This window comes from Muntiacus reevesi, chromosome 1, assembly GCF_963930625.1.
Source record: "Muntiacus reevesi chromosome 1, mMunRee1.1, whole genome shotgun sequence".
Lineage (NCBI taxonomy): Eukaryota > Metazoa > Chordata > Mammalia > Artiodactyla > Cervidae > Muntiacus > Muntiacus reevesi.
In genome coordinates, this window is record NC_089249.1 from 185,424,253 (window position 1) to 185,565,113 (window position 140,861).

Genomic DNA, 140,861 nt, shown 5'->3' on the forward strand with positions numbered 1-140,861 from the left:
CAGCACCAGTCCTTGCAGTGACTAATTGGGGTTGATTTCCTTTAGGATGGACTGGTTTGATCTCCTTGCAGCCCAGCAGACTCAGGTCCCACCCAGAGCTATAAATCAGAATCAGAGACCCAGTCTGTTTAGCAGACCTTCTGGGTAGCTCCAGGGTGAGACCCATTTGTGGAGAGTGTGTGTGTGCCCAGCTCACCAATGGAGCACCTGTGTTCAGTGAACATTTGACTGTGAACAGTTTGTTGGATGAATCACAAAGCACGTTGTGATTTGAGTGGCACAGGGTACATCAAGTTGCTGAAGACCCTGGAGCAGGAAGCTTGTGGGAGGAGGTGGACCGGAAGCTGTGCCCTCACCACCTCGGGATTGCTCAACCTTCCAGCTTGACTGCCTGAGAAGTGCCGCTGTCACAAGAGAGACCATGGAAGGGGAACCTGTGCTGAAGAAGCCTGTGTCACTGTGGGCAGTACCCAGTGGGACCTTCCTTCGTCATCCTTTCAGTGGAAATTGGCTAAGGATGAGTGGAAAGAAAGAGTTGCTCGGTTGTGTTTGATTCTTTGTGACCCCATGGGCTGTAGCCCACCAGGCTCCTCTGTCCATGGGATTCTCCAGGCAAGAATACTGGAGTGGGTTGCCATACCCTCCTCCAGGGGATCTTCCCGACCCAGGGATCGAACTCCATTATTCTGTGTTGAAGGCAGATTCTTTACCGTCTGAGCCACAGATGAGCAGGTGTCCATAGCTAAAAGAAGGCAACACATGTCTCAAGAAATAAATGCCTCTCCAGTAATGGTCCTCCGGCAAACATCAAATGCCTGCTCTGTGCAGGGTACAGTGCAGAGGTAAAACGACAGCAAATACATACTACCATTTCCTCTTTTCAGAAGAGGGGACTAGGGGTGTAGAGAGGCTACTTGCCAAGGTCACACATCAAGAAGGTGGCGGTTGGGAAATAATCCCAGGCGTTGTGGGTGCTGCTGCGGTGCAGAAAGGTGAAAATACTGCAACCCTGTTTAGCTGACGCCCATATCTCACACACACACACACACACACACACACACACACACACACACACACACACACACACGGCCCTTTGTTGGGAAGGGTGGTGTACACACACACACACAGACCCCTATCCTAGGAACAGTTGTTGGGAAGGGTGGTGTGTACATACACACACATAGACACACACACCCTATCCTAGGAACTGGGCGCCTTGTTGGGAAGCGTGAGGATCCTTTTTGCCAGGCGCACGGGAATGGGAACGGCATCCCTTGCAGAGGGCCCAGAATCGGCAGGGACCTGGAGGGCTAAGGGACCTTGGCACAAGAACGGAGAAATCCTGGAAGACATGGTGAAGGAATGCAGGAGGAATTCCGCAAAGGTCCCTGATCCGCGCACCTCCCAGGCCCCGCCCCTCACGGCTGGGGCTTGGCGCGCGCGGCCCCGCCCTCGACCCCGCCCCTTCAGCTCAGCGGATCGTGCACCGCCCCGCTTTGGCCCCGCCCTCCCCTGGGCTCGGCTGCGCGCGCACCGCCCCTCGCACCAGTGCGCGCGCGCGGCCCCGCCCCATTCTCCGCCGGCGCTGGGAGCCCGAGTCCGCGGGAAGATGGCGGCTCCGCTCATCCCCCTTTCCCAGCAGGTACGGGCCAGACGGGCGAGGGTGCGGCGTCGCCGTGCGGGGCGCGAGGCGGGCGCTGCGGGGAGGCCTAGGCGTGGGGGCGCCCAGCACGGTGACGGCGGCTCGCGCTGAAGGTCCCCGGCGGAGAGCGGGTGAGTGGGCGGGCGGTCCTGAAGGTGACAGGCCGGTCCGGCCCGCGGCCTCCCGCACCCTGGCGACCCTCTGCGGGCGGAAACCCCGCAGGCAGGGCCGCATCGCGTGTCGGCTCCGTCCGGCGCCCGGTATTCTCCGCAGCTTCCAGGCCGGGTGATGCATGGTAGCATTCGGCTGCCTCCCGGTGAGGTGGGCGAGGGGCATGAGCATTTTTGCGGGTGCGGCTGCCCCGCGGGTCTTTGTCTCCTGTCGGGTCCCAGCGCCGGGGCGGCCAGCATCTCCGCGCGGTGGAGGGCAGAGCCCCGCCGGAGCCGGGACCCACCGGCATTGCGACCCCGGACTCGTCTCGTCCCTTGGGAGCCTCTTCCGGCACCCCTGCGCTGTGAAAGGGAGGTGGGGGTCTCAAGTCTCCGGACTCCTTGCTGTGTCTCAGATCAGCCTGATGCTCTTACCGAGGGGCGACACAGACCTGAAGGTAGAGCCGTGCCCAGGCAGCCCTGCCTTCTGGGAGGCACGTTCATTCATTTACCCATCCTTCAAATGTGCATAGGGCCAGGTGCTGGGAGCGCAGCAGTAACCCAGACCAACAAGGTCGCTGCTCTCCTGGAGGTGACACACTCGTGGGACCTAGAAACTACCCATGTCCTGCTGATAACAGCTGCCCTTATTTGCTGAATTTCTGTGTCGTACCAGGCACCAAATTTTATGCAGTTTGCCAGAATGATCTAGCACAGCGTTGGGATTCAGAGTGAGGACACAGGGTTACATTATCACGTGTTCAGATCTTGGCTCTGGGTCTTACTCCTCTGGGTGTCCTTGCATGACGCCCTTATCTTCTCCATGCCTCAGTCATCTTATTTGGAAAATGGGAATATTAAAAAAGTATTGGGATCAGGTGAAGATTAAGCATGTCAAGCGCTTACAGCAATGCTTGGCACATTGGTATCACTCAGTGATCCTGTAATTAGGACCATTATTTCCTTCTCTGGCAGATTGGGACTTTTGGAAGTAGAGATGACAGCAGTGAGAATGCCCAACCCCAGAAGAGCTCTTAGGCAGATTATCATGACTGGTCAGCTGATCCATGGAGAGAGATGGTGCCTACTTGCTATATATTGCCAGAACTAGCCAATTTGTAACACTGTCACTAAATTCAAAGTACTGGAGACCTGTGGTTATTAATTAACAGATATGAAAGTGCTCTGTAAGCTATTAAGTTCCCTGCAGATGTTGCATATTATTATTAATGGCCAGTCGCTACATTTTAGGGTATGGGGGGGTGAAACACCCATAGGCTCATTTAATGATGAAGCGCCTCTGATTTTTAAAGCTTCTGATCCAAATGACACTTGCCTTAATTTGCACTTTGATGACAGTAGCTAATGTTAATTGAGTGCTTTAGAGTTTATGAAATAATTTCTAACTTGTGCTTATCCACACAACAAAGAGAGGGGATTCTTTACCGAGGAAGGATTAGCTTTAGAGAAAGGCAGTGGTTTTTAGAGAAAGGCTGCTGTGAGGTCAGGTGTGAAAACCTGAATCAGGTCATGTGATTCACCTGCTTAGAATCCTTTAGACTAAAATCCCAATCCACCCCCCCACCCCCCACAATACCACCACGTCGCTACCACCCTGCAGGAATCCCTGGTGGCCAGGTACCTGTCAGCCTCTCCTGCCTCTTCCTCACTCTGGCACCCACACTGCAGCCCTTCTTGTGGCTTTTCTCCTCCCATAGCCTGAGCTCTGTCTGTCCTCCCGGTGTCCTGCAGGCTGTTCCTCCTTCCTGAAGCATCCATCCCTGTTTCTTCCCTTGATGCTTCCAGAGTCTGGCTCCCTTCAGGTGGCAGCTCACATGTTGTTCTGAGAGGCCTTCGCTGCTTACCTGTCCCAAGTAGCCCCCTCGCTCAGCAGTGTGCCGCCCTGACACCACCCATCGGCACCAGTCGTGGTCCACAGAGGTCTCTGGGTCTCTCTGCTGTGTCCCCATTCGACCAGGTGCAGGCCTCTTGCTCAGCGCCCCTGACTATGCTCAGCACCCAGGGGATGTTAGGTAAGCCATGAAGCAAGGACCGAGGAGTTACACCGCCCAGCACCCTTCACGGGTGGCCTTTCTTCTCTCCATCCGGCCAGGGATCTGGGCCTTGGGGGTAGGGAGCTCCACAGAGTGGATCCCCTGGTCTCTGACAAGTTCAGGTCATTCATTGGCTGGTGTGCTTTTCCTGTTTCTTTCTCTGTACATTTGTTTAAATAATGCCATGGCCAGACTTTCTTCCTTGGATAATCTTGTCAACTGTTGACACTTGTTAAGTGAAGCACTGCACCACGGATTCCTGTCGACCCAGACCTACCAGGCGCTTCCAGTCTAGCTGAGGGCCTCCCAAAAGTTCACGATTATTACCGGGGAAGCATGGATATGATTCCAGGGTAGTTTCTGTTTGGGGGCAGTAGGGGAGCCCCCTCTGGATCAGGAGGCCGTGAGCTGGCTGGATTGAGGTGTAGGGCAGCATTGGAATGTGAATGGCCAGTGGAAGGTCAGTGAAGCTAGTAGCCAGTGAGTTTGTGGAGGGTGGGATGTTTTTCCTCTGCCTCCAGCCCTGTCTGGGTTTTTCTTAGCTTCATTCCCGCTCTGCTCCCTACTCAGCTGTATCTGTTATGTCCTCGCCCCATATAGTCTCTGCTGACCCTGAATATAAATCTTGTCAATTTGAAGAGTGGATAGTTCTCCCTCTAATGGTGATTTTTTTTTTCCCTCCGTCAACATCTCATTGATTTTTCTTTCTCCCAGGCCCTCCTCTACCTCTCCTCTTGGAACCTGCCCAGAAGTGCACCTGTGTTCCTTACTCTCTTTGTCCCAGGTGCTCTTGTAGTTTACCGGCCACCTTGCTGACCTTAGCCTGAGTGGCCTGTCTTTGGGGCTGGTCCTCCTCGTGCCCTGCAACACTTGTCAGCCACTGTGGCCCGCCCTCAGCCTTTACCATCTTCTCTCTCTCCTGCTTGTATCCTTTCCGTGTGTTCCCGCCTCTGGTGCAGAGCACTCTAACCTCCTCTCCCACCCCAGACCTCCTGGCCAGAGCCTCATGCCGTGACCTCCTGTCTAATGCTGTCTGCCCAAGAGGCCTCTTTGGTGCGGTCTCCGCTCAGCTCCACTGGGAGTTCTCCCCCGTGTACCTTCTGTGGGTCCCTTACGTGGCCCCCAGACCCAAGGAGCAGTGGTAACGGGAGGAGAGCATTGGGCCCAGTGGTAATGAGTCTGCTCAGCGCTCACGGAGTTCCTTCTTCCTTCCTTTCCTCTTCGTCATGAGTTTCTTTTTAAAAAATATTTATTTTTATTTTGCTTATTTTGGGCTGTGCCGGTGTCTGTTGCTGCGCGCAGCTTCCTTTAGTTGTGGTCCGCAGGCTTCTCATTGCGGTGGCTTCTCTTGCCATGGAGCACAGGCTCTAGACATGGGGGCTGAGTGGCTGTGGCTTGCAGGCTCCAGAGCACAGGCTTGGTCGTTGTGGCACACAGCTTAGTCGCTCCTCACTTCTTGTTAATGCGTGCCACTCTTCCGAGAAGCTTTTATTCCCATTTTACAAACGGGAACGGAGACTCAGAGAGATGAAGTATTAATAACTCGCTGAAGTGCCATTGCTGCTGAGTGCAGAGATGGAGCTAAACCCACTTGTGTCTGCCTGCAGAGCCCTGCAGTTTCTGCTCTTCCAGGCGGCCCACTGGGAGCCCCGCCCACAGCATCACCCAGCAGATGTGTCTGGAGTGAAGGCTCAGGGCTTGGGACCCTTGTTTGTCCTTTCCTCCCTTGTCTCTCCCTCCAGAGTAATCACTAATTTCTTTATCTCACTCAGATGCTAATGCGGTATAACTTGGGGTTGGATGGGGTAGAGAGCCAGGCTTTAGAGTAAACCTGGCCCATCCTGTAAGATCCAGAGATCCCAGCTGTCACTGTCTTAGTGACCTGCATCAACCTGGTTTTTGTTGACTGTGTGGCTCCCAGTCACACAAAGAACATGTAAATTTTGTCTCTCCTGCCCCAGCTTTGAGCTTTAAAACAGCTTTTTCCATGCGTGGTTCTTAATCCCAATCAACTGATGGGGGAAGTGAGTGAGCGTCTTTGATCACATGTACCGAATAGAGGGTTTTTCCTTTAGTCCATGTGTGGATGTGAGACTTGGACTATAAAGCAAGCTGAATGCCAAAGAATTGATGCTTTTGAACTGTGGTGTTGGAGAAGACTCTTGAGAGTCCCTTGGACTGCAAGGATACCCAACCAGTCCATCCTAAAGGAAATCAGTCCTGGGTGTTCATTGGAAGGACTGATGCTGAAGCTGAAACTCCAGTACTCTGGCCACCTGCTGCGAAGAACTGACTCATTTGAAAAGACCCTGATGCTGGGAAAGATTGAAAGGCAGGAGGAGAAGGGGATGACAGAGGATGAGATGGTTGGATGATAACACCGACTCAATGGACATGAGTCTGAGTAAACTCCGGAAGTTGTTGATGGACAGGGAGGCCTGGCGTGCTGCAGTCCATGGGGTCGCAAAGAGTAGGACACAACTGAGCAACTGAGCTGAACTGAAAAGAGTGGTCTTCCCAGGTGGCGCTCGTGGTAAAGAACCTGCCTGCCAATGCAGGAGACATAAGAGACATGGATTCGATCCCTTGGTTCAGGAAGACCCCCTGGAGAAGGGCATGGCAACCCATTCCAGTATTCTTGCCTGGAGAATCCCATAGACGGGGGAGCCTGGTGGGCTGTGGTCCATAGTGTTGCAAACAGTCAGATGTGACTGAAGTGACCTAGCACGCATGCACCGGATAGAGTGTCCACTCTCTGGTGCCTCAGGCTGTGCCAACAGACCCAGTCACCACCCAGATGAGAGGCACCTCGTGAACCGCACTCCAAGGAGTGGTCTTGGGTTCCCTCCACCTGACCTGACCTGAGCAGCCAGCACTCACTCAGAAAGCTGCTTGATATTCTTCCATGGGACGGTGCTTGCAGGGCCCCATTATCCTTTGAAGCCCCATCAGGGTGCCTGTTTTTCCATGTTCGGGTATTCTCTCAGTGACCTTAGTTGTGCAGTACTTTCTGTACCTCAGTGTCCCCATCTGCAGATTGGGAATACTCCTCTACTTGTTCTGTCGGCCTCACGATAGTGGCGTGTCAGGATCCCTCAGAGTGGTAGATGTGTGCGCAGTGTGTCTCCATTGTGCTGTTTGTTCAAGTGTTTTTACTGGGCATCTTCTCTGGGCAGGTGCTTTCCGGGCAGCAGGTTATACCTGTGACCCTGAAGACCCCCCTGCCTCAGGGAGCGGAGGTTCTGAGGAGGGGCCTGTCGTTGACCTTTAGTCCCTAAGTTGTATCCGACTCTTTGCCACCCCATGGACCGTGTCTCCTCTGTCCATGGGATTTCCCAGGCAAGAATACTGGAGCAGGTTACTGTCTCCTTTTCCAGGGGCATCTTCCCAACCCAGGGATTAAGCCTGCATGTCTTGCATTGCCTGGTGGATTCTTTACCACTGAGCCACTTGGGAAGCATGGACAGGCAGAAATGCACAGAGATGTTCGCAGTGAAGCGATGCCATCTGCACTCTGAAAAGTATAAAGCTGAGGAGGGTGGTCAGATGTGGAGGTCTGGGAAGGCCTGGAGTCCATGCAGCCTCCCAAGGACTGAGCAGGACAGGCATTTGGTTGGCTCAGATCATTCTCCCAGTCACCCTGGTCAGTCTCCTCCGTGCCTTTATAAAGCGGTAAACGAGGCCCAGAGGCCTTGTGTCATTTGCCAAAGGTCGCACCCTGCAAGCTTATGCCGATATGGCTCTTCTGACCATCTCCCTGGACTTTTCGTTGCTCTGTAGTTTCCTGTCTTGGAGTCTGTTTGTTTTTTGAAGCTGCCAAACATTACAATAGCGTGAAGTCTCATCTGTTTTTAAACAGTGTTCATGCTGCTTCATCATTGGGTTCTGCAGAGTCTAGTGGGGAGAAAATTACTTGGTTATGTTTTTATCGATTTATTTTTGGCTGTGCTGGGTCTTCGTTGCCGCACGGGCTCTTCTCTAGTTGCAGAAAGTGGAGGCTACTCTCTTGATGTGCAGCATGGACTTTAGGGTGTAGACTTCAGTAGTTGGCGGTATGTGGATTCAGTAGTTGCAGCTCCCGGGTTTACTTGCTCCATAGCATGTGGAATCTTCCCCAGTCAAGGATAGAGCCTGTGTCTCCTGCCTTGGCAGGAGATACTTTATCACTGAGCCTCCAGGGAAGCCCTACATTTTAATTTTATTGTTTTAATCTTGTCTCAATGGACGGGGGAGGGGGTGGGGGAGATGCAAAAACCTCCTCATTATCTTTATGAGGGGTCAGCAAGTTTCCCTGCTGGCGTGGCTCCTCAGTGCTTCCAGAGGCTGAGGAGGAATGAGCGGGCCTCGCCCAGCCCAGAGGGAGCTCGGACTCTGCTCAGGCCAGGGCGGCTCAGGTCCAAGCTGGAGGAGGGGCGGCTGACTTGCTTGGGTGTGTTGGGGACAGCTGCGCGGACAGGGCCGTGGGGATCCTGGGAGGGGAGATAGGCATGCCTTTCTGACAGAGGCAGGACAGAATGAGGTGAAGCCGAGAAACTGGAGCTCCAGCTCACAGGGCTGTCGTGGCTGGGACTTTGGGGTACATGTCCTGGTTTTAACTAGGGTGACTTAGGGTTGGAGGGAAGAAGGTGGCTTGGTAAAACAGGACACAGGAGTCTGTGCCTGGCCTACAAATCAGCCTGAGACAAAAGGGCCTGACGGGTGTCTGCTCGCCCAGAGAGGGGCTGACGCAGACGTGGGGGAGGAAGGGAGATGTGCTGGCTCACAGGCTTCATGGCTGCTCCTGCGTGCAGGCCCGCCACGGCCGTCCCAGTTCTTACTGCCACTTGCTAATGGGGGGGAAGCAGAGGTTACAGATGACCGCAAACAGCCATCTTCGCAAACAGCCATCTCCTTGGATTGCCACTCGCTCTGCCTGCTGGGCGGGATTCCTGAACTGTTTGGTCGTAGGATTTACTGACTGTGTTCTGGCCTGGCTGACACAGAGTCGGTTCCCCTTTTATGCACGCTGGCTGAAAGCAGGGGACGGTGGTGCCTGGCCTCCGCTATCTGTGGACTGGATCGGGCCCCTGCCCTGCCCCGCCCCACACTGGGCACCCCTGTAGCCTGCCCCTCCCAGACTTGTCGCTGTGCCCTGCAGCCTCCAGGCCCTGCTTTCGGTAGCTTGCACATTCTCTCTTGCCTCAGGGCCTTTGCACATGCTCCTTATGGCCTCTCTGGAGTGTCCTTTTCTCTCCATCTCTGGGTAATCCCGTCTGCTCTTCATATCTCAGCTAGCACATCGCTACCCTGACAGACTGACCCAGCTTTTCTGTACTGCCTTAGGGGAGACCTTGTACTTTTCTACATACCAGTTTGTAATTTTGTGCTGGTGGGACTCTTCGATTGATGGTGTTTCTTCCCCACTGCGTGGACTGTGTCTACGAAGGCATGGACTGTGCCGGTTTTAATTTATTCTTGGGTGTGCTTCCCCGATGGTTCACTGGTAAAGAATCTGCCTGCAATATAGGAGACATGGGTTTGATCCCTGGGTCAGGAAGATGGCCTGGAGAAGGAAATAGCAACCCACTTTGGTATTCTTGCTTGGGAAATCCCATAGACAGGGGTGCCTGGTGGGCTACAGTCCATGAGGTTGTATGAATCGGATACGACTTAGTGACTGAACATCAACTTTAGGTGCTGGTAATCATCTGTTGAGCTAAAGGGTGACTGGTTGGGCAAGCCCACTTTATAAGAGAGAGATAGGCTCTCTGGCAGTTCTTGAGGAGTGAAGCGACAGGCGTAGATTGTCTGACTGTTTCTCCAGGGAATGGCCAGAGTTGGTACTAGCTCGGAGACATCTGCTGTGATGGGCTCTGCAGTGACACAGAGCAGCCTGGCCGGAGAGCAGAAGGGCTGGTGGTCAAAGCAGTGTATGGATTGCCTGTTCGGACGGGGTCCTCCGAGGGGGCGTGGAAAGCAGCTGTGGTGTGGGCAGGCAGCAGGACCAGACGGGCCTTCCTGGGAGCCGGGGGGTGGTGCCAGGCGGTGGCTGTCTCCACTGAGACCAGACCGTCATCACCCTTGCAGCAGTCGTCCAGGCCGGACTCTAGACTCCACACAGAGGTGCAGCCTGTCCCCTGGGGACACCCCTGTGATGTTTACCGAGCACTTAACGTGTGCTGGCTCAGGCCCAAGATGAATAAAGCCAAGTGCCTGCCCTTCAGACAGCTGAACTGGGGCCGGGCTCCCAGATGATCAGAGGTCTCGTGGAGGTCAGGTGGCAGCCGGCAGAGGTGGAGTGAATGGCCTCCGCTGGGCGGGAGGTGAGGAGAGGGGGAAGAGCGGACCTGCCTCTCCCCTCTCCCACCCCTTGCGGCCAGAGCCCTGGTTCCTGGACTCTGGTCACCCGGCGTCCCCCAGAGCGGTGTTGGGGAGAGATTTGGGGCACAGGTCTTGCGTGGAAGTAAGGGAGTATGGTTGGATGCTTCCTTTGTGCCCCTTCACCCCTGATTCCTTGTCAGGGAGGTGTCATTGCCATCATCCTTATGCTTATTGATTCATCGCTTTTAATATTTATTTATTTATTTGGCTGAGCTGGGTCTTAGTTATGGCATGCACTGTCTTTAGTTGTGGCGTGTGAACTCCCACTTGCGGCAGGTGGTATCTAGTTCCCTCACCAGGGATCGAACCCTGGCCCTCTGCACAGAGTCTTAGCCACTGGACCACCAGGCAAGTCTGAGAATGGGCTTTTCAGTTTTACGTTTCCAGTGGAAACAAAACTGTTCTTCCAGGCTGTTTTTAAAGAGGAAAGATTGAACAAGAAAACAGCTGGACAGGGAGGCTCTCTTTTGAGACAGTATAACCATTAGGACTCTGAAGTTTTGGGCCTGGGACCAGCCTCTAAGTCGCCCCACACCCGAGAGACAGCCGTGTTGGAGGTCCCAGAACCTGATTGACTTCGGTGTGTGTGATTGCAAATGTTTCTCCCTTTGGATGGTTTCTTTGATAAGGGTTAGAACAGCTTCTGTGCCCTCAGCACACTTCTATGTCCATTTTTAACATGAAAAAATATTTATTTGGCTGTGCTGAGTCTTAGTTGTGGGATCTTTAGTTGCAGCACATGGGATCTGATTCCCTGACCAGGGATCAAACCCAGGCCCCCGCATTGGGAGTGTGGAAACTTAGCCACTGGACCACCAGGGAATACTCCCCATTTTGAACACTCTCTATGCAGAAGGGGGGCTCCCCAGGGGATGAGCCGACACCCACGATGCTGAGTGAGTTGGGCAAGCCTGTGGGTCACTCTGGTTCTCACACATCAGGCCGTGGAATCAGCAGCTTCTTCCAGACCAAGATTCTAGTATTGGCTTCTACTTTTTGATTTTATTCTGTTGCCTTCTTGCCACTAGAAAATATTCTTTCATTCACAGTCCTGTACGTGGATTTTTGTTGGTATGTACTTAGCATACTGTGGGCTTTCCTGGTGGCTCAGACGGTAAAGAATGTGCTTGCAATGCAGGAGACCTGGGTTCATTCCCTGGGTTGGGAAGACCCCCTGGAGAAGGTCATGGCTACCCACTCTAGTATTCTTGCCTGGAGAATTCCATGGACAGAGGAGCCTGGTGGGCTGCAGTCCATGGGGTAGTGAAGAAATCAGACATGACTGAGCAACTTTCTTTCTTTCTTTCTTTAGCCCACTATGTGTGAGATTATATGTGAAATAAAAATGAACCACAGAAACTAAGAGAACTGAAAGACTGTTCTGTCCTGGTGTTGAGAGAGAAAACGAGGGTGATGTGTACCATCGTGTAGCTAGCACTTGGTGAAATATTTTACTGTTTGCTGAAAAGATCGTCGTTTGGCCTGGCCAGCTGCAACATGGTTTGATGTCACAGCACACGTCCTAACAGCTTTGTCTGACTTCTATCCCAACCGTTCTTTGTAGATAAAACCTGGTCTTCTGTCTCAGTGACAATAATAAAAGCCACCATAATGATAGATCTCGTAAGTGCTTCCCTTTGCAGAGTGTGCTTTATCTACGTTTTCTCACTTGATATAGGAGCAGATGTCTTACAGATGGGGAAACTGAGGCCCCGAGAGGCTTCAAGCTCGTCTTCACTTTGCCACCTCCAAGTGGGAGCCTTGTCTGCCGGAGGGCTGACCACCTTCCACCCATCTCAGCCCCTCCCTTCCAAGGCGCCATCTAAATCTCACCCATCCCACGAACAACCTTTTTCTGACTCACTCTTGTGGGTGGAGCTCATAACATGTGAGTGTGAAACTCCATCCTCCCAAGAAGTGAAATGTAGGGAAGGGGGCCCAATCAGTACAGTAGTCTTAACATAAATTAGGCTTGAAGAAGTGTCTCTTTTATAAATTTGGGGCTACGGAAGCGTGGAAGAGAGGCGCTCACTTCAGTGGGAAATTCGCACTACTTCTTAGAGCCGGAGATTTCATGCGGGGGATGGAAGGTAATTGGCTTTCAGCAGGCAGACACACACAGCCACATGCCCCACTAGGGGTGATCTGCGCTCAGACAGGGTGAGAGGTGCCCAGCATGTAGAGTGGGGCATCCACCAGGCCAGGAGGGAGGGCAGGCAGGGTTTGACGGCTGTGTGTGCGCATGTGTGTGTGCAGGTGGGTTTGGGGGGCAGTTAAGCCATCAGGGCCAGACGGTGGGGGAGCACGCAGTGAGCAGGACCAGGTGGGACTCCATACCCCTTCAGCAGCCACCGAGGGTCTTTCTGAGCCGAGCTGTGACCCGGGGATGCCAAGTGGGATGCAGAGGGAGTGGGCGAGCGCGGGTGCCAGCTGAGAGGCCGAGGTGTGTGCGGAGCGCGGCGCGGGTTGGAAGGCCGCCCTCGCTGCTCTGTCTCCATGACCCTTCCCTCCTTCAGGCCGAGGCTTCATTCCTACGCTGTCCCTGCCCGTGCCTTTGCTTGTCTACCTTTGTGGTTTGGTCTCTGACCAGACCTGATGCTCTGCCCTGTGGTCTCAGGGACTGTCTTTTCACTCACTGTGTAACGGGGGAGCCTGGCTTGGTGCCGGGAACTCCGAGGGCCCCTGGGCTCTCCAGAGCTGGGCGCTGGGAGGCCTGATGGTGCCACCTGCGGAAGGGAGCAGGGAGGCGGCACGGAGAGCTGCTGACCCCACCTGGCCTGGGTCCTAGTGTCATTTGCACCAGGGCTCAGAAGATGGCAGAGATGTTGGGACCCCGGGGTGGCCGACATAGGGATTTGGGGAAGGCTCAGGGCATGTTTGAGGCTTCCCTGGTGTCTCAATGGTAAAGAATTCGCCTGTCATGCAGGAGACGTAGGAGACTCGGGTTTGATTCCTGGGTCGGGAAGATCCCCTGGAGAAGGAAATGGCATCCCGCTGCAGTGTTCTTGCTGGAGAATCCCGTGGACAGAGGACCCAGCAGGCGGCAGTGTGTGGAGTCAGAGTCGGCACGACTGAGAACAGCAGGAGGGCACGCTTGGGGGAAGTTGGGAGCACTGTGAGGAACGGGCACCTTCACGGAGGGCAGTCAGTGCCTGCTGTGTGTAGGGGGCCCTGACTGCTGAGGCGTCACCCGTGTGAGTCTCTGCAGGGCCTGGTCCCTCAGATGGAGGAGGGGAAGAGACAGTGGAAATGACGGGGGAGGGGCTGCTCTCTGAGACGCCTGGAGGAGCTGTGTCTAGGAGGGCTATGAGCTTCCCTGGTGGCTCAGAGGCTAAAGAATCTGCCTGCAATGCAGGAGACCCGGGTTCGATCACTATCACTGGATGCGAAGATCTGGAGAAGGGCATGGCAACCCACTCTAGTATTCTTAGCTGGAGAATTCCATGGGCAGAGGAGCCTGGCGGGCTACAGTCCGTGGGGAGTCCATGGGCAGAGGAGCCTGGCGGGCTACAGTCCGTGGAGAGGCCAGGCCTGCGTTGGTCTTCAGCAGGAGTCTGGGGCTGGAAGCTGCTCCCTGCTGCATCCAGGCGGCCTGGGCAAGGTCCCTGTCCTGTCCCGCCCACCTGCCCCACCGTGTGGCCGCACTCAGCCCCGTACCCCTCCCTCTGTGCCTGGCAGTCCCCCCAGGACCCCACCCCCTGGGTGTTTTCTTGCCAGTTGCGCCTTCTTGTGGCCTGTCGGGGCCCGTCTTTCCCCAGAGCTTCAGCTCGGGTGCTCAGCATCTGGGGTCCCCTTGGGCAGACTCGGCCAAGGTGGCTGCTGTCCCTGCGGCTCGGTGTCTGTGGGCCCCTGAGTTGCTCCCCATCCCGCCTTTTCCTCACAGCTTGCGCCCCGCTGTTTTCATTGTCATGTCTAATGCCTCCTCCAGAGCAGGATCTCCAGGAGGCTGAGGGGGATCCCCTTATTCACTGTTGCACCCCCACTGAGGCCAGTGCCCAGAACCAGGCAGGCACTCCGTAGGTACTGTGGAGTGGAGAAGGGATTGCCACCTCGATGCCCCGTAGAGACCTCACAGAGAGACAAGTTCGGGGCGAGCAGCCCCTGTTCTTGTGTTTCTGCACCATGGATGGCTGCATTCTTGGGCGTCGTTCCTGGAGGGCAGGGCAGTGTCTCCCCAGCTTCCTCCACTCCCTGCTATCACCCTCTCCCAGTAGCTCAGTGTATACACAGTTCTCCTCCTCACAAGCGCATCTGCCCAGCTCGCCTTCAGGAGGATGGGATGATGTCCTGACCTCTCAGCAAGGGGTGGGCAGACCTGTCGTCTCACTGTGCCTGCCCTTCCTATCTCGCTGAAGCGGCGCTGAGTGACCCCGAGTCCCTGCTGGGGGACTCGCTCCAGAGCCTTGCCCATCCCTGACCTATCCCTCTGACTCTGCAGGCCTGGGACGTGCCTCCCATTGTCACATCCGAGGCTCCTGTGCTGGAGTCCTGGGCTCACTTTGCCTGCCTCTCCCCTTTCTTGAGCCTCAGAGCTCAAGATACAAACCTGTATCTGCATTGGCAGGTAGATTCTTTACCACTGAGCCACCAGGGAAGTCCAACGTGTACGCGTTTAATAAATGAATGAATGAATTCGTAAGTTCCAGAGCAGAAAATGGGCAAATCCAAGGGCGTGCCACTGTTCTAAGAAGTTGTCTGTGAAGGACAGGAGGAGCTTGGTAGTTTGAGATGCAGTCATGATAGGGGCGGGCATTTCAGAGCATAAAGGAACCAGTGGAAGGAGAGTGATGTGTGAGAGGATAGGACTTGACAGGCCAGTGTTTGACGGGTGCTCACCACATGTCAGCGGCCAGCGGCAGGAGTCCTTGTCCTCTTTTTCCAAATGAAGAAATCAAGGCACAGAAAGGCTGCTCAGCCTCTGCAGGGTTGCACAACATCCCAGTGGTGGGATAGGACTTAAGTCTACACGTGTGTGGTGGTACTCTTGACCTCTCTGTGGCTCTGCTTCCCCTGGTGATGAGAAGACCTGGCCAAGAGGTGTGGGCAGAGGCTTTCTTGGGGAACGTCGGGGCTCCATGTAGGTCCTGCATCCCACATGGATCAGTGTGTTGGAGCCAGAAGGCGGCCTCTAGTGACTTCATTCCTTTCTCCCTTCCATTTCTGGTAGACGGGGCGGAGAGCTCTGGTCTCCCGGGAGCATGGAAGCTGTCCCACCTCGGTTCTGTGTTCCTCCAAATGGCTTCTCTCCCTGAACTCCCCGGCCTGCCGTGTTCACTTGGCGCTTCACGGTCTGTCGGGACCTTCTGAGTGCTCTTGCTCCATGGTCCTCCTTGTGTGTGTGCTCAGTTGCTCATTCTTATCTGACTTTTTGCAACCCCGTGGACCGCAGCCTGCCAGGCTCTTCTGTTCATGGAATGGTCCAGGCAAGAATACTGGAGTGGGTTGTCATTTCCTTCTTCAGGGGATCTTCCTCACCCAGGGATCGAACCTGAATTTCCTGCCTCTCCTGCACTGAGCGGAGTCTTTAGCACTGCGCCACCTGCGGAGTCTCCTTGTAGGCGGGGACTAAATATAAAAGGCCACGAGGTCTGAATGGGTCGCAGGGAGGCCCTGCCTCCAGTGCCACAGGGCGGGTGCGCACTTTCATGGCCTTCATCGTGGCGTCATTTGGGTCTCCAGGGAGAATCATGTATCTTCCTTCAGATCCCTCATCTTCCACGGCTCCTTTTCCCCTTTCTGTTCTGTCTGCGGAAGCAGTGTGTGTTACCTGGAGAACTCAGAAAGCCGGGGGAGGTCCCCAACTCACAGGGAGGAGTCACTGCACACCTGTGGCGTCCGTCCCGCCAGGTTTAGATCCCCGGGGACGTGGTTGCTGTGTGCTCCCCAGCCAGGTCATCACCAGGCCTTCTGCTCTGGGCCCTTTTCACTTAGGCAGACTTCTTAAATGTTCTGTCTGGGCTGTTTTTACTGTTGTATGGTATTCTGTCCCCAGGAGACACAGTAATCCATTTATTGGCTTAACCAGTTATATTGACTGTTTGCAGTCCTTCACTGTCAGCTGCAGTCCCCGCTCACAAGAAGGGCACAGGTATCCAACCTTCTTGCCCTTCTGCCTTCCTGCATATCCGATCATCAGTGAATCCCTGGGGTTGTGTGTTAAAGAAATTCTGGTTATTATTACTTGACAAAAGCATGATCCTGCCAGTGGTAAAGCTGCTCTTCATTTATCACACTTAAACCTGAAGCAGATTGTATCATGGAAATCCTTGCCAGAGCAGAAACACATCAATTGTTGGTCTTTAGTTATGTGAAAATTTTAAACAGACTAAAAGCAGAGGGAGGAATTTAATGAACTCCCATGTACTCACCACAAATTCACAACAGATGCCAACATTTTGCAAATATCTTTACCCAAGTTTGTTTTCACCTTAGCAATCATATTTCGAGACTTCCCTGATAGTCCACTGGCTAAGACTCTGTACTCCCAATTCAGGGCTCCTGGGTTTGGTCTCAGGTCAGGGAACTAAATTGCACATACCACAGCTAAGAAGTTTGCATGTGGCTTTGAAGGCCTCAGAGCAGCAAAACAAATAAATATTAAAAAAAAAAAAAGTCATTTCAATATGCACCTCTAGTAGTTGAGACTGTTTTCTTTTACATCACCGCCGTGCCCTACCACAACATACAACAGTTAATAAGAATTGCTTAGTATTATTTGATACCCAGTCCATAATTCAAATTTCCCTAATTAGCTAAAAATATCACCTTGCATTTGGTTGTGAAATCTCCTGAGTCTCCCTTTAAAATTTTTTGAGTTTGGTGGCAGTCCACTCCAGTGTTCTTGCCTGGAGAATCCCCACAGACAGGATCCTGGCGGGCTACAGTCTATAGGGTTGCAGAGTCGGACGTGACTGCAGCGACTGAGCTCGCACCTAACCAGAAAGTCACGTGCTCTGCAGGTGGATTCGGAACAGTTCTGTCCCCGCAGGGATCTCTGGTCGCCCTTTTACAGCCGCACCCTCTTCCCTCCTACCTCGTTCCTTCCTCATCCCTTGGCAACCACTGATCTGTCCATTTCCGTGATTTCAGCATTTTGATGTTGTGCAGTGGACTCATACAGTATGGAACCTTTGGAGATGGGCCTTTTTCTCTCAGTATTGGTAGAGAATCCAACTGCCAATGCAGGAGACGTGGGTTTGTTCCTTGGGCCAGGAAGATCCCCTGGAGAAGGAGATGGCAACCCACTCCAGTATTCTTGGCTGGGAATGGACAGAGGCGCCTGGCGGGCTGCAGTCCATGGGGTTGCAAAGAGTCGGACACGACTGAGCAACTACACAGCAACCACTACAGTAGTGCTCTGGAGATTCTCCTGGGTTGCTGTGTCTATCCATAGTGGGTTCTTTTTCATTGCCAGGTAGTATTCCATGGTGCTGTGGGACCATGGTCCATTAGAGCAAAAACCCATTGAAGGAGGTCTGGCGTGCCTTCAGTTTTGCAAGACTATTAGTAATAAAGCTGCACTCAGCGTTTGAGTACAGGATATTCTGTGAATTTAAATCTCATTTCTCTGAATGCCCAGGATAGTTGCTGGTATGTGACAGTTGTCTGTTTAGTTAGTTGTTTTTTGTTTTTGTTTTTTAAAGAAACTGCACGCCAGGGTGTTTTCCAGAGTAATTGTACCTTTCTACATTCCCACTAGCAATGTATAAGTGACCTAGTTTCTCTGCATGCTCACCAGTGTCACTGTTTGCTGTTTTAGCCATTCTGATAGCTGTGTGGTGGCCTCATTCTGTGGTTTTTCAAGAGAATTTTTTTTTTAATTGAAGTATGGTTGATTTGCAATATTGGGTTAGTTTCAGATGTACAGAAAAGTGATTCAGTTATAAATATAACTTTTCAGATTCTTTTTCATTATAGGTTATTACAGTATATTGAATATAGCTCCCTGTCACTGTGGTTTTTAATTTGCCGTTTGCAGCTGAAGGTATACTGACCATCTTTTCATGTCCGTATTTGCCATCTGTACATCCTGTTTAGTGAAATATCCCTTCATGTCTTTTGCTCATGTTCTCATTGAGTTGTTTCCTTTGTGTGTTGTTGAGTTTTGAGAGTTCTTTCTGTATTCTTTCCTGGCTTCTCTGGTGGCCCAGATGGTAAAGAATCTGCCTGCAATGTGGGACCACCCATGTTTGATCCCTGGGTTGGGATGATCCCCTGGAGAAGGGGATGGCTACCCACTCCAGTATTCTTACCTGCAGAATTCCATGGACAGAGGAGCCTGGCAGGCTACAGTTCATGGGGTCTCAAAGAGTCGGACATGACTGAGTGACTAACACTTCCACTTTTACTTTATGTATTCCAGGTACGAGTCCTTTGTTGGATATGTGATTTACAAATACAGTTACCCTTGAACAACACAGGTTTGAACTGTGCAGGTCCACTTATATGTGAATTTTTTCTTTTCTTTTTACTTTCTTGAGCAGGCCAACCCTGAAGAAGTGGCCTCTTTTTCTTTATTTTTAAACTTTTTTTTTTTTAAGTAAACGTGTACTACAATCAAGTACTACTTGATCCGAGTTTGGTTGACTCCACAGATGTGGAACAGTGGAGCCGCATATAGAGGGCCGACTATAAGTTATACTTGGATTTAAACTGTGCAGAGGGTGAGTGCTCTAACCTCCACAGTCAGTGTTCAGGGGTCAGCAGTATTTCCTTCTAGTCTGTGGCTTGTCTTTGCATCCACTTATCAGAGTCTTTCATAGATCAAACATTTTTAATTTTGTTGAGGTCCGGTTTATCGATTTACTTTTTATTTTTTTCCTTTTGAATCAGGCTTTTGGTGGCAAGTCTGAACTCTCTCCTCAGTCCCCGATCCTGAATATTTTCTCCTTTGTTTTTCTTCTGAAAGTTTTCTGGCTTTACATTTAAGTTCGTGGTCCCCTTGGCATTAATTTTGTAGAAAGTGTGAGACTTAATGTCTCCAGGCTCATTCGCCCTCTGGAGGGTGGCCTGTTGCTCCAGCACCAGTGGACACGGGCCTCGTTCCTCCTGGCTGGCTTCTGCAACTTTGTCAGAAGTCCGTTGGGCATATCTGCGTGGGTCTGCTGCTGGGCTCATTGTTGTGGGCCATGGTTCTCTGTGTCTTTACCTCCATCAGTGCCACACTGTCTGAATTCCTGGAACTTTATAGCAAACCTTGGGATCTGGTGGACAGAGTCCTCCCACTCTATTCCTTTACAACATTGTTCCAGCTATCTTAGTTCCTTTGCCTTTCTATATAAATTTTAGAGTAATCATATCTGTGTCAACGAAGACTTGGCGGAGTCACGTTAGACCATTAGACCTGCGTGTCGGGGGCGTGCACGTGTACCACATGTTGCCTTGGCCTCCAGAAAACCCCTCCACCCCCTTCATTTTCCTACTGGCAGGGCCCGGGTCGTGTTTCACCTTTGCCAGCCTGATGGCGCACACTGGCATTTCCTGCTGTTTTGCAGTATCTAAACTGAACATCTCCCCTAACTTTGCTGCATCCCTTCTTTCAGAATTGCCTTTTTCTTATCCTTTGCTGGTTTTTTAAATTTGGGATATCTCTGTCCTCAGTATTTATGAAGGCTCTTTCTGCTGTCTCAGTTCTTCCTGCAGTGTTTGCCTTAGCTGTGGCTTAGGAGCCTTGGATCCAGCAGTTGGGGGGAGCTGTCAGTTTCAGGGAGGTTCAGGATGCCCCAGTGTTTGCTGATTCTCTGTGAGAGCTACTGAGTTATATCCTGGTTTCCTTAGCTGCAGAGTGTGGTCTGGCCTGCCTGGAGGGCTGTACACACAGCTAGGGTGATGGTTGTGCGCACCGCTGGGGGGGGTGGTGGATGCGCGCACAGCCGGGGTGATGGCTGTGTGCACCGCCGGGGTGGTGGTGGCTGCGTGCACCGCCGGGGTGGTGGTTGTACACACAGCCAGGGTGGTGGTTGCACACACCGCCGGGGTGGTGGCTGCGTGCACCGCCGGGGTGGTGGTGGCTGCGCGCACAGCCGGGGTGGTGGTGGCTGCGTCGTGCACCGCCGGGGTGGTGGTGGCTGCGTGCACCGCCGGGGTGGTGGTTGTACTCACAGCCAGGGTGGTGGTTGCACACACCGCCGGGGTGGTGGCTGCGCGCACCGCCGGGGAACCTAAGAGGAAGGCGAAATGCGGGGATGAGCAAGTGAGCACTTGTCTAGCCCTGCTTTGGCCTCAGTACCCGGCTGTCCGGGTAGGAACTCACACAGCGATGTCTTCTGGTGGTACGTGCCTGCCTTCCTGCAAAACTTGGCAATAGGTTTGAGAAACACGGCCATTACGGAGTCTCAGTTTTCCTGAGGAAATGGTAGGCTCCCCTGGTTTTCAAGTCAGTTCTTATGCTTAAGTCAAGTTTGCACTTTGACCATGTCCGTTGACTGCAGTCTACCACGACACAGTCACGTGTTTGCATCTTCTCAGGCGAGTGTGCACAGGAGGCTGTGCAGTGGGCCTGTGTCCAGCTCTGTCACGCCCTCGCTGTTTTTGCAGAGTGGGTTTGTGTCCCATGGCCTGGGTCTCCTCTGGCTCCATCACTCCTGGGCTGTGTGACCCCAAGCAAGGTAACTTCGGTCCCTTCACCCATATATTGGGGCAAACAGTAGTATCTACCCCGTAGTATTGTTGAAAACAATTAAATGAGATACAGGACAGAAAACAGTGAGCATTCAGTGAATGTGATCCACTATTTATCAGAACAAGGAATTATGGATACTTTTTTCTAAAAGTTTAAAAATGAAAATGGGTTTGCGTTAGAAACGTTTTGAAACAAGCAAGGGAGTGATCATGGTTTTGTTTTGCAGAGGAGCTCCTTCCCTGTATGAAAGCAGGAGTCAGAGCTGATGGACTCAGTCCTGAGAGGATTAGAAAGCCCAATCCTCAGGGCTTCCCCTCCAAAGTAGTACTGCTGTGTTCCTCATCTCAAGCTGCTTTTCCCCGCGTGTTAAGATTGCACACACTTGCATGAACTGTGGAGTTTTAAAAGCCTCCCGGCAAAAGGATGTGAACTTGTTCCCTGCTGTGTTCCCCTCCCTGTCTCCCCATCTGTACATTGCCTCTTGGGCTTCCCCTGTGGCTCAGCTGGTAAAGAATCCGCCTGCAATGCGGGAGACCTGGGTTTGATCCCTGGGTTGGGAAGATCCCCTGGAGAAGGGAAAGGCTACCCACTCTAGTATTCTGGCCTGGAGAATCCCATAGACTGTATAGTCCATGGTTGCAGAGTCAGACACGACTGAGCGACCTTCACTTCTGGGCTGGAGGATAGAGTGAAGAGGCCCTGGAACCTTCTCTTAGTGTTTTAGGAGACCAACTGAAGGATCAGATTCAGGGGTTTTTATTTAATGGGGTGTGCCAGGTCTTAGTTGTGGTATGCAGGATCTAGTTCCCTGACCAGGGTTTGAACCCGGGACCCCTGCATTGGGAGTGCAGAGTCTTCGCCACTGGACCTACAGGAAAGTCCCCAAAGTGAAAGTCATACTGAATGTCAGTGAATAATTCAGGGTCAAAGGTGGCCCCTTAGCACCCTAGTCTGGTGGAGGAGAACGCCCTCCTGTGCAGGCTCTGTCTGACTTCCGTTCTTGAAGCCATCTCTGAGTAGTCCGCAGCCTCTGAACACTGGAGGCCTTGTCCCCTGGCCTGTTCCCTTTCTGCCTTTGCCCTGGCCTCACTTCGGGGTTGGACAGAGGTGGGCAGCTCTGGTGCCCACGCTCAGCACTCGGGCCTCTGTCCTAGCAGAGTGGCTGCCCGCAGCAGTGAGCTGCTTGTGTCCCAGATTCTACCTGTCATCCAGGGGCTCGAGGCCTGAGCAGCGTTTGTCTTCAGTTTTGTTGCAGTCATGTATGGGGCAGCTGGCAGGCATGACTCCACTGTCCCTGGGGGGAAGTTGTGTGGTAAGAGGAAGTGCCAATTAGATCTACTGATGTTTCCCCTTCCCCGCCCGTTTCTGCTTATGTAGTGGCTGACGTGTGTGTAATTAAATCAGAACCTCTTACCTGCTGTCATTGTCCCAGGTTACCCAGACAGATCCCTGTATTTAGTGAGGAATGAGTGAGGCATACTCTGTGGTTTTCCATTAGCTGTAGGTCATCTGGGATCGACCTCTGACTACAGATTGCCTATGAGAGGAGCTCTTAGCACTGACAGTCCAGGCTTTGGGGCCTGGGGCTTCAGGGCCTTTTCTGGACTATTTGAGGTCTTGTTTCTCCTGATCGTGGATCTGATTCGGAAGCATTTGGGAAGTTTGAAGAAGTAGAAGTGAAGTCACTCAGTCGTGTCCGACTCTTTGTGACCCCATGGACTGTAGCCTATCAGACTGTGTCCATGGAATTTTCCAGGCAAGAGTACTGGAGTGGGTTGCCATTTCCTTCTCCAGGGGATCTTTGAGAAGTTTGAGACAGTTATTAACCCTCGGTGCTCCAAATACCATAACTCTGTTTTTCACTGGAATCACAGTAGCTTAGAAACTTCTCTGTTGCCTAACATGAGATCTTAAAAAAAAAATACCACTGGAAATTCGTTTCAGAGCCATGTCTTTCCGATTGTTGGCAACAAGGGCACCTTTGTCCAGGTTGGGAGGGGGGGTCCCTGTGGTCTTGAATTCTGTTCCCATGCGCTACGATTACGTGATGTACTGTTGGGACCCAGCACCACCACCTTTACTGAGAGGTGACAAACAGCCGGCCTGACTCTGCTTCCTCTCTTGGCCTTATTCCTCCAGGGTGATGTGTTTTGAGAGCATGTAGACCTTTAATTAGTTAATTATTTTAAATTGAGATTATAGTTGACCTATATAACATTATGTTAGTCTCACTTGTACAACGTGATGATTTGTTATTTATTTGTTATTCATGTTGTGAAATGATCACAATACTTAACATCCATCACCACACATAGTTATAAAATTTCTTTTCTTGTGATGAGAACTTTTAAGATGTCCTCTTAGTAACTTTCAGTATACAATACAATATTATTAACTAACTTATTTTATAGCCAGAAGTTTGCACCTTTTGACCACCTTTACCCATTTTGCCCACCCCCTATTCCCACCTCTGGCAACCACCTGTCTGTTCTCTGTATCTGTGGGTTTGGTTTTTTGTTTTTTAGATTCCACATACAAGTGAGATCGTCTTTCCCTGTGTAACTTATTTCACTTAGCGTAATGAACCTCAGGTTTCATCGTCACAAATGGCAAGATCTTCTTTAAAGACTGAGCAGTATTCCTCTTTTTGTGTGTGTACACACCATGTTTTCTTTATCCACTCATCCATCAATGAGTAAATATTTAGGTTGCTTCCAGGTCTTGGCTATTGTAAATAATTCCTCAATGTGCATGGAGGTGTTTGTTTGTTTGCCTTTGAGTTAGTGTTTTCATTTCCTTTGGATCAGCACCCAGAAGTAACATTGCTGGATCGTATGGCAGGTCTCGTTTTAATTTTCTGACAACTCTCTGTACTCTCTGTACTGTGTTTCATAGCGGCCGTAGCCGCTACACCCCACCAGCAGTGTTCAAGGCTTCCATTTTCTCCACATCCTCACCAGTACTTGTTATTTTTTAATCTTCTTGGTGCTAGCCTTTCTGACCAGTGTGAGGTGGGGTACTGTAGTATTTGATTTGCCTTTCCCTAATGATTAGTGATGTTGAGTGTCTTTTCACATGCCTGTTGGTCATCTGTAATGTTTTCTCTGGAAAAATGTCTGTTCAGATCCTCTGCCTATTTCTTCATAGGCATATGAAGACTTCAGGTCATAGTGGGTTGTTTGGTTTTTTGCTGTTGAATTCTATGATTTCAAGTGGAATTTTAAATTCTGGCGATCAAACAGGGTGTGATGGTGGTCACTACTGTCTAAGTCATAAGCAGCTAAGGGGACAGCCTCCCCTGGAATGGTATCTGCAAGGGCCTGGGGCGGGAGGAAGCTGCTGGCCAGGGAGTTGCCATAGCTGCTGTACACTTAGCTTTTTTTCTTTTGGCTGTGCCACACTGCTTGCCGAATCTTAATTCCCTGACACTTAGCTTTTTTTCTTTTGGCTGTGCCACACTGCTTGCCGAATCTTAATTCCCTGACCAGAGCTTGAACCTGGGCCCATGGCAATGAAAGCAGCAAGTCCTAACCGCTGGACTGTCAGGGAAGTCCCCGCTTAGCTCTCGTGTCTTCTCACTGGTGTCCTTGTCTTTTCTTTCTCAAGCTTCGGTCTTTACCCTCCTTTCTTGCCTTTTTTTTTTTTTTTTTTAAAGCTATCTATCACAGTAGTGTATTTTAAAAATATTTATTTATTCATTTTGGCTGCAGCAGGTCTTAGGTGCAGCTCGAGGGAAGTCTTAGTTACGACATGCGGGGAATGGTGCCCTGACCAGGGATTGAACCGTGGGCTTCTGCCTTGGGAAAGTGGGGTGTTAGCCACTGGATCACCAGGGAAGGCCCGTTTCTTGCTTTTTCATATTGCTCTGCCTCTTTTTCTGTCTTTTCAGGACTTCCCCTCTTTCTTTTGTTTTGACTTTCCTCTGCCTCCCTTTCTGGGCTTTATACTCCTTTTCTTCTATTTTCATTCTCTATTGCCGCTGTTCTTGTACTTTCACTTCTTCCTGTGTTTGCAGGTGTTGCCACCCGCTGGAGAAGCTGACCGTAATCTGGCCGTTATTTTTAAACTGAAGTGATTTTTTACCACACAGTAGCGTGCAAGTGTTGAGCTGGTTCAAGTCAGTAATTGTGGCTGAGAGGAACCCACCTCCCCTGTTTTATTCATTATGAAAAATTGCACAACAGTGTTTGAAGACTTTTAAAATGAACACTGTCATCCCAGCTGTCATCCGGTACTCATTTCTCCTGGCGTTCTTCTCTTTAGCTGTTTACACACCTGTCCTTCCATACGATTAAGCACGATGTTGTCTTCCTCACTTTTCTCAGCTCCCTGAATCAGCAGCACCTTTGCCATGTCCTGCTTTTTTCCTTTCACTAATAAAAGACCTTAGAGATGGTGAATTCCTTTTTTCCTTTCATGCAATAAAACACCTTCAGTTCAGTTCAGTTCAGTCGCTCAGTCGTGTCCGATTCTTTGCGACCCCATGAATCGCAGCACGCCAGGCCTCCCTGTCCATCACCAACTCCCAGAGTCTACCCAAACCAATGCACATCAAGTCGGTGATGCCATCCGGCCATCTCATCCTCTGTCATCCCCTTCTCCTCCTGCCCCCAATCCCTCCCAGCATCAGGGTCTTTTCCAGTGAGTCAGCTCTTCGCATGAGGTGACCAAAGTACTGGAGTTTCAGCTTCAGCACCAGTCCTTCCAATGAACACCCAGGACTGATCTCCTTTAGAATGGGCTGGTTGGATCTCCTTGCAGTCCAAGGGACTCTCAAGAGTCTTCTCCAACACCACAGTTCAAAAGCATCAATTCTTTGGCGCTCAGCTTTCTTCACAGTCCAGCTCTAGGGATGCTGAATTCCTGCCCCTGCTGGCACACTCCCGCGGATCTTCTCCTTGCCACTGGGGGGCGACTTGCTGAGGTTGGAAAGACCCCACAGAGGCTGTTGGATGTGTGAGGGTTTCGCCATCACCAAACTGAATCCAGGCGTGTCTCAATTAGCCTCTTGACTGTAGAGCAGGTGGTTATCTCTCTGAACAGCAGCATCTTAGGAAATCTGGTGGCCGGAACGTGGAGTGTCTCCCGTGCCAAGCTGAGGACTCTGAACTTTCTGCCTGTCCTAGTGGGAGCTGTCACTGGCCGAGTCTTTCCTGGTGCTTGGGGCTGGTCAGCGCCCTTCGGGTGGGTGGCTGGAGGAAGACCAGATGGGTGGGGATAAGCCTTGGAGCAGGGAAACCAGTCTGAAGCTGGCGTGACTGGTGATTCATGGTGACTTGTGGAGACTCCTGTTCCGATTCTGGAGCCAGAGCACAGTCTCAAAGGATAATGATGTCTGTTCCTGTGAGCTCCCGGACGCACCGAAATCCCATCGGTCAGTGAGTGGAAACCAGCCCGGGCTGCCACTCCTCCTGAACAACTGCGTGGTTTGTGTTGGAATCAGGACTTATTTGAGAGCATTAGCATTTCCTTTTTCTAAACTGAGGAAGTGTGAGATATCTGTCTGAGAATAAACTGCAGTCTCTGTTTTTTGTTGTTAAGTCACTCAGTCGTGTCTTACTCCTTGCGACCCCTTGGACTGGAGCCTGACAGACTGCTCTGTCCATGAGATTTCCCAGGCAAGAATACTGGAGTGGGTTGCCATTTCCTCCTCGAGGGAGTCTGTGTAGAGAGGACATTTAAAGTGCCTACATTTTGATTTTGATATTTATGTATTTTGCTGATGACAGATTGAGGGGATGACACTTGTTTTAAAGAGAGGTTTTGTGTCCATGTTTGACCAATGTCTGTGGTTTTGTTTACAGATTCCCACCGGAAATCCATTATATGAGTCTTACTACAAGCAGGTAAGTTTTCACTAGTGTCTTTCCAGATTGAGCTTAGAGAGGGAGTGACTTGGAAACCCCCAGCTGTGAATTGCAACCCAGAGAGGCCTCCCCTCCCTTTCTGTTTCCCAGCTGTCAGCCAGCGGCCAGTGTCACGGGTGTTGCTTTACCTGCTGCTCATCTGCCAAAGCCTTATCTCAAGTGTTGCTCCCCAATTCCAGGTAGACCCAGCATACACAGGGCGAGTTGGGGCGAGTGAAGCTGCACTTTTTCTAAAGAAGTCTGGGCTCTCAGACATTATCCTTGGGAAGGTATGTGATGAACGATAGCGATTTCTCTTCTGCAAACACCCTCAGGGCTCCCCTGGCAGGTGGAGACCAGCCTGTACAGACCCCTCTTCATGGGGTCTGTACTCCTCTTGGGAAGCGGGCTGGCCACTGTGAACCTCTCGGGGCTATAACTGGTGGATGCAAATGGTCTAATGGTTGCTGCCCCCCTTTGCATGGGTAGCGGACAAGAGGCCTGAACGCTCTTGGGGTCTTAGCTGTGGCTTTACGTTGGCCTTGGAGCCTAGTACCCTTGGGAGTTCTCTGGACTGTGCTGCTGCCTGCTATGTGCCTCACTGGGGAGAGGGAGGGGTCCAGGCCGCTCACCTCGTCTGGGTCTGCCTGCTGGTACCTGTACATGAGGCTCACGTGTATGGGTGAGTGGCTCCTGTGTGGTGAGGAAATGATCGGTGGTCACGCTCACGAGCACTTTTGTGTTTCCACAGATATGGGACTTGGCTGACCCAGAAGGTAAAGGGTACTTGGACAAACAGGTACATACACGTGCACACAGTAAGTGGGGGGCCTGGGCCAGAGCCCCAGGCCAGGTCGCCCCTCACTTCCTCCCTGTCGTCGCCACCGACAGGTGTCACCAGACATAAGTGGGGCCATCAGACTGTTAAGGCGCCAAGGTTTCATTTCAAAATAAAGACCTCTTGAGCTCTTGGAGCCATGTTTCCTGGTTAGCGTAATCTTTTTAATATTTTGTGTGGTTACAAGTGACTCAGATGTTTTCCCAACGTTCTGTAAGTTCAGACTCTCAGGAAGTTGCAGAAAAGAGTTGAGATTGTTCCCGTGTGTGCTTTCCCTGTCTCCCCAAAGCACGGTGCTTAGGTCCCGCGCGGCGCTAGACCAGGGGCCTCACCCAGAGCTGACCACATGCGTAGGCACTTTGGTCTGGTGGTGTCCCTGGTGTATAGAATTCTGTGTAATTGCATCACTCGCATAGATGCAGGTAACCAGGGCCACTGTCAGGATTAGGACATTCTCACTGCCCCCGACGAGTCCCCCTCATGCTGCCCATTGGGCGTCACACCCTGAGCCCTGGCAACCACTGGTTCCTTCTGTGATGTGATCCCATCATTTTGAGAATATTCTGTAAGTGGAATATTATAGTGCTTTAGATTTTTTGTGCATTGGCAGTTGGATTCTTCACCACTGTGCCACCTGGGAAGCTAGTCCTTATGATTTTTAACTGGTCATATTTTAATTTAGTTCAGTCTTTCCCCAAACTCTGTTCCAAGGGGTATGGTTCCTGATGTCTCACTGTCCATGATCCGACCTGTGGAATTAGCACCATGCGCTCCTCCTCCCTTGCTTGAGATTCATAGCGCACGTTTGTGTGTTGAGGGTTCAGAGGACCTTTGTGGGAGAGAACCCTGTTTTATTTCTCTTTTTAAAAATTTTTTGGCCGCAGCACATGGCATGTGGGATCTCAGTTCCCTGACCAGTGATCAGACCCCTGCGCCCTGCATTGGGGGTGTGGAGTCTTAACCACTGGACCACCAAGGAAGCCCCAAGAACCCTGTTATCTTTGCTGAATGCAGTTCTTCTAACTTTACTGACGTCCCCATTTCTCTACATGGTACACGGACATTCTGTAGACATCAGCCTGAGACAGGCTGCTCTAGTGCTCACATTTCTGTGAAGGAGATTTTAAAACCATAATTGTGTTTATAGCTTTAAAAAGAATCCATGTTCTTAGGCCTGTTGATCAATTTAGAAAAACTAGGTGATCCTACACAAGTCCCCTAAGCCTGTGGCATGATCAGTCTTCGCTTCAGAGGAGGGTGAGGAGGAGGCAAGGCCCCTAGTTCAGGTCCTTGGTCCTGTGTGGGAGAGAAGTCCACGCCTGGCCATTGAGGAGCAAGGGGTGAGGGGGGATGCTCTGTTCAGTGAGGCCAGGGGGATCCACTGAGCCATGAGTGTCAGGCCCCAAACAGCTGTGTCTATTCCAAACCATTTCTAAAAAGTCAGTGCATAGTTGAACCACCCTTTAGACTTAAAACTGTACACTCTAGCATTTTTTTAAATGTTGAGAGCTCATTGTTTCTGAAAATACAGCTGTTTGAAATTTTATAGCGTTCAGAAAGCAGTGGGCTAAGTCTGTTTTAGCACATTGACTTAAGCAGTGCTCCCAGGGTGAGACTGGCTTTGCTTGAGTCTGTAAGAGACTTGAGCATGTGCGGGCTCCCCTGCTGAAGCGAAATGAAACCCCTCGGCCCCCGAGCCCCTGCCTGCAGACAGCTCATCCGCCGTCACCCGCCGGGTGGGGTTTACGCCTGCCCCTCTTGGATTGCAGGGTTTCTATGTCGCGCTGAGGCTGGTGGCCTGTGCGCAGAGCGGCCACGAAGTCGCCTTGAGCAATCTGAGCTTGAACATGCCGCCACCTAAATTCGTAAGTGTCGGAAGCCTCCGTGCTTCTCTGCTTTGTCTGTTCGTCTCTCTCGCTCCATGTTTTTTCTCTTTCTCTCTAATTTTCTTTTAATGGCAGGGAGATTCCCGTAATCTAAAATCAATTTAAAAAATGAACCATTGGGCTGTTCAGTGCGTTCACAGCATTGTGTAACCGTCACCTGACTGTTCTAGAACATTATCACAGCACCCCAGAGAAAACTGTGTACCCACGAAGTGATCATTCTTGACTCTGCCTGCCCCCAACCCGGCCCCCAGCCCTTGGCAGCCACTGATCTGCTTTCTATCTCTGTGCATTTTATAGAGCCATACATCGTGTTTCTTTCACTCAGCATAATGTTTTCAAGGTTCATCCACTTTGTAGCATGTGTCAGTACTTCATGCCTCTTCATGACTGAATAAGATTGCATTCTGTGGTCTGCCTCATTTTGTTGATCCTTTCGTCTGTTGGTGGGCATAATAAATTCATGTACAAGGAATTGTTTGCATGCCTGTTTTCAGTTCTTTGGGGTCTTTACCTAGGAGGAGAATTGCTGAGTGATGTGGTGATTCTGTGTTTAACTTGCTGAGCTCTTTCTCCCTTTTGAAAGCACTTTGAAATGGATATCCCTACCATGAACCCGTGCTCCTGTAGAATTCGGGGCCAGCTACAGTGGACTGTCTCTCTCTCTCCTCAGCACGACAGCAGCAGCCCTCTGATGGTCACGCCGCCTTCTGCAGAGGCCCACTGGGCTGTGAGGGTGAGTGCCCGGGCCAGGCGCCCCCTCAGCTGTCTCTCACATGCTTTTCTGTTAGTCTTTATGACGTTCAGCACGTTTCATAGGGTGATTGTATCATCCACTTTGTTTCAGAGTGACTGTGCCACAGAATTTGGATGAAATACTTCTTCAAATTAGAGTCTTTTGCAAAAACCATCACCTTTTCCTGTAATTGGGTATTGTTGCCTCCTAAGGCAGGCAAATGTTGCATTCTGAAAATTTCACACTGGATACCTTGTACTTCTAGGTCATGTTCTGTGATTTTGCTGCCCGGGTAGGTTAATCAGGATAGAAGGAGAAATTGTGAGCTTTCAAGCGTGGAGACTTCCAGAATGTCTTCATAGCTTTCTCCCTTATTTCCAGCCAGTCTATGCTTTACAGTTCTTTCCTCTCTGTTGCTGTCATTGCTTTTTGAAAAACGTTCACCACTTAAAATGTTCTTTTAAAGACAGGATGTTGAGGCCACAGAGCTGTGTTACTGCTTCTAGAAAGAAAAGAAATGAGTGATGTGTCTCTTAATAAGTGCAGAATTACTCCTGAAGGCAATTTGTGAATGAGTCACAGAGATGGTCAGAGATGGTCTCCCAATGAGACTTCCTCCCCACTCACGGTTATTACATTGCCTCAGTTTTATTTGGCTTAAATACCAGTATTAATAGCAGTCCTGCTATCAAGTAGACACCTCTCTTCAGTTGAAGTGAGGTGGATGAACCTAGAATCTGTTATACAGAGTGAAGTAAGTCAGAGAAAAACAGATACCATGTATTAATGCATATGTATGGGATCTAGAAAAATGGTGCTGATATGCAGGGCAGGGGTAGAGACACAGACGTGGAGAACGGACCTGTGGCCACAGCGAAGCCAAGAGGGGGTGGGGTGAATTGGGGGAGTAGCACTGGCATATGTACACCACCGTGTGTAAGGCAGACAGCTCGTGGGGAACTGTGTCCAGCACGGAGTTCAGGTCAGCGCTGTGATGCCTGGGGGGCTGGGACTGGGGGCGGGGCGGGGGAGGCCTAAGCAGGAGGGAATACATGTATACTTACGGCTGATTCATGTCGTTGTACGGAAGAAACCAGTACCACATTTGTAAAGCAATTATCCTCCAATTAAAAGGAAATTTAAAAAAAAGAGACACTTCCCAGCCCCAGGTGGCTTTTTGTCCTTTTTTATAGGGTTGGAAGGGTTCAAGGAGGGAACCCTGGGGAGAGGTCTGTGCAGGGACAGGGCGGGAAGGCCTCAGCTGACCCAAGGGCAAGGAGTTGCCTTTGTGATAAATCAGGCACTTTGCCAGCCATGATCATAGTACCCAAGGATTTCTTTCTGTGTAGTCCAGTTGCATGGCATCTACTTTGAAAAGCAACTGCTTCATTGTGAAAGACGGTTCTAAACGGCTCTTATTATTCCTCAAACCGCTTCAGCCCCTTTACAGGAGGGGCTGTGTTGAGTCCTCAAGAGAAGAGCTGGTGGCTGAGGAGCCTGTGAGGCCTTGAAGAGGGGAGTTGGGGAAGGAATGGTGCTGTGACGGGGCAGAGAGCTTCGAGTCCCTTCAGAGATCATGACCATTGTTAGCATTCTTTTCTGTCGTGAAAGTCCCTGGGCTTCCTGAAGCCAGAGTCGGCAAGTCTGACAGATCCGCGGAGAATTCCACACCCCAGGCAGATGCAGGGAGGTGGGCTTCTTGGCGCTGACGGTGACTCAAGCACGCAGTGTCTGCTTGTGTTCTGACTTCAGTTTCTTTCTTTTGAGTTGTAAAATACATATCACTCATTCACTATCTTGCATGCATGCGTGCTCTTTTCGACCCCATGGACTGTTGCCTGCCAGGTTTCTCTGTCCACGGGATTATCCTGTCAAGAATACTGGAGTGGGTCTCCATTGCCTCCTCCAGGGGATCTTCCTGACCGAGGGATGGAGCCCAAGTCTCCTATGCCTCCTGCATTGACAGGTGGATCCTTTACCACTGAGTTACCTGGGAAGCCCCGTTCACACTGTCTTAACTGTTTTAAATTGAAACATAGTTGATGTACAGCATTATGTTAACTTCAGTCTCAGTGTTAGTTTTCATAGTGATTTGACATTTGCATATGTTGATGAGATGATCGCCATGGTAAGCCTAGTAAGCATCCTCTACATATAAAGTTGCTACAGTGTTGCTGGCCGTATTCCTTATGCCATATGTTGCATCCCCTGGCTTATTCGTTTTGTACCTTGAAGTGTGTACTTTTACTTTCCTTCAGGTGTTTGCCCAACCTTCCACCCCCTCCCCCTGGGAACCACCTTGTTTCTCCTTTGTATCTAGGAGAGTTTTCCTTTTGTTTCTTAGATTCCACATGTAAGTGAGATCACATGGTATTCCTTTTTTTCTGTCTTCTTTCATCTGGCATGAAACCCTCTAGATCCATCCATGGTGTCATGAATGGCAAGAGTTCTTTTTTTTTTTTAGTGAGTAATAATTCCATTGTGTGTAAGTTTGTATGTCTGTGTGTGTATAAGCATATACACACAGCACATCTTTAAAAAAATGATTTTACTTAGTTTTGACTGTGCTGGGTCTTCATTGCTGCATGGGCGTTCCTCTAGCTGCGGTGTGCAGGCTTCTCACTGTGGTGGCTTTTCTCGTGCAGAGTACGAGCTCTAAGGCACACGGGCCTGTCGTTGCCACCTGTAGACTCAGTAGCTGTGGCTTCTGGGCCCTAGAGTACAGACAGGCACAACAGTTGCGGCGCATGGGCTTAGTTGCTCTGCAGCGTGTGGGATCTTCCTGGATCAGGGATCAAACCTGTGTCTCCTGCTTTGACAAGCAGGTCCTTTACCACTGAGCCCCCAGGGAAGCCTCTGCCACATTTTTCTTTTCAGTCTTCTATTGATGGACCCTTGGGTTGCTTCCATATCTTGGCTATTGTAAATAATGCTGTAGTGGACATAGGGATCACATCTTTTCCAATTAGGGTTTTTATTTTCTTTGGAAAAATACCCAGAAGTAGAATTGCTGGATTGTATGATTGTCCTGTTTTTTAACATTTTGAGGAACTTCCATACTGTTCCCGATAGTGGCTGGACCATTTTATAATCCTGCCAACACTGCATAGGGTTTTTTCTACACTCACAGTAACGTTTGTTATTTGTTGTCTTTTTGTCAGTAGCCATTCTGACAGGTGTGAAGTGATACCTCATTGTGGTTTTGGTTTGCATTTCACTGATGATGACATTGAGCATCTTTTCACGTGTCTGTTGGCCATCTGTAATACTTCTTTGGAAACATGTCTGTTCAGATCCTCTGCCCATTGTTTAATCAGGTTGTTTGGTTTTTGATACTGAGTTGAATGAGTTCTCTGTATATTTTTAGATATTAACCCCTTATTAGGTAAATCATTTCCAAATCTCTTCTCCCATTCACAGGCTACCTTTCATCTCTAATTTTATTGATTTTAAGTCTTCCCCCTTTTTTTCTTGGTAAGTCTGGATAATTTGTCAATTTTGTTTATCTTCTCAAAGAACCAGCTTTTAGTTTTATTGATCTTTGCTATTGTTTCCTCCATTTCTTTTTCATTTATTTCTGCTCTGATCTTTATGATTTATTTCCTTCTACTAACTTTGGGGGTTTTTTGTTCTTTTCCCAGTTGCTTTAGGTATAAGATAATGTTGTCAATCTGATGTTTTTCTTGTTTCTTGAGGTTGAATTGTATTGCTCTAAACTTCCCTGTAGAGCTGCTTTTGTTGCATCCCTTAGGTTTTGAGTCATCGTGTTTTGTCACTTTTTTTTTTAGGTATTTTTAAAATTTTCTCCTTGACTTCTTCAATAACCTGTTGGTTATTTAGAAGCATATTGCTTAATCTCCACGTGTTTGTGTTTTTTACGTTTTTGCCCCCTGCTGCTGCTGCTGCTAAGTCTCTTTAGTCGTGTCTGACTCTAGATATCCCTAATTGATATCTAGTCTCATAGTGTTGTAGTCACAGAAAAGATGCTTGATACAACTTTAATTTTCTTAAATTTACCAAGGCTTGATTTGTGACCCAAGATATGATCTATCTTGGAGAATGTTGTTTGTGCATTTGAGAAGAAAGTGTATTCTGTGTTTGGATAAATGTCCTGAAGATATCAATTAGGTCCATCTGGCCTAATGTGTCATTTAAGGGTTGTGTTTTCTTATCAATTTTCTCTGTGGATAATCTGTCCATTGGTGTAAGTGGGGTGTTAAAGTCACCCACTATTATGGTGTTACTGTTGATTTCCCTTTTTATTCTGTTAGTGTTTGCCTTATGTATTTGGCGTCTCTGGTGGCTCAGTGGTAGAGAATCTGCCTGCAATGCAGGAGACGTAGGTTTGATCCCTGGATCAGGAGGATCCTCTGGAGAAGAAAAGGGCAAGTCACTGCAGTATTCTTGCGTAGAGAGTTCCATGGACTGAGGATCCTGGTGGGCTACAAGTGCATGGGGTCACAGAGAGCTGGACACGACTGAAGCGACTGAGCACACTCCTGTGTTGGTTGCATCAGTATTTACAGTTGTTAGGTCTTCTTTTTGGATCGATCCCATGGTCATTATGTAGTGTCCTTATCTCTTGTAATATTGTTTATTTTAAGGTCTGTTTTGTCTGATAATGAGAATTACTGCTCTGGCTTTCTTTTGATTTCCATTTGCATGGAATATCTTTTCCAGTCCTCTCATTTTCGGTCTGTATGTGTCTCTAGGTCTGAAGTGGGTGTCTTGTAGACAGCATATATATGGGTCTTGTTTTTGTATCCATTCAGCCAGTTGGTGTCTTTGGTTGGATTGTTTAATCAGTTTATATTTTAAGAGATTGTTGATATATGTGTTCCTATTAGCATTTTATTGTTTTGGGTTTGTTTTTGTAGGTCTTTTCCTTCTCTTGTGTTTCCTGTTTTATAGAAGTCCCTTTAGCGTTTGTTGTAAGGCTTGTTTGGTGCTACTGAATTCCTTTACTTCTGCTTGCCATTAAAGCTTTTGATCTCTCTGACAATTTTGAATGAGATCCTTCCTGGGTAGAGTAATCCTGGTTGTAGATTTTTCCCTTTCTTTACCTAAAATGTATCCTGCCACTCCCTTCTGGCCTGCAGGGTTTCTCCTTAAAAGTCAGCTGTTAATCATATGAGGTTTCCCAAAGCACCAAGTATATTACTTGCTGCTTTTCATACTTTTCTTTTGTGTCTGATTTTTGTTAGTTTGATTAATAAATGTCTCAGTGTATTTCTCCTTCCGTTTATCCTGTATAGGACTCTCTGTGTTTCTTGAATTTGGTGGACTTTCCTATTCCTTTCCTATGTTGGAGAAGTTTTCAACTATAATCTTTCCAAAAATTTTCTCTGACACTTTCTTTTTCTCTTCTTCTCCTAGGACCTCTATAATTTGAATATTGGTGCATTTGATATTGTTTCAGAGGTCTCTGAGACTGTCCTCAGTTTTTTTTTCACTGTTTTTTCTTTATTCTGCTCTTTAGTGGTTATTTCCACCATTCTGTCTTCCACCTCACTTACCATTCTTCTGCCTCAGTTATTCTCCTATTGATTCCTTCTAGAGTGTTTTTAATTTCAGTAGTTGTGTTGTTCGTCACTGTTTGTTTTCTCTTTAGACCTCTCTAGGCCCTTGCTCAGTGTGTTAAATGACTCTTGTGTCTTCCCCGTCCTGTCTTTGAGATTTTGGACCATCTCTGCTAACGTTGCTCTGGATTCTTTTTCGGGACTTATTCCCTCTTATTTGGTCCTGTGAGTTTTTACCTCACTCCTTCATTTGCACAGCGTTGCTCATCTTTTCGTTTTGTCTAGCTTACTGTGTGTGAGGTCTCCTTTCCTGTGGTCAGAGGGTCATAGTTCCTCTCAGTTTTGGTCTCTGCCCTCGGCGTGTGAGGCTGGTCCAGTGGCCTATGTAGGCTTTGTGTTGGGAGGGGCTTGTGCTTGTGTTCTGGTGGGAGCAGGTGACAGGGTGTGTTTTGGGTTGTCTGGGGGAAGCCTGTCTGCTGATGACTGGGTTTGTGTTCTTACCTTGCTCCTTATTTGGGTGTGGCGTCCTGTGCTGGGCGCTACCGGCAGTTGGGAGGTGTTGGGTCTTGAGTCCATGTGGTCCTTTCTGGTGGTCAAGGACCCCTGCCTGTACTCAGCTGTTCTCTGCAAGATCTTCTGCATCTGAAGATGTACTTCTGATGCGTCTGTGGAGAGAGATGTACTCCACTTCTACCTGCTCTTCCGCCATCTCGTCTCTCTGCCTTCTCATTTTGTTGGTGGTTTTCTGTGCTGTGCAAAAGCTTTTAATTAGGTTCCATTTCTTTGTTTTTGTTTTTGCTTTTGTTTGCTTTAGGAAACAGATCTAAAGAAGTATCGCCATGATTTATATCAAAGAGTGTTGTGCCTATGTTTTGGGTTTTCTGGTCTTACATTTAGGTCTTTGATCCACTTTTTTTTTTTGTATGCATATTTTTGTATGTGGTGTAAGACAGTGTTCTGGTTTCATTCTTTCATATGTACCTGCCCAGTTTCCCCAGCACCACTTACTGAATGGACTGTCATTTCTCCAGTGTATGTTTTTGCCTCATTTGTTCCACACTAATTGAGCATAAGTGTATGGCTTTACTTCTGGGCTCTCTGTTGTGTTCCTTTTATCTTTGTGTCTGTTTTTGAACCAGTAGTATACTGTTTTGATTACTGTAGCTATAATAGTATAGTCTGAAGTTAGGGAGCTTGATATTTCCAGCTCTGCCTTTTTTCTCAAGACTATTTTGGCTATTTGAGGTCTTTTGCATTTCCATACAAATTTTAAAATTACTTGTTCTCATCTATGAACAATGCCATTGGTATTTTGATAGGGATTGAATCTCTGGATTGCCTTGGGCTGTTTTTGTTGTTGTTTAGTCACTAAGTCATGTCCGACTCTTGTGACTCCATGAACTATAGTCTGCTAGGCCCCTCTCTCCTCTGTTGACCTTTGCCATCATATCCGTAGTCACTCAAGGACTGTATCCTTTTGCCTAGACTTGACTTTGGAAGTGCAGGAAGACTGTCCCATGCTCTTAGGTGAGCCCAGTGCTGGATCCTTGCCCACTTTCATTCAGCTTTAAGGTCAGGGCTCATTTTGGACACTCATACTTTTTCCCTCACTCAGGCTGTTTCTTTTCAACTAGGTAGAAGAAAAGGCAAAGTTTGATGGAATTTTTGAAAGCCTCTTACCTGTCAATGGTTTGCTGTCTGGAGACAAAGTCAAGCCAGTCCTCATGAACTCAAAGCTGCCTCTTGATGTCCTGGGCAGGGTAAGTGGTTCTCTCGCACAGGGCTCTACTGCTGAATCCGGTTGGTACGCTGCCCTGCCACCTCCCCCGACACTTGAAGGCCTCTTGGCACAGCTGTGCACCATCAGTTTTTACGGGAGCTGATGTGGATGGAGTCGTCACTGCATTTGGGCTGGCTCGGGCCTCACAGGGTGCAGCTCACGGAGGTTCCCCAGCATGCGTGGGGTGGCAACCTCAGAGGTGCTCTTGCTGCCCAGGGCTGAGGACAGACCAAGCTGGACTTGAACGCAGACCTCTAGGGGAAGAGTATGGTCATATATGTCTGTATTTCCTTTCTATTTTTAATTTTTTTCCCTCCCCGTGAACTTAAGGTAAAGATAGTTTCAATTCTGCTGCAAGTTTAGATAAAATTTTATGCGTTCTCCACGCCTCCTCCCCTTTATTTTAAAGCCTCAGTTTTGTTCCTATTAAACCCAAGTATTTAAAATTTTTTTTTTGGCCACACTGCACAGCATGCGGGATCTTTATCCCCCAACCAGGAATCAAACCTATGCCCTCTGCAGTGGAAGCACAGAATCTTAGCCACTGGATCACCTGGGAAGTCCGTACAAGTTTTTTTAGATACAGCTCTCGAAACCTGACTGTTTTCCTTCTGACGAGATTTGGTTATGGCCCCTCACGTCTGCCCTGTGCATATAGCCGAGTTCTGCAGTGGCTGTCTCTGTGCCGCTCTGGATCGAGGGGGATGGGTGTCTGGATGGAACTGCTGATGTGACAGGTGCAGACCTAGAGCAGGAGGACAGAGCAAGGTCCCTGCTGCCCTAGGCCACACCTGTGGGTCAAGCTCATGATATTTGGTAGAACCGAGGGGAAAGGGGCAGATTCCTGCCCACTAGGATTCATCTAGTAACGTCCCTGTTTGAGTTGCACATTTGCAGATTCTGGCCCTTTTTATAGCACCCAGATAGGACTTTGTTTGGAAATGAGGCCACTAAGAAAGGGGCTCTCACAGATCCCCGTGTCTTCTTGGTCGTGGTGTGGTGTAGATGGAGACCGTGAGGGGGACCCATGGTGACCCCAGTGGTCTTTATGAGGCAGGATGGGGTGGCCTGCTCCTGCACGGCGTGTGCCTTTACGTGGCAGTTCTTCACGGTACCCAACAGTGGCTGTGATAGTGTCGTAGAGCCAAGTCACGCACAAGGCAAGGAGATCACAGAAGTGGGGTGTGCCTTATTAGAAGGGGAGCTGCAGCTTGGAAGGGTGAGTTCTGCAGATCTTCTCCCCTGGCACCAGGTTTTGTCCACAAGGGTCACTTCTCCTCTTCTCTCATTCTCTCCCTCCTTCCAAACACCAACCCACATGTGCACCCGTTTACCTGTGCATGCACACCTCCACGTCCACTCACCCACCCATCTATGCATGCGCATATCGGTGCACTCAGGCATCCATCCATGCATCTCTGCACACTCATTCATCTGTGCCCCCCTGCACCCACACATTGGGTATCCATTTAGTCATTTGGAATCTTTTTTTGGAGTCTGCTCTGGGTCAGCCTTGTGCTGAGCACTGGGAAGAGGGGGATAGAATTATTAATAGATACAGTCCTAGAGGTCAAATAAGTAAGTAATAGTTAAGATCCTAGTATTTATTTATTGAGGGCTTAGTATGTGCCAGACCTAGTTCTAGGGCTTTGCAGGAATGAAGTCACTGAGTAACTTGTTACGGATGGTATTATGGATGGTGTCACTTTTGTTTTCTTTCTTTTTTTCTGAGATACAGCATGTGGGATCTTCCCTAACCAGGTCTTGAACCAGTGCCCCGAACCAGTACCCCCTTCACTGGGAGCACAGAGTCTTAACCACTGTACCGCCAGGGAGGCCCTCCATTTTCCGTATGCCGAAATGGGGGCCTTGAGAATGGGCAGTCATTTGCACAGGGTTTCATGGAGAAGGGAATGAGGTCCTGGTGGTCCCACAGCCCTCGCTTTTCCCTGGTGCTCCCACGCCCCACCATTGCCTCGTTGGTAATCACAGTTCTGCTTGGTGGGGACAGTAGAAGGGGAGGTACCTGACCCCCCTGAGCGGAGGGGTTCAGCGCAGGCAGGGAAGGCTGCCTAGAGGAGATGGCCCTGGGTTATAGCCTCCAGAGGGATGGAACAGGGGCTGATGATGGGTTGAGAAGGCCGGGTGCACGATGGCATGCGCAGAGGCTGCCCAGCCTGCCGAGGAGGGCTGGCGTTCTCACCAGGCAGCTCCACCCACGAGGGATGTTGAGCAGTGTCTGGAGACATTCTTGGTTGTCCCACCTGGGTTGTGTGCTATTGATAGCAGGTGGGCAGAGGCCAGGGATGCTGCTCAGTATCCTACCGTGCACAGGGTGGCCTCCACAGAGATGATCTGGCCCCAAACATCAGTGGTGCCAGGGTGGGGTAGGACTGTGGAGCCAGGAACACCTCTGGGTGCTGTATTTTGGGGGATGTTACTCTTTCTGAGCTGCTACTTCCTCAGTTGAGACCATGGACGTAAAGCACTCAGCCCAGTGCCAGACACTTAAAAGGGCATCCATGTGCTTGAGGTGACTGTGATCAGTTTGAGGTCCCTAGAGGTCAAGGTGGAGTCCCAGGAGGATGGGCTGGGTTGTGGAGACCAGCTCAGGGCACAGGGCTCCCTGTGCCAGGCAGAGGGGCAGGGTCTGAATGCTGTCGGTGGGGTAAAGTGGGGTGAGAGTGCATTTTAGGGCAGGTCCTGGGATTGCCCTGGGGACAGGACTAGAGGCAGGGCGGCCAGCTGAAGCTCTGGTGTCTGTGGAGTGATGGAGTGGCCCCGGCCAAGGACACAGCAGCAGGAGGTAAAGAGGAGGGCCTACATATGACAAGCAGCCCTGGGCTGAAGCAGCTAGTGGTTGACTGGGGATCGGGTACTAGCATCCATAGCATCATGGATGGACCCTGGCCCCTTGCCTGGCTCTGGGCACTGGTGTCTGCGTCAGGTCGGCCCCCCTACTGGTCCTGGATGGCTCACCTAGGTCAGGAAGCTCGTGCCTTGATTGTACTTTGGAAAACCTAGCACATGGCATTTGATTTGTGCCTGCCTTGTCTTTTTGGGTGCTAGGTTGACCTGGCATAGTTTGTGACTTCTTTCTCACCATCCACTGATAGGGGAGAGGCGGCAAGATCCCATAGTCCTATTCAAGTGCATGCCCATGGCCCTCCCCAGCTATGATGGGGATAGGGTGGCTGGGTGGGTATTTGTGTGTGTGTGTGTGCGTGGATGTGCACATGCGTGGGGGGCAGGCTTGTGTTCAGAGAAGTAACTGTACTAAAACCAAAGACTAAAAACCAGATTAGACGTCATTATAATCATGGTCATCTGTTAGTGAAAATGGTGGAAATATGGTGGAAAGGATCTTGGAATTGACAACGCTTCATCGGATGATGGCTTTTCAGAGAACCTAAAGACTGGTTTTTAAATGCACTTTGATTTCCTTGTCTTAACCTGGGTGTGCAGTCAGAATGTGAGTTCTGGTGGGCGTGCCTGCCACCACACAGGCCCTTCCTGCCTGTGGGAAGCCCAGGTGCCATCCCCCATTAAGCCTTGCTGCTCTTCCCTTGCAGGTCTGGGACCTCAGCGACATCGACAAGGACGGGCACCTGGACAGAGATGAGTTTGCAGTGGTAGGTCCCTGCCGAGACTCTTTCCCCGCCTCCTGAGGGTGGGGACATGCCACTCGTGTGGGGATTTCTGGACTTTTTTCCTTCTTATTTTATTGGAGTATAGTTGCTTTGCAATATTATGTTAGTTTCTGCCATACAATGAAGTGAAGCAGCTGTATGTGTACATATATTCTCTCCCTCCCACCGTGGATATTTTTTTTTCTTCTTTGTTTCTTTATTTGTCCATGCCTTATGGCATGTGGGATCTTTGTTCCCCCACCAGGGATGGAACCTGTGCCCTCTGCATTGGAAAAGCAGCATCTTTAACTGCTGAGCCACCAAGAGATTCCTCTTGTTTAATTTTTTTTAAAAATGTTTATTTTGACATAATTTGGGTTTAATTTGACAGAATTGTTTTGCATCTTCACTCAGATTCCCAGTGTTGCCATTTTACTACGGTGGCTTTCTTTCTCCCTCCCTCTCTTCCACTCCTTGCCCCCCTCTCTCCTCTCATTTGCATATGAAGGTATACAGGCATGTATACACACACATTGATTTTTCCTTTGAACCATTTTAGAGTTTTAGGTATGGGCCTTTTCATCTTGAAATACTTCAGTGTGTATATCCCCAAGCCAGAGGATTCTCTTATGTTACCACCGTCTAATTCAAGATCAGCAAATTGGCATTGACATTGTGTAATTTATTGTAGTATCTGTTATTATAGGTTATACCATATATGCTTTGTAGATATACACATATATATATTATGTGTATTATTTTATTAATCTGTTGTCTGATCTAAGGATATTATTCACATTTTGCCAGTTGTTCCCCAAAATGTCCTTTATAGTGAAGGAGACTCCAGCTTCGAGTGTCTCTAGTCCTGTTTCTTATAATCTAGGTCAGCTCCTGCAACTGTCTTCCTGTCTCGTGGTCGTGTGGGCACATTCAGGGCCAGCGGTTTGTCGACTGTCCCATGGTGAGGGGTTGTCTGCTGTTTCCTCGTGATGACCCGGCGCTTGTACTTGTTCTCCACAGGGCGCAGGCCATCGGTAGGACGTGTGTTGTCTCTACCGATGTCTTCTACCTTGATGTCACCCTGACCGAGGTCAGGTGGAGGCTTCGGGATTCCCTCCGCAGTTACTGTTTTCCTTTGTGCTCTGTCTTCCATGAGAGATGACACTTGGAGACTGAACACCCTGTACCCTTGCACTTCTCACCTGCTAGCTGTTGCATCCTCCCAGGAGTCTCACCCAAATTGCTCAAGTTTCAGAGAGCTGCCTCGTGAGGATTTTCTGGTTCTGTCCTTCCTTGTACACTTTCTAGCTCACGCTCTACTGCGAGGGATTTGTTCACATCACAGTGCACTTAGGGACGTTTCTCCTGTTCTCTTTTCTGTGGTTTAGAATCCTTTACTCGCATGTTTATTTTGCCCGGTGAGAGCTCCTTGCAACCCTTCTCCTTGCATGATGCGATGTTCCCGGCTCTTGCTCTGTACCCGTTCTCTCAGCTCCATTATCAGCCATTTCTCCGGGACCCCCAGTTCCTTATAGTGGAGAAGGGTATTAGAGACCACGGGCTGGGCTCTGGAGTGCTCAGTGACCCCTGGGATGCCACAGCTTCCTCTGGCCCTTTCAGCAGACAGAGCTGGGAAGCAGGGGTGTGTATAGACATGACCACCGGGTGTCGCGACACTTCTGTGTTGGCTTGTGTCCATGCCAGATCCCTGACACTCCTGCCCTCTTCTCCTTTAGCAGCAGTGCTAGATCTCTGTGTAGTTGGGGACTCTTAGGTCCTGTGGGCTGCCTTCCTATGCAGCTGCCCTTCCTCCACACCCCTGCAGCTCCCCACCCACTTCTCCCAGCTGCCTGCTGGGCTGACTTTGCCTGGCCCCCTCTCCCCACCCCGGGCCAGTGTCATTTCGTCCCCTGTTTTTCTTTCTGCCTTCCCTCCTCCTCATTCACATCTTTGATCTTTCTCTCTGTTTTATGACATTTATTCACTCATCTCATTCCATTAAATGTCAAACGAAAATAGAATAAAGTAGCCTCTTATAGTTAAGGACAGTGCTTTAATAAATAGTAATTAAGTTCAGGGCTTCCCTGGTGGCTCAGACGGTAAAGAATCTGTCTGTCGTGAGGGAGACCTGAGTTTGATCCCTGGGTTGGGAAGGTCCTCTGGAGGAGGGCATGGCAACCCACTCCAGTATTCTTGCTGGAGAAGCCCCATGGACAGAGGAGCCTGGCGGGCTACAGGCCATGGGGTTGCAAAGAATTGGATATGGTTGAGTGACTAAAAAGCACACACATGATTAACTTCGAGCAAAAAAAAAAATTGCTGAATAATCTGGGAATTCCTAAGTAATAGAAAGACAACGAAATACAGCCATATCCATCTTCTGTTTTAGGAATTTTAAATGTATTTAAGATGAAATTTTACAACATGCAAATGAATTAAAGCTTATTATTATCTTACTATACTGTGGTATAAAGCCTTTGAAATTTTAAAATTCTAGATTAAATTTAAACATTTTCCAAGAAAATTACAAATTTCTCATGTGATTCCATTCATAATTCCTTACACCCCTACTACTCAGTTGTGATTTTTTTCCCCCAACACACATCAACTTCTTTGAGCATTTCTTGTGTTTCTCTATCATCCTGTTCTTTTCACTGACCATTATTATTCTTTAATTTATGGTAGAATACATGTAACACAATTTATCATCATAGCCGCTTTTAGGTTTGGGGGTTTAATGCATTCATGTGGCTGTGCAGACATCACTGCCATCCATCGTCAGAGCTTTTTGACCTGGCGAAACTAAAGCCCTGTCCCCATTAAACACTAACCCCCAAGCCCCTCATGCTTTATTTTTATATTTCTTTTTTTTTCAAATATATTTGACTGCCCCAGGTCTTAGTTGTGGCATGCAGGATCTAGTTCTCTGACTAGAGATCGAACCCAGGCCCCCAGCAGTGGGATTGTGGAGTACTTAACATGGGACCACCAGGGAAGTCCCTCTTTTTTTACTCATTTCAGTGTTGTATGATTGAATCAATGTCTTGGAAAATCATACATTGGTGGCATAGCTCATCAGAAAAGTTTTATTTTCACTCGTTCCATTTGGAAGTAGCCTCAGAAAGAGCTGTCTTCATGGCATCCCTGAGCCCCTGGAAGAGCTGTCCTCCACCTGCCCTGGCCCTGGGCCTCGTGCCCCAGATGTCTTCTTTTGTCCTCACAGGCCATGCACTTGGTGTACCGAGCCCTCGAGAAGGAGCCTGTGCCCTCCGTCCTGCCCCCATCCCTCATCCCGCCCTCCAAGAGGAAGAAGACAATGTTCGCGGGTGCCGTGCCTGTCCTGCCTGCCAGCCCCCCACCAAAAGACAGCCTCCGCTCCACGCCTTCCCATGGCAGCGTCAGCAGCCTCAACAGCACTGGAAGCTTGTCTCCCAAGCACGGCATCAAGCAAGCACAGGTACAGCCCTCTGCGTGCTGGCCACGTCTCAGAGCAGCTGTTGGTGCTGCTGCGTGGAGTCCCAGTAAGAGGTCGCTCAGGAGTGAGTCATTTGTGGCCCGAGAGGGATAAAGTCTGGGATTAAATCACATCTTTATAGCACATGTCTTAGGCCATCTGGCTGCTGTGACAATGCCATAAACTGGGCGACTTCTAAACAACAGATTCACTTCTCACTTCTGGAAGCAAAAGTGCAAGATCACGGTGCCAGCAGACGCGGTGTTTGGTGGGGCCACTTCCTGGTCCACAGATGGCCGTCCTCTCGCCGTGTCCTCACACAGCTGAAGCTCTCTGAGGTCCCTCTTACAAGGGCACACTAATCCTATTCATGAGGGCCCTGTTCTCATGAGCTAGTCACCTCCCGGAGGGCCCCCCACCACTCCTGACACCATCACACTGGGGCTGAGGGCTTGTGTATGAATTGAGGGGGTCACAGACATTCAGCCCATAGCAGCAGGGCTGCAGAATTGACTTTCTCCTTCACATAGACTTCACTTAACACCACCTTTCCCCAAACACGCTGAGCGCGCTCCCACTTCAGGGCTCTCTGCTCACCCCCCGCCCCTCCTACCCCAGGCAGACCCCAGATTGCACACCAAGGCACCCGGCATTGCAAAGCCTTTGCTCACAGGTCACTTGTCTGGAAAGCCTGGTGTGACTACTGCTGACCCTCTACTTGCTTTCTAGATCTTGCACACCTGGCCTGGTCCGCAGTTAATTATGTATCATCTGTTCAAGTCCCCCCTCATCCCCGGCCCTCTGCTGTTAGCTTTGTGAAGGCAGAGTTATTTCCTGATTATAATATCAGCGTCGAGAAGAATCTCTGGTGCTTTGATGCTCAGTAAATACATGTTGAGTAATCAGATGATGGAGGGAGGCATCCGCCTCATGTTAGGAAAACAGGAGGGGCTCCACCTCTCCACATGATAGCACCTTATTTGTCAAAAAAGATGCTTCTCACTGTGGCAGCATTGTAAGGGGCTTTTTATGAAAAGGCACCTTTGACATTGTCTGAAACGTGCAAGAACAGGAGATCCATCTCTGCCTCACTTGTGGTTTCAAAATCAATGAATTGTGACAAGACCAGCCAGCACCACATGCATGTTTGCAATGTGATGAAAATGAGAAACGCGTAAGAAGACAGTGAGATCTCTTGATAGTGACATTCGAAAAAAACCCAGTCTTATTTATTTTTGGCTGCGCTGGGTCGTCATTGCTGCACATGAACTTGCTCTGATTGCCACAAGTGGGGCCCCTCTGTGCGGTGAACAGGCTTCTCGTTGTGGTGGCCCTTCTTGTGCATAGGTGCTAGGGCACGTAGGCTTCAGTAGTTGCGGTGCACGGGCTTAGTTGCTCCAGGGCATGTGGGATCGTCCTGGACCAGGGATGGAGCCCGTGTTCCCTGCATTGGCAGGTGGATTCCTAGCCAGTGGAATACCAGGGGTGTTCCAGTGATCGTGACATATCTTTAAAGCTCGGTTTTCAACTTGTGAGGCTCAAGGAGCTCATGTATCTTGGAGTTGAAAAAAAAAAAGGTATCAGAGAGGGAGGAGGAGGATTAGTCCTAGGAGCCCGTTGGAGAGGCATGGCCTCCGACTGGTGAGTTGTGTGTGGCTCTCGGTGAAGGGCAGTCGCAGCTGGCCTGGCCCAGGCACCTTTCCCAGCCCACCAGCTGTGCCCAGTACTTTCTGGGACTGCCCCCGGGGGAGACAGACGATAAACTAAGCTTCAGATGATAAGCTTAGCTTACATCGGTAAACTGAGGAAAGCTCCAGCAGTCCTGAGAAAGCAGAACTTGGCCTGGCTTGGAAGTGTCAGGGTGAGGAAGGGTCACCCTCCTGCAGGTGGTGCCAGCTGGAAGGCCCCTGCTGCGGTGAGATCTGAGCTGACACCTGAATGATCAGAAGCCATCCTAGGACTAGCGCCTGGCCCGGCTCTGAAGTGGGGACATTCCCTGTGTCCTTGAAACAGGAAGAAGGCTGGGACAGGGTGAGCCGAGAGATGGTGAGCTGGACTCAGAGAGGTGGGGCTGGGCCCAGTGACTTAGACTTACACAAGCTGCTGCTTTCCAAGACCCAACACCTTTTAAAAGTTACTTTGCTTCTCTGTGGCTGTGCTGTCTTTGTTGGTACACACGGCTTCCTCTGGGCGCAGTGAGCGGCTGCTGCTCTTCAGTGCGGTGCCTGGGCTCCTTCGTGTGGCGGCTGCTCCTGCCGGGGAGTGTGGGCTCTAGGTGCACCAGCTCTGCTTGATCCACAGCAGGTGGGATCTTCCCGGATCAGGGAAGATCTGTGTCCCCTGTGTCCCCTACATTGGCAGGTGGATTCCTTTTCACTTGTGCCACCAGGGAAGTCCCAGACCAAGACCTTGAGTCTGCAGAATTCTTGCCAAGAGTTCTTAAGTACCATAGGTTAGGCCGCGTGTGGTGTGTTCTACTGACAAGGGAGCAAGTGGGGCTGAGGTTCCTCATGGGGGCAGCGCCTCGCCCCCGGTGGTTTGACGGCTCTCTCCGGGTCCCAGGAGCCTGCTGCTGCTGACTTCCCCCCTGCCTCCCCACGACTAGATGGTGTACTGCTGGCTACGGTTGGAGGTCAGAGATGGGGGTGTGTGCGTCCCCTTCCCCAGGAATAGGGGCAGCTTGTGGAATCACGGATACGAGAGCAGGCATCTCTGTGGACCCACAAACTCCATGCCACCCCCCGACCCGATCCCTGCTACTTTCCTCATCCCTAGGCGAGCAAAGCCCTACCTGGGCCCCCAGAGGGCCAGTTACGGGGCCCCAACCCCATGTCTCCTGCATTGGTAGGCGGACTCTTCACCACTGAGGCAGCAGGGGAGCCCTGCCCTGGCCCTGGTGGACCCTGGCATCTGCCCTCCTTGTGTAGGACTTGAGCAGGTGGTGTGAGGAGGGATCACACGTGTGCTGGGTGACTGACCACTGAAGCCACAACACCTTGCTGGGCTCTCAGCTGCGTCTGCCGCAGCAGGGCTCCTCCGAGGCCTGGGCTCCCGCACCAGCACTGCGGACTCTGGGGGCCCACCCTCCCACGGGCACAGCTTGCACATCAGCCCCACTCACTGCATGGCAGTGCCTTGTGTGTGCTGACGCCTCCCAGGGGGTCTGCTGTGTCTCAGGAAGTGCAGGGTCTGCAGCTGCAGGACATGAGGCTGGCCCTGCGGCAGCAGAGAGCACCTGCAGGTGGAAGATGGGGGGTCGGGCCTTCCAGAACCAGCGGTCAGGAGGGTCTTCTCGAGTGCATGTGAAGCTTCCCCCCGGCAGGGATTACCGGCTTTCCCTTGTGTCCCAGGCAGCGGGAGTGGGCGGGCTGTTGGCAGATAGACCTGCTGGGTCTTCACCTTTCTCTCGGGACAAAGGTTCAGGGCGCTGTCATGGGGTTGCAAAGGCACAGACGGGCCAGTGGGTGAGACTGACCGAGTCAGCATTCACCATTCCGAGCCTCAGTTTTCCCATCTACAGACCAGAGATCCTGTCTACCTGTTCGTCTCACGGAGGGTCTTCTGCTGAAATGAGCATGAGAAGACTTTAATAGTGTGATACCTGTAGGGGATAAAAAGCCTGAGGATTTTTTTAAAAAATGAGTTTATTTTTGTCTGCACCCTGTCTGCGTCGCTGCACTCAGGCTTTTCTCTCGTGGAGAGCAGGGCTGTAGTGCTCAGACTTCTCATTGCAGTGGTTTCTCTGGTTGCGGAGCACAGGCTCTAGGGCTTCAGTCGTTGCAATTCCTGGGCCCTCGAGCACGGGCTCAATAGTTGTGGCACAAAGGCTTAGCTGCTCCATGTCACCTGGGGTCTTCCCAAACCAGGGATTGAACCCATGTCTCCTGCATTGGCAGGTGGATTCTTTACCACCAAGCCACCAGGGAAGTCCCAAAGCTTGACTAACTCTGAAAACCCCTTTCAGCCAACAGTAAACTGGGTGGTGCCAGTGGCGGACAAGATGCGATTTGACGAGATTTTCCTGAAGACCGACCTGGACTTGGATGGCTATGTGAGCGGCCAGGAGGTGAAGGAGATCTTCATGCACTCGGGCCTCACCCAGAACCTTCTAGCACACATATGGTAAGCGCGGACCGACGAACCTCTGCTTCTCAGCACTGGGGGCCTCACTGACCCTCCCAGTGAGGTTTGTGCCGTGTGTGGGCAAGGCCGGAGCGGGCGGCTGCCAGGGCCGAGTGCGAGGGCCCGTTCCCTGTATTCTGTGCGTGTCCACATAGTCTCCTCCAGTGGGAAGACTTCCTGTTTTGTCCCCCTGGGGAGCTCAGAGGCGATCTGAATGGCCAGGGCCAGTTCTTGCTGGTGGTCCTGCAGCTTTCAGCACAGCCAGTGGAGCTGCAGGTGCTCGATCCTGGCCCCTCGGGGGTGCTGTGTGCAGTGAGGACGCCGAAGGCTCCAGCAGGGCCACCCTGGGCCTCAGGGCTGCGGCCACATCCCTGAGAGGCCGTGCCCTGTGAAGGCTAGTGACATGGGGGTGGGGAGAGGGAGGCTCCAGCCTGCACCTCAGGACCTGTCAGGGCGCCATCTCCGTGGCCGTTCCCTCCCGGGCCAGCAGGACAGTCTTCACGGCCTTGCAGTGGCTGGCGGTGGCAGCCACTTCCCAGCTGTCTTCTCCGGGGGTGAGCCCTTCCTTAGAGGGCTTTACCTGGGAGCTGTCGGAGAGTTCCCATGCAGCTGGAGTGGTGAAGCCCTCCCGGCAGAGCTGTGACATTCACTGGGAGTGACTGGGGGAAATAACTGTCCTTCGCAATAACTGAGAGATGGCCGCATTGTGAGGCGAGGTCCCAACCGAGAAAACGGACTGTGCCTCCTCAGGGAGCACGTGCCTCCCAGTCAGTCACTGGGGGAGGCCCAGCTCCTGGTGACGACTCGGGCGGCCTGCGCCTCGGGTACTGAAGTGCCTGTGAGCGGGATTCAAGTCATGGCCCGACCATCATGTAAAGGAAGGTAATTTATAACATGGATCTCAACGGGTAAGGGCCGACCCATAAGTGACACAACGAAATCACAGATATACTCAGATTAAATGAGGGCCCGTGGAAGGGATGACAGAGAGTGAAGGCCGAGGACCGGAAGAGCGAGCTCTAGACTAACCATCGGTGCGGTGGAAGGACAGTCTGGGGTGGCTGGGGGCGGGAGAGGGGGACGAGACTAAAGTGTAGATGACATGCCAGGAAGGATCGCAGGGACCGCACAAGGATGTGGGCCTGTCTCCTGCAAGCGCCCAGGGAGCCTGTCAGGACAAGCAGAGCGACGCCGCCTGAGTGGACTTGGACAGAGCAGCCCCAACATGTGGGCCGGAGCCCCTGCGCCTTCAGTGACTGGGAAGCGGGGCGGGCCGGAGAGACGAGACTGCAGGTTGAGGGCTGCTGTGGGCTGGGCGCGCTGCAGACTGGCCCTCACCAGGAGCACCAGAAGAAATAGTTGTGGTTCAAGTGTTCCTGTCCTGTCCTTGAGTGGAAGCGAGAACAAAGATGTCTGTAAATGAGCCTTTGGTGGAGACACTCAGTGGGCTCTCTCCCGGCCCTGGTGGTCAGTGTGTGGGCCCAAGGCGGTTCTCCAGCCCAGAGGAGCGCCCTGCTGCCTTGGTGCCTGGGCTGGGGGCTGCCGTGGTGGGGCCGCTCTCAGTGAAAAGGAGGCGCAGCTGTGCTCTGGTGTTTTCAGTTACCGTCGTGGTCCGTTTTTCAAAAGTGTGGGTTCCTCGTACTCAGAACCGATGCTGGTGCTTGTGGTGTGTAATCAGCATTGCCGTGTCTCTCCCAGGGCCCTGGCCGATACGAGGCAAACGGGGAAGTTAAGCAAAGACCAGTTCGCGTTAGCTATGTATTTCATTCAGCAGAAGGTCAGTAAAGGCATCGACCCCCCTCAAGTCCTCTCGCCGGACATGGTGCCGCCCTCGGAGAGAGGCACTCCCATCCCGGTGAGTAGCTGCAGGCCTGTTCATTTCCATTCATTCCCCCAGTGTTCGCGGCGCTCCCCTCAGCCCGCCACCAGGTGGCGCCGGCAGCCCACCGAGCAGGCGGGTGCTGGTGGTCTGCCCAGCCTTTGCGGGGGCCCGCGGGGTGTGTCTGGACTGCCCAGATGGTTTCCAGGTTGGGGGCTGGAGATGAAAGATTTTACACCTCATTCCAAGACCTGTCGCCCCTGCTGTCTTCTGAGGTCATCTTGCCAGTTTGTAATTCTGTGTTTGAATTTGGTTCCAGGATAGTTCAAGCACTCTTGGATCGGGGGAGTTTACCGGTGTGAAGGAACTTGACGACATCAGTCAGGAGATCACCCAGTTACAGAGGTATGCTAAAATGTCCCCTTCCCCTCCGATTCCAGCCTGTTTCCCCAGGTTAACATTGCAAGCAGCAGAGGATTGTGGACTACCTCTCAACTTGGCCATCACGCGTTTGCTCAGCAGAAGCGAAGGGACACAGATTCTCCCAAGTTCCTGAGCTGACCTAATGAGCTCAAGTCCTGACCTCCTCAGTGGGAGCCAGTGTGGGCTGTGGGGTCTCCAGCACTGAGGGCACCCCATCCCCTCTGCAGGAAGGCGTTGTAACATCCAAACATGTAAAGCAGCTAGCCTCAGGTAGCGAACTTGTGACTTAGGAGGAACCACTGAACTCTGTGAGAGGCCTTGGGTCCAGGTTTCCACCTTCACTCCCAGCGCCCACCCGTAAAGAAGGGCTTTGGCGGGTGTGTCTGTACTCTCCGCGTGTGGCTGAAAGCAGACTTCTACTTGCGGTGTGCCCTGTGGTCTTCTGTACAGCAGCATCGTCTTACCAGCTAATTCTGGGGGTGGGGGGTGGACTCTCATCACTTCCGAGGGCCGGGGAGTGAGGCTTAGCCAGTGGAAGGACCAAGGGCACCCTGCCATCCACCAGAAGGGAGTGTGTCTGGGCCGAAAGTGGAAACGGTGTCCCTTTGCCAGAGCAAGTGAGACCCTGCTTACAGCGGGCGCCCCTGGACGGTCTGCATGCTGAGTGAGGCAGAGCTCTGAGAGCCAGAGGCGGACCAGGAGGCGTGGGAGACCAGTCGGGTGGGCGCCTGGCTGGCCGCTAAGCTCAGCCTTGGCTGCTCCTGAAGCCAGATTCTCCGCTTCGTGTCAGCCCAGGACATGGCTCCTGTTCTGTCCCCGGCTCCCCCAGGGCCGTATTTCCAAACCAGAGGTCAGCGCAGGCAGCCTGACAAGGCAGAGAGCGTCTGTGAGGATGGAGGCCCAGTTTCTTAGAGCCGGGGTGAGGCTGTTAATCAGGACCACAGATAGAGGAGGGAGGGGACCCTGTAACGTGAGGGTTGGGGTCTTGGTGTCTGAGTCAGTCCAGGAGTGCCTCTGCACAGCTGTGTAGCCTCGGGTAGCCTGGAGCATTTCCCTGTGAAGGTGAGAGGCAAGTGTGTGTAGAGCAAGTGTGTGCAGGAAGCCGGGCCTGGTTGGCCTCGAGAGTGACCTTCAGGCCTGTTGCCTAGCAGCGTGGCGAAAATGGGCCTCTCCCCTGGAGACAGGACCCAGTCGTAATGGACTGGAAGGGGACGTTGTATTGTTAGGTGGTCCTTAGACTTGGAGGAATGAATATGCAAGCTCACGGTTGTTTCATGTCTGACCCAGCGACCCCCAGGAGGCCTTGCTGTCGAGCGAGTGCTGGGTTCCTGGCAGGGGAGGCAGGGTGTGTGGGCCACGTGAGGTTCCCGACACGGAGGCAGCCGCTTCAGGCACTTGGTGCATTCAGGCTGCTGTAACAGGCCGCCCCAGACTGAAGGAGCTTAAATAGCAGACACACAGTCTCCTCATCGTGGAGACTGGCAGTCCAGATAGTGGTGTAGATGGGTCCGGTGTCCGGTATGGTGTGTCTCCTGGTCCACAGACAGCGTCTTCTTGGGGTGTTCTCCCGTGGTGGAGGGGTGCGGAAGGTCTCTGGGGTCTCTTGTAAGGGCACTAATCCCCTCCCTGGGAGCCCTGTCCTCATGACCCAATCTCCTCCCAACAGCCCCACCTCCTAACACCCTCACGGGGGCGGTTAGGATTTCACTGTATGAATTTGGGGGAGGGCACACAGCCTTTGTCTTCCAGGAGAAGAGCCAGACTGGTTGCTGCCGGGGTGGGGAGCGGTCTGCTGCTGAGGTGGCAGACAAGGCCCCAGCAGGCCCCCGGTGTGCGCGGCGGCCCACCGCAGCCTCCTGTGAGGAGTAGCCGGGCTCAGAGACCCTCCCCACCACTCCTTGCGGCCAGCCCTCTGGAGTCCCTAGCCCACTTTGCATCACTCTGGACTCAACCATGGCTCCCCCGCTGAACTCTGCCTTCCTGTGCCCGTTGACAGGAATGTTCTTCCGTCACATTTTCTCCTCACAGGCCACGTCCTCAGTCCTTCCTGGTTGCCCATTGCAGGACACTCCCACCCCCTTTCCTTATCCCGTTGGATTTCCCTCCATGGTACATAGGTTGTGTGCATTTGTGTGTTCATCTGTCCCCTGTGAGCTCCCTGAAAGCCAGGCCCCTTTCCACATGTCCTCAACGCTCGGTCTTCTGAGAAGGAGGCACTCACCATTCATGAGCAGGCGCAATCAAGGACTTAGAGGGCATGTTCATTTTCTCTTGCTGTGTGTGGAATGACTTAAAACCGCACAGATTCATTTGTGCGCAGCTCTGCAGACCGGGAATCCAGGAGGGCTCAGCTGGGCCCCTGCTCAGGGCTTCACAGGGCCGAGTCCAGGGTGCTGTCCAGGTTCCTCAGAGCTGGGAGTCTGGGGCCTCCCTTCCTGCTGTATGTCAGTGGGGCCAATTCTGCTCTGAGGGGCAGCCCTGTGCCCCTCTCCTGTGACCCCTCCATCTTCAAAGTCAGCAGAGGCATGTCCAGTCCTTCTCCCCTGGGCGTCACTCCAACACCCTCTACTTTAAAAGGCTCACCTGACCGTGTTGGGGGCCAAGCCTTGTGGCACCCGCAGTTTCCACCCACGCTTGGAGGGGAGGGGGTGACTGAAAGCAGATGGTCGTTGGGGAGAAGTGTGGGGGAGATGGTCAGCTCACTCCTCATGCTGTCTCTCTGTGTTTTCATGGACTGTTCAAACACAGAGAGAAATACTCACTGGAACAAGACATTCGAGAAAAGGAAGAGGCCATCAGACAGAAAACCAATGAAGTACAGGTAAGCACGCAGCTGGATTTGGTAGGATGGACCTTGTACCAGATGTGGTTCAGGGACGCCTGGTGGGGGTAGTGGTGCAGGACAGAGGGGCAGCGTGGCACTCACTGGAGACTCAGGCTTTGGGGATTTACAAGTGATTTATTTTGAGTTTCCTATAACTGTAGAGAGTGAATTTTTTTAAAAAAAATGAGATATTCACACAACATAGCATCCATTCTTCTGAAGTATATGATTCAGTCATTTTTAACATATTCTTTATATTACTTAACCATCACCTCTGTCTAGCTCCAGAACATTTCCATCACCCCAAAAGGAGATCCATCACAATCAGCAGTGACTTCCTATCTCCTCATCTAGCCCCGATGAGCTCTTTTCTGTCTCTATGGATTTGCATGTTGTGGACATTTTACAGAAAGGGAATCATACTACATCCCATCTTTGATGTCTGGTTTCTCTCACTTAGCCTGAGGCTCTGAGGTTCAGACAGTGTTATCTAACCTGTCCTCGGGACAGCCCTGCCTGGAGAATCTCCTTGTGGCGGGTGGTGACGGTGGACACTGGGGGTCTGAGTTGTTTTCCAGTCGTTCAGTTGGGTCCGCCTTTTTGCAGCCCCACGGACTGCAGCACGCCTGGCCTCCCTGTCTGTCACCGTCTTCTGGAGTCTGCCCAAGTTTATATCCACTGAATTGGTGATGCCCTCCAACCATCTCATCCTCTGCCGCCTTCTCCTTTTGCCTTCAGTCTTTCCAAGCATCAGGGTCATTTCCCCTGAGTCAGAAGTTTGGGGTCTGAGAGCCAGGGCTCAAACCTGGCTCGTCGCAGCAGCTGTGTGCCTTGGGCAGGTTATGTAACATCTCTAGACCTTATGCAACACTGGTAATGAGGGCTCCGCTCCTCCGGGCTGTGGCTGGTGCCCGGGGTCTGGCAGGCACGCCGCGCTCACTCGTCTGGGCAGAGTGAGGCTGTGCTGGAAACGCAGTGGTCAGTGCCTGGGAGCTGCTCGCTCCAAGAGACCTTGGTTCCCAAGATGTCTCAGGTCTGGATGAACAGAGAATGGCTCTGCCACCAGGGGGAGACGCGAGTTGTCTGTGCCCCCACTCCCCCAAGAATGCACACTGCTGGACCTGCTGGTCTCTGTGTGGGGCCTCTGAGTGCTCTGAGCTCAGAGCTGGGGAGAGGAGTGGGGCGGAGCATTCAGCACTGTGGCCCCACCGTGGCTCACCCGGGAGACTGCAGGCACGTGGCGCAGCCCCCCCACCCCCCCGCCTCGGTCTTCCCACCCGGCCACGGGGACCAGCACCGGGAGCAGCGCTCTCCCACCACCCTGCAGTGGCTGGTTCTTTCTGGGCCGCCTCCTAGGGCGGCGGCCTGAGCCAGGCCGGGGAGGCAGCACCTGACTCAGTGAGGCTCGGGGGTCTGGGTAGCACTCTATCCCCCTCCCCGTCCCCTGTCAACACGTGGGCTGGGGGATGTCATGAGACAGCTAGCGGACAGACGCGTGCAGCGCCTGCTCACCAGGCAGGAAGTGTCCTCTGTCGCAGCTTCCGTCTGCAGCTGGAGTAGGGTGATTCTCACTGGTCCCCACGCTGCAGTGTCCAGAATCTTCTTTCCTGGCTTCTCACTCTGTACATGTTGGCATTGGGGATTGGGCCTTAGATAGTCCCCTGGCATCTTTTGGATCAAAAGGCAGGGAACAGCCTGCCTCTATCGTCATATTTTTTGCTTTGTTTTTTCAGCTCAAATAAGCTGCATTATATATGAGGCCACGTGAAGGGACTCTATTTTTCTGGGTGTTTGCATGTTCGTTCTTGTGTATTACTCTCACCTCAGAGGGCTCTCTGATTCCTACCCGTGTCTGGGAACTGCCCTGCCTCAGACTCAGTTCTCATCCTCCCGTATCACTGACCCTCCATGCTGTTTGGTGCAGGGACGCTGGTCTCATCTTCCAGCTCGCCCTGGCCCAGCCAGCCACACGAATGCCTGGACGGTCCTCCCTCTTGTGTCTTTGCCACTCCGTACGGGCTTCTGTCCCTAGGGATCTGGGTGCTGTGACGTCCTTGAACTCCAGGGAAGCCAGTCCTCAGGTCTCTGACCTGCTCCTGCGCAACTCTGAGAAAGCCGTCGGGTCGGTCTGACGTCTGAAGCTGCTGTCCCCTTGGTCTGCACAGCAGGCTGCATGAGGCCCCCCAGAACCTCGCTGCTGGGCTCTGACAGCATCCTCCTGCAGCCTTCGAGACATGGTGTCCCTGTGCACCCCCATAGCTCTTCGGAGCTGGAGTGGGGCCACCGCCAGCCAGGCCAGCCCCTGCTGCGTGGGAGCTTTGTTTGTACTCAGACCAGGACGGGGCTCTACTCTAACAAGATGGCAGCTGCTTAGGCAGCCACAGAACACTGTTTATTCAGACCACGCTATGTGCAGCAAGGGGGATCTTACTTCCCCAGCCAGGGATTGAACCTGTGCTCCCTGTGTTGGAAGGCAGAGTCTTAACCACTGCTCCCTGTGTTGGAAGGCAGAGTCTTAACCACTGGACCACCAGGGTCCCCTCAGAACACCATATGTACTAAAGCTCTTTTGTGAAAACCAGGTCTGACTCTGGTTCCTGTTGCCTTTTCCCAGATGGGTTTGATGAGGAAATCATATGTCACACCTGCTAGCATGGGCTCTAGGATAGGGCCCAGCATTGACGAGGAGGCCTTGGTCCTCGGGCCAATTTATGTTTGGTTTTAAGCAATGGGAGCTTCAGCTTCAGCCCCCAAAGGCCTCCCCTTCCCCCTCCTGCCTGAGGGGTTCTCTCCATTTCTATGACTCTCATCCTAGTGAGACCCTGTGGCATCTTTACCTGGTTTACTGTTCTGTTTTGTGTTTCTAACAACGGCTTTATTGAGATGTAACTCACATACCTTACAGTTCGTCCATTTAAAGTATGTAATTCAGTGACGTTTAGAACATGCATGAAGTTGCACAGCCGTCACCACAGTCAATTACAGAACATTCTCATCCCTCCAAAAAGCAACTCCATGCTCATTAGCTGTCCCCAGTCCTTCCCAGCCCTTGGCATCCACCCGTGTCCCTTCTGTCTCTGGATTTGCCTGTTCTGGACATTTCCTATCAATGAAATCATACACTGTGGGCCTTTGTGTCTGGCCTCTCTTCCCTCAGCGTCGTTTCAAGGTTCATTCATGTTGTTGCGTGTATCAGTGCTTCCGTTCTTCTTTTAAAGATCTATTTATTTATCCTTTATTTTTTGTTTATTTTTTATTTTATATTTTGTTTGTTTATTTTTGACTGTGCCGGGTCTCCGTTGTTGCGTGTGGGCCTTCAGTTGCGGTGAGCAGGAGCTGCTGTCTAGTTGGGCTGCTCAGGCTTCTCCTGCCGCGGAGCACGGGCTCCGGGTGTGCGGGCTGCAGTAGCTGCGGCCCCCAGGCTCCAGAGCACAGGCTCAGTAGTTGTGTGCACGGCTTCGTTTCCCTGCTGCATATGGGACCTTCGCGGACCAAAGATTGAGCCCATGTCCCCTGCATTTACAGGCAGATACTTCACCACTGAGCCACCAGGGAAGCCCCTTCTTTTTTTTAAATAGCTAAATAAATGCTTCATTGTGTGGCTGCACCACACTTTATTCATCTGTTTACCAGTTCATCGCTATCTGGGTTTTTCTGTTTTTTAGCTATTGCAAATGATGCCACTATGAATAGTAACGTGCAGGTTTTTGTGTGAACCTGTGATTTCACGTCTCTTGGGTATGTATATCTAAGAGTGAAATTGCTGGGTCACTTGGTAAACTCTGTGTTTAACCCTTTGAGGAAATTCCAGACCGTTTTCCAAAGTGGCTGCACCATTTTTCATTCTCACCAGTAATAATGCATAAGGATTCCAGTTTTGCCACACATCCTCACCAACACTTGATGTTAGTCCTGTTTTTTTTTTTCAATAGCCTTCCTAGTCGTCTGGAGTGGTATCTCACCGCCCATGACGCTTCCCCTAATGATGGTGAGCATCTTCCCATGTGCTCATTGGCCATTTGTGTATCTTCTTGGAGAAAGGCCAGCTCATATCCTTTGCCCATTTTTTATTGCGTTATTTGCCTTTTTGTAGCTGAGTTGTAAGAGTTCTTTATATTTTCCAGATAAATTCTCTTATCCAGATATATGATTTGCAAATGTCATGCCCCCATCCTGGGGTTGTCTTTTTACTTTCTTGACAGTGGTCCTTTGAAGCACAAAAGTTTTAAATTTTGATGAAGTCTGGCTTATTTATTCCATTTTTTGCTCTTCTTTCTTTTTTTTTTTTTTTAATTTTTTGGCTGTGCCACTCACCCTGTAGGATCTTAGTTACCCAACTGGGGACGAACCCATACCCTCTATATTGAAAGTGAGGAGTCTTAACCACAGGACCCCCAGGGAAGTCGCTGCTCTTTTGGTGTCATATCCAGGAATCCATTCTCAAATCCAAGGTCACAAAGATTTACCCCACATTCGTTTCTAAGAGTTTTGTAGTTTTAGCTGTGAAATTTATGTCTTCGATCCATTTTGAGTGAATATTTACATATGTATACGTGTGAGGTAGGGGTCCAACTTCATTGCTTTGCACGGGGAGAGCCAGTTAGAGTTAGGGCCTTTTCTTGATGAGACTGCTCTTTTTTTTCCCTCACTCAATTGTTGTGGCACCCTTTTCAAAAATCAATTGGTCATAGACATGTGGATTTGTTTTTGAACTCTCAGTTCTGTCCCATTGATTCCTGTCTCTCCTTATGCCAGAATCACACTGTCTTGATTACTGTTGCTCTGTAGTAAGTTTTGAAATTGGAAAATATGCATCTTCAACTTCGGATTTTTTAAGGCTGTTTTGTCTGTTCTGGATCCTGTGCATTTCATTTTGAATCTTGGAGCCTGCCTGTCAGAAGATGGCAGGCATTCCAGTTGGGATTAAACTGGGTCTGTAGGTTGTCTGGGGTTTTTTTTTTCTGTCTTCTGTTTGCTCAGATATCTCCTCCACTCTGACCCCGGCATCCTTCTTAACCAGCAGCTGGCAGCCCGTCTTCCCCTGGGCTCCTCCACAACTGCTTCTGCGTTACAAGAAAGAGGCCCAGATTCCTTAACGTCCCTCTGTCCAAGCTGCTGGGTCTGACCCTCCTTCTTCCTCTGTCTCCCCGCCTCCACCATCACTTGTCCTTCCCTCGGATGTGGCAGACCCACATTTCTACTCTGCCACTAGCCTTCTCTCAAAAACATTTGATTTTATCCCTTCCAGACTTGTCACACTCAAGGTCTGTTCTTCTAAATGTCAGGGACAAGGCGACTGGGGAGCAGGAAACCCAGTCCCACGGATAACTCAGAGATGTGCTTTGGCGGACAAAGAGGAGCGAGCCATGACCCTTTGTCCTCGGAGCAGGGAGCGGGAGGGACTTCCCTGGTGGTCGAGTGGTAAAGTCTTGACTTGCAGTGCGGGGGTGCGGGGTCGCTCCCTGGCCAGGGAGCTGAGAACCCGCACGCCCAGGTGCCGCAGCTGGAGTCTTCGCACAGCCTCAAACGGTCCCGAGCGACACAGCCAAGACCCGCTGCAGCCAAATGAATGAAGAAATATTCCGTAAAAACTAAAAAAGCAGGGAGACGGAGACCCTGCACCTCCTTTGGGTTGTGTTCTGAAGGGACGTAAGCCTCTGGCAGCCCCAGCCGGTCCTAGGGCTCGGTCTCACCACTCCTGTCTCCCCGACCCCCCAACGGTCACCTCGAGTCCACCCCTTCCCTCGAGTCCTACAGCCCCCACCTTGCCCAGGCTGCCATCACCTTGCCCTCGGCCCCAGCTTGAGTCCCCTCCCCTCCTCCACTGCTTCCTCTTGTCAGCCTCAGGCTGCACTCTCCTCTCCCATCCTGTGTCTCCTTTAGTTCTCTACCTTACAGGTAGATGTGACATTCATCTGGTTGAAAATAAGACAGATGCCTCCTACCCCCAACCCCATTTCCCCCAGAGGCACAGTCCATCAGCTCCCACAAGGCCTTGCGGAAAGCTCTTGTGTGTGTTTAAGGAGAGATGTATGTGCCTGTTCTTGCCTTCCTGTGTGCACAAGTGCTGGTGTGCCTCGCACGTGCATGCTCTGCCGCATGCCTTTTTCTTTTCTCTAACTCAGCCTCGAGGTGCCATGCCCCTCAGGGTGCATTGTGCTGAAAGTCCAGCCAGCTCCGCTTGGAAATTTGCATCGCTTTCAGATTTTGCCATCATAGACAGTGCACGTTTTCAAACTCGCCCTTCCACCTCTAGGATCCTTCCCCTAGAAGTCTTAACAGTCAAGTCCGAGGATACCTGCATTGTCTGTCTTGGAGCCAGGCTCCCCCCACTTGGAGGAGCTTTAGCGGTCGGGACCCATCATGTCCTGCTCCCGAGTTTGGACATCCGCAGGGGCTTCTGGCTGCAGAAGCCAGTGGCATCTCTGGCGTGGCACGTGGCCTCTGGTGCTCTCAGCCTGCTCTCCTTTGATCCAGGGAGAGCACGGCATTCCCTCCTCTTACAGGTCCTCTGTGGCCCCCCATCTTCTCTTCACCTTCCTGGCTTTTTTCCCGGCTACCACCTGCTCATCCTTTGGGTCCACTGAAGTGCACTTCCCTGGGCTCTTCTCCATCCATGCAGCGTCGGTCTGGTCTCCCCACGCCCCTGCGACTCCGACAGCACCCATGCTGTCCATTGGTCTCTGCTCACTTATGTCTGAGTGACGCCTCTTCCCTCCCCTCATGACCACCAGTCACTGGAGAGCTCGTCTTGCCAGGAACCCTGCCCCTGCTGCTGCCTGGCCTCTCTTAGGACGTCAGTAAATGCTTCTTGAGGGCCTTAGTGAGAGATTCAGCTAGGGCCGCCACGCTGCAATGTGTGCATTTTTCACTGTGGCATGTATGGTTCTGTAGGCCATCTTTCTGTTGTAAATAATTTTTATTATTTTTTGGCCGTACCACACAGCATGCAGGATCTTCTATTCCCCAACCAGGGATTGAACCCTGGCTCCCTGAAGTGGAAGCGAAGAATCCCAGCCATTGGACCCCCAGGGAAGTCCCTGGAGGCTGTCTTGGGGGCTCCGGCCTTGGCTGTGACAGTTGGCTTGGACGTACCCCCATTTTAATGAGTCTCAGGTAAATTCATGTGACCCTTCCCTAGGAATTACAAAATGATTTAGACCGGGAAACAAGCAGTCTGCAAGAGCTAGAAGCTCAAAAACAGGATGCCCAAGACCGCCTGGATGAAATGGACCAGCAGAAGGCCAAGCTTCGAGACATGCTGAGTGATGTCAGGCAGAAGTGCCAGGACGAGACCCAGATGGTGAGTCATCTCTCCACACCCCCCAGCCCAGCAGGAGGAGTAGGCTTTTTAGGAACTTCCCTGAGCTCACCATGACCTGGAATCAAGGCTGAGACATCCTACTGGTTTAGTAGAGTAGTTGAACCTATCATTTGGGAAAGTGTCCAAGCATCTGTGGCCTGACCTCCATCTTACCCACCTTGTCACACATAAAAGTGTGAACCTGTGTGTGGACACCCCACCCGGGCCCGGGCGACACAGCATGCCCGTCTCACCTCCCCCGGCCGTCTTTGCTGCTTGTCACAAAGCAGGGAGGCTGTGACCTCAGCAGATCTCTGAGACAAGGGGATGTTCAGCCCCAAGTCAGTCAGATTGCCGATGCTTCTCCCATGTGTGGAGAGGGGTCCTTGTAAGGAAGCCCGGCGTCCACATTTTGGGGCTGGTATCTCCCTCCCTGGGTCAGCTCATCTCAAGAAACACGAACCAGAATTCTTCCTCGAAGTCACATTTCATCTCATTTCAGATTTCCTCGTTGAAGACACAGATCCAGTCTCAGGAGTCTGACCTCAAGTCCCAGGAAGACGACCTGAACCGGGCCAAATCTGAGCTGAACCGGCTGCAGCAGGAGGAGACGCAGCTGGAGCAGAGCATCCAGGCTGGGAAAGTCCAACTGGAGACCATCATCAAGTCCCTGAAGTCCACTCAAGAGGAAATCAGCCAGGTATCCAGGGGGCGGGTGGGGCAGGCCTGCCCCCCCTGGCTGGGGCTGGGGTGCGGGTGGGGTGGGGCTGCTGGGGGCTCCTGCCGAGCAGGGTGGCTGCCACAAGCAGAGCAGTTAGGGGTGTGTGCGCTGCAGTAGGTGTCTCCGTGGCTCCTGCCCACCTCATTCACGTTAGGTTCTCTCCTTGGGAGGCTTTGTTCAGCCTGCAGGTGAAGTGCGGAGAAGCCCCAGCATATATTCCCTGTCATATTGACTGTGGCCTGGTGGGGTCTGCTTTGCCTTACCAGCCTTCTGCTTCCCTGCTGGAGTGTGCATCATTTTTGGAGGAGTGGGTGCGGGCTGGGTGAACACATGACGTTAACTGGTTTGAAGAGAGCCTAGGTTCAGGACCTGTCTCACCAGCCTGGGTCCTTGCACAAGCAAGAAGACAGAGTCCAGGATGTCTTCTGTCCCCATGCAGCTCAAGAGGCGGCACAGCGAGGAGGCCCCACCCTCTCAGGAGCCCCGCCCCTCCCTGGCCCGCTCTGGAGAGAAGGCCCTGAGGCCTGCAGCCGGCTGCCCTGTATGGAATGGCCAAAGGCCTCCTCGCTGGCCCTCGGATGTCCCACCTACATAGGGAGGGTTATGTTTTGACCTTGGCGATATCAAAATGCATATCCGTGCTTCCTTTCTTGACCGAATCGATCTCTTGGCTCTTTTTGCCAGTTTACAGGCAAAAGTTAATTACAAACTCAAATCTCAGGGATTTGATAACATTTGATAACATATATTGTGCTTTATGGGGCTTCCCTGGTGGCTCAGATGGTAAAGAATCTGCCTGCTGTGTGGGAAACCTGAGTTTGATCACTGGGTTGGGAACATCCCCTAGAGAAGGGAATGGCTACTGTAACTCCAGTATCCTTGTCTAAAAAACTCCATGGACAGCAGAGCCTGGTGAGTTATAGTCCGTGGGGTCATGGGGTTGGACACGACTGAGCAGCTGACAGTAACAATGTGCTTTATTGTTGATTAATGTCTGTAGAGGCCTGTCCCAGTCAGCCTTTTTGTTACTGTTGTTCAGTTGCTCAGTGTCCGACTCTTTGCGACCCCATGGATTGCAGCAACCAGGTTCTTCTTTCTTTTACCATCTCCCGGAGTCTGCTCAAACTCATGTCTGTTGAGTTGATGATGCCATCCAGCCATTTCATCCTCTGTCGCCCCCTTCTCCTCCTGGCTTCGATCTTTCCCAGCCTAAGGGTCTTTTCCAATAAGTCGGTTCCTATTAGTATCAGGTAGCCCAAGCAGTGGAGCTTCATCTTCAGCATCAGTCCTCCAGCCTTTATAAAACAATAGCCAAGGGGAGGGAGGCGGGGCGGGGGGATCGGGATGGGGAACACATGTAAATCCATGGCTGATTCATGTCAGTGTATGGCAGAATCCACTACAATATTGTAAAGTAATTAGCCTCCAACTAATAAAAATAAATGAAAAAACAAAAGCCAAAAAACAGCAGCCAAGACATAAATGTATGTTAGTGATAATGATGTTAATCATGTTAAACATGATAGCTACTAAGGCCACCCTGCCAGACAGTGCAAGAGGGCTCTTAACTCATCAATTCCATTTTGGAGAAGAGGAAACAGAGGTGAGGTCACCAGTGTGCAGGAGACAGTTAAGATAAAGCGGGGGTCTGTCTGCCTCCCCAGACTGCCATCCTTTCCCTGGTCTCACATGCTTTCTCCAGGAACAGGGAGGAGCAAATGGCAATAAAAATCCCATAAAGCAAAATGACTGCTGAACATCACTTTGAATAGTGAATCTGGATTTTGTCCCAGTTCATTCCAAATCAGCAAACATGTATTTGAACACTTGCCTCTCTCAGGGACCAGAGATACAAAGAGGCTGCCTGAGGGCAGTCATAACAGGATCTCTCTCTCTCGGTTTCTGAGCAACTTCAGGTCTTGTAAACTTGGCTGCAGGGACGTCTGCTCTGTAGACAGGTAACTCAGTTATCTGCGTGAATCATCTGGGGCGGGATGCCCTGAGAGAAAAATGTGTGGCCTGATGCTTTCCACCTGCTTTCCAATGCTTTCCGTGCCAACCATGCCTCTCTCGTCCAGGCCAGAAGCAAGCTCTCCCAGCTGCACGAGAGCCGCCAGGAAGCCCAGCGCAGCCTGGAGCAGTACGACGAGACGCTCGACGGGGCCCCCGGCGTCGGCCTGACCGCCCTGGCAGAGCTGAGCGCGGGCGTCTCCCTGACAGAGAGGGGCGGTTTTGGAGCCATGGTAAAGGTTGAATAAGTGCTTTCCAGTCCTGGTATTGGGTCCTGTGTTGGGCTCAGAGAAGGCCCCTCCTGCTGGACCCAGCCCTCACCAGCCTAATCCCATCCACGTGCAGGGTGTTTCTCGTGTTCGCTGCTCTGCCCCTGCCCACCAGCCCTGCAGCCCGGCATCCGGGGCAGAGCCGAGCTTAGGCCTGGATCCTTTGTGAAACCAGTTTGTGAAGACCTCCATCTCTGTGGGCTAGTGCCTCCCATTGGGAGGGCTTCCCCCAATGGGATCAATTCTCACACATTGTGAAACCCCACATTCTCCTCACTGGGAGGCTAGAAAAGTATGTGTGTGTGTCCGTGTTTCTACAAGGAGCACTTTGGAAAATCACAGGTGGAGATAAAGATCAATAGGAATAGCAATCAGTCCTCCCGGGATGTAGCTGTGTCACCCACAAATGGGCCCATCTCCTGAAATTTTCGTGACATTTGAAATGTCAGCACTTGGGTTCACGCCTCATGACCCTGGGGGTCCTGGTGGGGGGCTGCTGGCATCCAGACAGTGTTACTTAGTCCCCTGTTCTGGCCAGAGTTCACTGCTGTGGTCCCGAGTCCTGGCGTGTGCCGTTTCCGGCTCACTCAGGCTGATGAGGGCATCTCTGTGCTGCTGTGGGAGCCGGGGGGACACAGCTGGTCTCTAGTTTCCTTGTGTTCTGCCCCAAAGCCTTTGGCCGCACGCCCTGCGCTGCCGTCTCTCTCCTCCAGGCTCCTACTCCTGGCCTTGTCCGCTTCCTGGATTCCTTCCCCTCCCCATAACAGTTCAGCCTCTCTGTCTCTCTTCATGTGAGACTCTGGGCCTTTTTCGACATGTCTCTTTCCTCAGTGGCCAAGTGCTCTGTCCCTAGGATTTACGGGAAAGCTTATGCCTAATTCTCCAGAGTGCTGAGAAAATGCTCCTGGTGTTATCTGTCTCCCATCTTTGGCCCTCCCTGCCTCCCTCTGCCATTCACACGTTCCTCTCTACTTGGAAATGGCAAACGAGGGAATTCCGTATCCGCTCCAGGGCCCATTTAGGCAGCTTCATCGTTTGACTAGAGACTGGGAACCGTCCTCCTTCCTGAGCCACCTGACCGTCCGTCTATGTGTCCCAGCCTTACAGCCTCGCTCTTACCTGTGCCGCCTCTCCAGGTGCCCTCTCAGCTCTTGGCTTGCCCGTCCTGTCTTTGTTCATGGGACAGCTCACTCTTAAATTCTGTCGCACAGGCTTTGATAAGATGGGTTTCTTTGGATAAAAAGTTGGCAGGGAAGTGTCATTTGGAAAATAGGGATTCTCCCCCACCCCTGCCCCCCACAGATTTTTTTGCTTTTATTTTTTATTCATCTTATTACGGATGTTTATATGATGGTCAATCCATCTTGAAATGTTGACGTCACATGTGTTACATAGAAACCCACAACCACTGTTTGGAAGAAAAGCTATATCTTGTTGCACAAATACAATCTTTAAAGCACTCACTTTTTGGTTTGTTTCCATTTCTTAATAAACAGTGTGAAGAGGGCTTTTGTTCACTCCTGGACATTTCAAGACTGTTCCCAAGGAGAGGGAGGTCTCTTAGTTCTCTTCAAAGGGGATGAAAGTAAGGGGCTTAGTTTCCCGAGAACAAGTGTAACCAAAGAGGTGCGTCTAGAACGTTCTTAGTCTGCACAGTTTTACTGAAGTCACTGAGTTTAGTGTTGGGCTCACATGACTTGACTTTGTCCAAGATGGCAGGGTTCTGAAAGCCATGTTTATTCCTTGTGTCTCATCTGCTGATAAAGGTACTGACTTCTTATCCTTGGAGTCAGTGCTCAGCCATCCTACTAGAGAGAAGCAGAATACAGCTTCACCACAAACTCATCACGAAGGACGGGCTTGTCTGTCACATTCAGCCCTTGGCCTACTGGAGCCACTTTTACTGACTCTTCAGAGCTGATGATTGAATAGGAATTTTGTAAAGCTTAGCTCCACCTTCGGTAAGTGGACATCAGCCCCAGTGGGGGTAGTGATGCCATGGGAATTGGCGGTGGCTATCAAGCAGAGCTTTTATTTTCTCTTGAGAGTGTTGATTGCACCGGCACACCACCGCCCAGCCCCCGTCTAAAGGGGAGGAATGTTGCGGAATGCCACCTTGATGCCCGTTCGGAGTTGTCACGTCTGTTTCCTGAGAGGTGCAGAACTTAAGGCTGGCCAGGGAGCTTGTTCACGGTACTTGCTCTCTGCCACTAGCGGCGCCGATCACCCCAAGCTTGGCCACCACATTTGCGTCTCCCAGGTGGGCAAGATGGCTCTGTGCTCCTCAGTAGGTGGTCAGCAGGTGGTGGAGTTGATGGCCCCTTTGTGCCAGGGCAAATCTACTTTCTGCTCCGAGCCTGAAATGGAATCCGAACCCGTGGTTACCCTAACCTCGTGAGTCCTGCCAGTGACCTCAGGCTTCTCCTTTGAAGGGGAGGGAGCGGTCACTGTCTCAGGCCGAACAGTTGCTCCTAGAGAGAGAGAGCAGACCTGCCTTTCAGTTGGGGGATTGCAGCCGGAGCACCCAGGAATCTGGGTCCTCTCCACCGTCGTCCATTGTTAATCTGACAAGTCTTTCCAAGTGGCAATTGAAAACATTAAAAAAAAAAAAAGTACCAATTAGCAGTGGTACATTATTGCTGGTTTTTAATTAAAAACCAAATAGAAGCTTCTATTCTATTTAGTTTTCCAAGTTGTCATTCTTAATTCACTATTTTATCCAGGTCGTTCATCATCTCTCTCTCTTCTTCTGGAACAAATACGTTCCTTTCCCCAGGGCTGCAGGGCATTGATTTTCCATGCCGGCCTCCTGGCTTCCGTTGATTAGGTCTGTTGAGGTTGGTCTGTGTTTCAGACCCCCACTGGGTGCTTGCTGGCGCGGGCGCGTCATGGTAGTTGGCACCACAGCATCCTTACTGAGTCTGTGCGTTGCAGACTTGGACGCCGCGCTTGCGGACGTCGGTACTCACTTGTCCAAGATCTGGCTTGGCTTCCCCACCTCCAGGTAAGGAAAATCGTTCCACATCCGTCAGAGGGCAGGGGTGTTGGTCCATTCCTTGGGAGCCTGGGGGTTCCTGTTGGCCTGGTACCTCTGAGACATGTCCTGCTCCATGGAGTCACCCAGCCCTGTCAGGACCCTCCCGTGGGCACCTCTGACGTCACTGCCCTGTATTTTCACGGAAGCCCCGGCTCTCTCATCATCTGGTCTCTGTCAGTTGGAATAATGGCTGAGTTCGCCAGCCCCAAGGATGCTGACACATTTGCCACATTCAAGGAGGATGTTGTGCTTTTTAATGTCATACTGAAACCTGTGTGTTTTCACTGAGGGTGTGTCTTTCTGAACCAAAATATCTCAGTATTTCTAAACCAAGTGCACTGTTTTCCCGCATATATTGTGAGGTCCCTCCCCAACCCCTTTCAGGTAATTTTTCCACTATAAAAACTTGCTCTTCAAAAGCAAAGTTCCCCCCCTGATTTAAATATGCTGTTTGTTTCTACAAATAAGCACTTTTTAAAGAAAAAATGCAAAGTGCTGTGTATGCTCTAGTAGTTCTAACTGCATAAGCACGCACTTCCTCTCTGGATGTAAATAGCTATCATGCCTCTTGGTGTAGAAACAGGCATTTTAAAAAATGCCCACATAGGCACACGCTCTCTGAGGAGGTGGAGAGAGGTGCACCTTTGAACAAGGAGGCTTTGAGCTGTAGTCATTGAAGGGACTTGTTACATTTTCTTTCTGACATTTCAAAAAATATGACTTTTTTTCTGACACAGTGATTTATTAAAAAATATTTCTAATTATGGTAAAAGACACATAAAGTTTACCATCATAGCCATCTTTTATTATGCAGTTCAGTAGCGTTAAGTATATTCATATTGTACGGTCAAGCTCCAGAATTTCTTCATACCCATTAAGCACTGCTTCCAATCCTCCTGACCACCCACTATTTTGCTTTCTATTTCTATGAATTTGATGGCTCTAGGGACTTCATGTAAGTAGAATTACACAGTATTTGTCTTCTGGTGATTGGCTTCTTTCACTCAGCCTAATGTCTTCAGGGTTCATCCATGTTGTGTGTGTCAAAATTTCCTTCCTTCTAAAGGCTGAATGATAATCCATTGTATGGACATACCACGCTTATTCATTCATCCATCACTGGATGCCGGGGTTGCTTCCACTTGACAATTTTTAAATAGACTTTCATTTTAGAAGACTTAAGGAAAAGTTGCAAAGATAGCGCAGAGAGTTCCTGTATAACCCACAGCCAACTTACCCTGTTATTAATGTCTTGTACATTTATCACAATTAATGGGCTGTTGTTGACGTTATTAAAATCCATCTTCTGTGGTTTTTTTAAAAAAATTACTCTCTTTAGGGTCACATCACTTAGAGGGGAAAATACACCAGTTTGGTATAGAATTCTGTGCTTGGCTTTAAATCTGAAATAATGAAATCCCTGTCCTGTCTCTTTGCAAAATTACAGGATGATCCTTTCAAAAATAAAGCCTTGTTGTTTAGCAACAACGCCCAAGAATTGCATCCGGATCCCTTTCAGGCAGAAGACCCCTTCAAATCCGACCCATTTAAAGGAGCCGATCCCTTCAAAGGTACCTCATTGGCACCCACTTTGTCACTGAAAGGCTGTTTGTTTTCTGCCCCTCTGGGTTGTCTCGTGACTGGCAGCACCCTCTGACGTGGGGGGAGGAAAGAAATTCTTGGAGCCTAACAGGCCTCTCGAGTTTTTCACTTCACCTGGTTATGAGGAGCTGTGGTGTTCAGTGGGGGTGGGAAGAGCTCCAAGCTCACTGTGAGATGGCCTCGTGCAAGGAACTGGCTCGGCCCAGAGATTGCGTCCACCTGGCAGGACTAAGATATGTAGATGCAGTAGTGATTTTGGAGCCCCTGGTCAACAGCAGATCCCCCCACACACAGTCTCTAGGGTCTTAACACAGCGAGTTCACCCAGAGCCATACGAGTTGAGAATAACTAAGAATTCTAGAAACAAGATTTCCTAAGTTTTCTTTCTTTTTTTTTTTCTTTGCAGAGCAAAACTATTTCCAAGAAGGCTATCAGTATTTTCCTGAGAAAAATGCCAGGGCAGGGAGGGGGCAGTGGGAGTGCCTTTCCAGTTAGAGACTTGGAGTGGAAGCACCCGAGTTCTGAGGGCTGACTCGGGCAGCTGCCTCGGCTCAGGTGTCCCAGGAGGCGGAGGAGGGGGCAGCTCTGGGCGCTCAGGTTCTTGGAACCCGGGGTGTGATGGGGAGGGGAGGGGTGAGCCTTAAGCAGGGTATAGAAAGAGAGTGAATTTAGGCTGGTCCTACATTTCCCCGCCGTTGGGCCCACGTTGAGTAGCCAGAGTTCTTTTCATTTCATCTTCATCATCCTTGCCATGATGAACTACCTCAGCCACTGGCCACCCTTGCCTTCCCATGTTGCTCTGCCAAGGTCATTTCCACCACAGAGCTGAATGGTTCTCTCTTCTCTAATCCAGGTGACCCATTCCAGAGTGACCCCTTTGCCGAGCAACAGACAGCTTCAACAGGTAAAAAAAAGCCTTTGTTAGAAGAACCATTGTGTGAACTGGTCCTCAGAATATTCCCATTCCTAGTAGCTAACGAGAACCTCCTGTATAGCAGGGGAGCTCGACTCCGTGCTCTGTGACGACCTAGATGGGAAGGAAATCAGAGGCGATGCATGTGTGGATGTATCTGATTTGTTTTGCTCTGCACCAGAAACCAACACAACGTTGGGAAGCAGCTATTTTGTTGTTGTTCTTGAGTCGCTGAGTCACGTCTGACTCTTCATGACCCCATGGACTACAGCCCGCCAGGCTCCTCTGTCCATAGAATTTCCCAGGCAAGCACACTGGAGTGGGTTGCGGTGCCCTCCTCCAATAAAAATTAAAAAAGAAGAGTGTTCCCATTCCTAGTTCAGGGTGAGGGGAACGGAGAAACACCTTGCCGCTCCTTTGCCAGGGGAGCTGAAGGCAGCCCTGTCGCGCCTCCCTCTCTCAGTCCAGTGCCCCTTCCTGCCCGTTGCACGGCGCCGTGAGAGCTAGGACGGGAAAGCCAGCCCCTGACGGCCCGACGGTCGCGGGAGCCGACGCGCGCGCTCCTGCCTGCTGTCACTTCTGGTGGCGTCAGGCTGTCCCGTGTGGTACCCGCACGCAGTGGCGCGTCTGCCCGCACACACTCGCGGTGGCCGTGGAGTGAGCAGGGAAGGGCAGCATCACTTCGCACAGAAGCCTGGCATCTTGGGCTTCCCCGGTGGCTCAGTGGTGAGGAACCCACCTGCCGATGCAGGAGACACAGGTTCAGTTCCTGACTCAGGAGGACCCCACACGCCTTGGAGCAGCTGACCCTGGGCTCCACAGCGACTGAGCCCATGTGCCCTAGAGCTGGTGCTGCAGCAAGAGAAGCCGCCGCAGTGAAGGCCCCAGCACCGCAGCGGAGGGGAGCCCGAGCAGCAGCGGAGACCTAGCACAGCCAAAGATAAACAAACAAAAGTTAAAAAAAAAAACTTTAAAAAAATTGGTCAACTTCATAAAGAAAAAAAAAAAGCCCAGCATTTTGTTCACTCCGGGTGATGGGGGCTGCCCTCTCGGTTGCCAGGCCTGCACCCCACATGAACACACTCTGGGCATGGTGGTGTTGGCATCTTGCTGCCTGTTTATCTCCTCCTGCCTGGTTATTTATTTGTTTCTCTTGAGGTGGAATTCATGTAACACAAGCCTAACAAATTTGCATAGCACAGATTAGCCATCTTAAAGTGCACATTTCACTGACCTGCAGTCGGTTCAGTGTGTTGTGCGCTCACCACCTCCATGTAGTTTCAGAGTGTTTCTGTCACCCCAAAAGGAGACCGTGTCTGCCAGTTCCCCCTGACCCAGCCCCTGGCAACCTCCAGTCTGCTTTCTGTCCTTATGGACTTACCCACATTGTTTGTTTTTACTGATTTTATTTTTAAAAGTAAGTGTTACTGAGAGGTATAATGAACATACCACAAAACTCACCCATCTTAAATGTAGAATCAGATGCGTTTCAACATGTGTGTAGTCAGATGAGAAAGAAAACATTTGCACTGTCCCTAAAGGTCCCCTCGTGCTCCTCCACCCTGTGCCACCAGGGCTCTGGCAGCCACTTGCTGCCACTATAGTTTTTCCATTTTCTAGAATTTCATGTAAGTGGTGTCAGTCAATCGTGGTTTTTTTTTTTTTTAATGGGAGTTCTCTCACTAAGCATAGTGTTTATTCATGGGGCTTTTTTTCCTTCTCTTTCCAAAACACCTCTCAGATCCATTCGGTGGGGATCCTTTCAAAGAAAGTGACCCATTCCGTGGCTCCACCCCTGATGACTTCTTTAAGAAGCAGACAAAGAGCGACCCGTTTACCTCAGACCCGTTCACGAAAAACCCTTCCTTACCGTCAAAGGTGAGTGACCTCAGAAGGGCCGCTTTCAGGGTCCTGCCCGTCTGCATGCTCTCCGTGTATGAAGGCAGCCCTTCCCACCCACCTTGGACCAAGTCAGGGCCTCCCTCTCTCAGACTGAGCTTGCTAAGCCTGGAAGATGAGAGCCATCAGAGGCCGGGCCATTTCCTGGGAGCTGGCGAGAAGGCCCAGCCTCCTTCCTGGATGGCACGGTGACCGTCCCTGCTGGTTCCTGCAGAGGCTTGCCCTGTGAAGCCAGGTGTCAAGCCCAGCAGTCCGGTGAGCCCGCATCAGGATGGACTGTGTCCTGAGCGGCTGTCACCCCTCCATCCCTTTTGGTGCCCCTCTCCTCCAGCTCAGGCCCACTGGCTGGGTGCTCTGCTTGGCCACTGCAGCCCCCAACAAAGACAGAACAACGTCGCGCGCTCCCACGGGTCTGCCCAGCTGCCCCTGAGTGCCCAGTGCTGATGGTGACACTGACATCAGCCTGCCCCAGGGCGCCCCGCCGTGGCAGGAGGGAATCCAGACACACAGCCTGCTGCACTGAGAGTGCTCCCCTCCCTCCAGCAAGCAGTCAGCCATGTGTCGTGTACATTAGGCCCAACAGACTGGTTTAAATTGGTGTCAGCGAGGATTTAAAAAGCAGAAAATTGACTTTGTGATGGAATGAGAATTTTGTGTCTGAGTGAGGGCCATGTGTAGCTTTCCTGTATGCTCTAGGCTGCATCTCTGTCCTCATTTTACCCATGCCTTGGTTTTTCACTTGTCCATGGACCTACTGGTCTGCAGGACTAGCCCCAGAGCTCCTTGAAGGCAAGGATTAACCTGGAACATTTCTGTCTCTGAGACCCGTTGTCAGGTTCCCCTTTCATTCCTAATGTTGGTGGTCTGTGTTCTCACCTCTGTGTTTATCAATTTTATTCATCTTTTCTACAAGCCAACTATTGGCTATGTTAATTTTCTCTCCTGTTTGTTTTCTGTTTCACTGATTTCTGCTCATGATTTCCTTCTTCCTACTTTGCTCTTCTGTTTCTGACTTCTTAAGATCCAACCTTAGGTCATTGATCTTGGATCTTTTTTTCCTAATGTAAGTGTTTAATGCTGTGTATTTCTGGGCTTCCCTGGTGGCTCAATGGTAAAGAATCCACCTAGCCACTGCAGGAGACACAGGTTTGATCCCTGGTCCGGAAAGATCCCACATGCCGCAAGGCAGCTGAGCCCGTGCACCGCAACTATTGAACCTGTGCCCAGAGCCCAGGAACCGTAACTACTGCAAGCGCCTGGAGCTTGTGCTCCACAAGAGGAACTCCCGCAACGAGAGCCTGCACACCGCAACTAGAGGATAGCCCGCATTTGCCACAACTAGAGGGAAGCCCGCAGAGCAGCAGAGTCCCCGCACAGCCAAAAATAAATAAAATTATTTTTATAAAAAGTTACGCGTTTCTCTTCAGGCACTGCTTTAGGTGCATTCCACACATTTTGACATGTTGTATCTTCATTGTCGTTCAGTTTGAGATATTTTTCAATTTCCCTTGTGAATTCTCTGTTGAACCATGGATTATTTAAAAGGTATTGCTTCATTTCAAAGTACTGCCCCCCTCCAGGTATTTTATAATATTGGTTTCTTTTTCTTTTTTTTTTTTTTTTTTATATAATATTGGTTTCTAATTAGATTTATTGTTATTAGAGAACCTATTTTGTATGTTTTCAGTCCTTTTAGATTTATTGAGACTCATTTTATGGTCTTTGTTGGTGAATGTACAGGGTACAGTTGAGAAGAATATCTATTTGCCATTGTTGGGTATAATGTTCTGTAAATGCCAGCTAGGTCAAGGTGGTTGTTCTGAAGGTCTATTTTTTTTCCCCCATTTTTTTTTAAGGGGACCACGCCCATGTAGCTTGGGGGATCTTAGTGCCCCAGCCAGGGATGGAACCTGGGCCACAGCAGTGAAAGTGCTGTGTTCTAACCACTGGGCGACCAGGGAATTCCCCCTTTCCTTTTTTTTAATTGAAAATTTAGTTGATTTACCATGTTGTGTTAGTTTTTAGTGTACACTACAGTGATTTAATTATACATACATATATATATATATTCTTTTTCATATTCTTTTCCATTATGTTCTATTAGAGGACTGATTGTCTATTTTTAAGGTGTTTGTTTGTTAGCTCTACCAGTTGCTGAGGTGTTAAAATCCTCTCCTATGATTGCAGCATTGTCCATATCCCCCTTAATTCTGTTAAGTTTAGCTACATGTATTTTGAAGCTCTGTCAGTTGCCTACATATTGATGATTGTTGTATCATCCTGATGCAGTGACCTTTTATCTTTAAAAGGGTTCCATTTTTCCTCGTGATAATCTTTGTCTTAATTTGTTTTTATCACATTTTAAAATATCCACCTCATTTTTCTTATGCTTACTCTTTGCATGCTTTTTTTATCCACTTAACTTTGAACCTATCTGGGAGTTGAAGTTGATGTCTTTTGTGTTGAGCATGTATCAACAGTTGGGCCTTGCTTTTCTATACAGTCTGGAAATCTCTACTTTCTAAATGGAGTATCTAGTTCATTCACATTTAATGCAGTTATCAATATAATTAGATTCAAGTCTACTATTTTATCATTTACTTCCTTTTATTCTCTGTGTTTTATTCATCTGTTCCCCTCTGTCTTCTTTTGGGTTATTTGCATGTTTTCTAGGATTCCATTTTGTAGTACTTATTGGCCTCTTTTAACTATACTGTTTTTTATTATTTTTAGAGGTTACTTTAGGGATTGCCATTTTCACACTTAGCTTTTTGTAGGCTACTTGGAATTAATACTATGTCATTTGCTGAAGCTGAAGCTCCAATACTTTGAAGACATGATGCAAAGAGCCGACTCATTGGAAAAGACCCTAATGCTGGGAAAGATTAAAGGCAAAAGGAGAAGGGGGTGGTAGAGGATGAGGTGGTTATATAGCATTACAGACTCAATGAACATGAATTTGAGCAAACTCTGGGAGATAGTGAAGGACAGAGGAGCCTGGTGTGCTACCGTCCATGGGGTTGCAGCAAGTCGGACACAACTTAACGACTGAACAATATCAACAAACAACACTTAATGTAAAATGTAAAAAACATGCCATCATGTAGATCCATTTATGCACCCACCCCTAAACAGCAGTGTCTCTGTTATAGTTGTCCTATGAATGTAACACGTCTAAATATATTAAATGCCTTAAGACAGTGTTATAATAACTTTTGCTTTAATCCACTGTATCAGTTTTAAAGTCAGTTTTAAACCAGTCAATCCTAAAAGAAATCAGTCCTGATTATTCATTGGAAGGACTGATGCTGAAACTGAAACTCCAAGACTTTGGCCACCTGATGCGAAGAACTGACTCATTGGAAAAGACTCTGATGCTGGGAAAGATTGAAGGCAGGAGGAGAAGGGGATGACAGAGGATGAAATGATTGGATGGCATCACCGACTCGATGGATGTGAGTTTGAACAAGCTTCGGGAGTTGGTGATGGACAGGGAAGCCTGGCGTGCTGCAGTCCATGGGGTCACAAAGAGTCGGACATGACTGAGCAACTGAACTAAACTGAACTGATCAGTTTTAAGGTTGAAAAAAGTAGTTCTTGTTTTCACCCATATAGTCCCCATTTCTCAAGTTCTTCATCCCTTTCTCAAGGTCTGATTTTCCCTCCATTATCATTTTCCTTCTGCATGAAGAACTTACATTAGCCCTTGTGATGCAGGACAGCTTTGTTTTCATCCTTGAGTATATTTGTGTCCAATCTAGCATCATTTTCCCTTTTGGCACTTGTAGGATGTTGTCCCACTACCTTCTAGTCTCTGTTGTTCTTAATGAAAAGTTACCAGCCTTTCAGATCGTTGTTCCCTGCATGTAACATGTTCTTTTTTCTGGTTGTTTTAAAGAACCTCTCTTTATCTTTGTTTTTCAGTAGTTTGTGTAGGGTCTGGATATAGTTTTCTTTTTATTTATGGTGCTTGGGGTTTGCTGAAGTTCTTAAGTCTATAAATTAGGTCTCTCACCAAATTTTGTATGTTTTCAGCCATTATTTCTTCAAAAATTTTTTCTTTTTTATTCTATCTTTGTGGGATTCCAGTTACACAGGTGTTTATATTATCCTCAATATCCTCAAAGTTCCCTGAGGCCCTGTTTTTCTTTTTTTTTCCTCTCTTTTTTTCTATCAGATTGTGTAATTTCTACTGATTTATCTTTAGTTTCACTTACATTTTTGTCATTTGTTGGTTAGCTGATCTACTGAAGCTTTTATTCTGGGTATTGTACTTTACAGTTTTAGAATGTCCATGTTTCGTCTGTATAGTTTCCACTTCTCTACCAGGATCTCCTATCTTGTCGTTCATCTGAAGTGTATTTACCTTTATCTCATTAAGCCCAGTCACTGCTGCTGTAAAGTCATCCTCATCTGAGAATTCCAGTATCTGGGTCATCTTGCAATCATCTCCATTGATTGTCTTTTTCCCTTGAGAACCACATTTTTCTTGTTCTTTGTATTTTGAATAACTTAGAGATATATCCTGTGTGTTGTGAGTACTCTTGTGGAGACTTGATTCTGTTGCATTCTTCCAAAGAGTGTGGATGGTTTTGTTTCAGTAGGCAACTAACTTGGTGAGACTCACACTGTAGTCTCTCCCTGTCTGGCTTGTGGTTTCATTCCTGTGACCTTAGCTATAGACTGCTCTGAGTCTGCCCACCCACACACAGTGTAGGGGTCAGCCAGAGACCTGGGCAGAGCTGATCATGGAATTTGGGACTCCCATTCTCTGCCTCTCCTTTCCAGACCCATCCTCCTTTTTTAAGCTTTGGAAAAGATAGTCTTTTAATAACTGTTTTATCACCATGTTAAGTCAGGCAGTTACGAAGTAGTTAGAAATTTCTGAAAGGATATTATTGTTAAAAAAAAAAAGAAAAGTTTATTCTTAAATAAATAACATCCAGAACTTCATTGGGACACTGCTGTTCAAAAGGCCCTGGCCAAATAACTCCCAAATAAAACACAGCCCCAGGTTGTTTGCAGCCATGTGGGGATGAAGCCACGTGCAGAAGACGAGGCCTCTAAAGGACACAATGTCAGTACCCGTCGGGGGCCCTGGCAGTACTCAGCGCCACCAGCCAGACTCCAAAGAGGGAGTGCAAGCGGGTTTCTTTCTGGGACACTCTACTTGAATTATTGTTCAATTAGTCAACACAATAGATCTTCATAAGAGAATAGTTGATTAACATGATAAGGAGGTTACTTAACATTCTTTGGATTATACTGTTGTGATTATGGTTAGTAAATTCCAAGAGTGTTAACAAAAAGAGCCTGCATCATTTGCAGGTATGAAATGGGCTTTTTGTTTTTTGCTGGGCCACATCCCTTTTTCATGGCTGTGGCTGTCCTGGGATTCCCGCCTCTGAGCTGCAGTGCAGAAAGGCAGTGAGTTTTCTTTTGGAGTCCGTAGCCTTTCAGTATTCTCAGACTGTAGCTATCAAGATGGAAAAACCAGGAGTTCCCTGGTGGCCTAGTGGTTAGCATTTAGTGTTTTCACGGGCTGCAACCGGGGTCCAGTCCTTGGTCAGGGAACTGAGATCCCATAAGCTGAGCAGTGGGCCAAGATAAAACCTGGAAAACCCAGCCTTGTACTGTTTTTTAACTACCAAATTTCAGTTCTCTTCCCAAGTCTTGCTGCTTTGATTCACTTCTAGGTCTTTAGGTGATTGCTTTTTTTTTCCCCCGGTCCAGAGTATTTGTTGGTATTACATGCAGGAGGGGTTGGTCTGTTGGACTCCGCCAGGATTAGGTTTAAATCACTGTGTCCTCCCCATGGCCAGGGAAGATGTCCAGAGAGTTTGTGGTTGAATGAATGGGTGATGGGCACAGGAACTGCTTTTCACTCTCTCTCTCCTCTTCCCTCAGCTCGACCCCTTTGAATCCAGCGATCCTTTTTCATCCTCCAGTGTCTCCTCAAAAGGATCAGGTGAGACCGATGGCTTCTTTTACTTCTCTTCCCTGGGCAGCAGAATGGCCCACCTGTTCCAAAGCTGGTGTGTCCTCAGCATTTGTGTCGTTAGTAAGTAGCACCCAGATCCTCGCCTGAGGCAGTGTGGCCCACACCACGGCCCTCATCTTCCTGAGCGGGAGCGGGCATCTGCTGGGAAGGAAGTCTGGCTGTAGGGATTAATTCAGTAATAACACCGACATATTAGTTACTCTTTACACAGTCTTCCTTAAGAATGTTTGGTTCATATGTTTATGACTTTTTTTCCTAAATCCAAAGTTCTGTTGAGTCTTGTGCTGGGTTTGAGGGACCCTCCCTTCACAGCATAAAACCCTTAGGTGTGCCTCTAAAGGAGGGGGGCGTTTGCGGACTGCCTCGCCCCCCTCCCCGACCTTGTCTGTGGGAACAGGCCCACTTGGTGCTGCTGCCTTGCCTAGCATCTTGACTTGTTAGTTACAGAGCTTGACTTCATAGGTGGGCTTGTGGGCTACTCCAGGAAAATCACACCACCCACCGAAGGAAAAAGCTCAGCAGAAATCTCTACCCACAGATGCCCTCCCCACGTGAGCCGTGTGCATGGCAGTCCCCTCCCTCTCACTCCCCCAACCTGGTCCAGCAGGACAGACACCAGGCCCTGTCTGTCCTTCCATGGGGGGCTTGTCACTCCTTCCGTGACTGTGAATGATGCTGGCTGGCAGCCCAGCCACAGGGCTGAGTGCCCCTAGCTCGCGTGGTCGCAAACTGTCTGGCTGAGCTGCACCAACCACAAGCCAGAGTGGGCTGGGCAGCGGGTGGGGGGGGGTCCTGGTTGAGGACCTGCACCCAGAGTCAGCACCCCGCAAACAGACGTGAGCACCCTGGATGTGCCCTGGTGCTGTGGAGAGCTGAGAGAGGCACTTGGGCTTGCCCCCAGGAGGTGTGTTCCGTGAGCGCACTGTTAACTGCCTCTCCTGCTGCTGCTTGCAGGTCCCTTCGGAGCCTTAGACCCCTTCGGAAGTGGGTCCTTCAGTAGTGCCGAGGGCTTTGCCGACTTCAGCCAGATGTCCAAGGTAAACCTCTCCCGTGGAGCCTCTGCCTCCGCAGTGTGCCTGTGCTGTGGTCGTAGTCGTGCTCTTGTCGTGGCTGCCAGGCATAGTTGTTTCATGCCACGTATGTATTTCCTTGGCACCTGTCCAACTCTGAAATGTGAAACGCACGCTCACGTGACATCGTGAGTCCGCAGACAGGGTCTACAAGGTGTCCGTGGCTGTGGCTGGACCCATTTCCCTTCCTCCAAGTGGCTCTGCCAGAGCCAAGTCCCCCCCGCCCAGGGATAGGTGCAAGGGGCTCCCTTCTGCCCTCACTGGTGTCTCACGGCCGTCAGACCTCAGGTGATAAAGTCATCCCAATGGCCAAACAAAGCAAGAAGGTGTTGAGCACAGGGGGCCAGGCCTGGCGTGCAGCCCGCGAGGCCGCAACTGGGGGCCATGGGCCCACATGCAGGAGATATGTCTGCAGCTGCCTGTGGGCAGAACCCGAGAAGAATGTGGAAAGCAAGGGCTGGGCTGTCGGTGAATAAATACGCGGGTGCAAAGTAAGCTGTTCAGGAAGGCCTGTAAGTCACTCCTGTTCTGCCTGGGCAGTGTCTGCGCAGCCATAATTACCTGAACTGACTGTAAATGTAGCCCCACACATGGTGTGATCACTCTGTCGAGAAGGGCTCGAAGGAGGTGTGGCTGGAGAGCTAAATCTTTAACATAGCAAGAAGTCCATCGACAGAGACTGTCCAAAACAGAGCAAGCAATAAGAGTAGAAGCCCATGACTCTGAGGTACATTCCAGAAGAAACTGCTGAGAAGTTGAAAACATTGGCCGTGGGGAGCTGATCTGCAGCTTCTGTCCTCTGTCCTAACCTTCAGCGTCTCTTGGTTTTGAGTGCGAGCCCGGGTTAACAGGAGTTGAGGGACGCGTTCGATGTGTGTGTCTTTGCTTTGTCGGGAGGGTGGGGTCCCCCTTCAGGATACAGAACCGGGTGCAGCACAGCCTGTTGAAGCCCCCGTGTTCTCCATTTATTCCTCCGGTGTTTTCCAGCCGCTTGCTCCTGTCCAGGTGGCCCGGGCTCCATGGCCACGGGGGCCCTGGTGACCACATGCAGATACAGTTCCTGTCCCTGCTCTTCCCCTTAGCTGGGGGGTGGGGGGTGGCTGGAGGAGGAACCCTGGAATGTGTGGGAGCAGGCACCCACAGCCCGGAGTCCCCTACCGCCCACGCCCTCGCACCCCGCATGCCAGCTCCTCAGAGGGGCATCCCGCCTGCTTCACTCAGCCCGAGGGGTGCACGGCTGTCTGGGTGCTGAGTGCTTGTGGTTAGCGACGTGTGATTGTGGCATGTGGCTTCCAAGAAACGTTTGAGGTTTTGTTCAGGTTTTCAGAGAAGCGCGTGAGTGTAAACTGTCGAGGTAGCAAATCTAACTCCTGGCTGGAGGCAAAGCATCTGTTTGCCCATTGGCTGTGGCGGGAGGGAGCCTGGGGGTGCCAGGGTTTCCATCTTGTCTCCTTCCAGCGCCTGGAGGGAGTCACCCTCCTATGGGAACTGGGACGCTGACGGTCTGGGATCGGCCAGAAGGGGCCAGAGCCTGAGATGTGCCTTCATATTTACCTGTCACTGTGTGGCTGTTACACACACTCCTCGAGTGGAGCTGTGTGTCCTTGGCTTATGTCCCTGCTTTGTGGGCGGGAAACTGTCCCCTGAAATGAAGAAACCTCTGCCACATGGGGGCGGCAGTCTCCATGGAAGGGGCTCATGCTGTGTTCTCAAGCCAGCACAAGTGGGCCCTCCCCCTCAGAGGTAGGGGAATGAGGGTGAGCAGTGCCCCTAAGGTGGGCCCAGGGGACAAGGACGAGGCATGATCTGAGCCCTGTGCACCAGGGAGCGTGGGAGGCTGCGTGGAGTGGCCGCCTGCTCCAGGCAGCGCCCACCTATGTCCCTGCTAGCGGCCCGAGCCAGGCCATTCAGAGCCTGGCCCTTCCCTCTTGGCGCCCGTTCCAACCTAGAGTTGCATTTTCCCTCTTTTATTCCACTTTTCCTCTCCTCAATCTCGTGTCCCGGATCAGGCCACACACACGTGCACTTGTGACTTTAAAGTCAGCGCCCCTTCCTTTTGGTGGCACTGGGCGGTACAGGGCTGGCTGGGGCCGTGGAAAGTTTGTCCGGCTGTCCGTTGTTTGTTTCCACGATCCCATCAGCTCCTGATCTCATGCCACTTGCCCAGCTCAGTTCAGTGCCATAACCTCGTAGGCCTCTGTTTTTCCCTTTTGGTTCCCTTTCTGTTTTTCAAGAACAACATTGTGTGTATAAATAAAATGCCGAAGGAAATGAAAGTAAAGTGGCAAGAAGGTGTTTTTTTTAACTGCTTGGGGTGTGTGTGTGTGTTTTGAACATCGCTATCTTTTCTCCACCTGAGTGGGGTGGGGAGGCCATGCAGGCTGGCGCCCTTTCTTAACTTCACCCAAAACTGGTGTGTGCTCCCCTCTGCCTGACCGTGCTGGAGGAGAGAGTGCCAGCCAGCAATCTGAATTCCCTGGATTCCTCTGGGAGTTTCTCCAGGTTTGCGCCCTTAGTTGAGGTCTCCTCATACCTGAGGCGATTTTTCTAGGCAGTATTACCTTGTGTTAAGAACACCTTCCCCAAAATAGATCTCAGAGCATCTGAGAATAAAAACAAGACTCCAGCTTAATTATTTCACCCCTCCCACCCTAGGATTAAAAAAAAAAGCCAACTATGAAATACTTGACTGCCCTTTGTCAGCCCATTTTCAGTTGTTTTTCAAGCATGCATTTCTATTTAGGGCTTTAAGTTGAGGGACATTTGTTTTAAGTCAATTCTTTAAACTATAAACCTTTTAGAGCTGCGTCTTGTATAGTAGCTTTTCTGTCTGTGCGTTTTCCTTTTCTGTTTTCTTTTTTTTTTCTTTTTTTTGGAGTACACTTCACTATAGCCCAGCCAGAGAGCCCCTACCGGCTTTACTGAAACCCTTCTAAAAATAGCAACTTTCCCTGAAGCCGTAGCCTGAGTAGGAACCAGTCAGGTCCCAGAGGAGGCTTCTTGGGAAACTTCAAGTCATGAAAGTCAGGATTCGGAAATGACGCAGGCTTTTTGGTGTCAAAAGTGATAAAACTCCCTGCTGTGGGCGAACTCTTTCTCCCTGGAGCGGGTCCACCAGCCACGCAGTGGGTTTAGACAGCTGAGGGGGCGGAGAGTCGGCTTGGCCCACGGTGTCCCCAGCCAGCCGGGAGGCTCAGCGCAGCTCGCGCTCCGGGGTGCGGTGCACAGCCTGGGTGGATGAGGGCCTCACCGTGAGCCATGCAGCTTTGGGGCCAGGGGCGGGGGGTCCGTACCCAGAGGCTCCCGGGTGTCCCTCTGCACCCCTTCACCAGAGCTGGCGCATACCCAGCTCCCAGGACAAGAACGGGCCCACGCAGGGGCCTTGGGAGCTGGTCACGCCCCCTGTTTGCCAAGAAATTGGTTTTGGTTCTTGCCTGCCCATCTCAGGTTGTGGGGAGCGTGGAGAGCGCTGTCAACCCAGGGCATGTCCTGGGAATGGCAGAAGCAAAAGCAGCTGCACTCGGTCCATCTCCTCAGCGGCTGCTCTGGCTTCTTTCCCAAACAGCAGAGCCTAACCCACTCACTTAGAGCTGAGCTGCAGGTCCATGCTGCACTGTGGCTGTCCGGCTCGCTCCATCTGGGAAAGGCTCTGTGGATGATAGGAAGCAGCAGAAACTGTCGGTGACCAGCGGGCATTTGCAGATTCTTGCGGGCATCCAGGAGGAGCCTAGTCACCTGCACATCCTCGGCATGATGCTGCTTGCGCTGTCTCTGCTGATGTGGTCAGGCGCCGGGTGAAGCCGCTTATGCATTCCCTTTTGACTTCTTGCCCCTGCGAGCCCTGCGAGCGTGGGCCAGTCATGATGGTCATTTCACAGAAGAGGAAACAGAGGCACGGAGCGAGCTGGGCCTCTGGGTCCCACCCTGAGGTGCTGTGTGGTCAGCAGGCCGTGTCTCCTCCCAGTTCCTAAGCTTCCCTGCATGGGAGATGGAAGGGGTGGCCGGAGGACTCTGTCCCCAGGCCCGAGGGACGCTGTGATGAGATCAGCACAGAATAGACGTCTCCTACCCTGGGGGCCCTCTGAGGTTCCGGGGGAGGAGCTGGGGTGCCCAGCAGTCTTGGCTGAGGGTGCCGCCGCCTCTCCAGGCCCCCTCCTTATCTCTGTGGACCAGCCGCCTCTCTCCCACCTGAGAGGAGTATCTGAGACTAGGTACCTGGGACAGGGGTGGCCGTATCCGTGTCCCCGTGACCACAACCCCGTGACTGATGCCTGCCCTTCTCCGCACTGCTCCATCCATGCGTGGGAACCCGGAGCCTAAGGAAGTCCCCAAAGTGGGCTCCCCTGACCCTGCTCTTCCTTCTGTTTTTGACTGGCGCCCCCACCCGCGCTGGGGAGAGCACTGCAAGGGCCCCTCCTCATGCCCGCTCCGCGCCCCCTGTGCGTGGTCTCCCCTCACGCCCGCTCCGCGCCCCCCCCCCACGTGCGTGGTCTCCCCTCACGCCCGCTCCGCGTCCCCCGTGCGTGGTCTCCGCTCACGCCCGCTCCGCGCCCACCGAGTGTCGTCTCCCCTCACGCCCGCTCCGCGCCCACCGAGTGTCGTCTCCCCTCACGCCCGCTCTACACCCCGCGTGCGTGGTCTCCGCTCACGCCCGCTCCGCGCCCCCCGTGCATCGTCTCCCCTCACGCCCGCTCTGCGGACCCCGTGCGTGGTCTCCCCTCACGCCCGCTCCGCGCCCCCCGTGCGTGGTCTCCCCTCACGCCCGCTCCTCGCCCCCCGTGCGTGGTCTCCCCTCACGCCCGCTCCTCGCCCCCCGTGCGTGGTCTCCCCTCACGCCCGCTCCGCGCCCCCAGTGCGTGGTCTCCCCTCACGCCCGCTCCTCGCCCCCCGTGCGTGGTCTCCCCTCACGCCCGCTCCTCGCCCCCCGTGCGTGGTCTCCCCTCACGCCCGCTCCGCGCCCCCAGTGCGTGGTCTCCCCTCATGCCCGCTCCGCGCCCCCCGTGCGTGGTCTCCCCTCACGCCCGCTCCGCGCCCCCCGTGCGTGGTCTCCCCTCACGCCCGCTCTGCGGACCCCGTGCGTGGTCTCCCCTCACGCCTGCTCCGCGCCCCCCGTGCGTGGTCTCCCCTCACGCCCGCTCCGCGCCCCCCCCCCCCCGTGTGTGGTCTGCCCTCACGCCCGCTCCGCACCCACCGTGCGTGGTCTCAGCTCACGCCCGCTCCACGCCCCCCGTGCGTGGTCTCCTCTCACGCCCGCTCTGCACCCACTGTGCGTGGTCTCGGCTCACGCCCGCTCCGCGCCCCCCGTGCGTGGTCACCCCTCACGCCCGCTCCTCGCCCACCGTCCGTAGTCTCCCCTCATGCCCGCTCTGCGCCCCCCGTGCGTTGTCTCCCCTCACGCCCGCACCGCACGCGCCCCCACCCCCACCCCGTGCGTAGTCTCCCCGCCCCCAGCGCATCTCCTCTTCTGGGCCCTTTTGAGGATCACATCCGCGCTTTCACTCCAGTGTCCACTACTTCCCTTTGTGTCCAGCAGCCCTGAATCTCCTCTCTCCCCTTTTCCCTAGTTCTTTTCTGTGTGAGTGAACACGATCCCCACCCATAGAGAAAGCGATCTCCCTTCGGGGCGCCACTGGTCCCTGCGCCCATCCCTCCGTCAGGGGAGGTTTTTCGTGCCCAGCGCCGTGCTGCGGCTCCCGGAGGGGCGCACATATAGACGAGTCCGTGCCCGCCGCGGGCAGGTGTGCGCCCTGTCGGTGCCTCTTGCCTTTCAGGCCACTCAGGTAGACAGGAGGGTCCTGGGTGCCCGACCCTGGCGTGATACGCTGTGTCCTGTCAGCTCCTCCTAGGACGTCCAAGCCGGTCCAGGAAGCAGTGGCTGGGAGGGGTCTGGGGGCGGCAGCGAGCTCCAGCCCGTCTCTGAGAAGGAACAGGGGCTCAGGTTGGACGGGAAGGGCTGAGCGCCCCCGATCAGGGACCCTGTGTGTATGGAGGCCTAGCGGTGGGGCACCCGGGGCTCCGGGCACCAGAGGATTGCCCAGAGGGGTTGGGTCCACTGCAGGGGTAAGCGCCGAAGCATTGTGCAGTGAGGGAGTTGGGGGCTGCGAGGAAGGCCATGTGTGCCTTGAGGAGGTCTGGGACTTACCTTTAAGCTTCAGGGTCTTTTCACACTATTGCCTACCCGTCTGCCTGCCTCCCTACCCGCTTGTCATGCTTACCTTCCCACCTACCTTCCTGCCCACCCATTTCTCCAGGCGTCTCTCTGTGGCTGCTGTGACATGGTCCGATTTGGGTGTGAGATGGTTGATGTCGGGTAGCGGGAGCGCGGGTGAGACCAGGGCAGGAGGAAGCTGGTGGAGGGGCCAGGCCAGAGGCAACAGGAGCCCATCGGAGGCAGCAGTGGCTGTGCCAACATGTGTGGGGTGCGCTCGGGCTTGAGTCCCTGGGGGGCAGCTCAGTGGTGCAGAGAGGGTCTGGTGTCGCTCTGACCGAGTGCCCGATGCTGACCGAAGGGAGAGGGGGTGGGACACGTCTCTGAAGTATGAGCAGGAAGCCCCGATACCCCCAGGCGGGTGGCAGGGAACAACTCCCCCACCGTGCCATGCCACATGACATAAGCCCATCCAGGCGCTAGGTGTTCTCACCTGATCCATGTATCTGTCAGCTGCCCCTCGTGGGCCAGAGGACCCCGTCTGTTGAGGGTGAAGGAAAGCAGGGGTCTGGCGAGCAGCCCTCGGGCCGAGCGGGGGCCCTGCCGCACACCCTGGAGGGCTCGGTGGGCATCCCTGCCTCCATGTTAATGATTGTTTCTGCCTCTCTTTTCGTGTCCTCTCTTGCAGCCCCCAACTTCTGGGCCTTTCACCTCCTCCTTTGGAGGGACAGGATTCTCAGATGACCCCTTTAAAAGTAAGCAGGACACTCCCGCTGTGCCTCCGAAGAAACCTGCTCCTCCGCGGCCTAAACCGCCGAGCGGTCAGTACGCTTCCTTCTCTCGCAGCCGCCTGCCCACCGTCGCCGGGCGGCGGGGGTACGGTGGGCCCCTCAGCGCACCAGCCCAGAGGGTCCATATTCGGAGCCAGAGGGGCTCCCCTCTGCCCGTCACGTGGCTCTGCACACCCGTGTGCCTGGCAGCGCCTCTGATCCCTCCTGCCCTCGCCGCGTCCTGTGGGCCCCTGGGCTCTGGGCTCTGTGTGGGGCTCCAGGGGGATCTTCAGAGGCCAGGGGCTAAGAATCCTCCGTGCGGTTGGCAGAGCTGCTGCGTGGCCCCTGGCTCAGCATGTAGTCGTGGCCCCTCCGACCTCCCCACCCATCCCGAGCTCTTTCCAGGTTGGCTCATGGAGGGCCCAGGGCTGGGGGCTGGCAGAAGCAGTGGCTGAAGCCACTGCACCCATCCTGCACCTCCAGATTGGTTTAGGACTTGGGGAGGGGTGGGGGATTCTTCCTTGGCTGTGATTGATGTGAGAGGAGCCAGATGGCTTGGGGCTCCCTTGCCCTCTGCTCCTGCCGCAGCATCTAGGCAGGTAGCTCCGAACAGGGGGCTTCCTGCAGCCCTTCCTTCTCCTGGTTACAGGATGTTGCTGGCTTCTCGCAGGATTTGGTTAGCTTCGTGCTGGGTACCTCTCTTGGGTGATGGCAATAGTTCAGCAGGCCAGGTTATCAGACTTAAGCAGGAAGCTGTTGCTCCCAGTGGCAGAGGGATTCACTGAAGTTTCCCAATCATTAGTCTATTCCCCCTTCATGGTCTGCTCTGGTTCCCTAGCAGAATCCCCTGTGCTGCCCCTAGACTATAGTGTCATAGAAGGACCACGTGCTCCTGCGGTCATGCCTTCTATTCATGGCCTTCCTCTCTTGGTCCTTTCTGTTGGGCTGACTCTCTCCCTCCCACCTGAGCACGCCCTGCCCCCGCAGTCAGCCCCAGGGCCTCCGCCTTGTGGCTGGGCAAGGGTGGATGCCCCCTCCACCCGCTGAGGTCACTAGTTACAGGGGGTCATCAGTTCAAGGATGGCCAGCCTTCCTATACCTGTCCCTAGAACCGCACAGAGGGGAAGCTGTTTAAAAATGCACCCTCTCCCCTACTGTCACCTGCTGGCCAGGGCTTTGTCTCAGGAGGACAGGCCCTCTGCCTGCAGTGCCCACTTTGGCCTCCTTGTGGATGGGACATGAGAGAAAGCACACCCAGTGGGCGGGGTGAATTTATGAGATTTTCTATAAACCATGCTTCAAAGGCATTCACCCTGAAACGGGGCAGGGAGTGGGGGGAGAGGGAGCAAAAACTATGAAGGAATTCCCTGTGTCTGCAAGAGGCCGCTTACACCTGAGAGGCAGTGACGACACTGGCTGGTCTCCTGATGCAATGGCGTTGGGCCTTCTCCATCAGAAAGTTGGGAGTCATGGCAAACCTGTGCACTCAGTGACACGCTGCACGCGTGCGTGCACACGCTGTCACACTGTGCTTGCATGCGCCTGCATGCACGCTGCGCACGTGAAGGTACAGGCACACATGCACACCCCCGCCCGGCAGCTCAGCTCGGCATCTGCTGGGCCTCGTGGAGGAGCTGCTCCCCTCGCTGGCCGCGGCAGGCGCCGAGCTCCGTTCTCAGGGTTTCTTGGAAACATTCATCTCAGCCTCCTCCCCTTCCCTGAACCAGCGCGGGGGTGCTTTTGAAGTCACCCTCGGCTGGCACCTCCCCTTGTGTCCCTCAGTGAGCCTCCCCACCCACCGCGGCTTCTGCTTTTAATTGCCATGGACTTGGAAAGCAGAGCCCGCTGGAGGTGCAGCTGAGCTCCCGGGGGCTGACCCCGGGGCTCAGGCTTTTCAGAGTCCTGTCCGTGTTTGGGGGAGTCTGGGCGTGTAACCCGGGGGTCTCAGGCTGCCTTTGCTCATCGTGGCTTTGGCCTGCTGCACTCCTGCTGAGCCAAGGCTGGCAAGGTGCCGGGTGCCCCGAATATCTCTTCGTATCACGACCCTCAGGGTGCAAGGTCACAACTGTTAACCCGCCAGATTCTGGCAAGACCTGCAAGACTGGACAGGCACCATGATGCCCTCTTAGCAGAACTGGAAAGGGAAGTGAGGGAGGTTCACATGAATGCCCAACGTCACGCAGCAAGGGGGGGCAGCAGGGCCAGCCCTACACCCAGTGACCCCTACCCCTGCCCAGGCCTCCCACTCCCCCAAGCCCCCTTAGACAGCTGTAATGAGAACCACGCCGTGAGCTTCGGGTGCTCTGGACAACAGTCAGCCTGTGTGCAGTGCTTAACCCGTGAGCGGCCACACCGTGCCCGCATAGAGGCCTAAATGTCTTTCATCTGATTCTCTTACCTAGAAGCAGTGGCTGAACAGGAAACCCCTGCGTTGTACACGTTGCTGGGTGGTAGGTACACGCTGTGTGGCGGGTGTTGTCAGAGCACTTGCAGTGGTGCTGTGATTTCATACTAACCTGTAACAACCTGGAGACTGCCAGCTGTGTCGATGCCCCTGCGAGGGCTGCTTGACCCAGCAGGTGTCATTGAGCAGGGTGGGTGTTGGTGGGGGGCGTGGGCTCGTCCTCTCCAGGCTGCTTCCCCGATCGAGGGGTTGGAGCCCAGCCGTGTGCACGGCCCTCCTCTCCCCCGTCTACATCACAGGGAGCAAGGCCTCTTCAATTGGAGCTGCCCGGCCGTTGTCTGCTTATTAGCAAGACAGGGCAGCGGATGAGAGTCAGAGAAAATCCTGCTTGGAATGTTTGTTATGGAAGCGTCAGGCTCAGCTCTCCTTCTCTTGGCTCCTAAAGATGGGAAGCGTCCAAGGGGCAGTCCATGGGTGGTGGTTGTTGTCTTTGTGAGAAAACAGTCAGCAGTTGGCGAGTGAGGGCATCATGGAATGTGCTTTTCTACGCTTCTTGCTGATGCAGCCCTTTGCTGCTTGGAGGGGCCATGTGGCCAGCACGTGAATGTGCTGCGTCATCACGCTCAAGGGCCCCCTGATGTGTGGGGGTGTTGGTCCTAGAAGGGTGAGCAGGGAGGGGCTGCTCCCTGCTCCCGAGGCCCGGTGGCCTTAGTGGCAGAGCTGTGACCCCCTCCTCCATGGAGGTAGGTGAGCAAACAGTGCAGCCTGCCAGGTGATCGTGGCTTTTTTTACACACACGGCGTCATACCCACACTCCAGAAACCATGAGGAAGGAGTGGGCTCACCTTTGTCACTCTGTATGGGAAATGGGTCTGATTGACCACACTCCTGCTTAAGGCTCGCCTGGAGGGGACCCAGAGATTTCTAGAGTCCTACAGGTCTTTGTGTCTGGCGTCAGCGCCGACCTGTGAGGCCAGGACAGGCAAGTCTAATGCCCCATCCCTCTGGCGTCTGGGTCCCCTGTCCTGCTAGAATTCCAAGAGGATGCTCAATCAGACTGGTTTCATGTTCTGGCTGCTTCCGTTTCCCAGAGGGACTCTGGGCAAGTGTCTTAACCTTGCTGAGCCTCAGTTTCCCCGCCTGAACTCGGGCACAGCTGTGGCCTAGCGTGTGGCCTCTCTGGTAAGTGCCTTGCACAGTTGATGAGCATCGTGATGAGCATGGTGTGTACCCACCAACCCGGCCCTGGGGTACAGGGACCAGGACTCAGGGTCCTCCTTCCCCGGGGAAAGACAGAGGCTGGGCCCGAGGCTGTCACATGCATACAGGGAGTTCTCAAGGGATCCTTTTCCCCCATGAGTTGGCAGTTTAGCAGAAATCTTTGCAGCTGAAAAAAAAATAGCGTGGGTAGTTGAACTTCAAAGAGGGCTCCAGGGTCCTCTCTGGCAAAGCTCAGCTGTCGTCACTCACGTGGGACCAGGTGGATGCTTGGGCCTGAGTTAATTCCTGGCTTTGGGGATGCCAACCTTTGTGCCCCAGAGGCTGCAGTGCTCACAGCCTGTGGGAGCTGAGTTTTGGTTGCATCTTTAAGTTTGATGAAAGATTAGTTGACATGCGATCAGCACACAGTGTCAGCCTGTGCAGTCACGGTGGGGGTCCTGCCAACCAGGAGCCACACCAGGGTGCTCTGGGAAAGAGTTCTGGCATCTGAGGCGTGTGACTGGAGCAGCCCTCGGGCTGGCCACCTGCTCTGACCCAGGCCAGAAAGTGGATGCTCGAGAACCTTTGAGAATCACCGTCTGGGACATGTGCATGGCGCTCTGGAGTTGGCACTGAGTTCTCTGAACCCAGAGGTCTTTTCTAGAAAGGTCTATCAAGGTATGCAGTAACGAGCAGGTGTCTGTTTGGGTAGAGAGACTCGGTTTCTTCTAGGCAGATGCAAAACAGACCGCTCCAGCAGCCGCCGAAACCTGTCAGTTAGAATTAGCGCTGGTACACCTCCCCCAGGTAAACAGCGGTGTGCTTTCTGCAACGGACCGGAGATCGAGATCAGTCAGAACTCACCGCCGAAGAGTTTCTAGGTAAAAGTTGTTGATTTGCAAAGGGAGAAACAGATTTTTTTTTTCAAGTGCAGGAAATGGCTGTGTGGGTGTCAGTGATTGGGCCCTCGCGCCTGCGGCGACAGATAGCGGGATCCTGTGCCCCGGGCCCCACCCTCGCCACTTCCTGTAAGTGCAGCCCCACATTGCGGTTCTTGCAGCGCCTGGGTGACACCAGCTAGCGTGCCTTCACCGCTAACCAGCCAGTCACCTTTAACCTCTCCCCAGTTTAATTATTATTACAGCTAATGACCTTTTCACCCGCAGAATAAAGCCACGCACACTCCGGTGGTGTCTTTCTGCGCTCTCCCCCTCTTCAGTATCCTTCCAACCCACACCAGACAATGGGATACTATTTAATAACTAGGGTCCTTTTTGATTCAAGTGATTCTGAAAAAAATAAATCATGATTTCTGCCCTAGAACCCAAGTCCCCTCCCACACCTGTGACTGACCCCACACGGTAACAGAACAGGGTCACAGAAGGCGGCATCTTTCTTTGGGCGTTTTTCTGGTGTCCGCCCGCCCCCAGGGCCAGCCCATTCGCCTGGCGGTCAGCCTGACCGTCCCGGGAGCTGCCACCCAGGAGCTGGTCGCAGAGGAAGCCCCAGGTCCCTCCGTGGCTCCAGCCGGGGTGTGTGCTCGGCTCTGAGAGGCCAGGCGGCATGGCGTGAAACCAGGGCGGTTACGCAGTGCCCCTGTGGATCCCGGCCCCTTGTTTATCGCGCAAGATCCACTCTGAAAATGGCTTCTCCAGTTGAGCCGTAGCGGTTAGCACCTCAGCCTTGAACTTAACTACTTGAATTCCGTTCCCACGATGATTTTAGAGAGATAATTCAGTGGGTACATGTGATAGTTCTAGAACAGGACAAACGCAGTTCACCGCCTGCTCAAATGTGGAAAAACGCGGTAGTTGCCGGCCAGCCAGGGTTGGGGTGCTCCAGGGTCGGGGAGCTCCAGGGGAATCTCAGGCACCCAGCCTGGCGGAGCCCTCCTTCCCCGTGGGCTGCCCACCACCCCCACCGCCTGTCAGGAGCGTACATGCTGGGACTGGGCAGGACACCTGACCGCACTGCTCGTGAGCCAGCTCTTGGCCAAGGGAAAAAAGTCACTTTCCTCTCAGCTTCTTAATGTGTGAAATGCCTGGACACGAATTGTTCTCTGGGGTGAATTTCTGTTTTGCAAAGTCGGCTGAGTTCGAAAATAGAAGCATTTGCCTACCTTAGCCCACGCCCACCCTCCTGCACCCAGAATCGCGTGGTGGGTTGAGTGGGAGTTGAGTGACACTGTCACCTGTTGTGTAGCGGGGTGCAAGTGCCCAGACTCGGGGGGCCTGGAGCAGAGGAGTCGGGGCTCAGCCTGCCGGGGTCTGGGGGGCGGTTATAGCAAGGCCTTGAGGTGGGGTGCAAGAGCCTGGACTCCCCGGTCTGGCGTCTGTGTGTAGGTGTGAACAGACAGCAGCTACCACCCTGGCCCCGGCGCCCCCGGCGCCCCCCTAGCCCAGGGCGGAGGCCCCGAGTACCTCCCCCAGCCCCTTGGTTCCTCCACCTACAGCAAGGTGAGGGGGGCCCAGGGAGACGTTCCCCACGAGGTGCTGGCTTTTCTGACGGGGTGAGTGTGGCCCCCCCCATCTCTTCACTCCTCGCATTCAAAGCACTGAGTCAACCCCGCCGCCACTGTCAGCTGAAAAGCAGCACATGTGTGTGTGTGAGTGGGTGGTGGGGCGCGGGGGGGCGGGTCCCCCTACTCCAGGCGCTCTCGGTGCCTTTCGTGCTGCCCCCACGCCGGGGGCCCCCGGTGGGCTCTGCACCCGCCTCTGGCGCACACGAGCGCTCTCTCACCTCTCCAGACCCACCGTGCGGCACCCTGGGGACTCTTCAGTGTGGGCACGGCGCCTCCCTGCCCGTGCCGAGGTGGCGTCCTGGCCGCACGGGCGCCGCTCCGGAGGGAGGAACCAAGGCTGGGCCGCCGCGGCCCCAGGGCTCCCCCCGCCTGGCTGTAGCTAGCATCTCCCTGTCCCCCCCCCAGGCACCCCACAAGGCCCCTCACGGGGATGTGTAAGGCCAGCACATGGCTGATTCAGCAGAGTGTTGCAGGCTCAAATCAAAAAACAAATATAATTTTTAAAAAAAGCAGAACTGTGAGACCTGCCAGGCTGTATTGTTTTTGTTGTGAAGGCTGATTTATGATTTGTAAATTCATTGATAAGTCACGTACCCCCTCCCAGTGTTTGCTACAGAACCAAAGTGGCCCTTGTCAGATTTCTTACGAATGTCTTTGGAGTCTTCTGTGGAAACCCCTTAAAAAGTGTGTTTTTTCAGTCCTAAGGGTATCTGTCCTTTGAGGACCCCAGAAGTGTGGCGACATTTTCCCCTTCTCACCTTCTTCCTCTGACGGGGTAGTGACTCCACAGCCCCTGGGCTTGCTACCTCTGACCACCCCAGGTACCTTGCAGAGGGTGAAACAAGCTCATCAGTTGTGGGGGTGCCTGGTGGATGATAGTAAATATTTGTTCAGCTTTTCTCAACTGTTCAGAACCAAACCTCATCCTGCTCCCTTCAATGCATTCAGCAAATTTGTCTTAAAATTCAGTAAATATTTTTAGTGGAAAATCTCAACGTTGTGATGGTGGGGACCTCAGATTTTATCTTGCCGGGGCTCTGCTGCTTGGCACGGCTTTGATCTGTGGGGTTTGCCTTCTCGCGTGTGCCTGAGCCAGAATGAGTGGGGCCGGAGTCTGCAGGGCTCCTGGCTGGCAAGCCGCTCGCGTGGCCCTGTGGGTCGCATCCCACCAGAGGGGGCCGGGTGTTTCTCATGTGTGTTGGTGAAAAGCGATCTTTCTCAGTAAATAAAAAGTTTCTGAGTGGTGCTGGATGAGTAAGGTGAAGCTTTGGACAGCCTGCTTTCTCTCTCCCCCCAGTTCAGCTTCTTTGCCGGGTTCAGGGCGCAGGAAGGGGGCAGCCAAGGTGACAAGGAGGGCACCTCCACAGCCTTAGCTCTCCCATAGTACGACTTTCAGAAGTCTGGCGGTTGTGTGGGTGTGCTGCGTTATGTAGGACGAGAGGCAGTTGTGTGTGTGTCCTGTGTTGTGTGGGATGAGTGACAGTTGTGGGTGTCCCGTGTTGTGTGTGTTGAGTGACAGTTGTGTGTGTCCCATGCTGTGTGGGATGAATGACAGTTGTGTGTGTCTTGTGCTGTGTGGGATGAATGGCATTTTTGGGTGTCCCGTGCTGTGTGGGATGAATGGCAGTTGTGTGTGTGTCCTGTGCTGTGTGGGATGAGTGACAGTTGTATGTGTCCCGTACTGTGTGGGATGAGTGACAGTTGTGTGTGTGTCCTGTGCTGTGTGGGATGAGTGACAGTTGTGGGTGTCCCGTGCTGTGTGGGATGAATGGCAGTTGTGTGTGTGTCCTGTGCTGTGTGGGATGAGTGACAGTTGTGTGTGTCCCGTACTGTGTGGGATGAGTGACAGTTGTGTGTGTGTCCTGTGCTGTGTGGGATGAGTGACAGTTGTGGGTGTCCCGGGCTGTGTGGGATGAATGGCAGTTGTGTGTGTGTCCTGTGCTGTGTGGGATGAGTGACAGTTGTGTGTGTCCCGTACTGTGTGGGATGAGTGACAGTTGTGTGTGTGTCCTGTGCTGTGTGGGACGAGTGACAGTTGTGGGTGTCCCGTGCTGTGTGGGACGAGTGACAGTTGTGTGTGTCCTGTGTTGTGTGGGACGAGTGACAGTTGTGGGTGTCCCATGTTGTGTGGGACGAGTGACAGTTGTGGGTGTCCCGTGCTGTGTGGGACGAGTGACAGTTGTGGGTGTCCCGTGCTGTGTGGGATGAGTGACAGTTGTGGGTGTCCCGTGCTGTGTGGAACGAGTGACAGTTGTGGGTGTCCCGTGCTGTGTGGGACGAGTGACAGTTGTGTGGGTGTCCCGTGCTGTGTGGGACGAGTGACAGTTGTGTGTGTGTCCCGTGCTGTGTGGGACGAGTGACAGTTGTGGGTGTCACGTGCTGTGTGGGACGAGTGACAGTTGTGTGTGTGTCCCGTGCTGTGTGGGATGAGTGACACTTGTGTGTGTGTCCCATGCTGTGTGGGATGAGTGACAGTTGTGTGTGTCCCGTGCTGTGTGGGACGAGTGACAGTTGTGTGTGTCCCGTGCTGTGTGGGACGAGTGACAGTTGTGTGTGTGTCCCGTGCTGTGTGGGATGAGTGACAGTTGTGTGTGTGCCCCGTGCTGTGTGGGATGTGACAGTTGTGTGTGTGTCCTGTGCTGCCACAAATGGCAGCTTGGGAACGTCCTGTGTTGTGGAGAGTAATAGCTCAGGTGGGACAGCTGTCCTGACCACAGACCTTTGTTTTTTATTTTTGTTTTTGGTTGTTTTTGTATTTATCTCTCATCTACAGAGCTGCACTTTCCAACTGCAGCCCTGAATCTTATAAATAGAACCCAGCCGCTATCTGGTCGGGATGAAAACACACATTCTGGCTCACGTCTATTTTTGATTATGTTCTATTCATCTGATTTATCAAGACCCCGCCCCCACTAGTCACCCAAACCTGTTAAACTCTCCTTCAGGGTAAAAGTTTTCAAGCAGGAGAGCCTGCCTTCCTTCAGTGTTCACATTTCTGAGTCATGGGGGGATTTGTATTCCATCGCTTTCTCCCCTCCCTGCCGACTCTCCGAGCGGAGACCTTCCCAGAGAAGCTAGGAGGGCGAGGTCGGGACGGGGCTTCGCGCCCCCCAGCGCCCCCCGGCCTGCCGCTCCCCGAGCCTGGGTGCTGGGGGCCCTCTTGGTCTCGGAAAGTTCAGAAGCAGGAGAATTAAAGACACTGCTGCCAGGGTGGGGCCGGCCACCGGGTTTTTTTTGACAGCACACACCGTGGTAAACCATCAGGTTCATATTGTTTTTGCTCAAGGCTGTCCTGTGTGCGGTTTCGGTGCACCGCTAGGGTAGCTGCTGAAACTGCTGCGGTTTCAAATAAGCCGTATTCTGTCCTGTCTTCAACCTTGGTTCCCCCACCCTGGTAATGAAGCCTCCGCTGAGTGCTGGGGAGTCACTGGGGGGCTCAGCAGCAGCTTCCAGCCCCGGGCTGGGGGAGGGTCTTTATCTGATTGTCTACAGTCACATCCTCCTGTCCACTCATGCCTCCCTGTCCTGGGCAGATGTCTAGGAATGGCAGGCCAGGTGTCATCCTGGTTATTAGTTTTATACCAAAATTTAAGGGGGGAAAAAAAAAAAGATTTGTGTTCTCTTCTCTGAAACACCCCCCAGACAAGCCTCTTTCCTTCACTCTTGGTGCCCGGAGCCACAGAAAGGCGTAAAAGTGGGCAGCAGTTCTGCCCAGGGGCACGGAGGCAGACTGAGTTACCCTGTCACGTTTAATATGAGCACCACTTCAGAAAAAAACAATTAAGGACTTAGCAGAAGTGGTTACATAAAAGCAGGAACCAGCCCCAGAATGTATGAAAAGTGTAGCTGCTAAAAATAAACGGGGGCTCAGAGTGGGAAGTGTTGTGGACCAAGGGCAGTCAGGGCAAGGGTGTCTTTTGTGAAAGGCTTCTCTGCTCGGGAGCGTCGTGTCAGGCCGAAGCTGGGAGGCCACCAGTTTTGCACGTGTCAGGTCCGATAATTCAGCCTCGATGCCCGAGCATAAAAACAGATAACCGAGAAAAAACCGTTTCCCCTCCGCCACCACCACTCCAAAACAGGAGCAGTTGATGTGCCCTGGTTTCGTATTAACACAGTCATGATTTCTAAATAACAACGGTTTCGGCAGCCGAGCAAAACCAGGCCCCGGGCCGTTCTTGGGTGTGAGTGCCTCCTTTCAAGATCTCCCCGATCATCTCCGTGCTTGTTAGAAACCTCAGCTTGACATTCTTGCCGGCTGGATTCTTAACTGCCCCCCACCCCCAGCCCCTGGCCCCAAAGTGATTTAAAAAAAAAGAAAAGCCCTAAATCAGGGGAGGAAGCTCTTCTTAATTAAAAAAAAAAAAAAAAAAAAAAAGGCGGCACAGAAGTGGGTGATGGTGTATTTGAAGATGTGCACTGCTGTGGTCACTCTCAGGGCCTGGCTGGGGTCAGTCGACCCCATTAGGCGTGCGTGGACATTTGCCGTGCTGGATGGTACAGGGGGTCTGCCTGGTGGAGGTATCTGTGGGAGGGAGACCGCTGTGGCTGGGCTGCAGGGACCGTGCCTGCCGAGGCCAGCATGCCCGTGCCTTAGAAGGCCACCCCCCTGGGCACCCTGGCAGAGTCTCATGCACTGGCTCGGTTGGCAGGTGAGGCCCCGTCCCTCGGGGCCCGGGGAAGGCTGCAGGTGTCCCAGGGGCCCCCGGCACAGGGTTCGCTCAGGATCCTGTCTGTATTCACAATCAGTCTTTGATGACGCCACCCCTTGGGGTTTGGAAAGCAAGGCGACGTCTGCGTCAGGGTGTATCCTGCCGGGGGGGTTCTTCTCTAGGGGGGCACGCCTGGGCTGTGGCACTGCTCCACCGTGGCAGGGGGAGGTTGCATGGAGGGTTTGAGGGAGCCTGACAGGTGGGGGGCCAGTGCAGAGAACTGGCAGTTCAAGCAGAGGCCACCCCTGCATGGGGGCTGCACACACCCACCCAGCCGCACTGCGTGGTGGGCATCTGAGCAACTCTGCAGGCAGGGTTCTCAGTTTCTTTGCGGAGCTCATGGCGGGGTGGAGCTGTCCTTACCTCTGGGTATTGGAGCTACGCCAGCCTGGCGTTGGCAGACTAGTAAAAGGTGATTTACAAAAGCAGACAGCCCCCTCAGGGGCCGACCCCAGCTCTGGTGGCGATGGCTTGCGGACGCTCTTTTATCCCGCCCAAGTATCCTAGGGCCACCATACCGCAGCCTGGGCAGCTGAGACGGCCGAAATGGACCATCCACAGCTGTGGAGGCTGGGAGTCTGAGATCAGGGTGTGGTCCGGGCTGGTTTCTCCTGAGGCTGCTCTGGTTGGCTTGTAGACGGCGCCCACCCTCGTGCCTTCCCACGGTCTCCCCTCTGTGAATTTGTGTCCTGCTGTCCTCTTTTCTCCCAAGATCACCAGTCCTGTTGGATTAGGGCCCACTCAGAGGACCTCACTCTAACTTGATTACCTCTGCAAATATCCCATGTGCAAAGACAGCCACAGCCTGAGGTACCGGGGGAGAGGACCTGAGCATAATGAATTGGGGGTGCCGGACCAGTTCATCCCATCACAACCCCATTTCATGGAAATGGAAGCTGAGGCTGGAGGGGGTGGTTGCCATGTTCCTCCCCGTCTTCCAGGGGTCCACAGCCCACTCCCTGCCCAGGGCTGGGCCAGGAGGGCTGAACACAGGCCTAGGGAGATGGTGGGTCTCAGGCACTTAAGGCAGAGGGACTGTGTGGAGAGAAGCCCTGGCCTGGGGTCCTGGGGGAGCGAGGTATGGCTTGGGACGAGATGGGGAAGGGTTTTGTGGGGGCTTTCCGAGCTCGCCACGGTGGAGCTTGCATGTTAGAAAGCTCTGTCAGCAGAGCGGTCCGTGAAGCCGGGACACAGCTGTGGGCAGCCAAGCACTCTGCCTTCTGGAGCTTGTGTTTTCTTAGGCAAGAGAGAAAATACACGGCGAGTGACCTAAAGACAGCACGACGAGGGCTGCAGCGGTGTCTGAGCCAGAAGTGGGGAGGGTGGCCTCTGCGTGCTCGGCACCCACGTAGGGAGGGGCGCTCCTGCCTGGGGAGCAGTGAGCGCAGGGCACTGCACTGGGCCGGGGCGGGATGGCCGGGGCTGGGGTGGGTGCTCCCAAAGCCCTGGGGAGAGCTCGGCAGGGTCGGCGCAGCACTGAGTTAAAAGGCCGCCTCACTGAGCGCGGCGGGCCCGCGGGGCTGAAAGCTGAGAGAGTGGGCTGTCCAGGGACTGTGGCAGGCGCGGTTCCCGGGGACCCAGGAGAGGCGAGGACCACTTGCCTTGGGGGTGGCGCCACTGTGGGGACCCGAGCTCCCGGGGCTCACGCCCACCCTCCTCCTTGCTCAGGGACCCCCGTGATCTGCCTGGCTTCCCGTTCAGTCACTGCTCCCGGCTGCACAACCTGGAGTTGACGCGCTATGGGGCGGGCTGCCTGCTCGCCTCCGAAGAGGGGCTCTCCTCTGCCTGCAGTGCCAGCCCAGGGGGCCCACGCTCAGCCATCAGCTCATCCCTTGGGCCAGGGAGTAGGCTGCTGTGGAAGGAAGATGAGCTTGGGGGAGGTGGCTCTTCAGGCCGGCACCCAGATCAGGTCTCCCTGTGGTCTGAAGCCCACGGGGCTGAGGTCTGGGAGGGAGAGCAAAGCCATCAGCCAGGAGGCCAGCTCAGGGGGGAGCCGCCCGAAGTCTGTGGTTCTGTCACAAATAGGAGAGGAGGGGCCAGAAGGAGAGAACCCGGTCTGTACAGAAGGTGCTGTGTGGGCACAGCCCCCAGGACTTCACTTGAATGAGCCAGCTGCTCTGGGGAAGAGGGGACCTCGTTCCCACCGCCCTGCACAGTGGACTTGGCCCGCCCTTCTGGGGAAGTGTCCCTGCTCCAGCAGGTGGGGCCCATCCTGGGGTGTCAGCAGAGAGAAGTTCGCCTGGCCCACTGAGCCTCGTGGTTGACTCTGACCTGACTTGTGGCCACCACCGGGAAACTCCTACAGCCTCCCCAAGCCGGCAGCCTTCCCTCTCCCCTCCCTTCTAAGTCAGGGTGTCTCCTGTCAGAGCCTGGGGCAGGTACTAGGAAGGTCAGGCCGCAGTGGGCACGCCTCCCGACCCACAGCCCCACCTCCAGAAAGTGTGTGAAAGTGTGAGTCGCTCAGTCGTGTCCAACTCTTTGCAACCCCACGGACTGTTGGAGCCCTCCAGACTCCTCTGTCCAGGGGATTCTCCAGGCAGGAGTACTGGAGTGGGCTGCCATTTCCTTCTGCAGGGGATCTTCCCAATCCAGGGATCGAACCGGGTCCCCTGCCTTGTAGGCAGTTTGTTTACCGTCTGAGCCAGCAGGGAACGTCTCCTATAAATAGACACACGTGGGCGAGGCTGTGCTGTCTATGACAGTTAGAGCCTGGGAAGGTCAGAGGTCAGCACGGGGGCCCCATGAGGCCACGGGCACAGGCACAGTCCTCTGATGCAGCCTCAGGAGGTGACGGAGAGCCGGGTGCAGAGCTGCCTGTGTCTCAAGAGCCCTGTGCGAGCCTCGGAAAGTCAAGACTCTCAGCATTTCCTTACACATGCAGACAGAAACCAGCGGCTGCTCTCGGGGGCGGGCGTGGCTCGGGGCCTCTGCGTCCCAGCCACACTACTGGCATCCCCGCCCACCCAGAAGTCCCAGCTCAGGTGGGAGGGGGCGTGGGGATTTTCACCGCCGCTTCTGGTGGGCTCCACCCCGTCTCTTCTCTGTGGGCTCTCCTGGGGGCAGAACCACACTTCTGGTGACTCGAGGTTCGGAAATGAACTGACCGAGTCGGGGCGGCCTTTGTACCTTAGGGCCGCCCAGCTGCTGGGTCAAGTGACAAGTAAAAAAACTCATGTATCCAGAGGGGCCTGAGGTCAGGTTGTCACAGGCCCCGCGTGTGCCGAGCCCTGCTTGTGCCCACAGTAGGGCATCAGTCACGGGCTCTGACCCCTGACCCTTTGTGCCCACTTCCCAGACAGAAGCAGGCCAGCTGGGCCTGAGGCACTGGGCCTGGTCTGGGTCTCAGAACTCAAGGGGACAGGCAGAAGTCCTCAGGGACCCCTGGGGACCCTCAGAAATGTGGCCCTAGGAAGCAGCGTCAGAGAGCGTGGTCTTGGAGCTGGGCATGGAGACGGATGTGCGGGCAGGTGCCGTGGCAGAGGCCAGCAGGGTGGGAAAGCAGGTGCCCTCTGCTGAGGCGCCGCAGACAGGGCAGGCGTGACTCAGGGCCAGGGCCTGCCTCTGGACGTGCAGCTGGTGTCCAGGGTTCTGTATGGAGTGTGGCCCTAGGCTTTTGGCTTCTCGCACATTAGTTTTAGAATTGCAAGACCAAAACACGGGCAACTCAGTTAACAGATCAGAATCATGTTAAGTATGCCCTAGCCTGGGCTTGGACACAGAGCTGCCGAATTGACTGTCTCACCCCCTGGGTACGTTAGTAAAGCTGTTGGGCAAATGAATGGTATCAGGCAGGAACCTGGCCTCCAAACCCAGCAGATCCTGCAGGCTCATCCTGTGGCCCCCCCCCCCCCCCCTTGCCAAACTCCCGGAGAGGAGTCTGGTGGCTCATGGATGGTTCTGACATGTCGGCAGGACTTGCCGGGAGAAGCCCCTCGTCCTTGGGCCACACCCCCCAAGTGTAGCCTCACAGCCTCATTTCCCACCCATTCTAAACACCTGTCTCCCGTGTCCTCATGGAGAGCTGCCTTGCTGGGACCTGGGCCTCCCAGAGCCGCCCTCTCAGCAAGAGCCCACAAAATCCCAAAGCCTGCCCCTTGGAGCCAAAGGGACAGACCCAGGAGACGGAAATGAATTTCAACCCAGGACGAATTTAAACTCAGGATGGCCGAGTGGGTTTGTCTGGTTAGCTGCATAGAGATCCTCACCACTAACATGGCTAACTCCACATCACGTTGTGAAACTAATTCCCCATCCTTCCTGTTTGTTTAGTTGCAAGTAATCCTCCACCCTTTTTTTTTAATTGTTGGGTTCTTACAGTGCTCTTTTTCTGCTCGACTATGACTTTGTAAAAATTCAGTGTGATCGTGAATGTGTTGCCCTGCTAAAATGAATCACTTTGAAACACGCCTGCATGTGAGCTTTCTAAAGATGATGTAAATTTTAGCTGTGGTGGATGGGGAGGGGAGAAGGGTCATCTGAAGTGGTTTTCTAGGACCGCCCACAAAACCATTAAGCCTCCGGGATAAAGGGAGAGGAAAGCGGAGACCCGCGCCGATTCCCCCGGAGTCCGTCCCACAAACCACATTCCAGCTCTTTCCAAGGGAAGGATAGAGCTTCCCAGGGAGCTGGCGCCCGGCTCCTCAGTCAGGACCCTTGTTCTGTCCCTGGTCAGTAACTTGAATTTCTTCTTCTTTTTTTTTTTTTTCTCCTTTTTTTTTCTCTCCTAAATTTTCTAGGTAAAAGTACACCCGTAAGCCAGCTTGGTTCTGCAGACTTTACCGAACCCCCTGATCCATTCCAGCCACTTGGGGCCGACAGCAGTGACCCGTTCCAAAATAAAAAGGGGTTTGGGGACCCGTTTAGTGGAAAAGATCCATTTGCTCCCTCCTCTTCAGCTAAACCTTCTAAAGCCTCCTCTTTGGGCTTTGCAGACTTCACCTCTGTAAGTTGAGTTCTCCGCCTTCCATGCCATCCCTTCCTCCCCCCTGCTCCGCTTGCAACTTCCTTGGGGTTATCATTATTATTATTATTATTTGTCTCTTTCAAATGGCAAACCTCCTCCTGGCCCCAAGTCTCCCGGAACCTCATGCCATCACCTGTGTTATTTATTCTGTGCTGCTGCTTGCTGTAAGAAAAAAATGGTTTCTCAATAAAAGAGAAAAAGAGCACTGGTTTGGATACTCTGTGATGAGGATGCACTTTCCTTCCGGCAGGACGGCCCAGAATGCCTGTTTCTTTATCTTTCGTGGTAGACTCTCTGTAGTAGTTCTGTTGCCCAGAGACTTTTGTGTTCGTTCATTTTTTTAGGAGGAGGGGGAAGCCACCACGTCAAACACTTCTGAAGTACGAAAACAAGATCGCTAAAGTTACACCTGGGTGCTGCTGTCCTAAAAAAGTCTCTGTGCGAGAGTTCTCACGGTCCCAGTTTAGGGCAGCAAGGATCCAGGCAGGTCACACCAAGGGAAAGCAGTTTGATTTGTTTTAAAAAAACTTTTTATCAGCTATGGAGAAAACTGAAGTGCAACCTAGAACAGCCGCTCTGAAGCCCCTTCCTTGTGCAGGGAGAAAGAAAAAAAAAAACAAAACCAAAACTCAGAAAGCCGTTTAGCAGAGTGAAATGTCTTTTCAGAAGCTAACCCGGGGATTTTGAAAGCCTGGCTCTGTGTCTCGGTTTGAAAAAAAGATTCCAGGCTGTAAAAGACTTTCATGTTAGTGTACTTTCAGCACCCTCATGAGTACCCAAAGGTCTTGTTCTCAGAGCTTCAGACGTTGTCTTCCCAGAAACAGTTTCCCTGTCTGTTGCGCTCCTAATGTTGTTTTTAAGAAGGCTTTCTTCGCTCGGTTTGACAGAGTACCTTGTTTCCTCGTTAGGTGTGAGGTGTATTGTTTATAGATGCTTCATCTCCTAGAATGTCTGTCTTAAAGCAAGCACCGCCGTTCCTGTGCCCAGCGCACGCCTGATTCATGTCAGATCCAGCTCATGCACAGCTAGGCTGTGGCTTATTGAAATCGCCCAAGATGCTGACACGTTCCTGGCTCTTGGCAACCTGTAAATATTTTACAACTGCAGTTGGCCTGGTTTTGTTGACAGCCAGTGCACACTGGATATATACAAATGGTGATATTGTTAAATAAAAGCCAGAAACAAAACCCGCTTTATCTACAGTTTCTTGAATAGCACTGCTTCTATTTTTTGGTTAAAAAAAAAAAAAGAAACACTGATGGAAAAAAACTGAGCTATTCACGTGTGACTCGGGTACTGTGTTTAGGGTAGGGGGGAAGGGTAAGTGGATTTTGAACAGCAGTTTGAAGAAATGATTGTTCTCTCTCTGAAATACACAGTTTTATTTCTTACAGTTCCCTCCTGCCCCCAATGGCTGGTTTTTGGAACACTTTTTTTTTTTTAACCCCCCAAATTTCAAATTATCATTTAGTTCATCATTTCTGGGCATTTCAGCACAGTTGTTAACTTCCTATTTTAAAACACCCGCGGGGTTGAGTCACCCTCAGTTCCAGGCGAGGAATTGGGTTCTGCCAGTTTTCTGGTGGTATAGAAACCGCCTGCAATACAGGAGACCTGGGTTTGATCCCTGGGTTGGGAAGATCCCCTGGAGGAGGGCATGGCAACCCACTCCAGTATTCTTGCCTGGAGAATCCCATGGACAGAGGAGCCTGGCGGGCTACAGTCCCTGGGGTCTCAAAGATTCGGACACGACTGATAGACTTGCACTCAGTCTGCAGCCCTGCTGTCTTATGTTTAAAATCACCTTTCCCACTTCAGACACCCCAGTCTTCCCAGGGGGAAATCAGCTGACTGGGAGGTTCAGCCCCTTGCAATGTGGGGAAGTGGGGGAAGGCAGGACACCTAGCTGATTCGTGTTGTCCCCTCAGTCACACAGAACTGCCCCACCTCTGGGGAGTGTCTTTCATGTTCCTGGCGTCCAGGGACTTGGTCCATTGCCTGATGGTGTCTTTGTTCACTGGACCTGAGGGATAGGTGCCAACTCAAAGAAGGCCAAAGCTGGTTCCTCGAGTCTGTGTACTTCAGCTTCCTGGGGGAGACTCAGAGTGCCCAGCAACCTGGCAATGTGACTCTTAAGATCAGATGTTCTAAGCATGCCGGCAGGACGTGTTGTGAACCCATGCTGAAGCAGCCTGGTCCGCGTTGGCGGTCAGAGAAGCCAGTGTCACGCGAGTACCCAGTCCCGCTCCCCCGCCCCCTTGGCGCCCCAGCGCTGCCTCTCTGGAACCCTCGGATTTACAGACCCCGAGTCTCCATCAATGGGTTTCTTGTGCTTGTAGCGGCTAACAGGAAACCTCTCTGGTGTTTCTTTTAAAAGGAGCCTTTTCTGTCTCAGGCAAATGTGTTTTATTAGGAAGTCGTATTTCTAGGTGAGCCAAACAGCGCTTTCTTTCGGAAGTCCGCATTAAGAGCAAATATCGGATGGGATAAGTTGCGCTTTGCCTCGTCAGACGAGTTGGATGTGTTTTCAACAGCAGGATGACCGAGCTAACGGGAAGCGGCGAGAAGTGTCCCCACGCGTGGTGACAGCAGGCGGGGCGCACACGTTGTCCATCCCCGTGGAGGAATGGTGCTGTTACTTCACGTGCGGAGGGCTCTGACCCTCAGATTTCCACGGAGAGGCCGCCAAAATCAACCCACCCAGAGTCTATCGGGCCCGCTGTGTGAGGTGTCTCAAGGGGGCGGAGTGCTCACGACCTGTCGGGTCGCCTCGGCCCCTCGCCGTCATGAATGAAGTAAGAACCGGAGCTGGCCATTCGCCGAGCAGCCCTGTGCGCGCAGGTGTTCCAGAGTCGGGCAGGCACGTGACGCACCTGACGCATCCGGGTCGAGGACCAGGGCGTGGCCTGGGCGCGGGCCGCCGCCAGGGCCGAGAGGGGATGCGCTGCTCATTCTAGACGCGGAGGGAGCCACAGAGAAGCCGCTGCCTTGATTCTGCCTCCGACCGCGTGCCCGCTGTGAGTCTGCATCCTGGAGCCTAAGCTCGCCTCCAACGAGTCCTCCCCGAAGCCATCTAGAACTTTCCCGTCGGCACGTTTGCTTTGAACTCACAGACTCCTGGAGCAGGAGGTTGCCGGGCTGAGCAGGCCCCACCGAGGTGCTGGCCTGCTTCTCGTTGGCCCTCCGCTGCCCGCCTGCTCCTCCAGGCTGGCGAGGGCGAGGTCCCCTGTCCGCCCAGCTGCCTGTCCCCTCCCACCACTGTCAGTGGCACCGTGGAGTCGTTCCCATCTGCATTTGTTGTTCTTTCCTTGTTTTCCTACTGAAGAGGTGTTGGAAAATTCCCCAAAGGTGGGGAGGGGAGGGCAGTTATCTGTGGCTAGTGGTGGAAATACGAGGGGCGGGGACTGGCTTTCAAGAGTTCAATCTGGAGACCCATCTGATCCCTGAGTGTTTTTCTGGGCCATTTCTCTAAGAAACCAGGACTTGACCTTTGTGCCCGGAGGGCGGCTCCTCTTCACACTGACCCTCATCTGCCCCTGCCTGACTCCCCAGACAGGTGGAGGGAGGCCTTCTGGGCTGTCCCATCTCCTCCCCCTCCTCGGGGCCACACCTGGCTCCTAACCAGGCTCCCCCAGGCCAGCCCTCCCCTGCCCAGTCCCCGTTGTCTGGCCCCATCACCCCAAGACTAGTGAAACATTGACAAACGGTCATGAAACATTGACAAACGGCCAGTCCCATTGCCCCACTTTGCTTGTCCCTGGAGTGTCCTTGAGAAAATCTTAGCTCCTTTCTGGGGCACATGGGTTCACTGTCCCAGATCCTTGGGGTTCAGCTGACTTCTCCACATAGAGGAGAGATGCCGACCCAGGCAGGCTAGGGGCCCAAACGGGCTGCAGCTCTGCTGGGGGTCAGCGATGCCGGAGGCACCCCACCTGGAGACAGAGCACAGTGACTAGGGGGCCTCTGGGGCTGGGGACTCCCGCCAGGGGGAGAGCGTGTGACGTCTGCCTTTCCTTTACATAGAGCTCTAAGTCCATCGCTTGAATGGTTTGAAATCACCCATCTCTGGAGAAGGAAGTGGCAACCCACTCCAATAATTCTTGCCTGGAGAATCCCATGGACAGAGGAGCCTGGCAGGCTACATTCCCTGGGGTCGCAGGAGTTGGACACAACTTAGCGACTAAACCATCATCTTGGGATCAAAACGGTTTCTTCCTTTGTTTAAAAAAAATTTTTTAAAAGTTGCACCTTTTGGAAAAGGACCCCTACCCCCACCGCCCCCGCCCACCACCAAGAATGAAAAACTCCTGGACCAAATGACCGTGTGATTGCCAAGGGCTCCTGTGAATGTTCAAGTACAAAGTGGCTCTTAGCATCTCCCAGAGCCTCTGGGACTGTGGCTGAGACAGAGCTACCGCATCTCGGGACCCTGTCATCTCGTTTGGCCTCAAGGCCCCTGAACACGTTGGAGACTCGGAGATCTATTTGAGTGTGAAGTCTCCAGCCCCAGCGCCTCTCGCCCAGGCATCATGGCCTGTCATGGAGGCCCAGGCTCTGTGGGTTCAGCGTCCCATCTCCTTGGGGTTCAGCTGACTCTGCTCCCCAGCTACTTCAAGATGACCGTGCCATCCCCCAACAGGAGGCCCAGTAGAGCTTCTCTGTCTCCGCCCCCCACCCCCTGTGAAGCCTCCTCCAGGCCGGAGGGGGGGTGGGGGGGGTGTCCCCGGAAGTCTCTCAATGTCCCTAATCTGATCCCTGGCCTCTGCCTGCTTCAGCTCCCAGCAGGGATGGGGCATCTGGTTTCTCTCTGAGGTGGAGGTGGAGGTTAAGGTCAGACTCAGCCCCATGTGTCTCAGTGCATGTAACCACCTTCCAGACTGGGGGTCAGGACTGGGGCATGTGCGTCCTCTCTGCATCACCAACCAAGAGGCGGCTTCTGGCTTTTCCTGGTTTTCACCCCCCGCACATCAGGCACCCCTCCCAACACATCCCAGCCTGGCGTTTCCCCACACCCGCGATCCCCCCACGGCAGACCTCCACATCCTCTCTGCCCCAGCCAGCTGGCAGGCAGGCACCATTTCAGGGACCGTGTAACCCACCCTCCGTTTTTCCTTTGCAGTTTGGCAATGAGGAGCAGCAGCTGGCATGGGCCAAGCGGGAGAGCGAGAAGGCGGAGCAGGAGAGGCTGGCGCGGCTGCGGCGGCAGGAGCAGGAAGACCTGGAGCTGGCCATTGCACTCAGCAAGGCCGACATGCCCGCTGCCTAGGTGCGGCCCCACTGTCAAGTGCCCGGAGGCAGGATGGACAGGGGTCGGGCATGCGGCAGGAGAGGACGTGGTAATCCCTACATATACACACACACTCGCTCTTGGTGGTCCCCGAGTCACAGCCACTGTTACGTCAAGGACTTGCTGGTCAGAGAGCCCTGGGCACTGGATGCCTCACCCAGGAAGAGGAGACACCCCAGCAGAGGGAGGCCCGAGGAGAGGCCAAGGACCCACCTGTTCGCTGTGACACCCCCGCCTCCCTCCTGGAACTGACAGGCAGAGCACGGGGCGAGCAGAGGAAGCGCCTGTCTCCTTACCCTCACCCGCTGCTCACACCCGGGCACATCCAGCCGATGCCTCCCTGACTCCCCTACCAGACAGACACCCCGGTGATGTATGCATTCATTGTATAAAAATTAAGTTTGAATGATTAATATAAAATATTTTAATACAAAACAGAAGAATCCTTTTTTTTTTCCCCACTTACCTGTTGTTTTCCTTGCATGAAGGTCCACACATGATGGACTGCAGGAGTTCCCTGCAGTCCAGGGATTAAGACTCCATGCTGCCTCTGCAGAGGCCTGGGTTCAATCCCTGGTCGAGGACCTAAGGTCCCGAATACTGAAGGGGGAAAAAAAATTTCTAAGTGTTTGAGCAGAGGCCACAGAAAAAAGCCAGTTTGGGAAGTTTTCAGAGGTTGCCCTGTAGCTCCGATTGCAGAGTGCTTCTGAAATGGTCGGCGGTGACCTCCCTGCCCTGTAACCAGGGCAGGTGGCCCTCAGTCACCATGCTGCCGTTTGAACTGAGATTCCCACCGTACAGTTCACTGGAGCCAGTCTGTGCGAGGGGCAAGGCCGGCGGGGCGGGCCTCCTCAGCAGGCACCCATATTCAGAATCGGCACACAGGGAGAGACTTCCACCAGCATGCAGTCCCCAGAAACCCCTAGAACCTTCCAGAAGCATGGACATCACTGTTGAGATGACATCCGGAGTAGCTGAGGCTGTCACACGTTTGCTTTCTGCTGGGCCTCTTATGTCCCCAGGGAGACAAGACGGCCCAGGCCGACCGACATCTCTCAGGTGAAGATGGTCCAAACGCATGCCTCTGAGCAGCCTGAGCACAGAGAAATGGAGTAGAGAAGCCCTGACCTTAAAACTAGGCAGGAAGGGGGTGAGACACCCTTTCCAGGACCAACGTGGCCCAGAGTGTTGCACGTCAGAAGTAGCCTTTACTGGAAATGGCAGGGCACACACAGGCTGAGCCCCTCTGCTACCTAGAAGCCCTTCTCTATCTCTCCCTCTTTTTGTTTTTCCGCAAAGCTCACAACTTGCAGGATCTTAGATCCCCAACAAGGGATTGAACCCACACCCTCAGCAGTGAAAGCGTGGAGTCCTCACCACAGGACCCCCAGGGAATTCCCATAAAAGCCCTTTCTTGAGAAGTTCCTTTTCAGAACGTGTTCTGGGTCTCTAGGCTCCAGTCCCTGTCTTCTCCCCTTCTTTCCTCAGCTTGGGCAGCTGTTGACAACCCCCTTCCTACCCCAGATGCTTTAGCCTAACCAGGGAATCGTTCTGAGAGAGGCATCTGTTTGCTTGTTTTTGTACTTTAGGAAACTTAATTTTTTAGACCAGTTTTAGATGTGCAGAAAAATCACAAAGAGGAGAGGAAGAGTTCCCATAAGCACCTCATGACTTCCTTTCTTTTTAACATCTTACCTCAGGCTGGTATGTTTGTTATATAAAGGAACCCAGTATTGGGACATGATTATTAATTAAAGTCTGCACCTGATTCATGGGGCTTCCTAAGTGGCACTAGTATAAAGAATTGGCCTGCCAATCCAGGAGACACCAAAGATGCGGGTTTGATCCATGGGTCGGGAAGATCCCTGGAGGAGGGCATGGCAGCCCACTCCAGTATTCGTGCCTGGGAAATGCCATGGCCTGGGGAGCCTGGTGGGCTACAGTCCATGGGGTCGCAAAGAGCTGGGCACACACACCTGGCTCATATGTCAGTTTTGCACCCTGATGCCCCTTTTCTATCCCAATATTTCACATGACATATGGTCGTCGTGTCTCCCTAGGTGCCTCTGGCCTGAGATAGTTGTTCAAGACTTTCCTTGATTTTGACAACCTCGACGGTTGTGCAGAGTGGTCTGCTGTCTTGTATGTGGTCTCCTGTTGAGATGTGTGCATGTTTTCCTCATGGTTACTCTGGGGTGACGAGTTTGGGGAGGACCTCTGGGGTGAAACGCCCTTCTTGTCACATCGTATTGAGTCCATGTCATCAACCGGATTCACTACCATTGATGTTGACCGTCATCACCTGGGGACAGGTGTTTTTAATTTTTTGGCTCTACTGGGTCTTCATTTCTGCAAGGGCTTTCTCTCGTTGCAGCGAGTGGGGTCTACTCGTCATCGAGGTGCAGGGCCTTCTCACTGCGGTGACTTCTCTTATGGTGAAGAGGCTCTGGGGCACACGGGCCTCAGCAGTCGCGGCCCGTGGGCTGAGCAGGTGTGGGGCACAGGCTGAGCTGCTCACAGCGTGTGGAATCTTCCTGGACCAGGGATTGAACCCCTGCCCCCTGCGTTGGCAGGTGGATTCTTTACCACCCAGCTGCCAGGAAAGTCTGAGAGGTTTGTGTTGGAAACACAGCTTTTCAGACCCAGGTGTTCAGTCACACCATCGTGTATCAGAGCGGTACTCTGTGAGATTGAAAGTGAACCATAAGCTGGAGTTTAATAATAGATTTAGGGCAGTGAGATCAACCAGGACAGTGTAAGTTTTGGTAAATCTCCCTGAGGTCCTGGAAGGGGAGAGATTGCTTTGTGTCCGTGGAAGGTGATCTGGGTCTGGGACCTGGTACCTGCTGGGAGGTTGGTAGGCTTCCTAACCTCTGATGTGGCCCTAATCCTCTCTAGAAGAGGAAGCAGTTTCTAGAATGTGGCTGGAGGCAATCCTTATAAGGCTTTCCCTTCCTGCTGCAGAACCATCAGAATAAATCTAAAAACCCATGCTGTTCGTCCCATTATATCCTTTGGGGTGGGGGATCTGACTGGGCCACCTCTCTCAGAGGTGCTCAGAGCCATGTGCATGCGTGCTAAGTCACTTCAGTCATGTCCGACTCTTTGCAACCCTAGGGACTGTAGCCTGCCAGGCTCCTCTGTCCATGGGACTCTCCAGGCAAGAAGAACTGGGGTGGGGTGACATTCCCTCCTCCAGGGGATCTTCCCGACCCAGGGATCAAACCCACGGCTCCTGTGGCTCCTGCATTGCAGGCGGATTCTTTACCTCTGAGCCTCTGAGGAAGCCCTTGCTCACTGCTGACCACTCCTCAAAACTCAAGGTCCCTTATCTAGGACACTTCGAGTTGTGAACTTTTAAAAAATGCAAACGTGTGTTCACGTGTCCTGTCATGTAAGTTAGTTCACGAGTCTGGTGTCCGTCGTCACGTGTGTGCCTTCTCTACAGATGGTTGTGCCTCTGTGTACTTCACAGTACTGTGTAGAGTACAGTAGTGAAGGTGAAAGTGTTAGTCACTCAGTCATTTCCGACTCTTCGTGACCCCATGGACTGGAGCCCAGCAGCTTCTTCTGTCATAGAATTCCCTGGGCAAGAATACTGGAGTGGGTTGCCATTCCTTCTCCAAGGGATCTTCCCAACCCAGGGATCAAACTCTGTCTCCTGTGTCTCCCGCATTGCAGGCAGGTTCTTTACCACCTGAGCCACCAGGGAAGCCGGTACCTTTACTTCAAGGCCAGAATCTGTGCCATCAACGTGAGTGAGTGAAATCACAGGCATGGGGGAAACCGAAGCTTGCCCTCCGACTCCTGTTGCTGATGATCCTCCAGCTCCATCATCTCACCTCCTCTCCCTCTTCCAGCCAGTGACTCTTCCTGCCTGTTCACTCGATGCCAGCCCCTGTGTGTCAGCCGTGGTACTGTACTGTAAGGTTAAAACTGTTTATTTTTTTGTGTTTGTCTTTTATGTACTGTTTGTGTGAAAAATATCCTAAACCTACTACAGTACAGTATGGTACAGCTGATTGTATTAGTTGGTTACCTAGGCTAACTTTGAACTAATTAGACTTACAAACATGCTCTCAGAATGACTTGTTCATATGTAGGTGACTTCCTGTAAATCTCTCTGGTCTAATGTGTCATTTCAGGCTGGTGTTTCCTTATTTTTGCCTCAGCAATGGCCACAGGACTGGAAAGGATCAGTTTCCATTCCAGTCCCAAAGAAAGGCAGTGCCAAAGAATGTTCAAATTACTGCACAATTGCACTCATTTCACACACTAGCAAAGTAATATTCTCCAAATTCTCAAATTTCTCAAATTCTCAAAATTCTCCAAGTCAGGCTTCAACAGTATGTGAACCATGAACTTCCAGATGTTCAAGCTGGATTTAGAAAAGGCAGAGGAACCAGAGAGCAAATTGCCAACATCTGTTGGATCATCAAAAGAGCAAGAGAGTTCCAGAAAAACGTCACCTTCTACTTTATTGACTATACCACAAGCCTTTGACTCTGTGGATCACAATAAACTGTGTAAAAATTTTAAAGAGATGGGAATACCAAGCCACCTGACCTTACTCCTGAGAAATCTGTATGCAGGTCAGGAAGCAACAGTTAGAACTGGATATGGAATAACAGACTGATTCCAAATCAGGAAAGGTGTATGTCAAGGCTGCATATTGTCACCCTGCTTATTTAACTTATATACAGAGTACATCATGAGAAACACTGGGCTGGAGGAAGCACAAGCTGGAATCAAGATTGCTGGGAGAAATATCAATAACCTCAGATATGCAGATGACACCACCCTTATGGCAGAAAGTGAAGAAGAACTGAAGAGTCTCTTGATGAAAGTGAAAGAGGAGAGTGAAAAGTTGGCTTAAAACCCAACATTCAGAAAGCTAAGATCATGGCATCTGGTCCGATCACTTCATGGCAAGTAGATGGGGAATCAATGGAAATAGTGAGAGCCTTTATTTTGGGGGGCTCCAAAATCACTGCAGATGGTAACTGCAGCCATGAAATTAGAAGACACTTGCTCCTTGTAAGAAGAGTTATGACCAATCTAGACAGCATATTAAAGAGCAGAGACATTACTTTGCCAATAAAGGTCCATCTAGTCAAAACTATGGTTTTCCTGGTAGTCATGTGTGGATGTGAGAGTTGGACTATAAGGAAAGCTGAGTGCCAAAGAATTGATGCTTTTGAACTGTGGTGTTGGAGAAGACTCTTGAGAATCCCTTGGACTGCAAGGAGATCCAACCAGTCCATCTTAAAGGAGATCAGTCCTGGGTGTTCATTGGAAGGACTGATGTTGAAGCTGAAACTCCATTACTTTGGCCACCTGATGGGAAGAACTGACTCATGTGAAAAGACCCTGATGCTGGGAAAGATTGAAGGTGGGAGAAAGGGAAAACAGTGGATGGGATGGCTGGATGGCATCACCGACTTGATGGACGTGATTTTGAGTAAACTCTGCAAGTTGATGATGGACCAGGAAGCCTGGCGTGCTGCAGTCCATGGGGTCACAAAGAGTCGGACACAACAGAACAACTGAACTGAACTGAAATGTGTCATTTCAGGCTGGTGTTTCCTTATTTTTCTGTCTGGATGATCTGTCCTTTGGTGTAAGTGGGGTGTTAAGGGACCCCCCCCTTAACCAGTTTTAAACCCTGTTTCCTTCTTCCCCAGGTACACACACATGCACACACACACACCCTTGATGTCTAAATTTGCATGTGTGTGCATGCTTAGTTGTGTCCAACTCTTTGTGACTGTAGCCCACCAGGCTCCTCTGTCCATGGAATTTTCCGAGCAAGAATACTAGGGTGTGTTGCCATGCCCTCCTCCAGGGGATCTTCCCCACCCAGGGATTGAACCTGCATCTCCTGCATCAGCAGGCAGATTCTTTACCCCTGCACCATCTGGGAAACTGCTGTGTAAATAGCCAGCTTCAAATCCACCAATCCACTCACACTCCCGTGGGTTCTTGCTCAGCCTCTTCCTTGGCAGAGAACACTCACACCCTTTCCTGAAAAACAAAGATATCCAGTTTGAAAAACTTTGTTGTGAAAACTCTCCAAACATAATAGCAAGAAGAGTACAATAAACTCCCTTCACCTGGCCTCACTTTCTGGGTTTTGCCACGTTCTCTTCACCCACCCCTTTCTTCCTCTCCCTCTCTCTGCAAACGTGCTTTAAAGCCGTTCAGTGATGACATCACTTCACCCTTCCATGGTCAAGTGCCCGCAGCTAAGACCTGTGGGACCTTCTCTCGTAACCAGCAGGCATAGTCCTAAATCAAGACTGACACCTTCCTTTTACCAGTCACATCTGTCAGATGGGTGGCAGCTCGTAATTCTGCAGCATCATCAATTTACCACCCTGGTGCTTGGGAGTGTTTAGGGGCTGATGCGCCCTCCCCCCCAGGCTCCCACCCATGGCAACTGGTTCCCAACCCCTTCATGGTCCAGCGACCCAGCTCCAGCTATGGTCGGACCGGAACCCAAGGGTCCAGGGTAGCTGGTCTGAGCAGCATTTTACCAAAGGATGATTGGTTATCTACACACTTGCTCCAATGACATGAAATCACATCTTCAAAGCCAAGTTCATTTAAAAGGACATTCTAGTCCTGGAACAGTGGTGGAAAGCTATTTTTAAAACAGGAAGTATCTGAGCAACAAAGAACCTGCCTCTTGAAATAATGGAGTAAATATTTCTGCCTCTTTATCAGATCTGGTACCTTTGAAACATGGTCCTTTTTTTTCCCCAAAATTTTCCCCGGTAAAAGTTACCAGGAGCTGTACAAATTGTATCATGAGCTGTTGTCGGAAAAACATAGAGGGAAATGGAAATGTGATCTTATCATGAGCGTATTCCAAAGAAATTACGTGATGTGGGCTTGCATGGTTGCAGTTGTGTTTGTCTTTAGCGGGTCTTTAAATATCTCACTTTGATTTGCTTTCTGATGGCCGTGCTGTGTGGTCTCTGCTTTGTGACCTTGGTCCCCCATCCTCAGTCTCCTCATTTGGCTGAGGAGTTTGGACTGTGCAACTAATGAAGACTTTCTAGCTACAGGGTCCTAGAGATGATTGTTCAGATCTCTAAAAAGGCACATACTTTAGGATCTCAGGTCATGTATAAGGAGAAAATGGAGTGGATGTCATCCTGCCAGCCTCATCTTTGTTGAAGATGTTTTGTCCACATGTAGACAACCATATTGCATTATAATCATCAAACTTGCTAAGAGACTGGAACTTGATTATCCCCACCACCCAAAATAAATGGTCGTTATGTAATATGATAGATAGAGGTGCTAATTGCTACCATGGGAATCATATTACAATAGAGAAATGTGTCACTTGCTGTCCACCTGAAACTATCACAACATTGTTAATTGACTATGAAGTGAAGTGAAGTCCCTCAGTCGTTTCCAACTCTTTGCGACCCCGTGGACTGTAGCCTGCCAGGCTCCTCCATCCATGGCATTCTCCAGGCAAGAATACTGGAGTGGGTTGCCATTTCCTTCTCCAGGGGATCTTCCCAACCCCGGGATCAAACCCAGGTCTCCCACATTGCTGGCAGATGCTTTACCCTCTGAGCCATTAGGGAAGCCCCAATTGACTATACTCCAATACAAAACAGAAAGTTTAGTGAAAAATATATAGAAATGTATAAAATCAGCATGCTATACACCTTAAATTGACCCAGTGTTAAATGTCAAATATATTTCAAAAAATTTTCTGAATAAAAATAAATAAAATATTTTCCATGCATGAAGTTTTAAAAAATATCCCGCCAAAGGGGTTATTAAAAATAAACAGATAACTGACTGAAATAAAACATTTGCAATGCCCATATCTGACCAAAAAAATTGTATTCAGAATATATATACCACTCCTACAAACAACTCATAAAAAAAGGGTCAAAGACTTAAAAAAAGACCTTTCACAAAGGAAGATGTGCAAACAGCCAACAAGCTTAAGTGCTCACCAAGGATAGTGATTTAGGAAATACAAACTAAAGCCATGTGCTATATAGGTGGTCAGATAAAAAAGACTGACAGTGTTAAACATTGACGAGAATGTAAAACAACCAGAAATTCCATACACTGCTGATGGGAATGTAAAAAATTTAAAAATATTTTGCCCACTCTTGATAATGATTTGATAGCTAAGGGAGAAATATTAATTTAAATAACATTAGGGACTTCCCTGGTGGTCCAGGGGTTAAGAATCCATCTTTTAATTTTTTTCTTATTTACTTATTTATTTTAATTGGAAGATAATTGGTTTATGAACTTGTGTTAGTTTCTGCCATACATCAACATGAATCAGCCATAGGTATATATATGTTCCTTCCCTCTTGAACCTCCTTCCCATCTCTCATCCCATCCCACCCCTCTAGGTGGTCACATATCACCACCTCGACCTCCCTAGGTTTGAGCTCCCTACATCACACAGCGAATTCCCACTAGCTGTCTCTCTTGCATATGGTGGTGTGTAGGTTTCAATGTTGCGCTTTTGGTTTGTCCCGCTCTCTCCTTCCCCTACTGTGTCCACAAGTCTCTTCTCTGTGTCTGTTCCTATTGCTGCTCTGCAGATAGGCTCATTAGTACCATCTCTCTAGATCTCATACATATGTGTAAATATAAGACATTTGTTTTTCTGACTTACTTCACTCTGTATAGTAGGCGCTAGGTGCATTCACCTCGTTCGCACAGACTCAAATGCGTTCTTTTTTAAAGAATCCAACTTGCAATACAGGGAATGCAAGTTCTATCCCTGGTCGGGGAATTAAGATCCCATATGCTGCAGAGCAGCTAAGCACCACAATCACTGAGTCCAGTACTCTGGAGCGTGTGTGCCACAGCTAAGGCCTGACACAACCAAATAAATAAAAATTAAAAAAATAACATGTGTTTCATATGATATAGTGTAATATCATATAATGTAATACAGTATGTAAATAATACAAATCAGTAATATAATTATATCAATAGCAATAATATATTGATATAAATATATTAATAATAAAAGTGTATATATCTTATAAGCTTTAAAAAACTAGTATAAGAAACGCTAGTTTAAAAGTGAACAATACTGAATTGCCAACAGTTTTTCTTCTACACTAACTTCAACCAAGGGGAGAGAGAGGCCTTCCCAAAGACCAGAAGCATAAGGACTCTTGAGATAGTGGTCTACTGTGAATACTGTTTCTTTGTACTAAAGACAAAGGGCAGAGTTTCCAATCCAAGAGCCAAAAAAAGACCCAAGACAAGATGTAGCCATTGTTCCACAGTAAACATACTTTTTAAAGGAAGCAGGGATCCTGGGTCTAAGAGAACAACGTGGTAGACCAGAACTCTGATTCCTTTCCGGTTCTAGATCCTAGGATAAGAGTCCCATGATTTCTCTTCTTTGAGGGAAACCACGGAAGGCATGAAGCTATGCAGAGGCCATGGGTGTGTTGGAGAGGACACAGCCTTGGAGTCAGACTGACTTGGTGTAAATCCAGCTCCCCTCTTGGTTGTGGGATGAGCCTGGAAAGCCAGTTTTACCTCTGCAGTCATTTTTCCTCATGGGTGTAAGGTGGCGATAATAACGTCTACCTCTCAGAGCTGTTGTGAGAATCCACAGCAGAATCCACAGGCTGTAGTGAGAATCCAGAAGCTTCTAGATGCTCAAGGTAGTCAGAACGGTAGTAGTTGTTGTGTTTTTTATTTTCTATTACTAATTGTGGTTTGGAAAAAAAACATGTAACATGCAATTTACCATCTCAACCACTTTCAAGTGTACAGTTCAGTAGTGTTATGTACATCCACTTTGTTGTGCAATAACTCTCTAGAACTTTTTCATCTTGCAAAACTGAAACTCTATACCCATGGAACAACAGCTCCCGATTTCCCCCTCCCCCCAGCCAGTAGTAGCGGGTTTTGTTATTACTGATTCACATGGTTATTATTAAAGCTGTGGCTGCTTCGATAGTGATTGCTTTGCATTTTGAGAGTAGGGTGTATGTATCCTAGTTCTACTACCCAGGAACAGGCTGAGAGGTAACTCGGTCCATATTAAAAATAAGCTACTATATTATTCCTTATTACAGGAGTCTTGTTCTAAAAGAAATTATTTAGGGTTGAAGAAGACAGGAAACCCAGCCCTGCCGTTAACTTTCTGTATGATTCTGTGGTCCTGGGAGAGAAGGGGGCTCAAGTGTACTGAACACCCTGTACGTACCAAGTCCATTATCAGCCATCATTCAGGAAAATGGCAGTCTTATCCGAAACCAAGATGGTACCATTAACCCAGAGGCTTGGCCAGGGGACTTTCCACTCAAGGGGGACCAGATGCCATGGCCCATCTGTGGCAACATAGGACTGTATTATGACTTGTCACCACTTCAACCGTGGTTATATTTATAGCCGATGATGAGACTTTACTGGAAATGGCTTGGCATTCACGTGTAGAAACCTCCTGCACTTAAACCTGGGTAGTTAGAATGCATGAGCCCTGGCATGAGCCCTTGACTGAGATGTTCCCACAGAGCAGATCACTTCCAGCCCCGGAAGAATTCCAGGGATGCTCAGCCTTCCCGAGGACCAGTTCTCTTAGGACACTTGTTTGAGGCCACAGAGCTATTGTCCTTTCTCCTGTGTCACAGTTCTCTGATCTGCAAGTCTTACTTCACCTCCCTTGCCTGGCCCTCCCAGGAAAGAAATAGATCTGCCAAGACTGAAGGCAGAAGGAGAAGGGGACAACAGAGGACAAGATGATTGGATGGCGTCACTGACTCGCATGAGTTTGAGCAGGCTCCAGGGTGTAGTGAGGGATAGGGAGGACGTGACTTAGTGGCTGAACAAGAACAACATGGGGAGAGAATTCTCCCATTTTCTGTTCCTCATCCCACTTTCTTGAGTTGTAAGCTTTTCCCAGTTGCCCTCTCTCTCTCAAGCATTGACTGGGCCAAGGAAGGTGGTTCATTTGATGGAGGAAGTGACAGGAACCTGATTTGCAGCTGGGAGGGTGGAAGGGGGGACTCCTTTCAAGCATAGAATATGTCACCCATGACAGCATTATCTCTGTTCCCCACACTTGTGTCCTGGCTCGGGAGAAGTCCCTGCATGTGGCATTTTAAGGGGATAGTTTGTCTTCAGGGCATTTGTCACGTTTCCAGCAATTTTTTTAATACTTTTGTATTGAGGTGTAGCTGATTACATTACGGTAGTTTCAGGTGAACGGTGAAGGGATTCAGCCACACATTCCTGTATCTGTTCTCCCTCAACTTCCCTTCCCATCCAAGCTGTCATATAACGTTGAGCAGAGTTCCATGTGCTATAGGACCTTGTTGGTTACCCATTTTAACTATAGCAGTGTGTACATGTCAATTCCAAACTCCCTAACTGTCCCCTCCCTAATCCTTCCCTCCAGCAAGCCTAAGTTCTCTAAGTCTGTGAGTCTCTTTTTGTTTTCCAGCAATTCTTTTTCTCTGTCTCTGACTGCCTCTCTCATATCCACACCAGCCCCTTTGAACCCTGTTTTTGCACACATTGTCTTGCTGACACTGTACCCCAAACCCTAGGTCATTGCCACGTGTATTCCCTGAACTAAAATCCTCCAGAAGCGTGGCTGAGCAAACAAGCAGGCGCTTTCCATCAGTCATGGGCTGATGACTCCCCGCAAAACAGACTGAGGGGTCCCCTGGGCTTGTGTACTTGCTTGGGGGCTGCAGAGACCCTGGACAGATGGGAGATTTTTGCAAGGCATCTGAAGGGCTGAAGTCAGCCAGTGAGACTCAGGGAGCTACTCTCGTTTAGGTCATGCCTTCACCGAGGGCCTGTGGGGCCTGTGACACTGAATCTAGAAAATTCCTCCCACTTAGAGTTGGTTAAATGACAGCAGACCCTGTTCTCACCAAATCACCTTCCTCCTGTTAACCAAGAGGCTGGGATTAGTCTGTTCAAGCCCTGAGTCCTGGACACCCTTTCCTACTGTTTGTCATCTGTAACTTTCTCCTAGGAGCCTTGGTGTGCATGCATGCTAAGTTGCTTCAGTCATGTCCGACTCTTTACAACCCCATGGACTGTAGCCATTAGCTGATTCTACAATGAATTAGATTTCTATATAGAATTACCTAATGAAAATAGGAAAGAGGGTTTGAACTTTCACCCTTTCTGTGTGTCTGTTGCTAAGGTAATTCTGTTAGCAAAGGAGATGCAAAATTGCTGTTTGTGGGGCCAAGAGGTTACAGGTCAGTTCTGTGTTATGACTCTGATTGCCCTATCTATTTGCTTATGTATTAAATTGTGGTAAAATACATATAACTTAAAACTCACCATCTTAGCCAATTTCAAGTGTACAGTTTAGTGGCATTAAATACCTTTGCATTGTTGTTCAACCGTTGCCACAGTTTTTTCATCTTCCCCAACTGAAACTGTCCCCATTGAACACTAACTTCCCACGCCCCTCCCTCAGCCCCTGGCACCCATTCTTCTGCTTTCTGGTGGTGACTCCTCTGGGGACCTCATATAAATGTAATCGTGCAGTATTTGTCCTTCTCTGATCGGCTTATCCTACTCAACAGAACGGCCTCAAGGTTCATCCATGTCGTGGTGTGTGTCAGAATGTCCTTTTTAAGGCTGAATAACATTCCATCATGTAGATGTGTGTACCTTGTGCACACTGTTTGCCCCCGTGTGTATGTACCGTATTTTGTTATCTGTGCATACCTTGATGAAATTTTATTTTATATTTCCACTCATGAAAATAATTTCATTCAAAACAGCACCATTTTACAATTGAAGTCTCTATTCCCAACTGTTTCCTTTTAAACATTGTTTTGTTTTTATCGAGGTGAGATCCACATAAAGTAAAATTAATCATTTAAAATGTATAATTCAATGGCATTTAGTATGTTCACCATGCTGCGCAGCCACCACTTCTAGTTCCAGAACATTTCTGTCATCCTCCACAAGAAAACCTGTCTCCATGAGCAGTCACTCCCCACTTCCCCTCCCCAGCCCCTGACAACCACTAATCTACTTTCCGACTCCATGGATTCGCCTGTTCTGGACATTTTGGATACATGGGATCATGTATTAGGTGGCCTTTCTTTTCTGGCTTCTCCCTCTCAGCCTGATGTCTTTGAGTTTCATCCATGTTAGAGCATGTGTCTGTTCTTCCTTCTCATGACTGAGTAATATTCTATTTTGTGGATGGGCCACATTTTGTTTGTTTCTCCTTTTTAAAAAGAATTTCTTTGTAAAGTAATTGGCCTCCAACAAATAAAAATAAATGAAAAAAAGAAAAAAAAAAGAATTTCTTGACTGTGCTATGTGGCATGAGAGATCTCAGTTCCCCAATAAGGGATTAAACCCATGCCCCTTGCATTGAACACACAAAGTCTTAACCACTGGACCCCCACTGGTTTAGTCACCAAGACATCTCTGTCTCTTAGGATCCCATGGACTGTAGCCCACCAGGCTCCTCTGTCCATGGGGTTTCCCAGGCAAGCATACTGCAGTGGGTTGCCATTTTCTTCTCAGGCTTCCTTCCTTCCTGGCTCAGGGGATCTTCCCGAGCTGGAGATTGGCTGCATCTCCTACACTGAAGGCAGATTCTTTGCTGCTGAGCCCTCAGGGAAGTTCCCTACTTATTCATTATTTGATGGTCACTTGGCTTCCTCCTACTTTTTGGCTATTATGAATGCTGTTGCAATGGTGGAGTAGGTTGCCATGCCCTCCTCCAAGGGCTCTTCCCAACCCAGGGATCGAACCTGGGTCTCCTGCATTGCAAGTGGGTTCTTTACCATCTGAGCCATCAGGGAAGCCCATGAACATCCCAGTTGTTTCTTAAACAGAGAAGCCAACAACAGCAACAACAGTAATAAAAATAATTGCCAGAACTCTTCTTTCAGGCAAAAATCTCGCAGGAGCCCCTCCCACTCAAAAAGACATCCTTGAGATACGTGCTGACACTGGAGTGCGAGGTCACCCAACTGACGCTCTCCTTGTGCATTTCCACTGGCCTCCTAACTTTCTCGTGCAGAAGTCAGCTCGGAGGCCAACAGTCATCAATGGCATCAGGTCTGTCCCGAGACGTGGCAGTCCCCTCACTTCCAGTCCCACCTCCCAGGGCCCAGCAGGATTAAGCAGCAAGAGATGGCTTGTTACTTTGAAGTTCCACTGTGTGTTTATGTCTCTCTCTCTCTCTTTTGTTTTGGTTGCACCATGCATCTTGCAGGATCTTAGTTCTCCGACCAGGGATTGAACTGGGGCCCTCAGTCGTGAAAATGCAGAATCCTAACCACTGGACCACCAGAGATTTCCCTGTCTCTCTCTTAATAATGAGGGCTTCCCTGGTGGCATAGATGGCAAACAATCTGCTTGCAAAGTAGGAGACTCAGGTTCAATCCCTGGGTCAGGAAGATCCCTGCAGAAGGGAATGGCTATCCACTCCAGTATTCTTGCCTGGAGAATTCCATGGACAGAGGAGCCTTGTGGGCTTCAGTCCATGGGATCGCAAAGAGTCGGATGTGACTGAACGACTAACAGTTTCACTTTGCACTTAGTAACGAGTTCCTCATTGAGCACCTACCGTGTGCCAGGCATAGCACAGACCCCAGCCATTGGAGAGCAGCCACCAAGAAACATGCTAAGGTCCCTCTTTTGACAGTGGAGGAAAGGGTGTCCCGGGAGTCACAGATCGACCATAGTGAACCCAGGAGCTCAGCTCATGCCTGGCCAATGTCCACAAGCCCCTGCCCGGTTGCTGGGGCTGCCCCTTTGAGTCAGCAGGGGCTCAGATTTTAGCAGGCAGGGCCAAGCCAGCCACAGGCTCCTGAGATGAACAGCACAGATGCAGGCAGAGGGTTGGTGAGAACCAGCCGTGCTTGATGGAACAGGCGCCAACTTCTGAGATGAGAAACCCTTCCTTTGACAAACCTCGGGGTGACTCAAAACGAACTGACAAGCCCCCAGTGAGCTGGCCTAAGTCACCCCGGGGTGCGCTGAAAAAATGAGACATCAGGATGTATTTGAGGTTTGGGGTTCAACGGAAACACACTGGGAATGTGGAGAATTCTGCTCCTGAGAGCTGGGATTGGCGCCTCTGGGCATATTTTAAAGCCAAGTGAAAAATGGGGCTGGCTGGACTCCTGATCCTGGTTTCTCTCCTCGCTTTGAAATATCATAGAACCCCCAAGGCCACAGACAGCGGGGGGGTGAGCCAAGGAGTGTGTCTTTCGGTCTTGGGACAGTCCCCAAAAGGCCAACTCGAGGTCAAGGTTGAAATCAGGTGTGTTGGAAGTGGAGGGCAATCAGAATGTACTGGAGAAGACCAGGAAGCAACCTCACGAACAGTGAACAGCATCTGACACTCGGCGGGTGCAGAACTATTTCCTGAATGACTGTGACAGTTTACAGCCGCACGTCTCAAAGTATGGCTGAGCCGATCCCCAGAGCGCGGCACAGATGTCAACTTCTGGGCCCTGCCTGAGCCCCCCAGATGAGATTCAACTTCTCCTGGAGGAATGGAGGCGGAGGAAAGAGCGGAGGCTGAGCTCCCATAGTGTGCGGGAAGGAACCTGACTTTGGTTAACTTTTCTGACCAGCCCAGATGGAAGCTCTCACTCCCAGAGACTGGGCAGTTGCCTGGGGCCACAACCAGAAGACCAGTGTCAGCTGGGGTGACCTGGGCCACCAATCTCCAAGTCCTGTCTATACTGCCTGCTGCACACAACCCCGCATTAGCATTAGCACAGACTCCTGGAGTCAATCAGAAATCCTATCATCCTAGGAAGGCCTGAATTTGGAGTTTGGCTGGATATGAGGACCTGGGAACACAAGTGCTAGGCCCACTCATGGGTACTGACTCCTCAGCTGTCCCCCCCCCCACCCAAGTAGGTAACAGCCCTCACTCCTGGCTGCTCAGGCCTCACTGGGTGAGGGTGCCAGGTACCCATGCAGGTGTCTCCACCCCAGTGAGGTCAGGCCTGCATGGTGGGAAGAAGAGGTTTGGCTGGGGGAATCGGGGCAGGCTTCCTGGAGGAGGTGATGCTTGAGCTAGGCCTTGAAGGATGGATTAAGGTTTCCCATGGATGCATGGAAAGGGCTTTGGGGCATAAGGAACAGTCTCTGCAATGATGTGGGGTTGGGGAGGAGCCAGGGTGAGTCAGAGTGGTGGGGAGACAGAGATTAAGATGAAAGGTGAAGGGCGACATGGAAGAAGTAGAGGTTCAGAGGAGAGAGACTGCTGACCATTAAAGACCAGAATGCAGAGTGTTTTCAACATGTTCTCAACAAGCAAGGGAGGAGCATGTCTGGACGGCTGGGGGACACTCTCAGAAGCAACCCCCAGTGAACCCCACTGGAACCACCAGGAGCTGCCCTTGGGGGTTTGGGGTCACTCATGTGCATCAGGACAGGCTCCCATTCTGTAAGCCACAACCCCTTGGGAACCACAAGAAATCCCCTGGGGACACCAGAGACTTCACAGGTCCCACCCCCATCCCCAGATCTGCAGATGAGCCCCAGGTCCACACAGGCCCCCAGGCAAAGCCTGATGCACGTCCTGCCTCCCCCTAGCCTTGGAGCTCAGGCCCCTGCAACCAATCTCCCGCCTCTGGGATTTGCTGGCTTTGTCTTGAAGCAGGTCTCTCTGTACTATTGTTACTTCATTTCCACGTATTTCCAAGGTTGCCAACTTTCTCGTGTTTGGGGTTTCTAATTTCATTCCACTGTGGTCAGAGAACATACTTGGTATTATCTCAAGCCTCTTCAATTTGTTGAGGTTGGTTGGTGGCCCATCCTGGGGAATGTTCGTGTGTATTCTGCCGCCTTTGGGTGGAGTGTTCTAGACATGTCTGTTCAGTCTTGTTGGTTTCCACGCCTGCGTCTTCAGTCGTGGCTGACTCTGCGACCCCATGGACTGTAGCCTGCCAGACTCCTTTGTTCATAGCATTTCCCAGGCAAGAATACTGGAGTGGGTTGCCATTTCCTCCCCCAGGGGATCTTCCCGACCCAGGCATCAAACCCACGTCTCCTGCATTGCAGGCGGATTCTTTACCACTAATCCATCAGGAAAGCCCAATTGGTTTCCAGACTCTCTCTATTGAAAACAAAACAAAACAAAACAGTGGTAGAGGAGAGAGAAGAATAGAAAGGCTTGTCAATAACACATTCTGTTCACATTGATCTAGGCTGAAACAGAGCAGGTCTTGGGAAGCAAGGGCCATTGGCAGGCACTCGGCCTGTGTGTCTAGCTCTTGTGACTCAGGGCGGCCAAGGGACCCAAGAGGTCTGGCTGGCTGATCCCGCTGAGTGGCCTCTGCTGCTTCGGAGTGCAGGCAGATGATGTTGGCCTAGCTCAGGCCCTGGCCTAGTGGAGGGTCTCGCGGCCTGGCCTCCAGGCATCTGTGTGCCCTCTCAAGAAGGCTGTCCTGGGCCTTCTGCGCCTGGTAGGGTCGGGTCCTGGCTGCACACAGAGCATCTTGTAGGCTGAGCAGGCGGACGGGCGTGCCGGGTGTGAGTGGCACCTCGCCCGCAGGCCGGTCCAGCTCCCTGGGAGCCTCAGCCTCTCTGCAGAGCCTGTGTTGCTGCGAAAACCCCATTTCCGGATGACCCCAAAGCCAGGCCACTGGCAGCGCTCCCCTCCCCTCTGCTGTTGCCCCCATTTTATAGAGGAGGAAACCGAGGCGCAGAGTGTGACTGGTTGGAGCCGACAGTGGTGAGCTGGTGTTGATGTGAGATGGGAACTCTGAGCAATTTGCAGCTGGGCCTGGGCGAGCTGTTCAGAAAAGAAAAACACATCTGAGTTTCTGAGAAGGGGTGAATAAAACTTTCAAAAGAAAACAAGAGATCCAGGATTCCTCTTCTGGGTTCATCACCAAAGAACTGAAAGCAGGGTCTCAAGGATATGTATGCACATGCATGTTCATGGCAGCTTTACCCACAGCAGTCAGAACGAGAGAGCAGCCCAGTGTCCGTCAATGGATGAATAGATAAACAAATGTAGGCTATCCACACAAAGGAATATTACTCAGCCTCAAACAGGAAAGAAATTCTGAAATATGTGATAACATGAATAAACCTCGAGGACATGATGCTGAGTGAACTAGGCCAGCCACAAAAGGACATATGTGGTATGACTCTACTCACACGAGCTCCCTAAAGTAGTCAGATTCATAGAGATAGAAGGTAGAGTGAAGGGTGCCAGGGCCTGGGGTTGGAGCTGGGGAGTTTGTGTTGAATGGGGCCAGAGTTTCAGCTGGGGAAGATGAAAAATTTCTGAAGATGGATGGTGATAATGGCTGAACCACAGTGTGAGTGTATTTAATGCCACAGAACCTATGTACACTTAATACTGGTTAAAATGGTTGATTTTGGGACTTCCCTGGGGGTGCAGTGGTTAAGACTTTGACCTCTGATGCACGGGGTCAGGTTTGCTCCCTGGATGGAGAGCTAAGATCCTACCTGCCATGCAGCCATAAAACCAAAACATAAAATGGGAGTGATATTGTAACAGGGCTTCCATGGTGGCTCAGATGGTAAAGAATCTGCCTGCATTGCAGGAGACCGGGGTTTGAGAGTGGACACACACACACGCGCGCAGAGTATTGTAACAAATTCAGTAAAGACTTTAAACATGGTTCACATTAAAGAAAAAATCTTTAAAAAAGGGTTAGTTTTGTTGTGTGTATTTTTGTTGTTGTTGTTTAGTCGCTTAGTCATGTTTGACTCTTTGTGACCCCATGAACTGCTGTCCTTCACCATCTCCTGGAGTTTGCTCAAATTCATGTCCATTGAATTGGTGATGCTATCCAACCATCTCATCCTCTGTTACCCCCTTCTCCTCCTGCCCTCAATCTTTCCCAGCATCACGGTCTTTTCCAATGAGTTGGCTCTTCACGTCAGGTGGTACTTCAGCTGCAGCATCAGTCCTTCCAAGGAATATTTAGGGTTGATTTCCTTTAGGATTGACTGGTTTCATCTCCTTGCTGTCCAAGGGACTTTCAAGAGTCTTGTATGTTATGACAGTGAAAAAAGAAAGAAAACAAGAGATGGACGGGAGGAAGATGAGGAAATGGAGAAGACAGAGGCTGGATATGGTACTCAGTCCTGAAGAAGGGTTTTGTCAGAGTCCCTGTCTCCATTCTCTGTGTGACTCCTAGAATAGCGAGTTTACTTCTCATGGTTGGTCTCAGCCAAGGTCCCACCCAGGGAGCCCCCAGTCAGAGCCAGCCTCCAGGTTCTGGGGTAAAAAATACTAAGGGAACCAAGAGAAGGGTAGGGGAGGGTGTGTGGCCTCAGAGAGAAGGGGGGTGCCTTCCCAGCCAAGGTCATGGTGGAAGAACCATGTTAATGGGCTTGAGGGACATGGCACAAGGCTGACGGTCACCCCGCCTTTCAGTCCTGCATCCCTGACTCACCCCTGCCTCCTCCTGGGGGTTCCAGCCAGATCCACCTTCTCCCTCTTGAAAGCCCCCTCTGTGGGACCTCCCTCCATCCCTCTGCCTCCCAGGTGGGTCAATCCATGAGCCCTAACATTGGAGGCAGGATAAATGGAGGTCCCAGAAGGCTGAATCAGCTATGTCCTCCGAGAAGCCCAGCAGAGGCTCAGGGATCTGTGGAGGAGACCGGTGGGGCAGGGATGCAGAACCTTCTAGGACTGGATGGCCACTGGGTCTCAGCCTTGGGGAAGCTGGGTAAGGATTTAGGGAGACGGAACTCCAAGAAACTCTGGATTTCCTGCTGTGTGACCTCAGGCACTTTTCTCCCTTTTCTGCGTCTCTCCATGCACTGCTCACCTCCCTGGCACATTAAAGAGTTCGTCTGCCCTGCCAGCCCCAGTTTCCTCTGTTTGGGTAACATTGGCTAACGTGCAGTCAGGTCCAGAGGACCCCAGTCATTTGAAAGAAGTCATTGAGTGTGGCCCAGCGGAGGATGTCATTGAATCCTCCATCCCAGAGAGTGTGTAAGGTTAGCTGGACAGACAGGACCTGGAAGGGCAAGGAGCAGCTGGCTAGCATTTCCAGCTGCGTGAAAGGCAAGTGCAAAGGCCCTGAGGTAGGTCTGGAAGGCATGTCTGTTTATTCACAGAGCCCACGTGTGGCCATAAATGTAACCCCGCCCCCACCCTCTCTCTCTTCTAAAAGAAGAATTTAAATGGGTGGAGAATGGGGTGTTGAGGTTTGCCTCCTCCCTCTGCCTCTCTCATGAACCAGAGTGAACCTGGCCTTCTGAAGGTGCACAGTGAAGGGAAAACCCCTACCTTCAGAGTGGGAGTCCTAGCACCAGTGAATGACTCTGGGAAACACCTCCGGGCCTCAGTTTCCTCTTCTACAAGGACAGGGAGAGGATGCCTCTGAGGGGCTTTCCCTCAGTTCCGCTCGAAAAGCAGAGGTGTTGGGACTTGAGATTCCAGGGCCAGCTTCTTTCCCCTGGTGTCTGGTGAGAGCCAGTGGGGCCCCTGCCTTTCCCCTGAAGATCTGGTGGTGTCTGGCTTTGAGGTCTCAAAGATTCCCCCAGTACAGCTTGGCTTGGCTGCTACTAGCCAGCTTCCCATACTGGCTATGGGAAGAATGCAGGGAACAACATTTCAGGTCTGGAGAACAGCAGGTGCAAAGGCCCTGAGGCAGGACTGAAGAGGAGCATGTCTGGTGACAGTAAGGAGGACAGTGTGGCTGATTGAGCATGCAGGCATGAAAGAGAGTTGGGCAGGAGGAGGTGGGACCCATGGACCACAGTGAAATCTTTGGATTTATTCTAGAATGATAACAACCTGCTATATGATACCATCTGGTTTTACTGGGGAGACGAAATTGTCCCCAATATGTGGTCCATGTAGAGGAGCCATTGGGTCCAATGCCCTAGTTGGTTTGTGTTCTGGCTGCACTGGACCTTTGTTGTGGCATGTGAACCTTCTCTAGTTGTGGCGAGCTGGGGGCTACTCTCTAGTTGCAGTGTGTGGTCTCATCGTGGTGGCTTCTCTTGTTTTAGAGGATGGGCTCTAGGGCACATAGGCCTCAGTGGTTGGAGCTCACAGACTTTAGAGTGCAAGCTCAGTAGTTGTAGGGCATGGGTTTAGTTGCTCCATGGCACATGGGATCTTCCCAGATCAGGGATTGAACTCATGACTCCTGCATTGGCAGGCAGAGTTTTAATCACTGGACCACCAGAGAAGTTCCCTTCTTTTGCTTTTTATTGCAACATCTCAGGGAACTCCATCCACCCAGTTAGGCTCCCTTCCCCCAGACACCTATGTTTCCTGAGCCTGCTCTTCTTTGCCGGAGATTTTCCTGAAATATGAGTTTTTCAGGATATTCAGAGGGAAGCCTCTAAAGGACTCACTGGGGCTTCCAGGCCCTCCAGGTAGTGTGCAGGAAGAGGGTGAGTTTGATGCAGTTTAGCATATAGCTGTTTCCAGGTGTGGGTAGGAGCTGTGACGTCAAGATTGGGCCAACCTGGGTTTGAGCCCAGCCCCTACCAGCTATCCCTGCACTGGGCTAGGGGCTAGCGGTCCTCTCTTGGCACCCACTATCCACATTTGGAAAATGGGGGTGGCCATTCTCTACCCCCGCACACCACAGCTTAGTGGGAAGGTTGAAAGAGAATTTGTATCAAGGGATAAAAGCACCTGCCCCAGCCAGGAGCTCAGCTTAAGTTCTCACTGCCTTAGTCATTCAACAAGCACTTGTGGATACTGTCTCTGGGTGATGAGGCGAGGCTGAGTCACTTCTGCTTCCTCAGAACTCTGCTCAGGACTGAGGCACTGGGAGTATTTGCTGAATGAATGAGTGGAGGAGAGAGACAGATTGAGAGAGAGAGAGAGAGAATGGGACAGAAGTGGAGAGATGGAAAGGAAGATAGATTGAGAGAAAGATTATCAGCTATCTAGGCATCCTTCATATCTATCATCTATCCATCCATCCGTTATATCTATCTATCCATCCATCTATTCATCTATCCATCCATCCACTTATCATATCTAACCATCATCTATCTATCCATCCATCATATCATCTATCATCTATCTATCCATCCATACATTCATCCATCATATCTATCATATCTATATATCCATCCATCTATCCATTCATCCATCCATCATATATATCCATCCATTATCTATCTATCCATCCATCTATTCAACTATTCATCCATCCATTCATTATATCTAACCATCATCTATTTATCCATCCATCCATCATATCTATCATCTATCTATCCATGCATTCATCCACATTCATCCATCATATCGATATATCCATCCATCCATCCAGTCATCTATCCATCCATCATATCATCTATCTCTCTGTCTGTTTTTATATCTATAAACATGAAAAGAAGTGGTGGGGTGAGAAATACTTGAAAGTCCCACACACTGACCTCACCCCCACAACCGAGAACGATTCGGCCCCGATGTTGATGGTGATGGGGTTGAGAAACCCTGATCTTGTCACACCTGCTTAGCATGAGTCCAGGCAGCTGCTTCGTGCTGGTGCCTCTGAGAGCCATTCATCACTGACCTGTTTCCTTGAAACTCTGTAGGGTGTGGCTGAGTCTGGGTGCTAGCTCAGCTTGGCTGATGGGGTAGGGTGCTGAGTCAGGCATATACTGGGACTCACCTGCTCCTCTGAAGTTCTCCCTGCCCCCATTTCACACCACATCATTCTGCAGGATGCCTGGGCCTCCCTGACATACAGGAAACTCAGGCGAGAAAAATAGCTCCTATATCTTTCCCTCATCACTGGAGTCACTCTTGGGAGAGCAATTTGGGCAATACTCAAAGCCCTCCAAAACCGTTATCTTTTTCAGCCCTAGGGGGACAATCTGAAATATGGCCCAGCATGTATGCACAGATGCCCAGTGCTTGTTTGCATAAGCAACTCTTGGCCCATCTAAATGGAATATTATGAAGCCATTTAAAACGATGATAAAACCATATCATGGAGGAAAATAGATGGAAAAATAGTTATAATCTTTCCTGGAAAAAAAAACAAGAGATACATTGATAGTCACAGCCATGTGAAAACAACTCAACCACTGACCAGCAATCCCTTTCTCCAAAAAACCTTTGACGGGAACTGGGTTATAGAATGAAGGGAAAAAGTTTTCCTTTTTTTTTTTTTTTCCCTGCTTTGATAAATACTTTGTATTTTCTCAAGTGGACACCAGGAAGGAAAAGTGTTCTGTGTCTTCTCACAGGGATGGAGACGGGGCCCAGCAGTGAAGTTTTATTCACACTTTTCTCTGGGTAGCACCATCTGTCATGGAAGCCTGCTCCCTGAGATGGAGCCCCTTCCTCGCTGATAAAAGTGGTGAATGAGGATGATGGTTTAGGAACCTGAGCGTTTCAATTGCGACACGAATGACCCTGGGACCGAATGACTCTCTGTGGAGGGAGCTGTCTCACGTCTGCTACAATGCCTCTGCAGCATCCCTGGCACCCGCCCACTCAAGGCAAGCAGCATCCCCCAGTCGTGGCAACCCCAAATATCTCAAGACCGAGTTGCCACTGGCTGAGAACCGCTCATCTGGAAGATGTTAGGCGTAAGTCAAGCTTTGGGTTTCAGAAAGGGGCAGAGAAAACAATAAGCGAGGGTTTCTGCATTAATCAGTGCGAGCCGGCTCTTTGCAGGCCCATGTCTCTTGCCGAAAGGTACAGCTGTGTAGGAGTCTGACACTTTCTATTGTATCAGTTGGAGGTACTCAGGAAACAGAAACTTCAGCAGCATCAGTCCCTTAACAAGTAGCCTCTCATTGGGGCCAGAGGCCTCTGGGAGGTGTTTTCAAGCCAGCGAGAAAAATGGTTTTACCCCAAGTTCAAAAAGTCAATGAGAAAGATCAGAGGACCCTACCAAAAATTACTTAAAATCTTTTTCAAGTCATTCTTCTACTCCTAGTGCCTCTGAAACCAGCTCCGAGCACAGAGGGGGTGTTTCCAGAGATGGAGGGGGCCAGTGCTCTGCTTTGGAATCATTGTTTTTTTTTTTGCAAAAGCTGCAGAGAGAGGATACAGAAGCTCACACACGCACACTTGCATGCCCTGCATCGCTAGCGGAAGTGGGTCCAGGCTATTGACTCAAGAAAGATGAATCAGATTGTCATCTTCCATTTCTGCTTTTTGTGGATTGCCAAACACTCTCAGCTGTTTCCAGGGCTGCTGGGGAGGCGGGGAAGGGGTGGGGTGGTGGTGGTAGGAAGGATGAAGAGAGGGAGGGAGGGAGGAAATCCCAGCCTCTGTCGCAACAGGGCAAGAGTGTTTTTAAAACAGGCACTGCTTACAAGCTATTTTCACTTTCTGCAAACAGCTTGTGCAATTGTTAGTGGCCATAGTTACCCACCCAGGCTCCGAGAAGGGGGAAGAGGAGGGGGAACCTGGCAGGGAGCAGTACCTCCTTGCCTGATCCGAGGCATCCAGGGTGCTGTGTGGGGATCCTGTCTTGCTCACGAGGTAGACTTCTAGAGAGAACACCTCCAACCATCAAGGTTGGGGCTCTGATGTGACTCTGTCACACAAGGGCTGCTGGGGAGGGTCTTCTAACCCTCCAACATCAGCAGCAGGTGGCTTGTTACAGAAATCACTCTAGTGGGATCTGAAGACCCTTGGGAGGCAGACAGACCATGCTGACACCCTGACATCACTGTTCCATAGCTACCTCTCTGGACCTCTTGTTTTCTCCTCTGGAAAAGAACACTCACCATCCATGACCCTCAAACATGTATTTCTTTTTTTTTTTTTTCCCCCTAACAGGATGGGGAACTCATCTTAAAAAAAAAAAAATTCTGCTAAAAGGCAAGACTAGTGAAAGGCAATGCAGGTCAGAAACTCAGCATTTTACCCCTTCCAAAAAAAGAAAAGGTCTGTGCTTTATAAAAGTTTGGCTAAAACCTCAGAAGCTTCCAAAAAGAGGTAAGACTTTTTTCAACCTAGAGAAGGCCACGTCAGTGAGACCAGCAAGCAGTTTCTCCAGCTCTAGGGAAAAGGAGGCAATTTATGGCTCAGGGAACAACCTTAAAATAACTCCCTCAGTCCTAAAATGCAGTGTTTAAATTTATAGAAAAACCCACAGGTTCCTGGCAGCTGGGGGCTGCAACTGGCAACCCCAGGTGCTAGCTGGGGCAGCACCCCCCTCACCCAGACTCTGCCAGGCTGCCCTCTACATAAGCTGCCTGTCCCCACATCCCCTCACTCCTTCCAAGTGTCCCAAGCCCCCAGTTATCCAAGCGGCCGGACCAGGGCTGTGATTTTTTTTCAAACGATGCAAAACGTTTTTTAATAAAAAAAAAACCAACAGTAAAATCTTATTAAAAACTAGGTTGTCAAAATGCCCAGTAGTCTCCTTATTTACAGTAATACAATATATCACAGTCTCTATGTACAATATTATAAAAAAGGTTGCACAGTACAAATTAAGGCGTTATTTTTCACAAGGCATCAAGCCTCGATCCTCTAGTGTAGACCCGGTGGGGCGGGGGGAAGACGACGCTTAATTATTGCACCATTTTGAAAACAAAACTCGTCAAGGAGGATCGTGGTCTTCTCCCACCGGGCCTTCAGTCTCTGCTGGGGGTCGGGCATCGTGGGGGGGCGGGGCGGGGAAGGGCGCCCCCTCGGTGGCCACGCTGTGCCCGGCCCCGGTCCTCTGGGCCCAATAAATACCAGTCACAGTTTGGAAGGGGGCCGTGCCCGGCGCGTGGGACCCGCCACGGCCGCGCGCGGGTGGGGGCGGGGGGCGTCCGGGCTACATGTGTCGCTTCATGTGCAGCGCCAGGTGGTCGGAGCGCGAGAAGGCACGGTCGCACAGATGGCATTGGAAGGGCCGGTGGCCCGTGTGCTTGCGGTAGTGGCGCGTGAGCTCGTCCGATCGCGCGAACTTCCAGCCGCAGCCTTCCCAGTTGCAGTGGTAGGGCTTCTCGCCTGCAGAGAGAGGGCGAGAGCGGTTCTTAGTTTCTCTCCTGCCGGAGACTCCCGGTACTCACCCCGCTGCTTAGCGGCTACTCGGGTGCACCCATCCCACCCCCTAACCAGCTCCCAGAAGTGCTCCCGGCTACTTTTTGAACCTGTAGGTATCCTAGGCACATTATCCCCCACTCCTCGGTTTCTCAATCCTCACTCCCCGGGGGTCCGAGGCGCAGCCTGTCCGCTGCTGGTGTCTAGAGCCACGCCCCCAGGGGGCTCCTAAGCCTGCACTCCCTCCGCAACAGTCTCAGACGCAGCGTCTCCCCTAGGTTTCCTAAGTGCGCACCCCTGCCCAAAGTCCCGAGTCACGCTCCCAGGAGGATCCTAGGGGCGCGCCCACGCCCCAGGTTCCCGAGCCACGCCCCCAGGGGGCTTTCTAAGACCTTGCCCCCTGCCCAACCCTCGGGCTACGCCCTCTGGGGGTTCCCAAGTACGCCCCTCCTCTGGCGCCCCTAGCAGCTGTCCCCAGCCTGTGCCCGCCGCCCACCTGTATGCGTGCGCAGGTGCGCCTTGAGGTGCGAGCTCTTGGTGTAGGTCTTGCCGCAGCCCGCGTAGCTGCAGGTGTGCGTGGCCGTGCGTTTCCGCGGCCAGGACCGGCGGCCGCGCTTGGGCTTGGCCTCCAGCAGCTCCAGCGGAGACGCAGGCGGCGTGAGGAGACCTCGGGCGGTGGATGGCGCCAAGCCCAGAGCCGCGGCGGCGGCGGCCGCGTCGTCAAAGAGACCGAAGGCGGCGGGCGCGGACGGCGCGTAATGCAGGCCGGGCCCGGGCGCCCCGAAGCCCGGGCCGCCGAAAGGAGGCGGGAAGGGGGCGCGCGGGCCGGGTGCAGGCAGGCGCGCGGGGCCATCGGGGCTGAGCGGTGGCGTGTCGGCCGGTGGCGGGGGGCGGCCCCCGGGGCCTCGCATGCACGCGGCGGCCGGGCCCGGGGCGCCCTCGCGCTTGAGGCCCCGTGGTCCGCGGGCCAGGCCGGGCGGGCAGCCGTAGCCGCCGCCGCCGTCTGCCTCGGGGGGCTCAGCCTTCACCAGGCGGCCCGGAGGCGCCAGCAGAAAGCGACCGTGCAGCGCGGGTCCCGGTGGCACGTCCAGTTCTGGCCGCAGCAACTCGGACACCAAACCGCCCGCGGGGGCGCCATAGGGAGGCGGCGCGCCGGGGTCCGGGTAGTAGAACGCAGGCGGCGGGGGTGGCGGGGGTGGCGGGGGCTCCGGGGCGGACTCAGCTCCCAGGCCGTCCAGCCCCATGGACAGGATGAAGTCCAACACGCTGTTGAGGTCGTCGTCGGTGCCGCCTGCCTCCGGCTCGGTGCGCGGCCAGCGCTGCGGGTGACAGGGGATACGCGCGGGCGTGAGCGCGCGGAGGGGCGGGAATCGCGGCCCGCTACCCGCCTTCCATTACCCTGAGCCCGCCGTGCCTGCCGCCTGCGCTCTCCTACCCCGCAGCCCACGTTCTGCTACCCTGAGCCAGCCGCCCCCGCCGCCCGCGGTCCCTGCCGCCCTCACCTCCTGCAGGCCGCGCTCCCGGCACGGGCTAGCGAAAGTGGAGAAGGACGGGAGGATGGGCTCGCTTAGCGCCATGACTGGGACCCGGGGCTGACGCGGATTCGGGACACCGGTGAGAGGCTGCCCGAAGCCGGGCTGGTCGGGGCGCGGGCGGGCGGGGACGGCTCTGCGGGCCGCGGCCGGGCCCGCCCAAGCCTTATAGGCGCGGCGCGCGCGGGGGCCGGGCCAAGGCGGCGGCGGCGGAAACGCGTCCCGGATGGGGACGAGCTCCGGGCGCAGCCTAAATTTAGCCGCGGTATATAAGCCGGCGGGCGGCGGCGGCCGTGGCCACTGAGGCCGCCAGGGCCCTGAACAGCCGGCTCGGCCCCTAGCGCGCGCAGCCAGGCCGCGCCCCCCTCCCCGGGCCCGCCCCCGCCCGTCTCCCAGGCGACGGCGTCAACACACGCTCCACAACAGCGGCGTGACGCTCAGGGATCCCCGCTGTCCCCGGTGGGATCCCGCCTGCGCGAGGACAGGGAAGACCCGGAGCGGGGGATGGCATCGGGGATCCGAGCGAGGTCCCTGTCGGACGGGGAGATGGGCCCCGCAGTCACAGAAGGGTCCCCAGAATCCTTGATGGATGGGGGTAATGGGTCTGGCGAGCTCAGGGTGGTGTTCCCTGGACTCCTGATGGATGGGGAGACTCGGCGGCTCATTTCCTTGGGACCCACCAAGCCCTGATCCACTGTTAGGCCCACCACTCTGCTTGCATGATGACATCAAGAAGTGTTAAGTTTTTGAGACGCTCTGTCTCAAGGAAGCCCTTCAGGGAAGGGAAACTGAGATTCTGGACGTGCTGGGAGAGGCTTGAGGTCTGACAGCTGTCCGCAGGCTTGGTGCCTTTTCTGACTCATGTAAGTGAAGAGACTCAAGACAAGGAATCTGACAACACAGACCCAGAACCAGCGGGGCCAGTGGCAACAAGCCTCCCCTGGGAGCATCTTAAACACAGCCCGCTAGGTGCCCCACACCGTGCTCAAGGACCTGCCAGGAAGGGACTGTCACTCCTGCTGCTACTGCGTGCTGGTTCTCTGTGAGCACTGGGAACACATTTGCCAACAGGCAGACAAATCCCTGCCCTCGAGGCTTTCACTGTAATGGGGGGTGGGGAGGAGATGTCAAACGAGCAACTATTAGGGGGAAAGCAGGGGCCGGAGATAGGTGGTGAGTGTGTGTGAGACGGGGAGAGAGAGAATGTGTGGAATTTTGAACCTCACCCAAGAGGAGATGTGTGAGTCAAGATGTGGGGGAGAGGGGAGCCAAGTGGGCATCAGAGGGAGAGCATCTCATAGTGTAACCTGGAGCTGGTATCCAGTCTTGGCCTATTGATACCAGCACCCATGTTCAGGCTTGGAGGTGTCTATAATCAGGTAGAGTCCCACAGCCAGGTGGGAAGGGTTGCAGGCAGCTCCTGACCTGAAAACCTTCCCTGGGGTCAGGAGACTTTGTCTTGGATAGCATCTGGACTCCCCCCCCCCCCACCCAAAGCCCAGGGCCACTGCAGGAGGACCGCCTTGCCACCACAGAGACGCCAAGAGACCCCCTTTGGGGTCCACAGTCCTGGATCCTCCTAACTGGAAGGAGCCTCAGGGGTATGCCAGCTCATCGTGATTCATCAGATTTTGGATTAGGCAAACACTTGTTGATAAGCCCTGTTTGCCAGCTGTGGGGCACCCAGAGGTGCTTTCAGTCCCAGGCACAGCTGATGACTTCAAGTTGAGCTCCAACATGCTTCTTGCGGCCAGCCACTGTGATGGTGGAGAGTCCGTCTTAGCCACTGACCACTCCCTGTGTGACCTCGAACAAGTAGCTTTGCATCTCTGAGCCCGCAGAACATAATAATGCCTTACCCCCACAGGGATACTGTGAGTCATACAGATGCTTTTTCTTTGGTGGAAGTGTTGATGAGATCCTGTGAGCTTACCTGAAGGGCTGATTGCTTTGCTCATTGACTTTCCGTTCTCTGGGCCTCAGTTTCCCCAAACGATAATGAGGGGAAGTCGAAGGGAGGCGAATTTGTTTCCCAGGTTGTGTGATTCTCAGGCAATTGCAGACCTCTGCTCCAATGGCCCCTGGGTCGTCCTCCCCCTCAGAGAGGTCCTACAGCTGTCTCCAGCCCATCCCTGTTCCTTCCCTACTCTTATTTCCCTGCAGGTTCTGAAACATACCAAGCACATTACCTTCCCCCTGCCCCCCAGGCTTTGGTACTTACTGTGCCTTCCACCAAGCCTTCAGTCCTCTCACTTTCCACTTGCTGGGCTCTGGCTCATCTCCCACCCCCTCCTCCCTCAACTCATGAACTTTATTTTTATAGAGGAGTGTCAGGTTTACAGAAAAAATGAGCAGAAAGTACAAAGAGTTCCCATATATCCTCACAATACACAGTTTCCCCTGTTTTTAACACCTTGCATTAGATACATTTGTTACATACTGATTGAGCCAATGTCAATACAATATTATTAATTCAAGCCCCCAGTTTACCTTAGGGTTCACTCTTTGTGTTGGACACTCTATGGGTTGCAACAAATGCATAGTGACATATATCTACTGTTATAGTATCATACACAACAGTTTCACTGCCCTAAACATCCCTCCCTCCCTCCCCTCTAAGTCCTGGGTTAAGTTCCATAGTTTTGCCTTTCTTGGAATGACATACAGTTGGAATCACAATGTATGTATCTTTTTCACACTGGCTTCTTTCACTCAGCAGCATGCATTTAAGATTCTTCCATGTCTTTTGGTGGCTTGATAGCTTATTTCTTTATATCAAGGAATAATAGTCCCTTGTAATAATAGTCCAATTATATCCATACCATCCATGGTATGGGTACACCACAGTTTATCCATTCATGGTAAACAATCTGCAGGAGACCCCAGTTCGATCCTTGGGTCAGGAAGATCCCCTGGAGGAGGGCATGGCAACCCACACCAATATTCTGGCCTGGAGAATCCTCATCCACAGAGGAGCCTGGCGGGCTACAGTCTATGGGGTCTCAGAGAGTTGGACATGAGTTTTACATCCATTCACCAATTTTTTTATAATGATGATTGTAGTAAATTATTTCTTTTTTTAAATTTTTTATTAGTTGGAGGCTAATTACTTCACAACATTTCAGTGGGTTTTGTCATACACTGACATGAATCAGCCATAGAGTTACACGTATTCCCCATCCCGATCCCCCCTCCCACCTCCCTCTTCACCAGATTCCTCTGGGTCCTCCCAGTGCACCAGGCCTGAGCACTTGTCTCATGCATCCCACCTGGGTTGTTGATCTGTTTCACCATAGATAATATACATGCTGTTCTTTCGAAACATCCCACCCTCACCTTCTCCCACAGAGTTCAAAAGTCTGTTCTGTACTTCTGTGTCTCTTTTTCTGTTTTGCATATAGGGTTATCGTTACCATCTTTCTAAATTCCATATATATGTGTTAGTATGCTGTAATGTTCTTTATCTTTCTGGCTTACTTCACTCTGTATAATGGGCTCCAGTTTCATCCATCTCATTAGAACTGATTCAATGATGATAGTAGTAAATAATTTCTTAAATATTTATTTTTATGTATTTATTTGGCTGCACCAGGTCTTAGTTGCAACATGTGGGGTCTTTAGTTGTGGTTTATGAGATCTAGTTCCCTGATCAGGGATCAAACCCAGGCCGCCTGCATTGCGAGTGTGGAGTCTTAGCCACTGGACCACCAGGGAGGTCTGTCTTTTCACCTTTTGAAGAACGTCTTGGTTGCTTCCAGTTTGGGCCAATATAGTTGCAACTGAATAGATATTGGTTATGGCTGGTGTAACGGAGAAGACCATGGCAACCCACTCTAGTACTCTTGCCTGGAAAATCCCACAGACGGAGGAGACTGGTGGGCTGCAGTCCATGGGGTCGCCAAGAGTCAGACACAACGGAGCGACTTCACTTTCACTTTTCACTTTCATGCATTGGAGAAGGAAATGGCAACCCACTCCAGTGTTCTTGCCTAGAGAATCCCAGGGACAGCAGGGCCTGGTGGGCTGCCGTCTATGGGGTCACACAGAGTCGGACACGACTGAAGTGACTTAGCAGCAGCAGCAGCATGGCTGGTATAAAGTTTCATGTGCAGATTTTGCCTGGATAAGCCTTCAAATTAACTGGATAAATATCTAGGAACACAACTGATGGATTGTAGGATAAGACTATTTTTAGCTTGGTATAAGAGACCACCAAATTGCCTTCCAAAGTAACTGTACCATTTGTGTTTCCATCAGCAAGGGATGAAGAAGAATTTTGGTTGCTCCACATCCTTGTCAGCATTTTGCTGTTCAGTTGCTCAATTGTGTCCGACTCTTTGCATGGACTGCAGCACACCAGGCTTCCCTGTTCTTCACCATCTCCCAGAGTTTGCTCAAACTCATGTCTAATGAGTCAGTGAGGCCATCCAGCCATCTCGTCTTCTGTCGTCCACTTCTCCTCCTACCTTCAACCTTTCCCAGCATCAGGGTCTTTTCCAATGAGTTGGTTCTTCACATCAGGTGGCTAAAGTATTAGAGCTTCAGCTTCAGCATCAGTCCTTTCAATGAATATTCAAGGTTGATTTCCTTTAGGATGGACTGACTTGATCTCCCTGCTGTCAAGGGTCTCTCAAGAGTCTTCTCCGGCACCATAGTTCAAAAGCACCAATTCTTCAGTGCTCCGCCTTTCTATTGTCCAGGCCTCACAGCCGTACATGACTGCTGGAAAAACCATAGCTTTGACTATATGGACTTTTCCAGACAAATTAATGTCTCTGCTTTTCAATATGCTGCCTAGATTTGTCATAGCTTTTCTTCTTAGACAAGGAGTAAATGTCTTTTAATTTCATGGCTTCAGTCACCGTCTGTAGTGATTTTGGAGCCCAAGAAAATAAAGTCTGTCACCATTTCCATTTTTTCCATATCTATTTTCCATGAAGTGATGGGAATGGAAGCCATGATCTTCGGTTTTTGAATGTTGCATTTTTGAATGCCAGATTTTTTTCCTTTCCTCTTTCACCTTCATCAAAGAGGCTCTTTAATTCCTCTTTGCTTTCTACCATTAGGGTAGTGTCATCTGCAATATATGAGGTTATTGATATTTCTTCTGGCAATCTTGATTCCAGTTTGTGCTTCATCCAGCCTGGCATTTCACATGATGTACTCTGCATATGGGAAACAGTGGAAACAGTGGCAGACTTTTTTGGGGGGGGCTCCAAAATCACTGCAGATGGTGATTGCCACCATGAAATTAAGAGACGCTTACTCCTTGGAAGGAAAGTTATGACCAACCTAGACAGCATATTAAAAAGCAGAGACATTACTTTGCCAACAAAGGCCCATCTAGTCAAGGCTATGGTCTTTCCAGTAGTCATGTATGGATGTGTGAGTTGGACTATAAAGAAAGCTGATAGCCGAAGAATTGATGCTTTTGAACTGTGGTGTTGGAGAAGACTCTTAAGAGTCCCTTGGACTGCAAGGAGATCCAACCAGTCCATCCTAAAGGAGATCAGTCCTGAATATTCATTGGAAGGACTGATGTTGAAGCTGAAACTCCAATACTTTGGCCACCTGATGTGAAGAACTGACTCATTTGAAAAGACCTTGATGCTGGGAATGATTGAAGGTGGAGGAGAAGGGGTTGACAGAGGATGAGATGGTTGGATGGCATCATCGACTCAATGAACATGAGTTTGAGTAAACTCTGGGAGTTGGTGATGGACAGGGAGGCCTGGCATGCTGCGATTCATGGGGTCGCAAGGAGTCAGACATGACTGAGCGACTGAACTGAACTGAACTTTGCATATTGGTTAAATAAGCAGGGTGACAATATATAGCCTTGATGTACTCCTTTCCCAATTTAGAACCAGTCTGTTGTTCCATGTCTGGTTCTAACTGTTGCTTCTTGATCTGCATACAGATTTCTCAGGAGGCAGGTCAGGCAGGTGGTCTGGTATTCCCATCTCTTGAAGAATTTTCCAGTTTGTTATGATCCACACAATCAAAGGCTTTAGTGTAGTCAATGAAGCAGAAGTAGATGTTGTTTTGGAATTCACTTGCTTTTTCTATGATCCAACGGATGTTGGCAGTTTGGTTCCTCTGCATTTTCTAAAATCCAGCTTAAACATCTGGAAGTTTATGATTCACATACTGTTGAAACCTGGCTTGGAGGATTTTGAGCATGACCTTGCTAGCATGTGAAATGAGTGCAATTGTGTGGTAGTCTGAACATTCTTTGGCATTGCCCTTCTTTGGGATTGGAATGAAAAACTGACCTTTTCCAGTCCTGTGGCCACTGCTGAGTTTTCCAAATTTGCTGGCATACTGAGTGCAGCACTTTCACAGCATCATCGTTTAGGATTTGAAAGAGCTCAACCGGAATTCCTTTACCTCCACTACCTTTGTTCGGAGTGATGTTTCCTAAGGCCCTCTTGACTTCACACTTCAAGATGTCTGGTTCTAGATGAGTGATCACACCATGTGGTTATCTGGGTCATTAAGATCTTTTTTGTATAGTTCTTCTGCATTTTCTTGCCACCTTTTCTTAATATCTTCTGCGTCTCTTAGGTCCATACCGTTTCTGTCCTTTATTGTGCCTGTCTTTGTGTGAAATATTCCCTTAGTATCTCTAAATCTCTAATATCATCAGCATTTACTGGTGTCAATTTTTTTTGTATTTCAGCTATTTTTTTTTTTTTTTTTTTGTATTTCAGCTATTTTAATAGGTGTTTGGTGGTATCTTGTTGTGTTAGTTTGCAATCCCTTGATGACATCTGATGTGGAGCACCTTTCCATGTGCTTATTTGCCATCTGCATGTCTTCTTTGGCCCAGTTTTTAACTGGTCTTTTTCTTATTGT

The 140,861-nt window shown here is 51.6% G+C and overlaps 2 protein-coding genes across 18 annotated transcripts; one reads left to right on the forward strand and one right to left on the reverse strand.

Annotated features, from left to right (window-relative positions):
- The first annotated feature begins 1,567 nt into the window (after positions 1 to 1,567).
- On the forward strand, positions 1,568 to 106,954 carry EPS15L1 (epidermal growth factor receptor pathway substrate 15 like 1). 17 transcript variants are annotated; one of them, XM_065917504.1, is made up of 26 exons: positions 1,568 to 1,642; positions 26,631 to 26,672; positions 26,873 to 26,962; positions 27,424 to 27,471; positions 29,280 to 29,375; positions 29,983 to 30,132; positions 37,286 to 37,411; positions 41,004 to 41,063; positions 44,284 to 44,517; positions 48,479 to 48,636; positions 50,335 to 50,491; positions 50,775 to 50,860; positions 53,627 to 53,699; positions 60,844 to 61,005; positions 61,508 to 61,705; positions 63,805 to 63,969; positions 68,490 to 68,613; positions 69,498 to 69,548; positions 71,299 to 71,435; positions 77,364 to 77,424; positions 78,412 to 78,494; positions 85,364 to 85,496; positions 87,848 to 87,895; positions 89,979 to 90,077; positions 101,016 to 101,221; positions 106,362 to 106,954. In XM_065917504.1, exons 1-26 carry the CDS (start codon positions 1,610 to 1,612, stop codon positions 106,506 to 106,508), a joined length of 2,967 nt encoding a protein of 988 aa, XP_065773576.1. In that variant the 5' UTR covers positions 1,568 to 1,609; the 3' UTR covers positions 106,509 to 106,954. The 17 variants fall into 17 exon arrangements, 16 of the variants coding, with proteins under 16 accessions (XP_065773576.1, XP_065773579.1, XP_065773580.1 ...); XM_065917507.1 differs by having other exon boundaries at positions 30,070 to 30,132; XM_065917508.1 differs by lacking the exon at positions 89,979 to 90,077.
- Positions 106,955 to 131,755: 24,801 nt separating this feature from the next.
- Positions 131,756 to 134,188, reverse strand: KLF2 (KLF transcription factor 2). Its single transcript, XM_065917522.1, has 3 exons — positions 133,974 to 134,188; positions 132,968 to 133,790; positions 131,756 to 132,438 (listed from the first exon to the last, which is right to left on the reverse strand). The coding sequence occupies exons 1-3, from the start codon at positions 134,046 to 134,048 to the stop codon at positions 132,263 to 132,265; spliced, it is 1,074 nt and encodes a 357-aa protein (XP_065773594.1). The 5' UTR covers positions 134,049 to 134,188; the 3' UTR covers positions 131,756 to 132,262.
- Between the last annotated feature and the right edge of the window lie 6,673 nt (positions 134,189 to 140,861).

Coding starts and splice junctions, on each gene's coding strand:
- KLF2 (XM_065917522.1), bottom strand. CDS start 134,048: ATGGCGCTAAGCGAGCCCATCCTCCCGTCCTTCTCCACTTTCGCTAGC. Junction 133,791..133,973: donor GGGAGCGCGGCCTGCAGGAG/GTGAGGGCGGCA, acceptor TGTCACCCGCAG/CGCTGGCCGCGCACCGAGCC. Junction 132,439..132,967: donor GCACCTGCGCACGCATACAG/GTGGGCGGCGGG, acceptor CTCTCTCTGCAG/GCGAGAAGCCCTACCACTGC.
- EPS15L1 (XM_065917504.1), top strand. CDS start 1,610: ATGGCGGCTCCGCTCATCCCCCTTTCCCAGCAG. Junction 1,643..26,630: donor TCATCCCCCTTTCCCAGCAG/GTACGGGCCAGA, acceptor TTTTGTTTACAG/ATTCCCACCGGAAATCCATT. Junction 68,614..69,497: donor AGGAGCCGATCCCTTCAAAG/GTACCTCATTGG, acceptor TCTCTAATCCAG/GTGACCCATTCCAGAGTGAC.